General features: G+C 36.7%; 1 protein-coding gene across 1 annotated transcript; it reads right to left on the bottom strand.

Moving 5' to 3' along the window:
• Window positions 1-63,850: 63,850 nt before the first annotated feature.
• DTHD1 (death domain containing 1) lies at window positions 63,851-134,704 on the bottom strand. Its single transcript, XM_032631975.1, is given in 15 exon segments — window positions 63,851-64,077; window positions 64,080-64,190; window positions 64,193-64,219; window positions 74,780-74,993; window positions 79,379-79,451; window positions 80,117-80,175; window positions 99,208-99,452; window positions 106,461-106,750; window positions 108,447-108,611; window positions 123,737-123,981; window positions 125,054-125,233; window positions 127,824-128,154; window positions 131,900-132,476; window positions 132,479-132,514; window positions 134,434-134,704. Coding segments are annotated over 15 exon segments (3,051 nt in total).
• Between the last annotated feature and the right edge of the window lie 9,475 nt (window positions 134,705-144,179).

The following is a 144,179-nucleotide window of genomic DNA, read 5'->3' as shown; positions in this document are numbered from 1 at the left end:
TTCCTAGTACATTTTTAAAAAGCTTGCCAATCTTAGTGTATTTGCTTATGTCTTCATTAGAAACTATTTTGATTTCTTTGCAAATATTTTTTTAAAAATTCAAAATCCAGGTTAGTATGAATGCATCAAAAATTAAATTCTTTGTTGGTAGGCTAACGTTATTTCTAATAATAAAAATTATGGATATATTTTTTAGTAAATTAGTACTTTTATGTCCCTTTTCATAGTTCATTGTCATTGGTATAAATAGAAGTAACATAACTTTGAGCTAGAATTCTCAGTACTAATTAAATTTATTCAGAGTTTACTCATGAAGAAAAGGAGGTCTAGTTATTTAATGGTGAGAATTCAGAGTACATATCCTGTGGGAGATTCTGCTCTAAAACTTCTCATTTTATCAAAATAATGAATAATTAGTTTTAAATTTACATAGCAAGAATTGAGAATCAAGTATAGTTTTTTTGTTACAACAATGTGAAGAAAACAAATTCTTATCTCTTTTCTGCTCCCTGTTCCCAGTTAATTTATAATTATTACACAAAAGTTGAAACAAAATGATATTCAGCAAATTGGGGTCAAGGTCTGTGCTGTTATTGACAATGTTTAGCAAAAATGAGTTTTAAGACTTCTTATATTAATTTACCAATACTACATTATAGTAGTATAGGCATGCGGTACAGTGGCGACAAGCTGCTGACAGTTCCTACTCCTTCCCCCACCAATTTCAGTAGATATTCAAAAACCAGCTTGACTTTGAGTGTGCTTTCTACCTGTTGAATATAGGAATAATTGCCATCCAGTAAACTGAGTTGTTTTGTGTTCCTGTGAAAAAAAATTAAGAGCTTTTCTGTTCTAAACAAAAGTTCAATAATATGTTTTAAATGTACACTTCATAAAATACTACTTGTAGCCATCAATACAGAAATCTAATTTCTTGTCCTATGAATGTATCCCCCCCAATATTGATACAAACAAGAACCACATATGTTGAACTCTTAAAGAATTGTTGATTGTTGCAATTCAGATCAAATATATAATTTTGTTGAAAAATGAGTCTTGTAATTTCATGACACACTTTGTTGTGTAATGATCCCCTTGCGTAGGCCCCAGTCCTTACCCTGATGCCCAAATCATCTTTTCTTGTTTCACTACCACGACCTTGGATAAGCACAAACATGATGATATCACTGCTCTGCTTAAACTATAGTACATCAGGGGTTCTCTGTTGACTCTAGAGAATTGCCAGAGCTCTTTGTATTCCTTCATGATCTCCCTCCTATTTTTCTCTCTAACCAGATTATTCTGCTACTCCTTCTCAATTATTATATCAGCAACAATGGACTCTTTCCAGTTACCCTACCAAACCGTGATGCTTCATGCCTCTTTGCATTTACTCAAGCACTTCTCTCTCGCATTCCCCTCTGTCTCTCAGCGGACCCTCTTCACCCTCCTTCTGCCACACCTAGCAGATTATTATTAATTTATTGATCTCCAGATTCCCCAAAAAACTTTTCATAACTTCCCACCACAAGAGAAAGTTAGTCACACCAATACTCTGTAACTTCTGTTTCTTGTCCATGATTCTGTTGTTGCTCTTACGCCACTAATGCAATTTGCTCACTTTTCTATCTCATCAGGCGGGCTGTGAGCTCCTTGATATCAGACACTGAACCACCTACATTTTATCAACATTCTGACACACAGCGGATTCTAAATAAATGTTTGCTGAAAGAGTAAAAGAAAAGAACTGTAACTACACAGGGGCTTGGGAATAGAAACTAAGCAGAAATTCATGTTTGTGGAAATTGAATCTATGAACAGAGAGCCTACCAATGAGGATGACTTCATTTTAAGTAAGGCAGATATCTCTGAGTACCAAAACCTTGGAAGCCACTGTACCATTTATTTAATAGAGATTATCCCATGTTTGACTTTCCTAGACTTCAATCATTGGCATATTTTTTAATGCTTTTGCCATATTAGCCTAACTTTTATACATGCTATTTGCTTGATATTTTTATTTAGATGAACTCACATTGTACTCGATATTTATTTTAATGGAAACTTTATATCATAACTATAAACAGAAAATTTAGCATTATGTTTCAAATACACAAATTATACTTAATAATAAATGTAATGGGAATTGAGCTTAGCTAATGGCATGGTAGGTAATTAGGACAAATCCTTCTACTAACACCAATAGGAAAAGCTAAACAAGATATTTTGTAAAGTTTGTTTCAGCGTGTTGAAAGTCTACCAAGACTTGCAAGAATTTAAAAGGCAAGATCTGGGAGAATATAGGAAACCAGAGGGTTGATTCTTGCATTTACAGCCACTTTTTTCCTACAAGTACTTGTTCTTAGATGCTTCAGAGCCAAGCAAAGCTTTCAAAATAGCTGCACTTCTAAAGAGGGGGCAAAAAGAGAATTTCAGGACTTGACAAGGAGGGAGGCTAGTAAATAAGCAGGCTTTTGGTTTGGGCCCCAAAAGTGAACTAGAAATATGCCAGTCCTCACAAGGGTGAAAGTCCAGCTCTCAATCTCCAACTCTGATTGGATTAGGCTGGTGTCTGTAACCTGACCATTTGTCAGAAAGAAAGGTAAATCTTTTCTGTAACAAGATAATGTCAAACAGATCCCAGGTCATGGATTGATAATTAAAAGAAAAAAATAGCCAAAGAGCCATAGTTACCAAGCATAGACTTTAAAATAATTATACTTATTTTAAAAAATATTTAAAATTCCACTTAAACAACTGTGAAACACAGTTGAGATTTTGACTGAGAACTAGAAAATAGATATAAGAAAATAACCATATTGAGGCAAGGTGACAAAAAGGATGGAAACTAGGTATTTTAAATATAAACCTTAGACTAATGAAGTTCCCTTTGGTTACTAATTTTCTAATTTTTTGTTATGGATAGATGTTGCCTTTTATCAAATGCCTATTCTTCATCTATTGAGGTTATTCTATAATTTTCCCCTTTATATTATTGGAATTTCCATATTTTCTATTTCTTATATCAGTTTTGATAATTTTTTCATAGGATTTTGTCCATTTTAATCTAAATTTTCAAATTTATTGGCATTTTAAGTTCTGTAGGATATTCTGTTTGTAAACTCTAATTTTGGTTATTTGTACCTTCTCTCATTTTTTTCTTTTCTTATATCTATTATTTTTTTCTTTACCGTTTCCTTGAGTTAATCTGCTGTTCTTTTTAAAAATCTCTTACATAAATTTGTTCTTTTATCACTTTCTGGGTAACGCAAGAAACTTTGACTGTTTTAACTGCTTTAAGCCTCTTCCAGCTAATATTATATAGACGTTAGGTATTTTAATTTTCTATGTATTTTAAATTTCAAAAGACTATTTTCTGTTGTTTTGTACAGTAGAAATTTGGCATCTATTTAGATTTCCATGAGTGTTTGTGCTTTCCATTGCTAGTCATTCCTTCCTGCATCTCTGACCTTCTTCTATCCAGGATCATTTTCCTTCTGAGGGTCTCTTTAGTCAGGTTCTCCAGGTGGTGAATACTCAGAGTTTCTGTTTTTTTGAAAAGATCATTATCTCACTTCTTTTTTGAAACAAATTCATCTGTTCTGAGTATATAAGTCTATTTGTTTATTATTTTTTATGAGCCCTTTAAGAATTGGGGGGAAAGGGAGAAAAGAAAAAAGGCAAGGTCATATGCCGTGATTTGAGGCTTGTATGAATAGAGGGGGTGAGCACAGCTGAGACCAGCAGGAAATGAAACCACAAAGAGATTTAGGACTAAATCAGGTAAAGTTTTAAGGATTTCTTTCTTTTAAGGTTTTTACTCTAAATGAAGTAGAGTGTCACTAGATAGTTTTGAGCAAAAGGTTCACATGAATTTATTTATGTTTTTAGACAAAATTATCTCTATCCTATCTTCTGTACTTAGAATAGATTGGGAAGTGATTTGAAAACTGAGATCCCATTCAGGAATCCATTGTAATAATCTACATATAATATGATGAAGAGTTGGGCTAAGGTGATAACAATGGAGTGGAGAAATATGGTTAGATTAATATATTTTTAAGGTAAACCCAAGAGGTTTCACTGATGGATTGAAGTGTTTGGTATGAGGAAAAGAGAAAAAGTCGAAAATAACTCTAGGGACATCCCTGGTGGCACAGTGGTTAAAACTCCATGCTTCCAATGCAGGGGGCCGGGGTTCGATCCCTGGTCAGGGAACTAGATTCCACATGCATGCCGCAATTAAGAGTTTTCAGGCCACAACTAAGGAGCCTGCCTGCTGCAACTAATACCCTGCACAACCAAATAAATAAATTAAAAAAAAAAAACTAAGTTTTTGACCTAAGCAATACAAGAGGGAGATTTTCCAATTAATACTTGGATGGTAAAGGGACAAATATTAGAGATAAAAATCAGAAGTTCATATTGGTTATAGTGAAGAGGGAACAAGACCCTGCTTTCAGACTGAACATTTCAGACTGAACAGATACTAAAATGTTGTTCAGTTCACCCTAGGACCAAATGAGTAAGTCTGGAAACACTCTAGTATTTGCCAAACTGATACTGGAAAAAAGGCTAACTCATTATAATTTCTATTTTTGTATTTTAAAAATTCATCCAATCATTCCAGAATTAAAAAGACTCCTCTGGAGAGGGGTGAATGAGTGGAGCACAGAGGATTTTTAGGCCAGTGAATATACTCTGTATTATACCATAAGGATGGATATATGTCATTATACATTTGTCCAAATCCATAGAATGCACAACAACAAGAGTGGACCCTAATATAAACTTTGAACTTTGGGTGATTATGATGTGTCAATGTAGGTTCATCAGTTGTTATAACTGTACCACTCTGGTGGGAGATGTTGGTAATGGGGAGGCTATGTGTGTGTGAATCAGCTCTGCTCGTTTAAAGTACAGGACTTGATCATGGTACTTTCTTCCCCTTGTCTGTATATGTTTATCCACATCTAAATCTCAACCATCTCCTGAAAAGACTACTATTTTTTATTGCTTTTACATTATAAGCCCAAGTCCTGTGTCTCACTGGTTAAATGGTAGTGCTTCATTAAAGATAGTTTAGAAGTTTTGATTCTAACCAAGTTTTCCAGCTCTGTGGAGTTCTAGGACAAAATGGGATACCATGTTATAACTTACAATGGTCAGCCTATCCATTTGGTTATAAAATCTGTCTTGCAGTGCACTATGGAACTATCTCGCACAGATAATCTAACATAAAAGAGGTGGAAATTAACAAATCAGCTTCTTAGATCTCTTAAAACTTGTAGGTGTACCTGTGCTAATTGGCTTATGAAGATTTAAAAGGGCTTATATAAATTTAAGATATGAGAACTGACAAATTTCCAAAGGAAAAATAACTTTAATGCTTTAAATTTGCTCATTATTTAAGGGGAAAAAAAGTTATGCAATAATAATAATGGCCTTTTGAGTTTTGTGGGGTTTTTTGTCGGTACATGGGCCTCTCGCTGTTGTGGCCTCTCCCGTTGCGGAGCACAGGCTCTGGATACGCAGGCTCAGCGGCCATGGCTCACGGGCCCAGCTGCTCTGCGGCATGTAGGATCTTCCCGGACCAGGGCATGAGCCCGTGTCCCCTGCATCAGCAGGCGGACTCTCAACCACTGGGCCACCAGGGAAGCCCCCTTTTGAGTTATTCTGAAACCTCATAAAGCCATTAAACTATGGGCTGTGGGGCATTCATTGTTTTTAAGTGATTTAACAAGTTTCAATAATTGGTATGTAGCTCTAAAAAGGGGCACATTCAATTAATATATTTAATCAAGATGAATTATTGGAAATTATACTGGTTTGATAATATGCTTTCCCTCTGATTTTATCAGAATATAAAAATAATAAAATGTAAAACAATGCTAGAAAATATTAATATTCTAATTTATGCAAGACTTTTCTTACTTTTTCAATAGAAAGCCTAAATAATTGGAGCTTTCTAAGCTTCCTATTCTGGCTTTACTGGTCAAATGCACTAACACTGATGTTATATATATTTCCAATTATGAAAATAAAAGCATGTTTTTAACCAAATTTATACATAATAACTAAAGTTTTTATAAAACAGATTGATTATTACAACTTCTGATAGTGCTGTAACTTATGTGAATCTAGAGAGCTATCCTACTCAAATAATTTAGATAAATTCTAAAAAGCACTTTATTTTTATAGAACTTTGTAATGTCAACAGTGACCATATTGTTTTTTAAAGAATGACTCTAGGGCTTCCCTGGTGGCGCAGTAGTTAAGAATCCTCCTGCCAATGCAGGGGACACGGGTTTGAGCCCTGGTCTGGGAAGATCCCACATACCACGGGGTAACTAAGCCTGTGCGCCACAACTACTGAGCCCACATGCTGCATCTACTAAATCCTGCACACCATAGAGCCTGTGCTCCACAGCAAGAGAAGCCACCACAATGATAAGCCCACGTACCTCAAGGAAGAGTAGCCCCTGCTCACTGCAACTAGAGAAAGCCCACACAGAGCAATGAAGACCGATGCAGCCAAAAATAAATAAATAAAAAATAAATAAATTTATATACAAAAAAAAAGAATAACTCTAATTTACTAAGGCCTGCAACTGAATTTGAGTACTTGAAAGTCATTAGTGAATAATTTTTTATTACAAAAAATAAAAATTCCTATAGAAATCAGTCTCCCTAAATCAGAGAGAACAAATATATCCCTAAATCAGAAAGAAAAAATATACAGACTTGTCATATAGTATTTACTTACAATCTTGCAAGAATATTCTTGCATATACAGTTGACCCCTGAACAACATGAGTTTGAACTGCATGGGTCTACTTAAATGTGAGTTTTTTTCACTATGTGCATACTAAAGCATTACACCGTCCATGGTTGGTTGAATCTGCAGTCCTGGAACCTCAGATTGGGAGGGCCAGCTGCAAAGTTATATGTGGATTTTGCGGGGGAGGGTGTTGGCATCCTTAACCCCTGAGTTGTTCAAGCGTCAACATACATCTATGCATTTGTATCTTATAAAGGTTAAACCACAATGCTAAAATCAGTTGTATATAGACACTGTCTTATATATAAATAAGTTTAATTATATTTTAAGGCCAAAAAAAAAGAGAGAAACTTTAAATAATATTGTCATCTAACATTGTGCAATATGACTATGCTTTATGTTTAAATATATTATGCCATATCAAAACAAAAAGAATAAAGTCTTAATTATAATAAAAAGGAGAGAACTGATAGGTAAATGAAAAATGTGTCCTTAGATTATACTTTTAGCTTTTAATATGAGGGGGAAAAATAAGTACTGTTTGGCACTTATGTAAATATTTTACTCAGTAAATCAAAGCTTTTTTTTTTTAATGTAGACTTTCAAGTCTCATGAGTCTAATTTTGTGCTTTCATGCTGTCTTTTACCACACCCCTAGTTTGTTTTAAATAGAGCAATAAGAATTATTCACACTAAGGAAAACTAGAATTTTCAATATGTATTATGTTAAACTATGCATGTTTATTTTAAATATTACATGTTATTCTGACTAACAAAGGGGGCAACACACCAAAAATTCTTTGTTTTTTGAGCAAAATGTTCTGACAATGATTTTTAATAATGTCTTTCCTAATTCTGGCCCTAGATGTTTAAAAAATGAAATTGTTATGGTATCTTTTAAACCTAAAATATTACTAGATTTTCTCAGGTGGCCAGTGGCCAACCATTAATACTAGTTCATAAAAGATAGGACAGAGGAGTTCATAAGTGACGTGCTCTTCGAATTTTATTTATTTTTGTTTTGTTAACTCAAAACAATTTGAAATCTCTTTTGGTTACCAAATACGGGATTCAAAAATACGTTCACAAATCAAAAGAGAGATCATGCCTCCTGAGTTAATGATATATAAGTAATGTGTTATTAAGACATTACTTTTCAGACTGAAAAGAGGCATACTCGTGCTCGCATAAAAGACTGACACTGCGTCTATAATTTGATAACAAAAATGATTTTGTTCCTATATTTAATTGACTTATAATTGTAACATAACTTATACTAGGAGAAAAAGAGCACTAGCACTTAGAACGCTGGGGAATGGTGCCGAATTGGGGATTCAGTGTTGGGTTTTACAGATCAGACTATTCTGATTACTGCTCTGGGTCCACAGTCCATCATGGTAACCACACTCGCTGTGTCTTTGGTGCCACCACTTGTCCCCTGCCACCCCAGGGTCCCATTATCCCCATTGAACTTAGAGATCCCAGTTTGATGATGGCAGTTCCCACTGGCATTTCTGACCTGCAGAGAAAAGAGACCACAGAGTTCTGCAAGGATACGGGGCTCCCTCACAATTTCATCTTATTCAGTTGTGGAGGAAGGTGCATCCTCTGGCCCCTCCCAAGGTGGGTGAGCACATCTTAACGTGATATAAATACTAACTTTCCAGTCTCCTTAAGCCGATGAACACCCTCCTCTAAAGTATACCAAGACAGTCTTGGCATTTCAATTTCCTTTAGTGTAGGCCATGTTTGAGTCCATGTTTCAGTTAACCAACCAAACAACTAGAGCTTTTTCCAACCCCTCATGGTAAAACTTTGAATCCAGAATCTCTTATACTGGGCTTATATCAATAAATCTAGCTTGATCCAATTGTATATTCTCCCACCATGATCCTAAACCTTTAAGATCCATTCTCACACACATTCCCAAGATTTTTGTCTATATGAATTGAAAAAAAACCCATACAGTTCTTTTGATATACAGTGAACCTCTTCTTGGGGTACCATCTCTACCTTAGCCTTTGGAGCCTACTGTGAATTGAGTCTAATAATAATAGGCTTAGCATCAAAGAGGGGTGGGTAGTAAGGGGCTTGCCTGAGAGGAATCAGTAGGTACCTTGTCAGGCAACTGCTTCTGGGAGGCCATTATGGTTTCTTTAGGCAAAGATGAAAGGGTTGCTTTTCCTGGCAAAGAAGACTTGGCAGAATTTAGGGGTTCAGTAGCCCCTAAATTATTGGGACCTACCTAAATGACCCTATTCCGAATTTTAGGATTTTATTACTTCCCAGTCAATGCCCTCACTTTAACAGAAGACACCCTGGGAGGTTGGGAATTCAATTTGTATTGTAATTCAGTCAGTCACAGGATGAGACTCTGGGTTTGGTTTTCAGAAATCTTAGCCCTGAAACTACAGTAGACAAAAGTTTCTTTTAGGGAAGATATAGAAGCTTTAAAGTTATTTATACAAAGCTTGTGCTGGGAATTTGAAGTCCGGAGATTATCCTTTTCTTTCTCCACTTTCTATAGCTCAGTTAGGGGCTGACAATCAATTTCATTATGCTACTTAGTTTGACTAAAATGCCCTATAATAGCAAATACATGCTCCTCCAGAACTTTTCCTTCTATAGATATTTGATTAGTAATGTCCAATGCAATATTTTGCATATTTCTGTTGCCACATCAAGCCATGGATTAGGTGCTCTCTTTACTACTGGAAATGGAGTCATTAGTGCCTTAAATCTATCAACTAGAGAACCAATTCCAGAAAACCCAGAACCAATTCAGAAAACTCATCTTTCATATTCTGTTCCTCTAACCTCACCAAAATTTGTATTAGTCAGTGTTCAACAAAAGAAATAGAACGAGTAGGAGGTATATAATCATAGATTTATTGTAAGAAATTGGTTTATGTGATTGTCAGAACTGACAAAGCAAGTCCAAAATCTGTTGGACAGGATGTCAAGAAGAGCAGCCTGGAGCTCTTAGGCACATACTGAAGTTGCAATCGTCTTCAGGGAAACTTCAGCTCTGCTTTTAAGACATTTCAACAGATTGAATCAAACCCACTCATTTATCTAGAATAATTTCCTTTACTTAAAGTCAACTTAATTTGGACTTTAATCACATCTACAAAGTACCTAGATTAGTGTTTGAGAGATAAGTGGGGACTGTAGCCTAGCCAAGTGAACACATCAAAAGACCATTATATGCCTCTTTGGGTTTTTTTTTAGTATAGAGCATGTACTACTTTTGTAATTAAAAACAATAACTATATGACTGAAAGCTTCTCTGTTTAAATGACAGCAGACATGTTTAGACTGAAGTTTGTTTTCTTCTTTGTACTTTACTTAGGCAATAACATAATTGGATCCTTTTTTTTCCCTCATTGACCTTTCTTTCATATTTGGCTCATTTTCCTTGTGTTTGAACTATCAAAGACAGGTGATGTAGCACACTTAACAGTTCTTGGATGGTGGTTCCAAATTAATACAGCTTTCAAAGATAGATTGCTTTTCCTAAAATGATAGGTTATACCCTGAGATAATTTTACCTTTAAGTCCGAGAAGCTCCATCAAAGCCACAAGGCATTCTTTATAATATTCTGTATAATATTCTGAACTTTAGGTGAATAAATAGTGCACAGTGACTATTGGTTAATGAAACAAAAGACACATTAATTTAAAAAATAAAGGTGGAGGCACTTTGCCCTAGTTTCTGTAACAACAGAGGGATAACCCAGTTCTACACAGTTTGATATTCAGACTCTTCATTGGCATGGGCTTATTTCCATGGTAGATTCAATTATGCTAAAGACATAATGCGAAGTCTTTTTAACACATTTTATATCATTTAATTTTGCTCTTTAATCTTGTTTGGCCTCTGTCATGTTCTAAATAGTTCAGCAACAAGATTTCAAACAACTATCCACATTCACATTGATTCATTTTCCAGGAAATCTCAATGCTGTCTCTTTTCATTAGAAAAGAAATGACTAACCAGTCAACCAGCAATTTTTGGTGTCCTTGGCAACAAAACAGGGTGACTTCTTTTCAATAAAGACCCTAGAGAAAGTCATTTGTGTTCTGAAAACATTTTTCTTAATATTTTTAAAGGAAAAAAAAATGCCATTCTACTAATTGAATCACCCTGGACAGAAACCTGTTAAAAGTATAATGAGAAACAAATCACACTTAAAAGAATGCATAATTTTAAAATAGGAGGAAGATGTTGCATAGGAATTAACACAGGGAATCCACCTATTTGTTATTTGTGAATTATTAAATAGGTAACTTGTTTTTACCCTTAAAACTTTTTAGTCTATTCCTGTACTTTTTCCTTTATCATCTTCATCAAAAACTGAGAATAAGTTCTGAGGATCAAATGTACAGCATGGTGACTATAGTTAATAATACAGTATTGTATACTTGAAAGTTGCTGAAAGTAGAACTTAAGAATTATCACCACAAAAAGATGAAAAAAAAAGGAATTAACTATGTGAGGTAATGGATGTGTTAATTATTTTGATCTTGGTAATTATTCCATTTTATTCCGTGTGTGTATGTGTGGTATGTGTATATATATATATATATATTCATCTCATTGTAGACTTTAAATATATACAATTATTTGATATTTGTCAAATATTCATCAATAAAGTCAGAAAAAGAAACTGAATGGGAAAGCTGTCCTATATAGAATTGCTTCCTAAGAATTATTGGTTTGAAAGGGAAGTCTTTTCATACAACTTGACCTCCAAGCAGTTGTGGAAGGAAATTGTTTATATTCAGTTGGTGTATTTGTCTTCTCTGTCTGAAAGACATGGGTGGAGCTTCCTGCCCAAGAATGATCTGATGCAATCTGAGGTAATGTCTGTAAGGAGATGTTATTTTCGTCTCCCTGAAACAGAAGATTCCCAGGCTGGGCGGGGTGAACCAGGATATGTATATAATTCTTTACAGTTTACAAAGCATTTCCTTAAAGTATCTTATTTAATCATTTAATCCTCACAGTAATTCAATAAATTAGACACTATTGCCTATCTTTTTAAAAAGAAGTATTTGAACCTTTGACAGAGTCCCTTGCCCAACTTCACAAAACATTTAGCTCATTTCTGACTCTCAATCTCATAGATTTTTCTGTTAGAATGACCTTTTCTCTCAGATGAGGTAGCTTATGCAATGCTTCTGTGTTAGTCTGCTAGGGTTGTCGTAACGAAATACCACAGACTGGGTGGCTTAAACAACAGAAATTTACTTTCACACAGTTCTGGAGGTTGGAAGTCCAAGATCAAGGTGCCAACAGGGTTAGTTTCTGATGAAGATTCTCTCTCTGGTTTGTAGACAGCTGGCTTCTTGTTGTCCTCACGTGACCTTTCTTTTCTGTGAACTTGTGGAAAGAGAACTCTCTCACCTCTTCTTCTTATGAGGACACCAGTCCTACAGGATGAAGGCCCTACTCATATTACCTCACTTAACCTTTATTACCTCCTCCTACCTTTGTAAGCTCTATTTCCAATTACAGTTATATTGGGAGTTAGGGTTTAACATATAAATTTGGGGGTACACAATTCTGTCCGTAACAGCTTCCTTACAGAGAGATAAGAATCTGTGTGTTTCATATAGACTCAAAGATTTTTACAGTCTGAAGGAAATTCATTTTAAAGTAAACTAGAGGCCCAGAAAGAAAAATAACCTATTAATATAAACCATCTAGTAATAGTAGAATTGGGACTAGAACTCTGTCTTTAATTTTCATAGCGCTACCCTTTCCATTAAACAATTCATGTCTTATGATGTTATTGCTCATATAAAGTTCCACACACAAAGCAGAAAGTAGATGCAAACTCATCAATTTGGAAGGGACTTCCAAGGAGACCAGTGAAATTGATCTAAATTGTAAATTGATCTAAGACAATGTGGGCCCTCATAGTTGCTGGCTTTAGTTTGGTATCGTAGCATCCAGTCTTTATTGTTAGGTGAGTGCTAAGAGCTCTCCTCCGGACACCTATGACCAAGTATCAAAGCAATCATTAGAATAAATTTTGTACACATACAAATGTTTATTAGCAAACAGAAACTAAGGCAGCCATGCAACCTCTCCCCTTAAGCTCAATGAAATCCCAGCTTTCTGTCCATGGTTAAATGCTTTGACTATGCTTGGCATGAAAGCTTCTCTGAGAGAAAATGTGACAATATGTTAGAGACAGGAGTCTGCTTATCTATTTGTAAGCAATGTACAATTAGATTCTTTCAAAGTAGCTACTGAATACCAGCCACCTTGGGAATAAAAATCCGATTGCTGGGTTCACTCTTTGTGTGGTGGCCAGTGTCTCTATGGTGTTTCTAACCAATATAGTCTTGACCATTACTCACTTCATTAATGAAGTCTTTTTTGTAACATCTGTGATGCTAGGTAAATAACCCCTTGTGTTGATTAGAGATAAATAAAGCTCAAGTCTCCTGACAATATCTCAACAATCTCTTTCTTCATCACTTACTCTGTTCTTAGCCCCACTAACTTTCACTAAATTTCTTCTTTGAATATACCAATGGCATTCTAATATACATTTATATTTATAATTGGTTCTGTTTCTCTGGAGAACCCTGACTAATACATCTATGTGTGCCCCAAGACTTTAGTGATATACATATATAAGACATTGTTCTTATACTGCTAGGATTGTATTACTAGGGTTTCTTAAAAATATCTCATCTTAGGACTTCCCTGGTGGTCCAGTGGGTAAGATTCCATGTTCCCAATGCAGGGGGCCCAGGTTTGATCTCTGGTTGGGGAACTAGATCCAGCATGCATGCTGCAGCTAAGAATTCCACATGTTAAAAAAAAAAAAAAAAAAAAGAATTCCACATGTTGCAACTAAGAAGTCTGCATGCCGCAACTAAAGGTACCACATGCCATGACTAAGACCCGGTGCAGCCAAAATAAATAAATAATTTTTTTTATAAAAAGTATCTCATCGAGACAACCCCTGGTTACATAATACTATGAAGTCTTAGACATAAAAGAGAAGTCTAAGGGCCAGTCACTTGGTTTAAGAAAAAGGCTACAGTGATGACTTTTAATCACCAGAGAGCACCACTGGCTCAGCCACTGGTTCTATAATGCAGAGATATTTTATTATCTGGTACATAATTAAGATTCCTTCATTTATTCAAAAAAGCAATTACTAAGCACAAAATATGTTCTAGGTCCTGGGGGGATACAGCAGCGAATATGAGAAATAAGGTCTTTATTACTGATCTTGTTTAGGTTTCACTCAGAAATGATGGCTTGAGCAGCCTAAACTAGTTAGAATTAAGACACAAACAAATGGAAAGAAATCCCACACTCATGGAATGGAAGACTTTATATTGTTAAAATGCCTATACTACCCAAAGCAATCAACAGATTTAATGTAACACCAATCAAAATCCCAATGACACTTTTTTTTACAGAAATAGAAAAATCAATTTTAAAATTCATATGGAACCACAAAGGACAAGGGATAGCCAAATCAAACTTGAGAAAGAAGAAATCCACAACTGATCCTTGACAACAGTATCAGAAATACACAATGTGGAAATGACAGTCTCCTCAAAAAATGGTACTGAGAAAACTAATTTCCAAAATATATAAGGAACTCCTACAACTCAATAGCTAAAAAAAGCAAAACCACTGGTAGCTCAATTTTAAAATGCGCTAAGAGGTTGAATAGATACTTCTCCAAAGAAGACATACAGATGTCTAGCAGGCACATGAAAAGATGTTCACCATCTGTAATCATCAGGGAAATGCAAATCAAAACCACAATACCATATCACCTCACACCTCTCTGGAAGGCTGCTATCAAAAAAAAACAAAAGACAGCAAATACTGGCAAGGATGCAGAGTAATTGGAACCCTTTCACACTGTTTGTGGGAATGCAAAATGGTACAGCTGTTATCAAAAATAGTATGGAGGTCCCTCAAAACTTAAAAATAGAACTATCATATGATCCAGCAATCTCACTTCTTGACATTTATGTAACATAATTGAAATCAGAATCTCAAGAGATATTAGCACTTCTGTGTTCATTGCAGCACTGTTCACAGTAGCCAAGATGTGGAAAAAACCTAAATGTCCATCAGCAGATGAATGAGTAAAGAAAATGTTGTATACATATACAATGGAATGCTATGCAGCCTTGAAAAAACAAAACTCTGCAATATGTAACAATATGGATAAACCTTGAGGAAATTATGCAAAGTGAAATAAATCAGTCACAGAAAGACACATACGACATGATTCCACTTATAAGAAGTATCTAAAATAATCAAACCTACAGAGTCAAAGAGTCAAATGTTGGTTGCCAGGGATTGGAGGGAGGGAGGGAGAAATGGAGAGTTGCTAATTAATAGGCATAAACTTCTAGTCAAACAAGATGAATGTGCTCTGGAAATCTGTACAACATTGTACTTATAGTCAACAATAATGTTTTGTACACTTTAAAAATTTTTTAAGAGTGTACATCTCAAGTCAAGTCTTATAACAATAAAATAAAACAAAAATGATGAAATGCTGGGGCAGGGGAGACTCCTGTATGCCATTGTATTTAGACTGGGTATTCAACAGTGAACAAGACAAGGTTGTCTTAGTTATTGAATTTACAACATAGTAGGGAACACAAAATTAATTTTTAAATGTCCAATTATGACCAGTGATAAGATGGTAAATAAATGGCAAGGTGATGCCACAATACACAATAGGGTAGCTTTTTAGAGTTTAGCAAACGCTTTTCTGAAGAAGGCGAACATAAGGGATGAGTAGAAAATAACCTGCAAAAAATTTCCAGGAAGACATTCTAGAGAGAAGTAACTGAAAAGAACCTCAGTTAACCATAGCATGATATGAGAATGAAGGAAGAACTAAGCACAAATAGGGTTGGCATAGAAAAGTGGCTGCTTAGGAAGCTCTTCTAATTTTTCTTTCTTGTGGTGTTCTGGGACATAGCTGCTAATCTGGCACCTAATCCAGAGTAACCTCAGCCTTAAAACAGCCCCATGACCAATCCAGAGCCATCGACTTCGGGACATCTGGATGTTGCTTGTCAAGAAAAAGTAAAACTCACTGAGTTTAATTAGTGTGAGACTGACTTTAGACCTATAATAAGTTAAATAACAATACACATGACTCATAAACAGCCAATGATACAAAACACGCCTAGATCCAGGACAAAAATGCAAGGTAACGCTACACGATCAAAATCAGTTCCATTTTAAGTAAGAATGGCAGTTAGTATCTCAAAGGTACTAGAGATAGGGGAGGACCAATCAGAAATCAAGGTACTCTCATGAATCTGAGGGAATGAGGGATTAGAGATTTTAGGTAGATTTAGTTAGCTTCCACGAATGAAATAACTAATTTGTTATATTTCTGCTTTTAAAAATAGACCCAAGAAATCACTCTTTTTTGAAAAGTGAAATTGTCTTTTGCAAGTATTATATTATTAAGCTTACATAATTCTTTTTTCTTTTGCTTCCTAGGAGAGTGATTTGAAAACTGGCTGAAAATTAAACATTAAAAGAAATTTCTTTAAAAAAAGAACTCACAAGGGCTGAATAAGAGGTAAAAGAACGCCAAAACAGAGATAGGGAAAAAAAGGATAGTAGTACATGTAATTATTTAGTATAATTAGTAATCATCTGTTGAAGACCCCACTAAGTGCCAAAAACTGGATTAGACTCTGAAAAATGAAATAATGACAGTATTTTTTGAAATAATGTTGCATCTTATCTTTAGGATTTTTCTGAGTTTGATCAGGGCAAGAATATAAAAATAATCACAAAGCAATATGATAAATTCTGTAATCCAGAATACAAATCCAAGGTCAGGTGTGAGAATAGTTAACTACCATTATTTTTGCCTTTTCGGTATTTCTTCCCCTCCTTTCTCAGGGTGACAGAACTCTTCTTTTCAGAGAAAAAAACATTTCATGTGGTTCTGTAAGGGCCATTGGAATATTTCTTATGACCCCAGTCTAGCCAAACAGGGCTCTGTAGAGCTCTGGTCAGAGTGACTAGTTCAGTAATGATCATGTGCTACATGCCAGACAAATATGTCTTTTTGTGGACTTTTCCTTTAAGGACTATTGGGAAAAATTATCCTTCCACTGAGGTCAGTAAGCTTGAAAGATATAAGTGTAGGGCTTCTGGCAGCCATTTTGTGAATCACTGCAACAGCAGAGATAACAAGAGATACAGAATCTGAAGGAGCCCCAGGACCTAGCCATGCCTAAAATTGACCATACCTCATCACATCCAAGAAATTTAGCATGAGATTTTTTTCCTCCCACTTGCAAGTAAAAATAATTCTGACTTACACAGTGGACATCACTATACTGCAGTCAACTAGTATATACGTTTTCTTTTAAAAGAAAAACTATCTTGAATTTCAATCTTGAATATTTCATTAAGGAATTATAAGGTCATAATTTTTCCATTCAAAGGCAGACATGTCTAATGAATTCTGATTTTTTTTTGCATTGTTGATTAGGTATATCTAAAACAGTTCAGAAACATAAAAGAGAAAAGCAAGTTTAAAAGCAAGTTTATGAGATATTAGACTACAGGACTGCTGAGATTATTCAAACAACACAATGGCTTGTGTTGGATTTTAAGATTGTGAATCTGGCATGAAGGTAAAAATACACACAGGAAATGAGGTGGATTATTGAGTGTGTGGAGAGAATCTAATTTAAAACTCATTGTAAAATTTACCTATAAACAACTTAGTCCACTACACATTCACTTATAAGTGTATCTTAATAGATCACAAAATGAAAGAGAATGTATGAAGTGTTTAGCTCCCAGCATAAAGCTGCTGGAGCTGACAAGTTCATTTTTAATATTTGATTTGAAAATCTTGGGCACAGCAGTCGCAAGTTAAGATGCAAATTAAATATTTCAGGAAACAGCAGAGATGCACATTTCAATTGAATTTCCCATGAATAAAAGGTTATAAAGTCCCCACTAGAGGGGAAGCATCATTGTTTCACAGCCTGAATTTCACTTTGGGGTGGTTTGGGAGGAAGAACTTAAGGTTATCTGTTTTCTTATTTTGTTCTTCAGTTTGAATTAAGAATCTCAAAATATTATCAGAAGGACTAGGCAGAACATAAGCTTTATTTAAAAACAGTCAAAGGCACCAGGTGAATGAGTTCCATGTGATTTGAGATCTGAGGCAGATGCCTTGATAAAAGGCAATTCATTCCCTCATAGAACACCTGCCCAGGTTAACGCTGGGCTAGCATTTGCATTTAAATGCCATCTACAAATTTTTCTCTCTGAAAAATCTCAGTGAGCCTAAACTAAATATTAAATCCCTTATTCTTTGACCACCTAAGGGTAGCCAGCCTTTTCTCCTCATGTACAGGTAGCTCTTCACAGCTTCATATTCAACTGTTAAGACAAATACAGAAGGTTAAAAATGCTATTATCAACTCTACTAATGTTGTAACGAATTACAGTATTCTTTCCCTGAAAGACCCAGAGGCTCACACATGATAGGCTCCCATTTCGTGTCTGATGCTTTCTCCATAACACTATAAACATACAGATGCATGAGAGTTTGCTAAGACAAGAGCAGTAGAACGAAAAATGGCATCAGGAATTGCATTTTGAAAGGGAAAAGATTATCATGTTCCTTTACTGATGACAGGGATGAGATTTCAGAATGAAGCTCCCAAAACAATATCAATAGAGAAATGACAGGATGGGAGGTGAGCGTGTGGCTTGGGTCCAGAGCCCGGGGCTGTCATGTTGCAGCTGTGTGAAGTCAGTCCAGTTCCAGGCTGAGCTGGTCACCACAGTGACAGCTGGGACAAAGGAGGAATGAGACTGAGAGACACTGAAGCCGTGCAGAAGAGGTGTTTGCTACATGGGGACCGATGGAAAACTTAGATCCAAGTTTGTAGCCAATGAATGCAGAGAACATATCATGCATTGTGTATATTAACTCCAGGTGTTTTAAATTAAATTTTTAATTTTTCAGACCTTTACCCAAACTTACTCCATTTATTTTTCTTTGCCTTGAAGCAAGCAGGATTTTGCACCTGTAACCAAATTTGTAACAACAACAGCAACTAAACCCCACTGTGGCCAAAGACTATACTATATGCAGTTTATAAACGGCTGGTAAAATTCAATGTTGTATATGATGAACAAAGAGAAAATCTGACATTTTGTTACATTTGAGATAGTTGGAATTCTACCAGTACAAACCTCTGGTATCAGAAACTTCTTTTCCCTATTATAGCAAAAGACGTTTAATATATTGAAAATGCCTTTTGGCTTTTACCTTTATATGCTATTTCTATCCTAGAAACTCAATAATTATTTCATAACTTCTGAAATGTCCATAATTAAGTTTTTATTATATGTGTGTAAGGATATGTAGAGTATGTTGTATGTGCTACATGACATAAATACAAATAACATATATATACATATATATGTATATGGAGAGAGAGAGGAGGAATTGGGGAGATTACATACACTTTATTATGTGCTACTCTGATGAAAACATGAAGTTGATGTTTGTATCATTTATTCTAATTGGTCTAATGTGCATTTTAACAAATTACATTAAACAGAAAGCCAGTTGCACTTCAGTAATGGCACTGTCCTGATTAACAATGATCCAGAGAAGAAATTACATTTCAATTTAGTCTGCAGCTATTCCTAGGAAATGTAAGCTATTACTGTGTGGAATTTTGCACATTTAAATATTTATGATTGGTTTATAAATATTTTATACTTTAACAATTCTGTAGATTAAAAGTAAATGAAAACCTGCTATAAATACATGCTAGAACTGAACAATTATGTGAATGGATGGTGGGTGGTAGGTGCCAGGTTTCTCAGTGTTATAGTGGGAGGTTACAGATAAGCAAAGCCAAGAGGCTATAATGATCTACATGGTAGTGGATTATAGTTGGAGACATCAGTATGACTCATTTAGCCTAATGTAGTTTCAAATGGTTACATGTAGAAATATATAGAGATGTGTGTATATGCATAGGCTAGTCTATGCACATACATCTCCTTGCTTTGTCAGCTGAGAAGGTCTAGAAACAACTTGGTAGCAACAAGCACACCTAGTGCCCTGATCTTGGTTGCTGATACCATTCTCCAATAAAAGACACCAGGGCTCCTTGGATCCTTAGAGAAAGGGTTGACAGTAATATGGGCAGGAAATATACAAGATGAGACTGGAGCATTTTGTGGTGTCAGAAAGTTAGGAAGTACTAAAATTTTTTAAAATAAATATAAAAACTATGTTGATGGGAGTATGTTAAAAGCACTATAGGAGCCTAATGAAAGAGCTCCAAATGCCAAAGTTAAGCAACAAAATAAAGTATCATTGGATTATAACCCAAAGTATAAAGCAAGTACCAATGAGTCCATCCTAATATAAATAAATGCGTTAGACTATAACTCCCCACTCTTTAGGTGTGCATTGCATATAGCAGCTGTTATGGTTTGAATTATGTCGCCCAAAACTACATGTGTTGAAGTCCAAGCTCCTAGTACCTCAGAATTTGACTTTATTTGGGAATAGGGCCATTGCAGATGTAATTAGTCAAAATTCGGCCATACTGGAGTAGGGGGGGTGGCTCCTAATCTAATATTAGGAGAGTCTAATAGAGTCCTTTTAAAGGACTCTAATAGAGTCCTTTTAAAATTTGGAAATTTGGACAGAGTCACAAGCACAGGGACAACACCAAGTGAAATGAAGGTAGAGATCGAGGTGATGTGTGTACAAATCAAAGAACTTGAAAGATGCCAGCGAACCGCCAGAAGCTGGGAGAAAGGCATGGAACAGATTCTCCCTCACCACACTCAGAACAAGCCGACTGCTTGACCTCAGATTTTCTCACCTCCAGAACTGTGAGACAATAAATGTCTGATATGTAATCCAGCCAGATAGTGGTACTTTGTTACGGTAGCCCCAGCAAACTAAACTGAAGCGACTTCCTTTCAAAGAGTAGAATATGGAAAGAAAAAAGAGTAACTTTACAGCGGAGAAACCTGACAAACACCATCTCAGCCAGGTGATAGAGGTTAACATCAATAGTGATGAGTCACATTTATTTATCCTTAATGTAATGTGATGAAAAGGGCACTTTCCCTCTGTGGTCTTCCTCACAAAAACCCATAACCCCAGTCTAGTCATAAGAACAATATCAGACAAATCCCAACTGAGGGACAGTCTACGAAATACATGACTGGTACTCCCCAAAACTGTCAAGGTCATCAAAATCAAGGAAAGCCTGAGGGACTGTCACAGCCTAGAGGAGTCTAAGGAGACCTGATGACTAAAGGTCATGTGCTTTCTGGATGGGATCCAAGAACAGAAAAAGGGCATCAGGATAAAAGTAAGAAAATGTGAATAAATTATAAACTACAGTTAATAATATGTCAATATTGGTTAATTAATTATAATAAAGGTATCAAACAATATAAGATGTTAGTAATATTACTTATTAAAGAATACGAAACTGGGCCTGGGTTATATAGGAATTCTCTGTATTCTCAACTTTTATGTTAATCCAAAACTTTTCAAAAATTCTTTGTTTTAAAAAGTAAATGAAAAAAATTGGCTCAGCTACATATCTGGTACTGTACTTAAAATGCGTAAAGCAAAGTCTTGTGAAATACAGGTATATTTTATGTGAAATTCAGTTTGCAGTAATTCCCAACATGCTCATAAAAGCCAATGTGCACATTAAATAAAAAATAGTGTGATCATAAATTATTAATACAAATTATGCAGTTCAGTGAGGCAGAATGACATTTCAAACATGATCTCCAACAGTTTTTTTTCGCGCAGGCTCAGCGGCCATGGCTCACGGGCCCAGCCGCTCCGCGGCATGTGGGATCTTCCCTGACCAGACCTCGAACCCACGTCCCCTGCATTCGCAGGCAGACTCTCAACCACTGCGCCACCAGGGAAGCCCCCAACAGTTTTTTTATCCTTTCAAAATTGAGACTAGTAAATGGTTTTTCCCTGTCAGTTTACTATCATAATATTCTTTGACATATTATCCTCAGACAGTTACATAAACAACTTGTGGTTCATTTCATTTCAGTTGAATAATTTTTTATGTTCTACAGTAAAGACTTAAAAAAAGCAGAGTCAAATATTTATCAGTATTTTTTAATCCTGTGTATTACATGCAAAATCAAGCCTGTTTTGGGATTTGGGACAGACTTGTCAATTTCAGGCTATTGCTTTTTAAAATCAACAGAAGGCAGGGTGGACAATTTTAAAAAGCATCTGAACCACTAAACTACCAAGTCATGTGTATCATATTAACTTTCCCAACAGGACAAATATTTTCCATAATTACTTTGTGTGTGTGTATGGGGGGGCAACATTTAAAATCTACTCTCTTAGCATAGCTTTCAAGTATATAATACAGTATTGTTCACTATAGTCATTATGCTACATATTAGATCCCCAGAATTTGTCTTATAACTGGAAGTTCGTACACTTTGACCAACATCTCTCCATTTCCCCCAGCTCCCAGCCCCTGGCAACCACCATTCAACTCTGTTTTTATGAGTTTTATACTCTCTATGAGTTCAGCATTTTTGGATTCCAAATATAATTGAGTTCAAAGGGAATTTGCCTTTCTCTATCTGACTCATTTCACTTAGCATAATGCCCTCAAGGTCCATCCATGTTGTCACAAATTGCGTGATTTCCTTCTTTTTACTACTGAATAATCTTCCGTGTGTGTGTGTGTGTGTGTGTGTGTGTGTGTGTGTGTATTATTCATTCATCTATTGATGGACACAGGTTGTTCCCACGTCTTGGCTATTGTGAATGATGCTACAATAAACACGGGGGTGGAGATATCTTTTCAAGATAGGAAAAACTTTTTAAAAATTGAGATATAGTTGATGTACAATATTATATAAATTACAGGTGTAGAACATAATGATTCACAATTTTTAAAGGTTATACTCTATTTATAGTTATTAGAAAATATTAACTATATTCCCTGTGTTATACAATATATCCTTGTAGCTTATTTATTGTATACATAATAGTTTGTACCTCTTAATCCAATACCTCTACCTTGCCTCTCCTCCCTTCCCTTTCCCCACTGGTAACCACTAGTTCTCCATATCTGTGAGTCTGTCTCCATTTTGTTATATTCACTAGTTTGTTGTATTTTTTAGATTCTGCATAAAAGTGATATCATACAGTCTTTATCTTTCTATGTCTGACTTATTTCAGACATAGAAGTGTTATCATACAGTCTTTATCTTTCTATGTCTGACTTATTTCACTTAGCATAATACCCTCCATGTCCATTCATGTTGTTACAAACGGCAAAATTTCATTCTTTTTTATGACTAAGTAATATTCCATTTTATGTATGTATGTATGTATGTATACCACATCTTTTGTATCCATTCATCTGTTGATGGACACTTTGATTGTCCATATGGAACACTTTGGTTCTGTATCTTGGATATTGTAAATAATGCTGCTGTGAACATTGGGATAATGTATCTTTTTGAATTAGTGGGTTTTTTTTTTTTGGATATACACCAAGGAGTGGAATTGCTGAGTCATATGATTGTTCTATTTTTAGTTTTATGAGACACTGTCATACTGTTTTCCACAGTGGCTGAACCAACTTACATTCCCACCAACAGTGTATGAGGGTCCCCTTTTCTCCACATCCTTGCCAACAATAGTTTTGGTGGTCTTTTTGATGATTGCCATTTTGACAGGTGTGAGGTGGTATCTCGTGGTTTTAATTTGCCTTTCTCTGATGATTAATGATGTTGAGCATCTTTTCATGTGCCTGTTGGCCGTCTGTATATCTTCTTTGGAAAAATGTCTGTTCTGGTCTTCTGCCCATTTTTCAGTTGGGTTGTTTGTTTTTTTGGTGTTGAGTTGTATGAGCTGTTTATATATTTTGGATATTAAGTCCTTAAATTAAAATTAAAAAGAAATATAATTATCAGTCATATCATTTGCAAATATTTTCTCCCATTCAGTAGATTGTGTTTTTGTTTTGTCAGTGGTTTCCTTTGCTGTGCAAAACCTTTTAAGTCTAATTAGGTCCCATTTATTTATTTTTGCCTTTATTTTCTTTGCTTTAGGTGATAGACCCAAAAATTATTGCTTCAATTTATGTCAAAGAGTATTCTTCCTATGTTTTTTTCTAGGAGTTTTAGATATCTGTCTTACGTTTAGGTCTTTAATTCATTCTGAGTTTATTTTTGTATATGGTGTTAGAGGGTGTTCTAAATTCATTCATCTACACGTAGCTGTCCAGTTTTCCCAGCACCACTTATCGAAGATACTGTTTTTTCCCCATTGTATATTTTTGCCTCCTTTGTTGTAGACTAATTGACCATAAGTATGTGGGTTTATTTCTGGGTTCTCTATTCTGTTCCATTGATCTATGTATCTGTTTTTGTACCAGTACCATACTGTTTATTTTATTTATTTATTTTTTTGCGGTACGCGGGCCTCTCACTGTTGTGGCCTCTCCTGTTGTGGAGCACAGGCTCCGGATGTGCAGGTTCAGCGGCCATGGCTCATGGGCCCAGCCGCTCCATGACATGTGGGATCTTCCCAGACTGGGGCATAAACCCGTGTCCCCTGCATCGGCAGGTGGACTCTAAACCCCTGCACCACCAGGGAGGCCCTACCATACTATTTTGATTATTGTAGCTTTGTAGTGTAGTCTGAAGTCAGGGAACATGTTTTCTCTAGCTCCATTTTTCTTTTTCAAGATTGTTTTGGCTATTTGGGGTCTTTTTGTTTCCATACAAAATTTTAAATTTATTTGTTCTAGTTCTGTGAAAAATGCCATTGGTATTTTAATAGAGATTGCATTGACTCTGTAGATTGCCTTGGGTAGTATGGTCATTTTAACAATATTGATTCTTCCCATCCACGAACACAGCATCATCTTCAGTTTCTTTCATCAGTGTTTTATAGTTTTCTGAGTACAGGTCTTTTACCTCCTTAGGTAGGTTTATTCCTAAGTAATTTATCCTTTTTGATGCAATGGTAAATGAGATTGTTTCCTTAATTTCTCTTTCTGATAGTTTGTGGTTAGTGTATAGAAATGCAACAGATTTCTGTATATTAATTTTGTATCCTGCAACTTTACCGAATTCATTGATGAGCTCTGCTGGTGGTGTCTTTAGAGACAACACTTCTTAAGAATAGATTAGAAACATTTTATTGAGAATTATATGTCTGGAAATAAATAATTTCCATCTTGCTTCTCATGTTACTAATAATTAGCATTCATCTTTTGTTGGTGAATCATCCCAGTTTCAATGAGTGGAGAAATGTCAGTCTGAGTGTTTTTGAGTTATTATAGGAAGTAGACCTTACAGAATTGTTGAAAAATACAGGTCCAGAAGAGGTGTTGGATCAGAGGTTGAGTCACCAACCGGTCAATTAGAGAAGCCATGTCCTACCAGCCATAGATGTAGAAGCATGAAAGGAGAGTTTGTGGAGAAGACTATGAGAAACCATTGCTTCTGAGTAGCTGCTGAATCAGTGAGTCCACAGCCAAGTGACTGGGGGAGAACCTGAGGTCACTGTTGGTCAGCATGGCCAGGAGCCAAAGAGGAACAACCTCAAAAGTTGCTGTGAGGAATAATAATGAATGTCTATGAAAACTCAGCACACAATGTCTGGCACACGATAAGTACTCCATAAACATAAGATCCATGAAGGCGGGGATTTTTTTATCTGCTTTGTTCATTGCTGGAACCTCAGCTCCTAGCCCTGCTTAGTTACATTTTATATAATTAATTGATTAATAGCAGCTGCTTATATTGCTGTTTTTGTATTTGTTGTTAATGTAAGGTCACGTGGTTTATGACATTCATGAAAAGTGATATCATGATTTCTTTTTAATCTCCAACCCACCTAGGCAGGGCCATCCTTAAAATATTTAGGTAAGACAGGTGTGGTGTTGAGTTTCCAATATATCAGGTGTTTCTACCTTCTTAGACTTTGAGAATCAGTCTTTTCTAACATCCTTATTATTCAACAGCATTTACCGCTGGCCCCCATCTCCCAATTCGTCACATGAGTGCACTCTTAAAGGCTTGTGGTAGTCACTTTTGATTTTTACTTCTCTCCTTAGGCATTGTAGCATAACCTTTGCTGAACAAATTTCTGTTATTTACCAGCTCTCAGAGTCTACGTGTAATACTTTAGAACACTTGAAGTCATGTGTCATGCTTTCTCCTCTCTTCCTGTTAGTTTCCTGGGTGTAGCAAATGCCATTGTTGTTTCACCTAACCCTTGCAGTGTCCAGCATATAAAGTGGGGACAAAAGTGTGCCCTTTTAAAAGCTACAGCCATTTCTAAATTCTAGGGTGAATGCCAACATCCTCCCTTTGCTCTTTTAAGGACCTCTTTGATGACTCTTTTAGCCTTGCATATATAAGGACATGAGAAAGTGAAAACACTCATGCTTCAGACCAAGCTGTTGCTAATATTTAATCATATAAAAAACTGCTTATTTTGAGTTGAGTTAGTCTTTGCAAAGATTATTATGTTGTTAGGATACATTGTTTTCTCTGGCTAAGAACAAGTAGGGAGGGTGAATTAAGAGCTGAGAAAAGATGAATTTATTCCAAAGAAAGAGAATCAAGCCCCATTAATATGGAAATAAGCCATCAGCTGACAAAGATATGTCTAGTGGGAAAATTTAGATCAAAGATAATGAGGCAACACATTAGAGGAAGAAAATTATCAGAGAGCCAGTTTTAACCTTTCCTTATCTAGATTATAATTCCTTTCCATTTAAGAGAATGGACTCTACAGACAGATTGCCTGGGAATGAATCCTGGGTTGATCACGTATTAGTTAAATGTCTTTGGGAAATTTATACATCTTCCGCATGTTTCAGTGTCTTATCTAGAAAGCAGGGATAATAATAATACCTTTATCATAGGATTGGTGGGATAAATAAGTGAATATATATACAGTGTCTAGTCCTAGCAAGTGCTGAATGTATTATTGTTATTATTACCAACATTATGATTATCCCCAAGAGTTACCAAAATAGTAAAGATAAGAGTATCGCTTTAGCTATGTTTAGGGACCTGTGTCCATGTTTTGGGATGAAGTATGTTCAGGAATGAGAAAGTGGTGATGAGACAGCTGGAGGCAACCTGTAAGACAGAAAAGAAGTGATATGCAAGACAAAATGGATTTCTAGGACACACAAGGAGTGATTTCAGAAATACTTAGGAAGAGAATTAGACTTCTTGCAGTTATGCAGTATGGGAGCTCAGATTATTGTTGCACATATATCAAAAGTAATAAACATCCTAGAGGGCTGAAGAACTTCAGGACCGTGAGGTTTTGATTATTATTTTAATAAATATTTACATATGTCACAGACAATTTATTGGTCACTGTGTGAGCATAACACTTTCTAGGTGTTAGAGGTACAGCTGGAACTTACATTTTGGTTGGGGAGAAAAATAATGAGCTAGTAAACAAATACATACAAGATAATTATGGATGGCGATAAATGCTATTAAGCAGGGCATAATGATAGAGAGTAATTTCTAAGCACATACTTTCCATAAGATTATCAGGAAAGGATTCTCTGAAAAAGAAGTATTTAGGCTGAAACATAAAATATGTGAAAGACGGAGCCTTAAAAGCCAAGAGAATAGTTTACCAGGTAGAGGGAAAGCCAAGTGCAAGTGTTCTGGAGCAAGAAAAATCTTGATGTGTTCAAGACACAAAAAGGAGGCCAGACTGGCTGGAGTTTTGTGCAGCAGGGAAAGCAGTAAGAGATGATGCAGGCAAGAGAGGTAGAACCCAGGTCATCCTCAACCTTGAAGACAAGGGTGAGGATTGTGGATTTTCTTCTGAAACAAGGAAAAATCGTTCATAGGTTTTAAGTGGGGTGGGGGGATGAAATAATATATTTTATAACTTAAAAATACCATAGATGAATTTCCATGTTTCTAAAGCAGATCTCTCCACTGATGCCCAAGATCATCAAAGGACATCAAATTGTCCTTTCTAGTGGATTTTTCCCAGTAACACTCGAATATGCTCTTTTTTCTACCATCTTTTAAAAAATGTTCTCAATCCCCATTCCCACTTTATTTACCATCTTATTTCTCTCATTTCCTTTACATTAGAAAGAAGGAAAGGGCTTCCCTGATGGCGCAGTGGTTGCGAATCTGCCCGCCGATGCAGGGGACACGGGTTCGTGCCCTGGTCCGGGAAGATCCCACATACCGCGGAGCAGCGGGGCCCGTGAGCCATGGCCACTGAGCCTGTGCGTCCGGAGCCTGTGCTCCGCAACGGGAGAGGCCACAACAGTGAGAGGCCCGTGTACCAAAAAAAAAAAAAACCACAATAAAAAAAAAAAAAAAAAAAAAAAAAAAAAAAAAAAAAGAAGGAAGGAGGGAAGGAAGGAAGGAAAAGGAAAGAAAGGGAGAGAGAGAGGGAGGAAGGAGGGAAGGAAGGAAGAAGGAAGGGAGGGAGGGAGGAAGGAAAAGGAAAGGAAGGGAGGGAGAGAGGAATGAGGGAAGGGAGGGAGGGAGGGAGGGAAGAAGGAAGGAAGGAAGGAAGGAAGGAAGGAAGAGAGAAAATGACTTGAAAAAGTTGTCTGTACTCTCTTACTGCAAGGTATCTAATTCCATTCTCTTTTAATCCTATTCTAAATAGATTTGCACCTCCACTCCACAGAAACTGCCCTTAATCATGGTTATCAATGACCTTCATGTTACTAAAGCCACCTTGTCTGTTCTCGGTGTTTTATCTCAGGTGACCTATCAGCAACTGTTGCCACTGTTCATACTACCTCCTCCTTCCATCACTGGCTTTCAGGATAACACGTTCTCCTAACATCCCTCCGACTCTTCTGTATCCTCAGTCACTTTTAGTTTTTTCTTGTCTCCTCAGTCTCTAAATGTTGGCATCTCCTGCACCACTATTCTATCTATATCCCCTAGATTACTTTATCCATTCCTGTACCTTTTAAATATCATTTATATTTCTGAAGTCTCTCACATTTAGAGCTCCATCTTGAACCCCTACCCTGAACTTCAGACCCACATATTTAACTGTCTACTTAACACCTTGGATGTCTAACAGAACATGTTAAAGCAGCGGTCCCCAACCTTTGTGGCAGGGACCGTTTTGTGGAAGATAATGTTTCCACGGCCGGGGTGGGCGGGGAGACAGTTCAGGCGGTAACCGGAGCGATGAGGAGCATTGGGGAGTGGCCGATGAAGCTGTGCTCGCTCACCTCCTGCTGTGCGACCGGGTTCCTAACAGGCTGCAGCCCAGTACAGGTCCGCGGCCTGGGGGGGTTGGGGACCCCTGTTTAAAACGTAGCTCCTGCTGCCTGTCCCCCACCTGCACAAAAAGAAATGGCTCCGTTATGTTCATGGTAGTTTCATTGTTCCAATTGCACAGGCCAAAACCTTGAAGCCATTCTTAAAGCCTCTTTTATCTACTTTATTGTCAAACCTGGTTGGTTCCACTATCAAAATATATTCATAAGCTCTCTAGTTATTTTTACCTCCACTGTTGCCATCCTTGAAAAAACCACTATTATCTCTTGCGTAGATGCTTGCAATTGGCTCCTAAATGTTACCTCTGTTTTTATTTTTGTTCCCCTAAATATATTCTTACTATAGCAGCCACAGTGACACTTTTCAAACAAATTTCTCGTCATATCACTCCTCGATTTAAAGAGGAGTAGTTTTGGTAGATTCAGTGGTGTCCCTTCCCACTCAAAATAAATACCAAAGATGTTTTTTTTTTGTCTGTGAGTTACGAGGGTGTACATGATCTGGCCCTTTTTGACATCTCTAAATACTTTCTTCTCATTTACTCTGCTCCAACCACAGTGACTTCCTGGCCGTTTCTCAAACATTCCAGGCATGCTTCTGCTTTATGAGCTTTGAGCTTGCTTCTTCCACTGCCTGGACAATCCTTCACCTAGACATTCACATGGGTGGTTCACTAACTTTCAGCAGATAGTGATCAGCCTGGAAACACAAACCAAATGAAGTCTTTCAACAGAGAAGATTTGATATGGAATTGGTGAAGCAGGGGAAGGACAGGCACAGCCAAAAGCAACAGTAAGGTTAACACCAGATAGTAAAGGCAGGAAGCAGCTACCACCTCTATAAGTAGGAGAAGCGAATGGAAGGGTTTGGGGCTATCAGAACCCAGCAGCTCAGAAGAGTGGCCATGGAGATGTGGCTCAGACACCTGAGGCTGGTGTGCTGATCATCTGGTGTTGGGGCCTCAGGAGCTCAGAGGAGGAACCCAGAAGATTTGGTCCTGTATCGCAGAGGAAGAACCATTGCCCATTTGCATTGATGCCTCAGAGGAATAAATGAGGGGACTGGAGAACTGAGACCTAGAAATGTGAATTGGATGTTCTCAGGGGTTAGAATGAGACTGGTTCTGAAAGTGCCAACAAAAATGGAAAAATAGAATCAACTTTCTTCCAGAAGGTGCCACTTCTAGAGTGATGCTGACAGGAATAGAAAGCAAATAGGAATGAAGAACTCCCTTCCTTCCTTTTCCTGCATTCCAGTCTCTTCTTAGTGAACTCTGTTGGGAGAAATGGTAAGAAACCAGCTGACAATAGAGAAATACAACTTATAGAGCTCCAACCATCAACCTGCAGAATATAGAATCACAATGACTTGATTCCTGGGCTCTATTCATAGAGAGAAAGTCTGACTCAGTAGATGTTAAGTGAGTACCAAAAACTCCAAAAATCGGTGTTGCTGTTGTTGTTTTTGGCTGCACAGCATGCGGGGATCTTAGTTCCTTGACCAGGGATCGTGCCCTCCTGCAATGGAAGCACAGAGTCCTAACCACTGTCTGTCCGCCAGGGAAATACCCCCCAAATTGGTGTTTTTAAGGTATCCAGGTGATTCTGAAATTCAGCTAGATTTGGAAACCCTGACCTGGAATAAACCCTTCATTCTCTAGTAAGGAAACTGAACAAAGAAAAGAAGTGTCTTATGGTCTATGATGGCTTATTTTTATGTGTCAATTAGCCTGGGCCATGGGGTGCCCAGCTATCTTAGGCAAATGTTATTCTGGGTGTTTCTGTGTTTAGGAGTGAGTTTAACATTGAAATTGGTGGACTGGGTAGAGCAGTTTGCCCTCAATGATGTGGATGTGCCTCATCCAATCAGTTGTTCTATTCAGGCCTGCATAGAATAAAAAGGCTGACGCCTCCCTGATTAAGAGAGAATTCCTCCTCCCTGACTGTCTCTGAGCTGGGACATTGGCTTTTTCCTGTCTTCAAACTGGAACTGAAACATTGGCTCTTCCCAGATTTCAAGGCTGAGGGCTTTGAACTAAATCTACACCATTGGCTCTCCTAGGTCTCCAGCTTGTTAAATGCAGATCTTGGAATTTTTTTGTTTGTTTGTTTAAGGTGTTTTTTTTTTTTTTAACTTAAGTATAGTTGATTTACAATGTTTCAAATGTAGAGCAAAGTGATTCAGTTGTATACATATACATATATATATATATATTTTTTCAGATTCTTTTCCATTGTTGGTTATTAGAAGACATTGAATATAGTTCCCTGTGCTATACAGTAGGTTCTTGTTGTTTATATATTTTATATATAGTAGTGTGTAGCAGATTTTGGAATTTGTCAACCTCCATATTTGCATGATCTCATTTTTATAGTGAATCTCTTTCTATGTATATTGGTTCCTTTTCTCTGGAGAATCCTGACTAATATATGGTCTGTAACTCTGAAGTAAAATGTAAGAAAAAAATGAAAACTTATCTTCCTAAGTATTTGTCATCAACAATCACTGCGTGCTTAGCATGGATCATTTGTTCTTCTATACTTGGTTTATTGATCCACTGGATATAAATTATGTTTCACATTCACTTGAATGAAAACATAATCACATATGTTAGATTATAATGATACACTGTATTTTTTCCCAATTAATTAGGAGATGGCCATTAGGGCACCACAAAACCCAGCGTTTAGCCCAGTGATGTCTAACAAATTGTTAGACATTAGACATTGTTAGATCTGGAAGAGAGAAAGTTAATAGCAAATGTATAAAATATGTGGGTGATGCAAAGATTATAAATGATACAACTAACAGAAAGGGAAAAAATGGAGTAAGCATTACTTTTAGGGGATTTTATGTATACAGAATGAACAAAGTGAGATTGAATATGGAAAAATATCCCAATCAATGTGGTATGAAGTGAGAAAAATATTCCAGTAAGATGCGAGCCATTTGAGAACAGGGTATGATTGTCCTTTTCTGTGTGACTGTGGGGAAGCTTCTCTGTGTGTTAACAAGCACGTTTGGTGAGAATAATAGCATGTTTTCAGTCTAGAGCACTGTGTCATAAACCTATATGGTTTAGATTTAAAAATACCCCAGACTATTAATCAAAGGAACAGAATCAATGCAGGCGAAAGGCACTCTAAACTTACCCTGTCCTCCATACATCTTGGAACACCATAGTTCTAAACTATGAAGGCTAGAATGCCAATGGAGAATAGTTAGAATAATTGTACTTTAAGATTCAAATCTGGGGCTATCTGATTACTTCTTTTCCTGATAGTTTCTCTTCTCACCAAATATATTAAATATCTTAATATATTGCTGTTCTTCCCCCAAATATATTAAAATATAAACTATTTTTATTAAACTTACTATTTGTTCTCAAAGAAAACAGAGATAATTCTTGGTATTTCAAGCCTATGAGAATTTTTCCTTGATTTCATACACTGCTGTCCTACTGACAGCAATAAGCAGAAAAATACATGCACAGGACTTTGCATGACATCTGCTGGTTAAGAGTGTACATGATACAAGAGCTTATGTTTCTCCAAACACATCAGTGAGTAACTTCTCAAGGCTGCCCATGTAAGGACAATGCCCACAGGACCGGAAGGCTTCCTTTCACCCGAAGTGTTCCATAGATCCATTCTTTAAAGGGCAGGGTTTCATTTTACATAAGTAAACACTAATAAATTAGAGGCCAAAAGACAGTCTGATTGGGACATCCTAACCTCCTCATCTCCTGTATCTGATTATTTTCTTGCGTGCCATGGCATTTCCTCTGAAAACACATTAACTTAGCAAATCAGCAACTGCAGCTAACTTAAAAGCTGGTGAATGACTGAAAGCAGCGGTGAGTTCTAGTAACACAGAAGATGTGTGATAGGGATGGCACCTTGTAAGAGATCAGTATAATCTGAGGGTCAAGAGGTAGCCCTCACCAGCCCAAGATATTTCTTATCATTACCTTAAGTTACACTATTAGAAGATTATATCTTTAGTTGAAGGTATATCCCTTATTAATATGCAATAATATAATTTATCCATTTGCAACATAATTAGAATTACTTTTGTACTCCTAACTCTCCATTTGCCTCTCATCTGGACCCAGTCTCTGACCTCTGTAACCCCAGGTCTTGACCACAGCAGACTGCATCACCCAGGCTCCCTTGCTGTCTGGCTTCTGGGTGCGTTGGCCAGTGTGAGGCAGCAGCAGGAGAACAGGTGGCAGGAGGAGTGAGATATCACAGTATTTTTCTTTACTCCCTCCCTGCGTGGGTGCTGTGCCTTTGGCAGGGGCTGTGTCTCTCCATGAGCATAACTCCTATCTAAGGTTCTTTCTTCTGGGTTCAGGAACTTGCCATTGTTAGTTTCTGAATGTCCCCACCATCCTTTGTCATTCCCGTAGCTTTGATCATGCCTCTTTAAGTAGTGGCTTCAATAATGGCTCTTTATTTGAACCCTATCCTTATTTACCAGGACCTTTAATGATAACTTTCTATGGGAGACCCAGTTTATATAAAGGGGAAGAAACAAAAGGAGTAGAGGGGTAATAGAAGAAGGAGGAAGGGTGATGAAAGGTCAGGAGGCTACAAGGGTGGGCTCCACACTTTATTTGGGACAGACTTTCCCAAAATGACAACACCTAGGTATGTGATAACCCCTACTCTACAAATTAATATTCTGTGTCTGGGGGTGATTTTTGTATATTACTCCATTAGAACTTAAGCTCTATGAGAGCAGGGTAGTTTTTGGTTTTGTGTTGTTTCTTTTTGACTGTTTTGTCTACTAATAACCAAATACCTAAAACTGAACATATAGTAACTCAACAATAAGTATTTGTTAAATTGGAGTAGTAACTGGATTATTGTTGGAATGCATGAATTAATGGATGGATAGATGAATAGTCGTTCCCTGATTCATTTTCTTTAAATAGCCTACATATCCTTAGATCCTATCCTGATTATTTCTTGGAGACACAGTGATATATACTAACTAAGGTGCACTCAGAAAAAATAGGGGATGCTGAAATGATGTGCTGTGATAGCAAAGGATTCTACTTAATTACATTTAACATAAATACACTGTACAGCAATAAAAAAATTAAACTTCCCAGTTATTGCAAAGATTAAAAACATGCATTATAACAAACAGTTTTGTTTTGTTTTTATTGACTGGGTCATTCGATCATTGGATGACTTGAATAATATATATATATATATATATATATATATATATATATATATATACACAGCAGGTTCTTATCAGTCATCCATTTTATACACATCAGTGTATACATATCAATCCCAATCACCCAATTCATCACACCCCCACCCCCCCCCCCCCGCCCCTTTCCCTGCTTGGTGTCCATACATTTGTTCTCTACATCTGTGTCTCAATTTCTGCCCTGCAAACCGGTTCATCTGTACCATTTTTCTAAGTTCCACATATATGTGTTAATATACGATATTCGTTTTTCTGACTTACTTCACTCTGTATGACAATCTCTAGATCATCCACGTCTCTACAAATCACCCAAATTTGTTCCTTTTTATGGCTGAGTAATATTCCATTGTATATATGTACCACATCTTCTTTATCCATTCGTCTGTCGATGGGCATTTAAGTTGCTTCCATGATCTGGCTATTGTAAAAAGTGCTGCAATGAACATTGGGGTGCATGTGTCTTTTTGAATTATGGTTTTCTCTGGGTATATGCCCAGTAGTGGGATTTCTGTGTCATATAGTAGTTCTATTTTTAGTTTTTTTGGGACCCTCCATACTATTCTCCATAGTGGCTGTATCAATGTACATTCCCACCAACAGTGCAAGAGGGTTTCCTTTTATCCACACCCTCTCCAGCATTTACTGTTTGTAGATTTTTTTGATGATGGCCATTCTGACCGGTGTGAGGTGATACCTCATTGTAGTTTTGATTTGCATTTCTCTAATGATTAGTGATATTGAGCATCCTTTCATGTGTTTGTTGGCAATCTGTATATCTTCTTTGGAGAAATGTTTATGTAGGTTTTCTGCCCATTACTGGATTGGGTTGTTTATTCTTTGTTTTTGATATTAAGCTGCATGAACTGCTTATATATTTTGGAGATTAACTTTTTGTCAGTTGCTTCATCTGCAAATATTTTTTCCCATTCTGAGGGTTGTCTTTTTGTCTTGTTTATGGTTTCCTTTGCTGTGCTAAACGTTTTAAGTTTCATTAGGCCCCATTTGTTTTTTTTTGTTTTCATTTCTATTCCTCTAGGAGGTGGGTCAAAAAGGATCTTGCTGTGATTGATGTCATAGTGTGTTCTGCCTATGTTTTCCTCTAAGAGTTTTATACTGTCCGGCCTTACATTTAGGTCTTTAATCCGTTTGGAGTTTATTTTTGTGTATGGTCTTAGGGACTGTTCTAATTTCATTCTTTTACATGTATCTGTCCAGTTTTCCCAGCACCACTTATGAAAGAGACTGTCTTTTCTCCATTGTATATTCTTGCCTCCTTTATCAAAAATAAGGTGACCATATGTGCGTGGGTTCATCTCTGTGCTTTCTAACCTGTACCATTGATCTATATTCTGTCTTTGTGACAGTACCATACTGTCTTGATTACTGTAGCTTTGTAGTATAGTCTGAAGTCAGGGAGCCTGATTCCTCCAGCTCCATTTTTCTTGCTCAAGATTGCTCTGGCTATTTGGGGTCTTTTACATTTCCATACAAATTGTGAACATTTTTGTTCTCATTCTTTGAAAAATGCCATTGGTGGTTTGATAGGGATTGCATTTAATCTGTAGATTTCTCTGGGTAGTATACTTATTTTCACAATGTTGATTCTTCCAATCCCAAAACATGGTATACCTCTCTATGTATTTGGATTATCTTTTATTTCTTTCATCAGTGTCTTTTAGGTTTCTGCATACAGGTCTTTTGTCCCCTTAGGTAGGTTTCTTCCTAGGTATTTTATTCTTTTTCCTGCAGTGATAAATGGGAGTGTTTCCTTAATTTCTCTTTCATGTTTTCCATCATTAGTGTGTAGGAATGCAAGAGATTTCTGTGCATTAATTTTGTATCCTGCTACTTTACCAAATTCCTTGATAGTTCTGGTAGTTTTCTGATAGCATCTTTAGGATTCTCTATGTATAGTATCACGTCGTCTGCAAACAGTGACAGTTTTACTTCTTCTTTTCTGATTTGGATTCTTTTATTTCTTTTTCTTCTCTGATTACTGTGGCTAAAACTTCCAAAACTATGTTGAATAACAGTGGTGAGAGTGGACAACCTTGTCTTTTTCCTGATCTTAGAGGAAATGTTTTCAGCTTCTCACCATTGAGAATGATGTTGGCTGTGGGTTTGTCATATATGGCCTTTATTATGCTGAGGTAAGTTCCCTCTACGCCTACTTCCTGGAGGGTTTTTATCATAAATTGGTGCTGAATTTGTCAAAAGCTTTTTCTGCATCTATTGAGATGATAATTTGGTTTTTATCCTTCAATTTTTTAATATGGTATATCACATTGATTGATTTGCGTATATTGAATAATCCTTGCATTCCTGGAATAAACCCCACTTGATCATGGTGTATGATTCTTTTAATATGCTCTTGGATTCTGTTGGCTAGTATTTTGTTGAGGATTTTTGCATCTATGTTCATCAGTGATATTGGCCTGTAGTTTTCTTGCTCTGTGACATCTTTGTCTGGTTTTGGTATCAGGGTGATGGTGGTTTCATAGAATGAGTTGGGAAGTGTTCCTCCCTCTGGTATATATTGGAAGAGTTTGAGAAGGATAGGTGTTAGCTCTTCTCTAAATGTTTGCTAGAATCCACCTGTGAAGCCCAATCTGGTCCTGGGCTTTTGTTTGTTGGAAGATTTTTAATCACAGTTTCAATATCAGTGCTTGTGATTGGTCTGTTCATATTTTCTATTTCTTCCTGGTTCAGTCTCAGAAGGTTGTACTTTTCTAAGCATTTGTCCATTTCTTCCAGGTCATCCATTTTATTGGCATATAGTTGCTTTTAGTAATCTCTCATGATCTTTTGTATTTCTGCAGTGTCAGTTGTTACTTCTCCTTTTTCATTTCTAATTCTATTGATTTGAGTCTTCTCCCTCTTTTTCTTGATGACGCTGGCTAATGGTTTATCAATTTTGTTTATCTTCTCAAAGAACCAGCTTTTAGTTTTATTGAACTTTGCTATCATTTCCTTCATTTATTTTTCATTTATTTCTGATCTGATCTTTATGATTTCTTTCCTTCTGCTAACTTTGGGTTTTTTTAGTTCTTTCTCTAATTGCTTTAGGTGTAAAGTTAGGTTGTTTATTTGAGTTGTTTCTTGTCTTGAGGTAGGATTGTATTGCTATGAACTTCCCTCTTAGAACTGCTTTTGCTGCATTCTATAGGTTTTGGGTCATTGTGTTTTCATTGTCATTTGTTTCTAGGTATTTTTAATTTTCCCTTTGATTTCTTCAGTTATCTCTTGGTTATTTATTAGTGTATTGCTTAGCCTCCATGTGTTTGTATTTTTACAGGTTTTTTTCTTATAATTGATATCTAGTCTCATAGCATTGTGGTCAGAAAAGACACTTGATATGATTTCAATTTTCTTAAATTTACCAAGGCTTAATTTGTGACCCATGATGTGATCTATCCTGGAGAATGTTCCTTGAGCACCTGAGAAGGAAGTGTATTCTGTTGCTTTTGGATGGAATGTCCTATCAGTATCAGTTAAGTCCGTCTTGTTTAATGTGTCATTTAAAGCTTGTGTTTCCTTATTTACTTTCATTTTGGATGATCTGTCCATTGGTGAAAATGGGGTGTTAAAATCCCGTACTATGATTGTGTTATGGCCGATTTCCCCTTTTATGGCTATTAGCATTTGCCTTATGTATTGAGTTGTTCCTATGTTGGGTGCATAAATATTTATTTACAATTGCTATATATTCTTCTTGGATCGATCCCTTGACCATTATGTAGTGTCCTTCTTTCTCTTGTAGTAGTCTTTATTTTAAAGTCTATTTTATCTGATATGAGAATTGCTACTCCAGCTTTCTTTTGATTTCCATTTGCATGGAATGGAAATCATTCTTTTCCATTCTTTTTCCATCTTTTTCCATCCTGCTCTCACTTTCAGTCTGTATGTGTCCCTAGGTCTAAAGTGGGTCTCTTGTAGACAGCATATATATGGGTCTTCTTTTTGTATGCATTCAGCCAGTCTATGTCTTTTGGTTGGAGCATTAATCCATTTACATTTAAGGTCATTATCGACATGTATGTTCCTGTTACCATTTTCTTAATTGTTTTCAGTTTTTATTGTAGGTCTTTTCCTTCTCTTGTGTTTCCTGCCTAGAGTAGTACCTTTAGCATTTGTTGTAAAGCTGGTTTGGTGTTGCTGAATTCTCTTAGTTTTTGCTTGTCTGTAAAGGTTTTTATTTCTCCGTTGAATCTGAATGAGATCCTTGCTGGGTAGTATAATCTTGGTTGTAGGTTTTTCCCTTTCATCACCTTAAATATGGCCTGCCACTCCCTTCTGGCTTGCAGAGTTTCTGCTGAAAGATCAGCTGTTAACCTTATGGGGATTCCCTTGTATGTTATTTATTGTTTTTCCCTTGCTGCTTTAAATATTTTTCTGCCAGCATTCAGTAGGTGTTCTGTAGGAGTTGTTCCAAATGTATATGTATTTCTGATGTATTTGTGGGGAGGAAGGTGATCTCCACGTCTTACACCTCCACTATCTTGAAGTTGTCTCAGGATATCTAATTCTAACTTCCTGCCCTGATATTTAGGGATGCCAAATGTCAAAGAACAAGACTGTCTGCTAGAGGGAAGTTTCCATGACAAGAAATCCAGCTGTGTCACATTTCTATTCCTTTTAGGCTCTTTTTGTACTGTTTCAGTCATTTCAATGTGAAAAACAAAGTGTCCTGAAAACAATATACTGATAAAAAGGGACATATTTGTTACTGTTTCTCCACATTTTTATCAGTTTTATATCTATAACTCTACTTTTCAAAATTTATTTTGCAATGAACATAATATACGTTTCAGCATAATATACTGATATGGTAAATATATATCAGATTAATCAGTTTATTTAACATCCTTCATTTCCAGTACTCCTCCATGTAGGAAACAAGCTTCTCCCTTCTTTGTCTCCCTGATTCTTTAGTTCTGAAAGGATAGGTTGCCCTGCTGAGAGCATTTAGTCTACAGCTCCACCTACAAGCCACAGAGAATCCATTAGATTTTATTAGTATTCTCGGCAAAGTATTAAAAGGAAAAGTCCAAAATAATGATGCAGACACCTGGCCATGTCTGGTTTTGTTTACTTTTATATCCTCAGAACCTAGCATAATATATGGCACATAGTAGACATTCAAATAATATATGCTGTATGAAAGAATTACTGAATGAAATCTTCTCTAGAAAAAAAAAATGTTTTCAAGTTGTTGAAGTCACAGCATCTAACACTCTACCCAACTCTAGCTGATTGGTATTCAGTAATTAATTTGATGAGAAAACAATCATGAATGAATGAATGCAAGAAATGATCTTCTTTGAAAAATGCACAGGTGTTCAATAGGGGTGGATACTACCTCACATTTGCTTTTCTCTATTAGGAGAGATATTCAAAAATTGTAATCTGTCTGCTGACTCTATCATCCTAATATAGTCAAACGAATACCGTCCCTATTTGTCTGGTGAGCAGAGTACTATGGAAGCCCCAAGACTGCAAACTGATTAATGGAGAAGTACTTTCCCATTGATCCTTCCAAGCTGTGCAGGGCAGCTTTGGCTCTGCATCTGTTTCTATTGCTCATGGTGCCAGTGTCACCACAGGTGTACTTGCTGACTTCTCAGCTGCCAAGAAAAGTATCTTTGCAGAGTCCAAGGAAAGATGGATGTGTTTTCAAGGATATTTCTGGTGTTCAGTTGTCAGATTAATGAATGGAATAGATATTTCTACTAAGGAAAAAAAAATGATACAGTGGGTGTTTTCCTCCAAAGCAAGGACCACATCCATCAGTCTCATGCTTCTGCCAGAGCTCAGGAGTGAGACGCACTCCTATTCTAACCTATTTGGCCTCAGTGTTGATCCAGGTGCTTGCTATTCAATTGTAGAGCCCTTTATAGTCAGCCAGAAGTTCCCTCTACTTTGACCCCCAATTTACAGGAAAAACCATCCCAGAAGTAATGTTTCTTTTAAAAGCATGGACATTTAGATATTTTATTATTCAAAAAAAATTTTCCTGAATGATGAGCAGACACTAATTGCACTCCTGATCTATCTACAGAAAATTGAAGTAGAGGTATTATATTATAATTCTTCCACACTAGAGTGGGATCTTCTTGAGGAAAAAAAACTGATGTATTCATCTCTGTATGCTGGATAGTATAGATGCTCAATAAATGTTTGCTGATTAGTTTGATGAATGGATGGAGAGACAGATGGACAGATGGGATGGACCTGCCTATACCAAAACCAAGCAACCCTCAACATGGAAAGAGTGTGAGGAGGAATCATCTCATTTATTTGCCCTTGGTCCCAGACATGTAATACTAAATAAAACATCTTCCCAGTGCTCAAAGAGCTTACAATCTAGCTGATAAGTGATGCAAGTGATGGAGAGTTTGCTCACTAACTAGTCTTTTGCAAACAGTTCCTTTAAATGGAAATTCTAAAACACTTTTGGAGAAGTGGTATCAGGTAGGTGATCACAGCAGTATCTTTCTCAGTCAAGAATGGGCGGGGTTGCAGGTGAAGTACTATAGGGAGGTAATTGACTGCCTTTGGCCTCAGTTGGGATGAATCATACTTAAATTAGAATATATGGTAAGTGAGAGGTGATTCAGAGCCTTCCCAGAAACCAGGGCTGAGATCATTGCCAGGCTAACTGGGAAACATTTTTTAAGTTTGAGAGCATGGCATTTGGTCTCTCTTCTTCCAGTAGAAAATATTCTATACTATTACATGGAACTTTTTACCTCTTTATGTTCATGTGAATTTATTGTCTTTTTCATCAGCAATGATAATAATGGTAATATTTTTTACTCAAAATTTTTGTGTAAAAATTAAGTTTCATGTATGTTTCATAAAAGGTTTTGGTGGAAATGTATGAAAAATAATACCCCAAAAGAGCAGCCTCACAATTAGGCAAATTTAGTAACCTTCTTTGTGGCAAGAACTGAAGGAGGCCAAGAAAGCTCTCACCCACTCTACCACTGGCTGAAATGTCTGAATTTGCCCATTGAAATCTATATATATTACTATTTAAGTGTTTCAGGCTTTCAGAGGCCCCTTATGAGAGTGATAGCAGTTATTAGTATCAAATAGTCTTTAAGTTGAATTTGCCAGATATGTGATACATGAGCCTTCATGACATAATCACTCTCTCCTTCACTTTTAAATTGGTCACAGCATTCATGGTGGTAGAATCCTCAGAACAGACTTCTAGGCAGCCATGCCAAGGGATTAGAACTGAACTACAAAATGATACATATTTGCTCTCCCAGCTCTAAACAGATCTACCGAGAGCTGGCAGAGATTAAGAGATTCACCTGCCTTGATCTCAGTGTAAAGCATACAAGTGATCACAGAAAAAAATCCCTGTGACAATTTTGTGATTATCAATTATCAAAATGTTAGTTACTCCAAAGGAAAATATAGCAATAATCTGGGCTTCTCAACACTTGAGATAAATTAGCGATGTACAATTAAAGAAAAGCACAAGGAAGCATTCATCTTCATACAAATTGATTGTATGAATAAATGCTCCATATCCATTTTGAACATTGTCATAGAGGACCCCAAGGGAATTGAATAAGCATATATGTTTTGCCCTAATGAAGTTTCCAATCAGAAGGAAAGTTATATTGTTGAGCTGTGAAACCATAAAACACCATTAAGGAACTGAGTAAAAATATAAACCCAGGACTGAGAAATTCAGAATTAAAAAAAAATAACTTGACAAAGCAATCTACAGATTCAAAGCAATCCCTGTCAAACTACCAATGGCATTTTTCACAGAAGTAGAACAAAAAATTTCACAATTTGTATGGAAACACAAAAGACCCCGAATAGCCAGAGCAATCTTGAGAAAGAAAAACAGAGCTGGAGGAATCAGGCTCCCTGACTTCAGACTATACTATAAAGCTACAGTAATCAAGAAAATATGGTACTGTCACAAAAACAGAAATATGGATCAATGGAATAGGATAGAAAACCCAGAGGTAAACCCACGCACATATGGTCACCTTATTTTTGATAAAGGAGGCAAGAATATACAATGGAGAAAAGACAGCCTCTTCAATAAGTGGTGCTGGGAAAACTGGACAGCTATATGTAAAAGTATGAAATTAGAACAGTCCCTAACACCATACAGAAAAATAAATTCCAAATGGATTAAAGACCTAAATGTAAGGCCAGACACTATCGAACTCTTAGAGGAAAACATAGGCAGAACACTGTATGACATAAATCACAGCAAGATCCTTTTTGACCCACCTCCTAGAGAAATGGAAATAAAAACAAAAATAAACAAATGGGACCTAATGAAACTTAAAACGTTTAGCACAGCAAAGGAAACCATAAACAAGACAAAAAGACAACCCTCAGAATGGGAGAAAATATTTGCAAATGAAGCAACGGACAAAGGATTAATCTCCAAAATATATAAGCAGCTCATGCAGCTCAATATCAAAAAAACAAACAACCCAATCCAATAATGGGCAGAAGACCTAAATAGACATTTGTCCAAAGAAGATATACAGATTGCCAGCAAACACATGAAAGGATGCTCAACATCACTAATCATTGGAGAAATGCAAATCAAAACTACAATGAGGTATCACCTCACAGCAGTCAGAATGGCCATCATCAAAAAATCTACAAACAATAAATGCTGGAGAGGGTGTGGAGAAATGGGAACCCTCTTGCACTGTTGGTGGGAATGTAAGTCGATACAGCCACTGTAGAGAACATTATGGAGGTTCCTTAAAAAACTAAAAATAGAACTACCATACAACCCAGCAATGCCACTATGGGGCATGTACCCTGAGAAAACCGTAATTCAAAAAGAGTCATGTACCACAATGTTCATTGCAGCACTATTTTCAATAGCCAGGACTTGGAAGCAACCTAAGTGTCCATTGACAGATGAATGTATATATGTGTGGCATATATATACAATGGAATATTACTCAGCCATAAGAAGGAACAAAACTGAGTTATTTGTAGTGAGGTGGATGGACCTAGAGTCTGTCATACAGAGTGAAGTAAGTCATAAAGAGAAAAACAAATGCCATATGCTAACACATATATGGAATCTAAAAAAAAAAAAAAATTTGGTTCTGAAGAACCTAGGGGCAGAACAGGAATAAATACGTAGATGTAGAGAATGGACTTGAGGACATGGGGAGGGGGAAGGGTAAGCTGGGACAAAGTGAGAGAATAGCACTGACATATATACACTACCAAATGTAAAATAAATAGCTAGTGGGAAGCAGCCGCATAGCACAGGGAGATCAGCTCGTAGTTTGTGACCACCTGCCACCTAGAGGGGTGGGGTAGGGAGGATGGGAGAGAGATGCAAGAGGGAGGGTATATGGGGATATATGTATACGTATAGCTGATTCACTTTGTTATACAGCAGCAACTAACACAACAATGTAAAACAATTATACCCCAGTAAAGATGTTAAAAAAATGGGAAAAATAAAAATTAAGTAAATAAATAAATAAATTGACAAATAACAGGGCACAGTATAGTCACTTAACTGTTTTAAATGCAGCATTTCCCAAACCTGTTATTTCCATACGATCTTCAATTATTTTTAATCATTTTTGCATACTACTTGTATAATTATTTAAATGAGATTTAAAATTAAATTTTTTAAATATACATTTTATTTTAGAAGAGTTTTATATTTATAAGAAGATTGTGAAGATAGTACAAAGTACAAAGAGTTCCCATATAACCCACATCCAATTTCCCCTGTTTTTAACATCATACATTAATATGATGCATTTGTTCCAATTAATGAACCAATACTGTTATATTAATATTAACTAAAGGCCATGGTTTATTTGGAATTCCTTAGTTTTAACTTAATTTCTCCTTCATGTTCCAGGATCCCATCCAGGTTACCACATTATGTTTAGTCGTCATATCCCCTTAACTTCCACTGTTTTGATAACAGTGACATTTCAGAGGAATATGGGTCAGATATTTTGTAGAGTGTATCTCAACTTAGATTCGTCTGATGTTTCTCTTATGAGAAGGAGTTATAGATTTTTGTGAGGAAGACCACAGTGGTAAAGTACCCATTCTGCTTGTTACTACATTGTTGCTAGTCTGATGGTAGAAGGAAGCAGGGTCCACCATTGCCTTGATTCAGCTTCAGTCTTAGGTAGGCTCTGTATCACTGCATCTCAGGACTTTTAGTGACCCTTCCCCTCCCTCAATGGTAAAAGATATCTTATGGCCTGGGCCCTGGAGATTTCCTGCCCCTAACAAGATGTAGAGAGTTTTTTCCTTTTCCATTTTCCAAGCCACAGTGAGTCTTGACCTGTGACCTGGATGTGGCAGGATTTGCTGCCTATCCCTCAGTAGCTCAAGGCTTTTTTTTTCCCATGGGAAGAAGCATCCAGGTGGACTTTCTGTCTTTCCCCTGGTCGTGGCCCTTCCCCTTTTCCACACCTGGACCATGAGGGAAGCTTCCTCTCTGTTCTTACCTCTTCCCAATCTTTCTGTGGGCATCCAGTGGAGAGCTGTGGAGAAGAGCCTCTGGGTGGGTGCAAATTCCCCTTGCATCTTCAGCTCTGAGGGGTTCTATACTCTCATACTTGCCCATACTACACTTTTAGCAGCTTTTCACTAAATTTTTTAGCTGAATTTCTCCTACCAACATGCATGGAAGCCCCATCTTCCACATGTGATCTTTCCTATGAGTCAGTGCATAAGGCCTGTATCTCCTTGAAAGTACCTGTCTTTCCTTTGCATTCAGGCTAGCTGGTGGACTTGCAACTTTGTCTCTGATGGATTCAAGAAAGTGTAGTTAATCTTTCTGTTTCTGGTTGTTAGGGTATAAGCAATGCCTTTCTCAGACTTTTATGTCCTGAGCGGAAGCCAGAAGTTCCCAATGCATTTTAAAATGAATGCATAATAATTTTTAGTGTTCATCCATATCCACCTGGAATCATCTAGTTTACTGCCAGCATTGTTAAGTATCAGAATTTGAAATATGCTGCTATACTGATAGGTAAATGGACTGGATATCAAGAAACTTGGATTCTGCTTTGCCAATAATTAGGTGCATAGCCTATGGAAAGTTATTTAAATACCCTAAACTTTAATCTTGTCATTTGCAAAATGAAGGTGTCACATAGATCCCTAAGAGCCTTTCCAATTCCAACTTCTGTTATATTTCATATTTTTGTAAGTAAACTTATATTTTTCACTTGTTTTTAATTGTGTGCACGTTGTTTATTGAATAGAGAACTGAAATTAGAACTCAGAGAGACAAATTTTCCCTAGGAGCAAACTACTTCCTGGCAGCAAGTTGGATACTTGATAAATTACACTGAATGTTAATTGTTACTTTAATAAGTGAAGATATTAAATAGCCCACAAAAAGTTCCTCTGCTTTACTAGCTGAGACCATTAATTTAAAAAATTGACTAATTATTGGCAAAATGTAGACAAAAATAACTCCACAAATTGAAAAATTATAAAAAAGTGAGTTTTCTCTAAATAACTCCCATAGAATTGTACCCCAGATTTCTAAGAGTTTATAATTCACTTGAAAGATTAAATTATCAAGAATCTTAATATTTTCATAAAATGTTATATGTATTTGTGTTCACTTTAGTATTCATCATTTTATCCTAAATGAAGTATCCAAATAAATACTACTTCCAACTATCCAAAAAAAAAAACTTGTGTTATGTTTATCTGTCAAGATTTCTATTTGTCTTGACTTAAGATATAAATAAGAATTACTTGTTGAATATTTACTACAGTAGAAAACCACAAGATTTAATATAATTTATAATAGAGGAAAATATATGCTAGCATATTTATTCTTTGGTTGTCTCCAGTAGCAATATTGAATTTTTTCTTTTTTTAATTGAAATATAGTTGATTTACAACATTAAGTTGGTTTCAGGTGTATAGCAAAGTGGTACAGATATATATAGCTATATATCTAGATAGATATATATAGACATATATATATTCGTTTTTAGATTATTTTCCATTATAGGTTATTATAAGATATTGAAGATACTTCCCTGTGCTATACAGTAGGTCCTTGTTGGTTATCTATTTTATATATAGTAGTGTATATATTTTAATCCCAAACTCCTAATTTATCGCTCCCCACCACTTTCCCCTTTGGTAACCATAAGTTTGCTTTCTATGTCTGTGAGTCTATTTCTATTTTGTAAAGTTCATTTTTATCATTTTTTTAGATTCCACATATAAGTGATATCATATTATATTTGTCTCTCTCTGACTTACTTCACTTAGTATGATAATCTCTATGTCCATCCATGTTGCTACAAATGGCATTATTTCATTCTTTATTTTCTATGGCTGAGTAGTATTCCATCGTATGTGTGTGTGTATCTTCACATACACATCTTCTATCGATGGACACCTAGGTTGCTTGCATGTCTTAGCTATTGTAAATAGTGCTGCTGTGAACATTGGGGTGCATGTATCTTTTCAAATTATAGTTTTATGTGGATATGTGCCCATGAGTGGGATTGTGGTATCATATGGTAGCTCTATTTTTAGTTTTTTTAAGGAACCTCCATACTGTTCTCCATAGTGGCTGCACTAATTTACATTCCCACCAACAGTGTAGGAGGGTTCCCTTTTCTCCACACCCTCTCCAGCATTTATTATTTGTAGATTTGTTTAGTGATGGCTATTATGATTGGTGTGAGGTGATACTTCACTGTTGTTTTGATTTGAAAATCAAAGCAATATTGAATTTTTAATCTACATCGTGTCTCGTCTTATTCTCAAACTTTATCTGATAAATGTTGGCATAGAATTTATGTGAATGTCTGATATTACATTAGAAATATTTTTATTATGTAGCTAAAATACAGGTTGTAATCTGACCATCCCACTGACCTATCATACTGAGTATTTCCTGATTCTTGTGAGAGAGCAGTGCTCCTGATTGACCTGCATGATGGTTTCCAGGTGAAATATGAGGCACAGTTCCTTCAGTGTCTGAAAGCAAACTCAGATTCCAGGTGAAACTCCCAGATGTGCTGGTCCCAAATCCCTACCCTTCTCCTTTGCGGTGTCATGTCAAACCCAGTCACATTTGTTGAGTGCACGCTATGCACAAAATATCAAAAGTGATGATATAGTGAGCCTTAAATATAAGTGAGACAGTTTCTCCTTTTAATACGCTTACAGTGTCAAGGAAAACAAAGGAAGACAGTACCCAACACTGCAAGGGTGAGTGTCAAACCCAATACAAGAAAGCTCTTTAGTTTCAAATATCATACCATATATTTTTACAGCGCTTCATAGCGATGATTCTAAAACCTAACTGATAGTCAGAATGACATAAGGGACCTACAGAATCAGAACCACCAGCTTTGGTCCCAGGAATCTGAATTTTTAGAAAACTCAACAATGAATCTGATAGTCAGCCAGGATTGGCAGCCACTCTTTTAGAGTTCAGCAAAGTGAGGAACATTTTGTTTAACCAATTTTTTTCTTCTGGTAAAATAACCACATTGGTATTGAGTGAAATGCCTTAATTAATGCTTAAGTGTAGAAAGAAGGTAAGGCTCTCACCCAAGGCTGGGGCTGATGGTACCAGACTTTAAGGGAGAAGAGATGATGTTCAGCATAAAGATGGAGGGGTGTGTTGATCACTCTGTTCCTTGTCACCATGAGTGTCCCAGAACCTGGTACCCTCCTGGTCATGAGGCTATTTTGAGGATGGTCCAAATACTATGAGGTGGAGGTTTTATCATTCATTTTAGGTGAGAATCCTTCTCTTCAGAAACATGTGAAAGAATCTAGGCCAGTCAGCGCTCTTTATCCTCCAGTTCCACATTCATGAATTCAACTAACAGTGACTCAAAAATATTCAGGAAAAAAAAATTCCAGAGAGTTTCAGAAAGCAAAACTTGAATTTACCATGCATGGGCAACTATTTATGTAGCATGTACATTGTATTTACAACTATTTACATAACATTTACATTGTATTCAGTATTATAAGTAATCTAGAGATAATTTGAAGTATATGGGAAGATGTTTATAGGTTATACGCAAATACTACACCATTTTATAAAAGGACCTCAGTGAGATTTGGTATCCGTGAACCAACTGGTATCCTGGAACCAATCCCTCAGGAACACTGAGGGATGACTCTATGCTACAATCATGGGTGAAGCCAACCTGTGTACAGGACAACTCATTGACAACAATGGGTTTGAGAGAATCACTGAGAATTAGTATAAAAGCTCCAAAGCCCTCCCTTTATAGGAGAGGATGCTCTAAAATTTTCCCAACTTGTACACTTATCAGTATGTGAACTGACATATTCATTCTATTATCTTAACTACTTTGAGTTAAATTTTGCCTTTCTTGTACCCTAAACCAACTTAACCAGTTTATTTATTAAATATTTACTGAGCAACAATTTTGTGTTACATATTATTCTCAGCACTTGGGAAATATTAAAGAACAAAATAAAGAACCTGTCTGCATTTTGGTGACCAATTGCCCACATGTGTACCACAATTTACTATTAACTGGAAATAGCTAGTTGCTTCTTTGGCGGTGGTGCTGCTATAGTGTTTGCACCTAGCCAATATATCTAGTTCTTCGATTAATGTGATCATTCATTCAGTAATGATTTATGGAAGCCCTATGAACTAATCATAGTAATTAATCTATAACCATATTAGTGTATTTTTTGGGTAATGAGCTTTCTTTCCTAGATAATAGACTACTTTAACACAGTTCAAACGCCTCTGCTTCCAGGAGGAACTTAAAATGAGAATGAAGAGGTTTACATATTTCAACTTCCTACGGAAGATTGTCTGCTGTGTACAAGAGAACAGACATTATTTTCACTCTCAGCCGTGAGTTAGATTTGCTGATGTTTACCCAAAACATGATTTTGAACGGGCTATATGTTCTATGAAATTCTACTCTTTTCCCACTGGCTGGCATTTCCTTCAGACCCCCATTAGGTCACCTTTCTCTCTACTTTCTATCAAAGCTCCCTCCAAGGGAAGGCTTATAAATACATGTTGCCCTGGGGGAAGACTGTAGCCAAGGCCTCTTTTGCTTGGTCAGCATCTGAATGAAGTCCAGTCTAGCTGACACTCTCATATTCTCCAATACCATGAGAGTTTTGCACATCTACATTTTTTTAAAAAATAAATTTATTTATTTATTTTTGGCTGCGTTGGGTCTCCGTTGCTGCGCGCGGACTTTCTCTAGTTGCGGCGAGTAGGGGCTATTCTTCATAGCAGTGTGCGGGCTTCTCATTGCAGTGGCTTTTCTTGTGGTGGAGCACAGGCTCTAGTCACACAGGCTTCAGTAGTTGTGGCACTTGGGCTCAGTAGTTGTGGCTTGGGAGCTCTAGAGTGCAGGCTCAGTAGTTGTGGCTCCCGGGCTTAGTTGCTCCGCGGCATGTGGGATCTTCCCGGACCAGGGATTGAACCGGTGTCCCCTGCATTGGCAGGCGGATTCTTAACCACTGCACCACCAGGGAAGTCCCTGATATTTTAATAATTATATTCTACGGGCTATAAATTCTCTAAGACAAATAACCTTTTGGTTCATGATCCTGTTCCACTTTTTAAAATGGGAGACATCTAAGTGTTTTTTCTTGTTGGTTATATCTAGCTATAGTTACCATATTATAATTAAAACAAAATTCATGAAATATTTATTAATTCATTTTAAAATAACAATTATAAGTCCATTATATGTTAACAGAAATAACATATTTTCTTTAAAAATACTATATTTTCCAAAACAGAAAAATAATAGAGAAGAGTGGCATGGTTTAAATTTTTGCAATTTAAACAATTTACATTATGTAGTCTCTGGGAAACTCCACTGTATATTAATAAAAGAATGAGAATGAAAAGGGCAAATAACATGTTAGTTATATTGCTGAGAGTTTTGACCTCCTCTTCTGAGACCCCCTGACAGAGTTTCAGGGACCCCACCACTACTACCACATTTTGAGAACTGTTGCTCTAAGCGATAGTTAAGATAAAAGAAATATCAGTGGCATCTCACTGTAGTGCCATCTACAGAAGTAAAACTAACATGGGAAAGGTTAAATTTAATGTATAGTTTCACTTGTCTGGTCAGGTAGCTTGATGTTTACCTGCTCGGGTTCAAAGATGAGAGAGAGGCTTCCCCCAGCACCTTCTGTTCTGTTGCTACCAGATCTTTGAACGGTGTTGGTACAACAAGAATGGTCCTGGTAGGTGAAATATGACTTGATCTCAAAGTCTTTATTATACCCATCCTTTAGGAAGGGAGTTCACGTCTCCTGTCATGAAGCCTCAGGCAGATAGAGGAAGCCTATGACTTCTATTCTATTCTATAGTCTATTCTATAGACTCCTATTCTATTCTATTCTATTCAGACTGGTGTTTTCCAGCTTCAAATTAAATACATAAAATTACCAAGGAGAAATTATATTGAAGTGAAGGCATCAATATATTTTTAATTGAGATACAATAGTCTCTGGTCTTTTAATAACTCGTAAAATAACAAAATCTAATGAAGTAAAAATAACCAATGTCATGTCAAAATAGCGATGTGCATAAACCCTATCTTAAGAAACTGAAATCTGAAACAATTTGAAATAATTGGAAGGTGATAATAAAATATCCCTGATTTCTATTGTGACAAGGCCAGGTGCTACTACTATTTCTGTGATTTATTGCCTATATTCAGCATTGGTTAGTAAAAACAAATATATATTTTTTTCAAATATAATTTTTAATGCATCTTTTTTCATGAACTCTCTGAATTCTATCCATAGATACCTTTGAGATCTATGAACTCTAGGTTAATGAATATTCTTCTAGGGAGCAGTGTTTCTTAAAATGTGATCCTCAGACCAGCAAATCACAATTACCTGGAAACTTGTTAGAAATACAGATTCATGTGTCCTACCCCAGACGTATTGAATCATTTACCGGGGTCGGGGCCTAGCAATCTGTGTTTCAGCAGATGCTGATGCACACCAGTGTTTGGGAACCACTGTCCTAGCAGTCCATTCTACTCAGGAACAATGTATGTCCTGCCTTAAGGAAAGGGCAGGCAAGCAAGGCACATAGTCAAGAATTGGGGCAAAATGGGACCCTTTGCGGTCATGCAAACTTTCTTGTATCAGAAGGTGCAACAAGAAACATAGAACACTGGAAAAATAGAAGAAGATTTGGGGACCATCTATTCCAGGAGTGGTATGTTGTTTCATGTTAAATGATAACTCAATGTTAGTAAGTATATTGAAAACCAATGAGTTTAAGAATGAGGATTTTGGTTGAACTTGAATGAATGATTGTATGAATTGTGTCACGATAAACTATGTGTTATGGATACATGTAGAGATGAGAGAGTAACAACCCTCAAGTAGTAAATATGCTATCTCAAATATATCCAATCCTTTCAACTTTAAGTGAAAAAAATGAGACCAAGATATTAAGGGACTTGCCAAAAGTCAACAGTGAGTGAATTTCAGAGCCTGAACTAGAGATTCAGGACATCTGACCCATAATCTAATACTGTTACTTTCACATATGTCATAAGGCAGTAGATTGACAGCCCATACTGTACAATTTTTACATACTCTAACCCAGACTGTTCTCCAAAAGGCAGAGTTGCTCCTCTGCAAGATTTTATAAACTAGGTAAATATAGCTCCTTATTGTATTCTATTCAGTGACTAGAAGTGGCAATTTAACTTCTTTACACGTTATTCAAAACAGTGCAAAGCCTAAACAGAAAAGACATGCATGAACTATTCTCTTCTAGAAAGACAACTTGAGACATTAATTGAAACAATGTTACTGAATCTAAAGGTAATTACATCCCCAAATACATAAGAAGAACGAAGAAGATGGGGATTGTTTTCTTGAATAGAGATACACAATTCAATGTAACGAGTTAAAAATGAAAGAAAAGGAAATTGAACCTGGATGAAGGGCATCCTGACAGCAAATACTAATGAATAATGGAGCACACTTCAAGAGAGACACAAAGAAGATCCATTACTTAGGAAGCTTAGACTACTCTCTCATGTCAAGATCTCCTTTCATAAAACTGTAGGATGGAAAACCAGTTTGCTGCTTTTATGCCTTATTTTTGTATTTGGAGTAATATTTTACATAGATCTTGGAATGGGGAAGGGAGTCTCTTGAAATAAAGGTCATTTATTTTCCACATATTTTAGTTAAATGATATTTCATTAGAGATACATATTATGAATAGGGAAAATTGAAACTATTCATGAAGCTTTTGTTACAGAAGAATAGTAAGGTTAAATAAGAAAGGATCTTGAACAAAAATTACAGGGATTTGTCCAAAAAGTTTCAAATTGCCAGTAAATATTTAACCCATGCTAGATAAATAAGAAGAGAGGAAAAAACATAACTGAAGAGAAGTCAAGGTTATGGTAGAAAATACATACATTGACGTAAAAGACAATAGTAATGAAAGTGCCCTTATACTTGTTCATACTATTCTCAGGGGAAAAGCTTTTGCTTATGTGAGACTCCCGAGTCTCACATAAGGAAATAATGAAGAATTCTAGTCCAGCTGCTGCAGAGACTTGTATGGTCATAAGAAGGTTTTAAAAATGGAAATGTCTAAATTAAATTTTCACAGCCCTGAAAAATATCTCACATTCAAAGTTGTATATTATGGGTGGACCACTACTGCCACAAACTTTTACCTAGAGTCAACAAATAACTCAGTGTATCTGGAAAAATTAATAAAATTCATAGAATAACTTTGAAAAGAAGGGACTTGAGAGGTCATGAAATCATAGAAAATAAAATCATAAGCTCTGATTTAGAGGACAGCTTAGAGATCCTCTATTATATTCATTTCTCATTGCTTTTTCTTTTTCCTTATTTTGCCTTGTTCTTTATTGAACATATTTCTAAACCCTACTGTCATACTTTCCTACCTTTTCAAGCAAATTATTCTGAACATAAATTATAGTTTGATTAATGATGACTCAAAGTTATTAGCCTAAAGGAGAATTCATTAGTTTTCTCTTGCTGTGTAGCAAATTATCACAAACTTAATGACTTGAAAAATACCTATTTATATGTTTATAGTTTCCATGGGTCTGGCACAGTTTAGCTAGTCCTTCACTCAAGCTTGGTCTCAGAAGCCTGAATTCAAGATGTTGGCCAGCTGTGTCCTCATTTGGAGGTATGACTAGGGAAAGATACACTTCCAAGCTTCATCAGTCTGTTGATAGCATTCATTTCCTTGTGGTTATAGGACTGATGCCCCATTGTCTTGCTAGCTGTCATCAGGGACTGCTTTCTTCTCCTAGAAGCTGCACTTAGATTTTGCCATTTGGCCCTATATATCTCAGGAATTGAGAACCTTCCTTATCTTGAATTTCTTTCATGCTTCAGTTCTTTCTGACTTCTTCTGAGATCAGCTCATATGATTAGGTCAGGCTCAATTGAATAATCTCCTTATTTTAAAGTCAACTGTGCCATGTAACATAACCTAATTCTTGAGTTAAATCCTTAATATTCATAATGCTGGGGATTATTCAGAGTATGTATGGTAAGAGAGTGAGAAATCTTGGGGGTCTTCTTAGAATTCCATCAACCACAGAGTCAGATAGAGAGGGATTTAAAGCCTAACTTCACCACCCGGTAATTTAATAGGTGCTTAACAAACTTCTTGATTGGGAATTCCCTGGTGGTCTGGTGGTTAGGACTCTGCGCTTCCATTGCAGGAGCACTGGGTTCTATCCCTGGTCATGGAACTAAGATCCTGCAAGCTGCACAGCATAGACCAAAAACAACAACAACAACAACAAAAAAACCCAATACTTCTTCATTGAATGATGAGTTAGTGAATAAATTAACAAATGAAAAAGGGAATGTGTAAATGAATTAACATTTCAAGACCTGTTTCATCATCTAGGAAAGAAAAATAATAGCATCGAATTGAAGGATACTTATGAGAATAAAATGAAATGACATGTAAAAAGCTCTTGGCACACCGTCAACATTCAATAAATTGGTATCTATTATTAGTCTTTCTTCAGTGCCGTAGTATTTGGGCTTGTCATACCTATAATGACTTTCACTTCCCCCCATTTGCTAGAGCAGTCTGCTGTTAACGCCAACGATTCCAATCTTTGCATTTTTGCTGCCCTTCTCGTCACTTTTTCTTCTTTATGCTTTCCTTATAAAGCCCATGGCTCTGCTCCTTTTATTAAAGTCTGATAGCATTGATAACCAATCACAGTTTTTTTTTCTTATGCTTGGTAAATTAATTGCATCAATCAGGAAAACAGGGAGTTACAATGAAATATATTTTTCTCACATACTTTTTATGCTGTGTGTCACAAATAGGCTATGAATCTCTTCCATACTCCAGGATCCAGGGTGATAGAACATTCTTAATTGAGACATTGCTGATCTCAAAGCAGAGAGAAAAGAAACATGATGGAACCACTCGATGGCTCATGTAGCTTCTGCTCAAATATAATACTCATATTTCACTGGGTGCTCTGAATCACATGACCAAGAGTAACAACCACTGGGCAGGAAGGAATGCATTGCCTTCCCACAAAGAGAAGTGGCAAATATTTTAATACAATCAATCACATTTTAGTAGTTATCCTTGTATATTGACTGTTTTCAGCTCTGCTTATTTTTGCTTTATGTTCAGGGACTGCTCTATTGCCATCACACTGTTGTTGGTTTGTGTGTTTTGTGATGCTTTGTGGAGGGGTAATATTCACTTTTTTTTTTTTAGAATTTAATCTCAGAAATACACTATTTTAAAATGACAACTAAAAATATTCTGAAAAATATCATTTGATTATTTTTAAATAATAATCTTAATTCAGAAATCCACTTTGAATGTATGTAAGCCAATTTTACTTACTGGCAAACCATAACAACACTGTATTCAGAACATTTTAAAAGCTAGAAGGTAATTATTTAGAAATCAAATCAGTTAAATCAGTTTACTTTCTTAGAAAGTGAAGTGAGTCAAAAATACATTTATTCCATGATACATTCAATAGTTTATACTTTTAATTTTTATTTCGAGATAATTTCAGGGAACTTGTACACATCATTTCCTATGGTCAGTAATAGACTGCAGTCTTATTTCCATTGCTTTGACTGAAGAAACATAAGATACCATGTAATATAAAGGCCTCTAAAAATGCAGGAGTTTCTATATACTTTGTTTCTTTATATCAAATGAGAATTAGACATTTCAGAACATTAGAGCAGAATTTAGCCACAAAATGATGTACGATTACACTAACAATATATTGGCCATAAGTGAGGTTATGCCCCAAAATAACTTATAAAAAAATTTGTCAGCATCATGCAAAACAATCCTTTGACAACATAAAGGGATTTCTCTGTAGTGTGGAATGTTTCCTTAATTTTATCTGAGACACAGAGGCCCTCTTGTGGTGGCATCTAGGCATTTGCAGTGACTATTTTTTTAAGTTTCAACTTGTCTGGCACAGACATGGCCTTTCAGGTGGAGCAAAGCCTGGGTCACTTTCAATTTTTGAGGCCCTCAACATATATAAAAATGGACAAAAAGATGTCTACAAAGAATATAATATAGTGCATTAAAAATTTTTAGCACACCTAATACAATGAAATATAAATTTGCTCTTTAAAATTAGACAAAAGTTCAAAAATACTAATTCACAGTGTACAGTTGGGTATGTAATCTATTAATGGGACCAAATTTAAAGGCATAGAATAATCAGCTTCCAGGGGAGTCAGTTCATCTTTGTGATTTTGGCACTACTGTTCTCATTAAGACAGATTACTAAAACTCTGTATTTAGCTCCTCTGGGTCAGATGTTCCTCCTTCCCAATTATCCCAGTTCCCTGCCTCAGCTCTTGATGCCACCCTGCCTAGTCTTGTGAACAAATGAATTGTCTCAAAAGAAGACTATAAACTAAGAGAAAAAAAATCTTTTATATTCAGCACAGCACAGAACCTGCTCTGTTTTTTTTTGCTTTCCCTCCTGTGTTACTCTTGGGTCCATGCTAACCATGAAAAATAACAATAAAGTGCTTAGGGCAGGAAGTAAATAGAGTAGGCAACATCCTTCAATTTGTACGTATGTAAACATCACTTGAGGTATTCACTGAGAATACAGATTCCTCAGTTCTACTGACAAAGTTGCGACTTAGGGGGCTGATCTGTGTCCTGTGAAACTGAATTTTAGCACCCATTCCAGATTTTTCTAGGTCCATTTGGCCAGAAGAATGATTCTTAGCCTTAGCTGCAGAATCAACTGTGGGGGATGGAGCGGTGGGGGGGCGTGCTATAAGATTCTGATTTCTGGGCTTCCCTGGTGGTGCAGTGATTGACAGTATGCCTGCCGATGCAGGGGACGCGGGTTTGTGCACCGGTCTGGGAAGATCCCACATGCCGTGGAGCGGCTGGGCCCGTGAGCCATGGCTGCTAAGCCTGCGCGTCCAGAGCCTGTGCTCCGCAACGGGAGAGGCCACAACATTGAGAGGCCCGCGTACCGCAAAAAAAAAAAAAAAAAAAGATTCTGATTTCCAGGACTCACTCAAGATTACTTCAATCAAGATTTCTCAGGATGGGTCCAGGAACCTCCTGCTGATTCTAACATGCAGACATTGAAAACTACTGGATTAGAGCACAGAAGCATGGATGTCGGAGCCCAAACAGCCTAGGACTACCAGGCACACACTTAAAGTTCAACAAAGTTGGGTTGATTGACTCACTACAATGAGGGAGATTACACACCAAAGGAACAGTGGTGTCTCACTGAACAAAGGCAAAGACAAAGTTATTTTAGGTCATAGGCATAGAGTGGAGCTGAGTGTTTTGACCGCCTCAAAGCAAAGCAGAGCTTGTGTAAAGGGATCAACATCAGGTCTGCACTGCAAAGTGGGCCTAGTGTTCTGTTTCCTTGGAAACACTAACATTAAGACAGATGTGCAGTGTTGTATCCAGAAATCCTTTAGTTGATGCTCTGCATCCAGGTTGTCAGTCAAGACTGCTTTTCTTTGTCAAAGTGACTTAAATCCTCTAGCCAAGAGAGGGATATTTCTTTCTTATGGATATGATTTCAAACAGCAAAGTTTCTGATAGTCTGTGATTTTGGAGAACAAAGTTTCTCAGCATGTAAGAAAGCAGCAGTCACTCAAAGAAAGGGACACTTTACAGCTGTGGTGTGTTTGGGGGAGAAAAATCGGATCCTGGTAACTTTACAGCAGGTTTCATCTGTGTCTGTTATTCCAGCCTGATGAATGACAGAGCAGATGTTTAGAGTCCAAGCTAAATTTTACCTTTTCAGACAGAATATCTGCCCACACCGTGCTGCTTCCAGAAGGAAGATGGAACAGGAGAAGAGGGTCCAAGCATGTCAATATAGAGATGTCATTCATGCATTAATTCAACAAAGACTTGTTGAGTACTTACAATATGCTGTGACATGACAGGGTAATGGAAATTCGGTGATGAACAAAACTCAGTCTCTGCCATCAAGAAACTTACAGACTGGTTGGAGAAAAACACAGATAAATAGGCAACTACAACAGGGTAATAGAAGTGCTATAACTAGACTTAAGAATAGGGTGCCAATGGCAATTAACCGAGTCTTGGTTATTCAAGAAACTGGAAAAACGTTACCCGAGGTTATGGAAGAGAGAGGGCTATGGATGGGAGAGGGGCGAGGGAGCCAGGGGCAGAGTGTTGGAAGCAGAGGAAAAAGGACTTTGTAAACAGAATCATCTGGGCTCTGATCCAGGCTCTACCACTGACTGGGTATCACTGTAACTCTGAGCTGCAATTTTCTCATCTGTAAAATGAGAATAACAAAACAGAGAAACATTCAATGAGTGCCAGACAGAGTTCCAAGTAATAGGATTACATCAGTGAACAAAAGGTACAAGCTCCTTGACCCTTGCATGACATACACTAAGGTGGTGATTTACAAAAATAAATAACTGTAATTGAAATATGTTATTTAGTATGTTAGATAATAAGTGCAGAGTGATAAAAATTGAAAGTGCCAGTGGAGGACACCAGGGAGAAGGGGCGAGTTGAGGATAAAGGATGTGACGTCTGTCAAAACACCTTGACGTAGCATAGGGGCATTCTGATGAGGTTAGGGCCCAGAAGCCGGCTTAGCCAAGATACAGGGGAAACCCGAGACCTGCGTCAGCGGCTCTTTCGACCTCACTCAACATTTCCCTTTTCTTCTGACCTACTACTCTTACAAATTCTTCTAAATTCAGGGAGCCTGACTATGTACCTTAGATGAACTTCTCATTCTAAAGCACAGCTCTGGGCTATACCCCAGGGGGAACCCTCATTGGGGATATTTCTGGGCATGTCATGAGACAGCAGTTGACATTTCTTGCAAACACTGATAGCAGTGAGAGTTTAAGCTAGGACCCTCTTTTGCTCATAAATTTCTAAATTTCCTTTAACTTATTCTTCCCCCTTTCTTTTATGCCCTGCTTCAAGTCAAAAGTTGATTAAGACAGTGGTTCTCAGCACCCTCCTTTAATGTTCATGACACCCTATTTTTAAGTCCAGTGACAGTACTTGTACTCTCCCGACTCCCCTCCCCCATGCCTGGATGTATGTGGAAGGAATTTTGTTTCTCATAGTTACTAGGGTCAGGCAGAGCTCTGTGTATTTGGTGGACAGAGCTCAGGGTGCTGAATGGCTTACGACGCATGAGCCAGTTCAGGTCACTTAAAAAATATTCCATTCAAAATGCCAGTAACACCCCCACTGAGAAACACTGGGTTAGGAGAATAGAACTTTCCTCTGCAAAATTTAGCTCTTTCAAAAGTTGCATCCTGATGCCCTCAAAGTCTACCTCACTTGCTTATTAAGGTATTTCTATTTTACTCTAAAATACTTCAGAATATACAATGTGATATTGTGTATGCATTCATTTAGGCTACATTTTTTAGGAATAATCAATTGTTCTAGTCACGAATTTATACCCCAGATACGGCAAGCATCTGATCAAGATAGCTATGATGTAATATCACAGGTTTTGTTCCTTAGAATAATAAATGTTAGAAGTATTTTAATTTATAAAATGTGGTACTTAATGATTAGCAAAATGATGGTTGTAATGGGTTTTCATTAGTGAAATTGATATTAATAGAGATATGTAGATCAGCTCTAAATGGTAGAAGCATTCTTACCCCTTTATGGTATAAAACAGGCATGTCAGTAATGATGCCCAAGGCTTTATTGCTAAATGGTCCTGTTTTGCAGCTGCTATTTTGAAGCGCTCTTGATGTGCCTGAATAGCCAAGTTGTGGTAATGTGGCTCTACTTATTGGTGATTACTGATATCTACTGCAAATAGCACAATATTTGTACATCACCAGTTTGTGTTAGGTCAATATGCAATATGATCCTCATCAGTCAGTCTCTTAAACAAGTCTAAGAGAGCATTTAACTAATTGAGTTGGGACAACTATCTATGATCACAACCCCTTCCCACCCCCTGACCCTTCCCCCATCCCCATCCTCAAAACTAATATCTATTTGTACTGCTGATATGAATTAGAAATACTGCTTTGCAAAATGAGAATTAGGAATAAAGTTTAGGCAACGTGATATGGTGGGAGCCAAGCCAACAACTTAGCTTTGAATCCTGTGTCACTCACTTGTGACCTTAAACAAGGCACTCAATCTTTCTAATCTCCAGTTTCCTGTCTTGTAAAACTGGGCTGTGTACCTGCCTCATAGGACACTGGGAGAATTAAATAAGTGAATACTTGTGAAGGGCTAAGCCGAAAGAGCTTGTTTCATTATAGGCAATGAACAATACGATGATCTCATTCATTCAATCTCCCTTTACGCAGAAAGCGTAACCCAGGGGACTGTCTCTTACTCATTTTCGTACTTCTGGCATTGAACAGATTGCCAATTGCTTGACCCAGGGTTTGTGTTCAGTAAATATCTGTTGAATAAATGAATTTAACATTCCTTTTTTTGGAAATTAGCTATATTTGCTAAGTTCTCTGACATCCTGGAATCTGTCCATATGCTATATTACTCCTCCTTTTGATACTTTTTAAAGATGACAATGCCACTAGAATATGCTCTATTCATTAGTAGAAGAAATACTCTAAAAGATTTAAACCAATATCTTTTTTTCCAATAGAGCAATTAAAGACAATCCAGGCTTACCTAGGATGTAGAATTTCATGTTATGTGCCTCAAGTTGATTAATTTATGTAATAAATGTACTTAAATATACTGTTTTCCTAAGAATCTTCATAACCTGATGATTAGAATATAAAATGGCAATTTGGCAATGTGTATCAGGAGCCTTAAAAATGTTCCTAGTAAGTAATCCCATTTCTAAAAATGTATCCTAATGAAATAATAATTTATATACATATGTAGAAAGATGATCATTGCATCGTTATTTTTATGAGAAGAAGGAAGTCATCTGAATATACAACAGGAGGGGAAAGGCTAAATGAACTATGGTAACGAATTGTAGTACTCTTTAAGTATATGTTTGGAAGAAATTAATATATATGTTCACTAAAATGTGTCTACAGAAAGTTCATATAAACCCCGTTTGTGATAGCTCCAAACTGGAGTCTACTGAAATACCTATTTACAGTGAAATGGATGTATAATACATAGTATCTACATATAATGGAATATTATTTATTAATGAGAAGGAGCAAACTATTGCCACATAAACAACATGGATGGATTTCAACAACATAAATTTGAATTTGAAAGCCAGACATAAAAGAATATATACTGCATTATTTCACTTCTTAAATTTTCAAAAGTAGGCAATACTAAAATTAATTATGCTATGGCTATGAAGTGAGATATTATACAGCTATTAAAACATTTAAAGACATTGGAAAATGCCCATAATTTAATAAAATTTAATTTAAAATTTACATTTAAAACTGTATATATAATATATGACCCCCATTCTGGGAAAAAAAAAATATGTAAGTTGCTATTAGAAGTACCAGTCAGGGTCTCAATAGGAAACACATGATACACTCAAATTAGGATAATTAGAGGAGGCTTTGTCTTAAAAGGGGGGGCAGGGTATGGAGGACCACAGGGAACAGTACAGCCATACGGCTGTCACTACACCAGACCGGATGGGACGTGAACAGGAATGGTTCCCAATCCCAGGAGAGAGCTGCCCATAGAGGAGAGGGGCAGCGGCCTTTGGGTGAGGATGCATCCCGGCTTCAGTGAATTCAAGGGAGGAAGAAAGGGGATCATCTAACTCATTCTTCTCCCTCCTCCCAGCCTCCTGCTGGGCTCCCCATTAACCAAGGCCACCCAGAAGCCAGAGCATTGCCAATGTGGTCCCTACAGTTCAGCCTACCAGACAGAGAGCAGGATGCACAAGGATAGAGTGTGGATGTGGCACATATGCCACATATGGGACTGATAATTCCTTTGGTTACCCAAGGGAGAGGAGGTGCTGCAGAGATGATCGATTTTTTTGCTTTATATACCTTTATATTATTTTACTGCTGCCATAATACATGCATTTTTGAAAATTCTGGGGAAAAATGTGTGTCAGCATGTGTGTGTGAAGAGATATGTGCCCGTGAGGGTATGGATGTAATGAGTTAGTGTGTGTGTGTGTGTGTGTGTGTGAGAGAGAGAGAGAGAGAGAGAGAGAGTGCAGGTGCGTGAGGATGTGTATGTATGTGAAGGTGTACAGGTAACGTGAGAGGGCGTATGTGTGTGTGTGTGTGTGTGTGTGTGTGTGTCGGGGGGGTATGCATGTTGACGAGTATATGTGTGCGTGTGCCTGCAGGAGGGTGGTGGTGTATGCATCGGTGAAGGCATATGTGAGGGTGTACACGTGAATTGGAGACTGTATGTTGTGTAAAGGTGTCTGTGCGGGGACATGTATATGAAGAAGTGTGTCTGTGTGAGGCGGCAGGAGTGCGGTGTGTGTATGTGAGAGTGTATGAATGCAGGTGAGAAGGTACAGGTGGATGAGAGTCTGTCCCTATAAGGGCAGGAGTGTCTGTAACAGGTGTGTGGGAGGCTATGCGTGTGTCTATATGATTGAGCGTGCTTGGGGGATATGAGGACACAGAGGGGGTGTGAGGAGATGTGTGAGTGAGTGAGGTGGTACATCTGAAGATATTTGCATGTATTTATGTGTAAGTGTGTGTGTGTGTGTGTGCACATAGGTGTGCTTATGTACATCTGCATACACAGAAGTAGAAACCTTTCCTTCCAGGAAAAAAGAAAAACTGGAAGAAATATTTTCATAATAGTAGTCTCTAGTGGCGGAATAAGAGCAAATTTTATTTTCATGACTTCTTTTTTACTTCGTAGTCAGAAAGACAATGAACATTTCAGTCTGTTTGCTTCATTCCAAGAATATGTGACAAATATTGTACCTTTCTGGAAACATGTAAAAATGATAAAAATCTATGACTGCTGAAAGGTTTCTTGATAGGAACGTGTTTGAAAATTGGAATTCTCTTTTTTAACATATAACCAAATAGATCTCTAAGTCTCTGGTTAATTTAATAGACGGAAATACTGCCTTTAAATCTGAGAACCATATACGTGTTTAATTTTCATGTAACTAATGTAAGGCCCCACTCATGTCATGCTGTTACAGGAAGCTAAAGTGCTTTAGGGTTTCCAAAGCCTCAAAACATAAACATTAACAGGAATTATCGATGATGGAGGGGCTTAGGTAATTATTGTCTTTTTCTTTTAGTTTTTTGTTTTTTTACAGGTGGTTTTTTTTAAAAAATTAATGCTCCTATAGGGCTTATGTAATAAGGTTTCTGTCAAACTGATTTAGTAGCAGGTTGCTTTCCTAAGTCAGTGCAAAAGGCCCTGAGTTCTTTCACTTACGCTCCATGATCTCTGCGCTGCCCCATTTTACTAATAATAACATATGAGGTTTCCTGATTCTAGGCTAAATCTTATTAATAGTTTGTGGGAGTAAATGGCTGAAGTGTTCTTCTATTTTTAATTTATTTCAACCTTAGATGTTTTCTTAAAGTGATTTGCTATCATCAACATCAGGCGTCTGCAGCCCAATTTATTTTGTACTGTTATCTGTGGGCTCCATGGTATACACATAATGTGAATCAGTTGCTTGGAGTCCTGGGTAAGTAGTTTACTTTTATGTAGCTAACAATAAAAAAAAGGGGGGATTCTGTGTACCATACCTTTCCTTTACACTTAAAAAGCAACCCCAGCTATTAAATACACACACTCTATTACAAATGCTATTAAGTTTGGCTGCAGAACATGTATCACTGAACCATGAGTGAGGATTCACACCCACAGATGCCTTTTATTGTCTGATTAGTGCTTCTTCGCTTGTCTCAATAACACATCATCAAAGAGATTCACCTCAAACAACATTACTTGGAAACTGCTAGTAAAATGTTGACAGAAACGGTCTTCAAACCGACTGTGACACTTTTCCTAGGGCAAAAGAAAGAGCAACGGGGCTGAACTCCACCACATCAGACCACTGCTGGGGTTCAGTGAACACTTTATTTTCCCACTTGAATTTGAGCTCTTCTGCAAGGTCACTCCTGCCGATCTTGCGGAGATGGTGAGTCAGAAGACGAAGTTTGTCCGTGGAATTTGGGAGTGATCTTTTCCAAAAGCAAAGAAGTTCGTGGTCTGTTCTGTGAGATCATCAGGGTTCTTCAGTTTGATGAGCTGAATGGTGCTGTGGCGAAGGGGGAGGGATGAGAAGAGACACAGGACGTTTTCTTCTGAGAGCTCGTCTGCAGCCAGTAGAGCAAGTTGTCCCACAGGGCTTCTGCCAGGCACATGTGGGACACTCAGTGTTAGGACCCTTTCATGGAGGGTGTGCTCATCTAACCCTCCAACTGTTCACAGGAAACTTAATCTCTGGTTTGGCCTCTGAGAAGCAGAAAGATTTGGGACCAGCCAGATGGACAGTTAAGAGTCTTTGAATCCTGCCCTTTCTGGGGTCTTCTTCTGAGGGGAACCACCTATTGCAAAGGGTTAGAAATGCTTCTCAAATTTTAACTTCCCTGAGATCCAGTAGGGCTCATTAAAATGGTGTTTAGGCCCCCACCCCAGATAGTCTAATTAAGTAAAACTAGGATAGGGGCAAATCTTGCATTTTTAACAGTTCCCAGATGATGCTGACGCTGAGGTCCTCAACCACACTTTGAGTAGCACTATATTAGAAGACATTTTAGATTCAAAAATTACTTCCCTTAATTTGTACTAACCTGATGCATAAATTATAGCAGCAGCTAGGCAATCCTCATGCCCCAACCCCCCCCAATTACACACACACACACAAACTCACCAAAATTCAATATCCAAAGAGAAATTCTGTAGAAGGTCCATTTCACCAACATTCCCCCTGGCTTCTGGACTATTTAGAACTACACACATCTCTGAATATATCCTGTAAGTTCAGCATACCCCTTCCCTTACCCTGTGACTCCTGGCTACCACCTAAACTCAAGGTTCCAATTTTCCGTGTTTGGTTGTTATTTATTTATTGTGTAGCTCAAATCCATCGCTCTCAGCAAACCCCTCAAGCCCTTCTCTCTCCTTGCACACATCAGCCCTAACTTGCATCACAGTCATTTTCTCCCCACTCATGCAAAACTCTGCTCCAGTTTCCCTGGTTTGGTGTCAGAAAAGAATTCTATGTCTGCCACCTTTTACTCTGTTCTTTCCATCTACCTACTCACATAAATTGCACCTGCTTTTACACTATAAATCATGCCACTTTTCTGTGAAAGCTACTCAGGAAATGGAGCCAACACATCCTTCCCCTCCATTGCCACTTTCAAACCAAAATTCTGCTTCCCCCTTGCAATATATTCATTTTATTGTCCATGCTACATGGGTAGGCTTTCCTCTCTCCATCCACATCAACTGTCTCCTGCCGTTGGCAGGCAGCAGCAACAGCAACCCTGTTGATAGTCAGTCATACCTCTGACCACATGATTTCTTAATCTTGTCAACATCACTGACCTGTGTGGTGTCGCCATATTAAAAACTGACTTACATGGGCAATCCTTATGTTTCATCATTAGCTAGAACTATTCCACTTCCATGGCTTCAGCTGCTCAATATTACTGCTCATCACTACCCCCTAAACTTCCACAGCTTCTGTTCCTTTGTTCCTGCTTAATATGTTTCTTGCCCCATCACTAATACAGCAAGTCCTTTGACACCCGCAGTCATTCCATCATCTCTGCCTCTGTACCCATACTGCCCTAATGATCAGCTGTGTAGGTCAATAATGGTCTTGCATCCACCTTAAAATCTCTTGTCCTCTTTAGCTTTCAATGTTCTCAATTTGTCAATCTCCAATTCTGTCTTACTCACATTGCAGTCAACTACAGGGATGCCCAGGGTTATGAAATGATACTGAATGTGATCAACAAGCTCTAAGCTTTGTACACAATTTAAGCCTTTAGCAGCTTACAAATCCATTAAAACTTTGTTTCTTGAATTCAATTAAAAATTTTCCAGAGCAATGACGTAATACTTTCCTACCATCCTTAAGCCCCAATCTCACTCTTATTCTGTTTCACTCGGCCAGTGTCAGTCTCTCCTAACTTTCCCCAAAGCCATTTGACCAGAGTTCTCATAACCTCGTTTTCATTTCAAAATCACTTTCTTACAGAATCTCACTCCTCCATGTTTGCTGGGTGCCATCCCCACAGTGTTTTTCATCTAATAATTTCCCTTCACACCTGTTCCTTAACCTCCTCATCAGGTTCTTTCCATTCTTCCCACAGGCACTCCAAGCCTCCCCTTTCCTTGCTTCTGCTGCTGTTTAAGCTCTCAGGCTATCTCTCCCCTCTCTCCCCATCATTTTACCATAAAATCTTTTCATGCCTATTGTAAATCTGATTGCCTTAAGTCCATCACTATCAACTCACTCCTTAAGCCCTTGCTTTAGAGGTTATATAGCCTCTTTTTTAAAACTTTATTTTATTGAAGTATAGTTGATTTACAATGTTGTGTTCATTTCTACTGTACTGCAAAGTGATTAAGATATATATATATATATTCTTTTCATATTCTTTTCCATTATGGTTCATCACAAGATATTGATATCCTCTTTTAAAACTCTATTAAAGCCTTATTTTCCAATCTTTCTAGAGCCCTCCTAAATACTACTTACAGCAACTGATTCTCAGTCTACATCTTCTCCGACTTCCACAGAGCATTTTACTCCTTCCCGTGGGTTCCATTGGCCTGCCCCTGCTCTTCCTCTTCCCTCTCTTTTCCCTTTGCTGACTGTCTTCCTCCTGACTGTGCTGAATTACTGCTTCCTATCTCAGGCCCTTCTATTTCTGTCCCCTCCCCTCAGTGAATTCACCAACTGCCTTAATAAAGGGTTCTGCATAATTGCCATAAAGATGCTCACCAAACTTGGGAGAAGAATGGATGAACACAGTGAGAACTTCAATAGAGACAGAAAATATAATAAAATACTAAACATAAGTTATAATTGAACTTAAAAATACACTTAAGGGATTCAACAGCAGGCTGGATAAGGTAGAAGAACAAATCACTGACCTGGAACACAAAACAATAGAAAACCAAGACTGAGCAGAAAAATTAAAAAAAAAAAAAAAAAAAAAGAAAGAAAAGGAATTTTAAAAAGTAAATATGGGCTTCCTGGTGGCGCAGTGGTTGAGAGTCCGCCTGCCGATGCAGGGGGACGCGGGTTCGTGCCCCGGTCCGGGAGGATCCCATATGCCGCGGAGCGGCTGGGGCCCGTGAGCCATGGCCGCTGAGCCTGCGCGTCCGGAGCCTGTGCTCCATAACGGGAGAGGCCACAGCAGTGAGAGGCCCGCGTAACGCAAAAAAACAAAAAAAAAAAAAAAAAAAAAAAAAGTAAATATACCTTTAGGAAAACATTAAATGGAATAACTTTCACATTATCAGGGTCCCAGAAAGAGAAGGAAGAGAGAAAGAACCAGAAGAATTCTTTAAAGAAACAGTGGCTGAAAACGTCCCTATTCTGAGTAAGAAAAGAGACATCAAGGTCCAAGAAGCTCAGAGATTTACAAATAAGATGAACCCAAAGAGACATACACCAAAACACATTACAATTAAAATGGTAAAAGTTAAGGATAAAGAGAGAATCCTAAAAGTAGCAAGAGAAAAACAACTGTTACATGCAAAATAACCCCCCATAAGTCTATCAGCAGACTTCTCAGCAGAAATTTTGCAGGCCTGAAGGGAAAGGCATGATATATTCAAAGTGCTGAAAAAAATTTTTTTTTCCAACCCAATAATTCTCTATCCAGCAAGCTTAGCATTCAAAATGGAAGGAAACATCAATAGTTTCCAGATAAGCAAAAGCTAAAGTCCATCACCAGTAAACCAGCCCTGCAACAAATATTAAAGGGACTTCCTTAAGCTGAAAAGAAATGGCACTAATTAATAGTAAGAAAACATACAAAAGTAAAAATCTCATTGGAAAAGGTAATATATAATAGGGGTAGTGGATCAATAACTTGTAAAGCAAGTATGAAGGGTAAAGACAAAGGTAGAAAATTAAAATTACAATAATTAGTTAAGGAGTACATAAAATAAAAAGATGTAAAATGTGTCATCAAAATAGAAAATGGGGGTGGGAAGTAAAAGATAAAGATTTGGAATGTGTTCAGATTTAAGTAGGTACAAACTTAAAACAGGGTACTATTTACATTGAATGTTCTATGTGAGCCTCACAATAACCACAGGAAAAAAAAATAGTGAATACACAAAGAAAATGAGAAAGAAATCTAAACAAAACACTAAAGAAAACTACCAAAACACAAGGGAAGAGAAAAAGATAAGAACAAAAAAAACCCTATAAAAATAGCCAGAAAACAATTAACAAAATGGCAATAAGTACATACCTATAGTTACTTTAAATACAAATAGACCTAATGTTCCAATCAAAAGATATAGAGTGGCAGAATGGATTAAAAAAAAAAAGACCCATCTATACACTGCCTATGAAAGACTCATTTCAGAAGAAAGGACACACAGACGGAAAATGAAGGAGCAGGAAAAAGATATTCCATGCAAATTGAAATGAAAAGAAAGTGGAGTAGCTATAGCCATATCAGACAAAATAGACTTTAAAAACAAAGACTGTAATAAAAGACAAAGAAGGGCACTACATAATGATAACAGGATCAATCCAGTAAGAAGATATAACATTTATAAATATATATGTACCCTACAGAGAAGCACCAAAATATATAAAACAAATAATAATGGACTTATAGTGAGAAATTTAAGCAATACAACAATACTAGGGGATTTTAACACCTCACTTACAACAATGGATAAATCATCCAGATAGAAAATCAATAACTTAAATGATACATTAGACCAGATGAACTTACTAGATATACACAGAACATTCTATCCAAGAGCAGCGGCATACACATTCTTTTCAAGTGCACATGGAACAATCTCCAGGATAGGTCATATGCTAGGCCACAAAACAAGTCTTGATAAATTCAAGAAGACTGAAATATTATCAAAGCATCTTCTCTGGACCACAATGGCATAAAACTGGAAATCAACTACAAGAAAGAAACTGGAAACCCACAAAAATGTAAAGATTAAAACACCATGCTACCAAACAAACAATGGATTATTAGGAAATCAAAGAAGAAATAAGACATACTAAAATCTATGGAGAAGCCACAAGCAAAGTGATTCTAAGAGGGAAATTCTTAGAAGTGCAGGCCTACTTCCAGAACAAGAAAAATCCCAAATAAACAATTTAACTTTATACCTAAAGGAACTAGTAAAAGAAGAATAAACAAGTAAAAGGAAGGAAATTAGTAGAAGGAAGGAAATAATAAACATCAATGCAGAAAAAAATGAAATAGAGACAAAAAATAGAAACAATCAATGAAGCTAAGAGCTGTTTTTTTGAAAGATAAACAAAATCAACACATCTTTAACTAGAATAACCAAGAAAAAAAGAGAGAGCACTCAAATAAGTGAATTCAGTAATGAAGATAAGTTACAACTGATACCACAGTAATAAAACAGATCACAAGAGACTATTCTAAACAAATATATGACCAAAAAATGGGCAATCTGGAAGAAATGGATAAATTCCTAGAAACATACATCTCTCAGGGCTGAATTATGAAGAAATAATCTCAATAGACAAATTACAAGCAAGGAGATTGAAGCAGTAATCAAAAAGTTCCCAACGAACAAAAGTCCAGGACCAGATGGCTGCACAGATGAATTCTACCAAATATTCAAGAAGATTTAATACCTATCCTTCTCAAGCTCTATCAAAAAATTGAAGAGTTGGGAACACTCCCAAACTTGTTTTACAAAGCAGCATTACTCTGATATCAAAACCAGTCAAGGACACCACACTCACACACACCACACACACACACACACACAAAATCCAGACCAAATCCCTTGATGAATGTAGATGCAAAAATCCTCAACAAAATATTATCAAACTGAATCTAACAATTTATTAAAATAATCATATACCACAACCCAAGTGGGATTTATTCCAGGAATGCAAGGATGATTCAATGAATCGATAGCCACAAATTAATTAATGTGAAGAATCACATTAACAAATGAAGGATAGAAATCATTTGATCATTTCAATAGATGTGGAAAAAGAATTTGACAAAATTCAGCATCCATTTATGATTAAAAAAACTCTTAACAAAGTAGGTATAGAGGTAACATACCTCAACATAATAAAAGCCATATATGACAAACCCACAGCTAACATCATACTCACTGGTGAAAAGTTGAAAGCTTTTCCTTGAAGAACAGGAATAATACAAGAATGCTCATGATCACTACTGTTATTCAACATATTATTGTAGTCCTAACCATAGCAATTAGGCAAGAAAAAGAAATAAAAGACATCCAACCAAAAAAGGAAGAACTGAAACTATCATATTTGCAGATGATATGATGCTGTATATAGAAAACCCAAAAGATTCCACCAAAAAACTGTGAGAACTAATAAATGAATTCAGAAAAGTTGCAGGATACTAAATCAATATACAGAAATGTGTGGCATTTCTGTACACTAATAACAAACTATCAGAAAGAGAAATTAGAAAAAAAAATCCTGTTTACAATTGCATCAAAAGAATAAAATATCTAGGGATAAATTTAACCAAGGTGAAAGACATGTATATTGAAAACTATTAAACACTGATGAAAGAAATTGAAGACACAAACAAAGGGAAAGATATTCCATGTCCATGGATTGGAACAATTAATATTATTAAAATGTCCATACAATTCAAAGCAATATACAGATTCGGTGCAATCTCTATCAAAATTCCAATGGCACATTTTACAGAACTGGAACACATAATACCAAAAACTGTATGGAACCTCAAAAGATTTCAAATAGCCAAAACATTCTTGAAAAAAAAGAGCAAAGCTGGAGGTGTCATGCTCCCTGAGTTCAAACTATACTACAAAGCTAATCAAAAGAGTATAGTATGGCCATAAAAACAGACACACAGATAAATGAAACAGAATTGAGAGCCTAGAAATAAACCCACATAAATATGGACAATTAATTATGACAAAGGAGCAAAGAACAGGTGAAAGGATAGTGTATTCAATAAACAGTGTTGATAAAACTGGACAGCCACATGCAAAAAAAAAAAAAAAGAAAGAAAGAAACTAGACCACTGTCTTACATCATACGCAAAACTGAACTAAAAATCGATTAAAGACTTGAATGTAAGACCTGAAACCATAATAATCCTAGAGAAAAACATAGGCAGTAACCTCCCTGACATCATTCTTATTTATGTTTTTGTGGCTCTGACCCAAAGACAAAGGAAACAAAAGAAAAAATAAACAAATGGGGACTATATAAACTAAAAAACTTCTGCAACGTGAAGGAAAGCATCATCAAAATGAAAAGGCAACCTACTGAACTGGAGAAGATATTTGCAAATCATATATCTAATGAGATGTTAATATCTAGCATACATTTAAAAAATTCATACAACTCAATAACAAACAAACAAATGATTTTAAAAATGGGTGGAGAGGGCTTCCCTGGTGGCGCAGTGGTTGAGAGTCCACCTGCCGATGCAGGGGACACTGGTTCGTGCCCCGGTCCGGGAGGATCCCACATGCCGTGGAGCAGCTGGGCCCGTGAGCCATGGCCGCTGAGCCTGCGTGTCCGGAGCCTGTGCTTCGGAGCAGGAGAGGCCACAACAGTGAGAGGCCTAAGTACCGCCAAAAAAAAAAAAAAAATGGGTGGAGAATCTGAACAGACAGTTTTACAAAGACAGAGATGGCTAACAGGCACATGAAAAGATGTTCAACATTTTTAGGGAAATGCAAATCAAAATGACAATGAGATATTACCTCACACCCATCAGAATGGCTATTATTGAAAAGAGAAGAAATAACAAATGTTAGAGAGGATACAGAGAAAAGAGAACCCTAATTGTTGTGGGACTGTAAATTGGTGCAGCCATTATGGAAAACATTATGGAGGTTCCTCAGAAAATTAAGAATAGAACTACCATATTTCCACTTCTGATATTTATCCAAAGAACACAAAAACACTAAATTGAAAAGATAGTTGCACCCCTATGTTATTGCAGCATAGAAACAGCATAAGTGTCTATTGATGGATGAATGGATAAAGAAGGTGTGGTATATATATACACAATGAAGTATTACTCAGCCATAAAAAGAATGAAATCCTGCCATTTGTGACAACATGGATGGACCTTGAAGGTATTACGCTAAGTGAAATAATTCAGGCAGAGAAAGACAAATACCACATGATTTCATTCATATGTCTAATCTCAAAAAACAAAACAAAGGAACAAATAAAATAACCCAAAACAAACTCATAGATACAGATATCAGAATTGTGGTTTCCATAGAAGAAGGGGGTTGGAGGGTTAGTGAAATGGGTGAACAGGGTAAACTGTATGGTGATGGATGGTAACAAGACTTGTAGTGGTGATCACTGTGTAGTGTGTACACATGTTGAATTATAATGCTGTACACCTGAAATTTATATAATTTTTTAAAAACTTACATTAAGAAGTTTTAATGGGAGGAGGTTTAAGAATCAACATAAGAACAATGTAAATTTAAGTATATTGATACTGTAGCTCTGTAAATAAGTGAATAGAATTTCTTTAGATATGAAACTATGTACTTAATCCTCTCAAAAAATTGAGAAATGCCAATTTAAATAGTGCAGCAGATTCTATCATTCCCATCAACAGGCATATGACCTGAACTGAGTCTAGGACAAGAGATGCACATTGGATTTTTTCTTTTCTTTGTGTAAACAATTTACCCCCTCAGTCATTCTTTCTTCGCAGATATCTCATAGCACCTTGATGCACTGAGAGTGATTCTAGTGTTTATGTATTTTGTTCACATACGTGAAAATTCAAGCCACATTCTTTATCTGGTGCCCAACCACAGAAGCAGTGGATTGTGGATGCACAGGAAATCTTGGGCTCTTTTACACTTCCAGGCACTGTGCTGGTCTCCCATATAGCCTCATTATTCAGGGATTTTCAGTGCCCCCTTCCTATTCCTTCCCTTCCCTTTTCTTTTTTTTTCCCCATGGTTTTTTTCTGTGCACTATTTTTGCCTTGCATACCACCTTTTAAATTTCACTGGTACTCAGGGTCAGCTCCAAGCCAAACAGGGAAGCCTCTGTTTGTCCTGGAGTGTCCCCTCCCACAGATTCTGTATCTACATGTGTTTCCTTGGATGCCTTCATTAGCAGGACTGGCTTTAATTTTTCCCTACTTCCCTTCTTCCAATCAAAAAGTGCTATTCTGTTGCATCTTCTCAGATCTACTATTTGCTAAAGGAATTTTTATTATTCCCCCTCAGGTAACCTGATTTTATGTTAATATTGTATATTTTATTTTGCTTAATGCAGTTTCTAAAATTTCACTGTCAACATGTACTGCTCAGGAAGATTGTGTGGCAAATTTAAACCTGGCTCTCAAGTTCTCAGTAATATACATTATACCTTGTAAAAGGGTATAGTGGGGCTTATGTGGCAGTTTTCTTTCACTATAAGTCTTTCAAGGGCATCAGTTATAAAAGAATAAATAACTCGGATATGTACAGATATGTCTTATCTATGCTGCAAAGCACAACAGAGATCTCATTGACTTAGAAGTGTTTTAAAAGATTGGAACCAAAGACAGCCACTCACACCTGGAAGGGCTATGTGTCTTGAAGTTTACAGGTCACTGTTTTTTAAGACTCCTTCAATTACTGACTATTCTTTCCATCCTTCTTAAGTACAACCCTGTTATTGAATTCTTAAAACTAAGCCAACCATTTTTTAGTTCAGATCATACATGTACCAGCTTGATCTTTTGTGTGCAACCCAATAAATTGGACTTGGGCACAACCTTTATTTTACCCAACATTGTTTTCCATGGCACATCTTAAAGTTTCCTTTTGTTGTATCTTTACACCACTCCAAGAACCAGCCATGATCAGTCTTGGCTGTACTTGTTAGACTGCCATCTCTTTGAGGGCCAATAAGGTATCTTGTTCCTATATTAATTCTTCACCATGCTTTACATGGTATTGACATATACACATAGGATAGTAAAAAACTGTTATATGATACCTTCTCTTGACTTGAATGATCTCCTCCTTCAAATCCTACCATATTTACAAAGCCATTGGTCAAATTCCACCTCTTTTATCAACTACACTAGTCCCTGGTTTCTTATTTGTGAATTTACGCACTGCCACTCAATTTATCTCTTAACTCAATGTTGTCTTGTGTTGTCATCAACGCCATTCATATATTCTTATTCGCATATGTTTGTTTTCCCTCCCCAATTAGAATTTCAGTAATTTTTATATCCTTTTATTTTCAATCAAATAAATAATTTTATTAACATAATAATTTTTTTCCTCATCGTAAAGTTTTGATCTCAAATAACTGTCAGTTCTGCTACTCAAATGAGTTTATAGCTGGACAATTTATGGAACCCTGAAGATACCTGTTCCCTGTCCAGGTTAGTGTCCATTGCAGATAGTTCTCACTTTCCTTCTCCAGCCCCTCAAGGGCCTTTGCAAATATCTCTTTCATTTTATGCCCAGAATCCCCTGAAATGTATCAGAGTATAACATCAACTTGTACAGAATACCAAGATCTCATCTCCTATTCTAGTTTCCTTGTCAAAAAAGCTGAGTTAGGCTATCCAAACAAACTGGCCAGACAGATTATATCAGATAGTGTGTCACACAAAATATAAATTTTCAACAAAATACATCTTTCCTTCTTTGGTCTCACACAGAAACTAAAGTCCCCAAATACAGACAATACCATCCTCCACCCCTTCTTCTGATTCATCAATCTTAGCCAAGTCAGCCCCATTCACACTCCAGTAGGAGTCTGGTCCCCTGTTCAGCTTCTTTAGCAGTTGCTGCATGAAATCATCTTCCAATAATAATGCAGCTCCTTTGGCACCTCCAGAGCTAGGAGAACTCCATCTGTGAGTCTCATGAGCCACCACACACAGACCCAACATTCCAGGGAGCTATCTGGTCGCACAAGAAAGAGCAAAGTACCTCAAATTTAGAAGTAACCCAAAGCCAGGAACAAATTGATTATAAGATACCTACAAGAAGCTTGCAGTTTCTCTTACCACTGCAAGAGGCTTAGGCACTAATTCTCATATGTAAGGGCATTTTCCAAATAAAAGTTACTTCCCCAAACAAAAATTTTGACACTTACAACTCATATTGAGGTCATTAACCACAGACACATAGCAGAACCTTAGTGTAAGTGAGGACAGTGTGTAAACAGAGAGAAAAAAGACTCTCTTGCTTCAGCTTCTTTAGGTTGTCAGCCAGTCTCCATTGCTTGACCAGAATCCATTATCTATAAATGGCTGACCCTCTTTCAAGACAATTGCTTTTCTTTATCCACTGGACTAGGTCAGCCAACATCTATCTCTGCTATCTTGCAGTTTCCTTCGCCTTCTCCCACCTTTTCACACCTTTCGGTCAATCTGCCCTCAATTCCATCATCTGGATTCTGAGATGACTCAGAGTGCTTTTCTCTAAGGCTTCCACCTGGGTTTTTATTTGGATGAATATATGGTCCATCCTCTACAACTTGCTCCTATTCTGCCTATATGCTCTCCTGTGCACTCTGGTGCAAGACACAATAGTCTCCTGCCTCTTGCTGATGACTGGAAACAGGAACTGCTCAAAATATTCCTTAGACCCCAGCACTTTCACTTTCCTGGTTCCGCCAGTTTCCACGATTGTCCAAGAGCCGCATTTCCCCTGCTACTTTAGAATCAAAGTGTGGACCTGAGCACAGAGCGGTGGGCAAGCAGTTGACCTAGAGGTCAACCAGAGCTCTGAGTGTCATGGCCCCTTTCATCACAACGCTGTGCCTCTACTGAAACAAAGCTCCTTTCCAAGGTTGCCACATCAGCAAACATTCATGTCCCTGTAAATACTCTGCTTGACCAGAAAGGCAGTGTATCCAGTCAGCCAGTCCCCAAAGGCAAGCCAGCTCTGGCCTTCTCACCCCCAACAAGAGTGACTATGTGACCCCAGCCAATCAGATATTTTCTATTTGTCTCATCTTTGTTCTTTTTCTTTATCTTATGAAAGTTTCTTGACTTCCGCCCCATTTTGTAGTTCTCTGAAAGGAGACTGTCCACTTCATGAAGTCTTAAATAAGTTTATTTGTATGATGTAAATTGTCTTCTTTAATCATTTTAGCACCTCTTACAGTCATGCCACTGGTAGAACCTATTGTATCATTTTCTGTGTTTTCTTTTATATCAGCACTTCTATTTACCACAGGGTTACCACACCATACCCTCAATCAATTCCTGATAACTTCGAGGACTCTCTGTGGACAATTATGAAGATTATTATCACCACAAATTTAAAGTCTGTAGTTTCAGCTGGGCACCAGGGCTGCTCAGCAATATTTTTATGTATCCCTGGAGATTCCTTCCACCATTCCCTACAGAAGACATTGCAACTCTTTACTACTCTTTGCAAGATCTCTACCTCACCCTTGGCTACCACTCCCACCAAGGAGTTTGTCTTCTACTCACTGAGAAAATAAGGCAGTATTCTCAAAGCTTAGTATTCATAAAAATGAATCTTGAGAAAAAGGCAAAAAAGTAAGCCACACTTTGATAGAATTGGTCTCAGACAAGGCCACATTTATAACACAGGTGTTTCTGATAGCGAAGTATGGTGGCTCCACTTAGAAAAGCACAATCAAGTAGGAATTACAATTATCAACTTGCATTCCAAAGGTACCCCAGCAAATGCATGGAAGAATGAAAGAAATATATTTATCCAAGAAGTATTGAAGATTTTTCAATATCATGTCAGGACCAAGTGAAATTCTGATTTCACTTTAGTCCTAATGCTATAGAGATACAGTAATAAAAATAATTCTGATTTATAAATTGCCCCATAGGTGTCATACAGATGACCTAGTTCTGGTGCATTCCTCCTCACGCAGGAACTCCAACTCTGGCAAAGTCCTCTCCAGGTATTTCTGGCCTATGGGCTTTACTCTCTTGGTATCCATATGTTCCACCAGATACACCACAATGCTCAGCCAGGAAATGCAGCCATCCACGCTCTTTTTGTGGGCACAGGAGTTTCCTTCCTGTGTCTATCATGGAGTCTATCATGTGCACTACCACGTAGTACACCATGTTGGTTTTCTACCCATACCACACTTTTGCTCCCAAGGTAGCACATAAGCACAGTTGTTCCACATCAGTGGTCACCACAAGTGTGTTCTACTGCAGTCCCAGCACCGTTCTGCTGGATCCTTCCAGTAGTGATACCATTCTGACCTACTCTTTATGGAGCCCATGATCTCTCCTACTTTTCTCCCAAGCAAAGCAATTCTCCATTAGTGGCCACCCTAAGCCCTCTTGGTATGTAAGTTGTATGGTAAAGTGTGATAGAATGAAGGAAGTTTTTTTGTTTGGTTTTTCTTTTTTTTAGTAAATTTATTTATTTAATTTTGGCTGCATTGGGTCTTCGTTGCTGCGTGCGGGCTTTTCTCTGTTTACCTTGAGCAGGGGCTACTTTAGTTGTGGTGTTGGGGCTTCACATTGTGGTGGCTTCTCTTGTTGTGGAGCACAGGCTCTAGGTACGTGGTCTTCAGTAGTTGTGGAACGCAGGCTCAGTAGTTGTGGCTCACAGGCTCTAGAGTGCAGGCTCAGTAGTTGTGGCACACGGGCTTAGTTGCTCCATGGCTGTGGAATCTTCCTGGACCAGGCTCAAACCCATGTCCCCCGCGTTGGCAGGCAGATTCTTAACCACTGCACCACCAGGGCAGTTGTTTCCCATTCTGCGCTATCATAATATGTGTGATATCATTGTTTCCCAATGGATAGTAGGAAACAATGATATTCTTGACACCTAGAGCAATATCCTATCTCTTTTTTACTTTTACTGAAGTATAGTTGATTTACAATTATGGTGTTAATTTTAGGTGTGCAGCACAGGTTATTCAGTTTTATATATATATAAATATATATATATATATATATATAGAGAGAGAGAGAGAGAGAGAGAGAGAGAGAAAGAGTTCCCTGTGCTATACAATAGGTCCTGTTGTTAATATATTTTATATATAGTAATGTAAATATGTTAATCCCAACCTCCTAATTTATCCCTCCCCCCACCTTTCCCTGTGGTAACTATAAGTTTGTCTTTTATGTTTGTGGTCTATTTCTGCTTTATAAAATAAGTTCTTTTGTATTTTTTTTAATCCCACATATAGCGATATCATATGATATTTGTCTTTCTCTGTCTGCTTACTTCACTTAGTATGATAATCTCTAGGGCCATTCATGTTGCTGCAAATGACATTATTTCATTCTTTTTTATGGCTAAGTAATATTCCATTTGGGCATATATTTGTAGAAAATTATAATTAAAAAGATACATGCACCCCAATGTTCATTGCAGCACTATTTACGATAGCCAAGACATGCAAGCAACCTAAATGTCCATCGACAGATCAATGGCAATATCCTATTTTAAATTGTAACTTGGGTGGTCACTAATTTCAGGGGCACCATACAAGAATATACTATTTCTATTTGATGGATATAGAAATAACAAGTGGTAGCGCTTTCTTCTTTAATTTCTACCTGCCTACTGGCTCTTAGAGTCTCTACTGAAGAACCAGTTTTTGTGTAAGGTAACATGCTAAGAACTTTCTGATACCTGAAGCACCACCTAACATGGGTGCTTCCCAACCTTACAGCTAAATGTCATTGTAACACATCCAACAACAAAAAATGTGATGCTGGCATTAGCATTTTTATCATCTGCCCTAAGGCACTTATCCATGAAGAGATTTTCACAGGTGATTACTCTAATATCGTGTGGCAACAACTCTTCCATCCAGCCTTAACCCCCATACTCCTCCCACCTCCACGCACTTATTGTAGATTTTTCTGATAAATAGGTCATTTATTTTGTAGTTAGAAGATATAGAAGTGAGAGTGGTATGAATAATAAACAAGGGAATGTGCATAATTAGTATATTTCCATGTATCTTTACCACAGATTTTACCAGACTTTACAATACCATAGCCAACCAAGTACCAGTTTTCACTGCTTACTCTGCTCTGTATTTATTTCATATAGAGACCTCTTCAACTAAGTAATAGTTGACATTTGCTTGAGTTCATTTATTGAATCACAATAATAAATTGTAGAGTCTCAAATTTATAATGTATGACTCCTATAAGATTCTTAGTGATTTTACATTGTAAATACATTAGAATATTGATCAAAGAAGTAATCTGATACAAAAGATTAATGTCAGCATAAAAAACTCTGTGCTTCAGTTATGGCTCCAACATAATACAAATCAAATAAGAACTTATATCAGTGTTGGGTGAGGACATACTGGCATGAAGAAGTGGGCTAGGACTTTCGGTTTCCAGTCAAACATGTGAGAGGTTAAAAGTTGCCACTCTGTCCTAAAGAGTAAAAAAGCAGAACAAACTGAAAAATCAACAACTCTCTTTAAATCTATCAGAGAAGTAAGGTCACAGGGCAACCTCTGTGCCAATTCGAAGAGACTGACAGGCAGATACAGAGAATCCCAACTTACCAGAGCAGAAACCCACAAGCACAAACCACCATGGGAACTAGGGCCAGGGTAAGGAAAACCTGAACCAAAATTGATAAACTGCTAGAGGCTCAGTACGGATAACTCCAAGAGTTGTAAACTCCAGGGGGACCCCATCATGGGGGGGAGTTTCCACACTTTTGTGAATTTTACCTCCAGGAGCTCAATCGGGTTCTCATAGGAACACCTGAAAAAAATCCCGTTGTGCTTCCTGCAGGGAGAGGGGAGAGGAAGCATTCTGAAATATCCCAAACACTCTGTTCTTCTGAGCCAGGCCTGCCCTCTGAAGAAGCTATTTAACCAAAGCCTAATCTTTTGGTGTTTTATCAGAGCCTAAATGACCTGGGGAAGGGAAATACCCAACTTCAGGCCCCTCTAGCCATCCTGTCCCTCCAAAGCTGGGGGTGGGGAGGAGACTGAGACTGAGAATCAGGGAGACTGAAGTTCACAGGCTCACTGAAGACTGAGACCTAGTTACAGGCCTATAGAACACTTCCCTGCCCTCACACTTACCACCACATCACAGAAGGGCTATCTACAGCAGTTCCTTTTACCCAGTACATCACATTCAGCTATCAAGAAAAACAATTACAAGGACATACCAGATGGCAAAAAACACAGTTTGAAGAGACAGAGCAAGTATCAAAACAGTCTCAGATATAGCAAGGATGTTAGAATTATCAGATAAGAATTTTTTAAAATTATCATTAATATGCTAAGAGCTCTAGTGGAAAAAGTGGACGGCATACAAGAACAGATATGCAATGTAAGCAGAGAGATGGAAATTCTAAGAAAGAACCAAAGAGATATAATAGAGATCAAAAGCACTGTAAGAGACATGAAGACTGTCTTTAAAAGGATTATCAGTACATGTACATAGCTGAGGAAAGAATTTGAGCTTGAGGATATCTCAACAGAAACCCCAAACTGAAAAGCAAAGAGAAAAACACAACATGCAAAAACTGTGAAACAACTATGAAAACATATGGATAATAGGAATTCCAGAAGAAGAAAAAGAGAAAGAAACGGAAGTATTTGAAGCAATAATGAGTGAGGGTTTCCCCCAAATTAATGTCAGACACCAAACCACAGAGCCAAGAAGCTCAGAGAATACCAGGCAGGGTAGATGCCAACAAATGAGCTAAATGTGTAACTGTATTATTTCATTCCAAACCCTTAACAGTAGTCTGAAGAACTGTCATCCCCATTTCACAGATGTAACTTCTCCAAGGTAACATGGAACTAATCTTGAAATCCAGGTCTGTCTAAAGCCCTGACTTAAATCATAAATATTATTGCCTCCAGATAATGATATCAACTGCTATTTTAACTACTTACCAATGTACCAGTAATTATTCTAATAACTGAAAATATATAATCTTGGTAGAGTCTAGTACATCTATAACCTTGTGAGGTAGTTGTTATACCTACTTTACAACTGAGGAAACTGAAGTTTATTTTTTTAAATTGAAGTATAGTTGATTTACAATGTTGTATTAATTTCTGCTGTACAGCCAAGTGACTCATTTATACATATATATATATATATATATATATATATATATATATATATATATACACATTCTCTTTTCATATTTTTTTCCATTATGGTTTATCATAGAATGTTGAATATAGTTCCCAGTGCTATATAGTAGGATCTTGTTGTTTATCCATTCTATATATAATAGTTTTCACCTGCTAATCCCAAACTCCCAATCCAACCCTTTCCCAACCCCATCCCCCTTGGCAACCACTGCTCTGTTCTCTATGTCCATAAGTCTGGTTCTGTTTTGTGTCATATTTTGGGTTCCACATATAAGTGATATCATATGGTATTTGCCTTTCTCTTTCTGAGTTACTTCACTTAGTATGATCACCTTTAGCTGCATCCATGTTGCTGCAAATGGCATTATCTCAATCTTTTTTATGGCTGAGTAGTATTCCAGTGTATACATGTACCATATCTACTTTATGCATTCATCTGTCGATGAACATTTAGATTGTTTCCATGTCTTTGCTATCGTGAATAGTGCTGCTATGAACAAAAGAGTGCATGTATCTTTTTGAATTATAGTTTTGTCTGGTTATATGCCCAGGAGTGGGATTGCTGGATCATATGGTAATTCTATTTTTAGTTTTCTGAGGAACCTCCATACTGTTTTTCATAGCGGCTGCACCAACTTACACTACCACCAACAGTGTAGGAAGGTTCCCTAGAAAACTGAGGTTTAGAGAGATAAAATAGTTTGACTAAAAACATACACACTAAGTGGCAGATATAATATTTAAGCTAACATTTATAAGACTATGGATCCTTTATTTATAACCTATAAGTTAAAACATACATAAAGTGAAGGATGTGAGGTAAGTTTTTCCCTAGGCCATTCTAGTACCTCTTGCATTATGCTCACCATTCACAAATATCATCATCACTGCTCTGGACTTAGAAGCAGTATTAGATGGAGGGAAAGAGCTCAACTCCTAATCACATTACCTTTAACCTTGTGATTTTATAGGTTTGTGCCTTGCTTGCCTCATTCATAAAATGGCCATGATAATAGTATCTGCTTCATAGTGCCATTAAAGGAAACCTTTAGCCATATCATGTAACTTGGAGCAGGGCACCATATGTAATAAGTACTCAAAATAATAGCTGCTATTACTTAACATTTTTCTTTAGAATTACTTTTTACCTACACAGCTACATTTTTAAAAGAAACCATATTTCAGTCATAGGCGGAAATTCTATATAACACGTATAAACACACGGAAACCTTAAAACACAGTTAAAGCAAAACTCTATTATATTCTCTTGCCAGTCAAGATCTCTGAGCCTGAGAGTTGTTCCCTGTTTGTTAACAGGGAAGTTTTGCAAGTGTTAGAGAGAGATAAAAAACATGCAAGAACCAATCTGAGATCTACTCAGAAGATCATGGATTAAAAAGGATTAAAATAAAATAACGGCCTTACATCTGAATCTATTTATTCAAAGCTGGTATGTTATTGTCCTAAAAAAAAATCACTTACAATTCCAAAATTTAGGAAAAACATGACTGAGCATTGACTTTTATTTGCCAGGAATCATATCTTTTACTCTCTTTTACTGTAGAACATGCATGGAAAGTATTTGTGTTCTTTTAAAACCATAGAGAACATTTTGAGGGCAGCTGAGTGATAGATCATCAAAAAAAGCAAGGAATGCGAACTCATAACCTAAGCCAGAGAAAGCTGGAGCCTTCATCACGTTAAAGGGATGGCCATTATCTCTGCTCCGAAAATGAGGAGCTATGAGCTGATGTCACTATGTGGAAAGAACAGAGGAACTTATTGGGCTGTTTAGAAGTGACTATGCATTTAAAACCAAGATGATAGATATCTGCCTCAAGAGCTAAAAATTCCAGATAACAAAGGAAGCCACCATCTGAGGCTATGGTTTGCTCTATTAGTTTCAGCAAAAGGTACAAGCACTCTGGCTCTCTGGAAGATCTAGATTTGTCAAACACACTGAAGGGGGACAAACGATATGTGAGGCTATAGACATAGTGACAAAAGTGGCAGACATAAGGAAACAAAAGACCCGGCTTTGCACAAGGAATGGGGAAGTGGAAAAGCATGAGAGAAGAATGACTTTGAATACTGGGTCCTCACACAGCCTCTGTCCCCGTGAGGTTATACAAGTCGAGGCAAACCCATCTAATGCTCTTGCTAAAGTCTCAGACTGGTGAAACAAAGATGATGGCTCCTACCTCTGAAGTACGCTACGAGGCTAATTAAGATGATGTCTGTAAAGGACGTCACCTACACTGAGAATTCAGCAAGTGGTGGAGGAGACCCACAAACCAAATGCAATGTGTGGACAATTTTTAGATGTTTTTTTGAACAAATTAACTGTAAAAAGAGAAAAGTAAATCAGTAGGTGAATATAGGGCTGGGTAGTAGACGCTATTAAGTAATAACTACTAATTTTATTGGGTTTTGCAATGGTTTTGTGGTTGTTTGTTTTAAAAGTCCTTACCTTTTAAAGAAACTTATAGAATTATTTACAAATAAAGTTATAGAATAGCTGTGATTTGCTTTAAAATACTCAAACAAACAAAAAACCCTATTACATGAAACAAGAATGGCAGAAAAATGACGAGTGATGGGTCCACATAGCTTCATTGTATAGTTCCTCTATTTTTGTGTGCCTCTGAAAATTTACACACACACACACACACACACACACCTTTTAAAATAAATATATAGAGATTAAAAGACACCAGCATCAGTTAATAAATATCCTGTTATTGTTTTCATCACAGACATTATTTTAACTACACACTCAGTGCAGACTTCCTGTAGGTTTGGTCCACACAATAAAAGGAAGGGCTTCTACATAGAAAGATCTAAAGACCAGAATAAGCCCATGGAGAAGCAAGACTACCGTGGAAAAAAAGTAAAAACTGAGTTTAGAGCAAGAAGAACTGACCCAGAGTGGTCTCACTTGGAAATAAATCTAGGAATTAAGATTTTTGGAAGTGAAATCAGGCTGTTACCAATCCCAGAAGAAATGTCCATCCATATCTTTCTTTAGCTCAGATCTTTCTTAGTTTTAAAACTGTACACCTTTTTTTTTCTTTTTTTTTTTTTTGCTGTACACAGGCCTCTCACTGTTGTGGCCTCTCCAGTTGCGGAGCACAGGCTCCGGATGCGCAGGCTCAGCGGCCATGGCTCACGGGCCCAGCCACTCCGTGGCATGTGGATCTTCCTGCACCGGGCCACAAACCTGTGTCCCCTGCATCAGCAGGCGGACTCTCAACCACTTGCGCCACCAGGGAAGCCCTAAAACTGTACACCTTTTTACTGCAGCCAAACTTACATTTTGTTTCTTCATTATTTTTTCAATTGCTCCTTAGAAAATGACTATTTTTAAGGCTTCAGTTTGATTATGACTTTGTCAAGAGGAAGGGATTAAGTATCTCTCAGCCTTTGAAGGAGTCAGTCACAGAAGAAGACAGCTTTAAGAAACCCAGGAAACCAGATAGACCAATTCAAGACACCCCAAATGATCTAAAGAGCTGGCAGAGATAGAAGGAAGGGGCCCTAGGGATGGGTGCAGGTATAAAGTAAGCAAGGTCTGGATAATTCAGGAAATATATATGTAATACACATGGAATCAGTAAAGGAAAGTTGTCAAAAGCAGTCTGGAATAGGTAAACCTAATTTCTAAATTAATGTCTCCAGATTCATTTTTTAATCTACCAAAGGATGAAGCAGTAGACATACCACGTGGGGTTGCAGTGAAGATTAAATGACATAATGCATAGAGAATACTTCAAACACGCCTGGCACTTACCAAGCACTCTGTCAGTGTTAACTATGGTGAATATGGTTAAAATTTTGCTCACTATTCCAAGCAGTTCTGGCCAAAGCAGATGATTTTGATGCATAAATGCAGCTATGTGGGAGACCATATTGATTTTAAAGGCAATTCAAACAAATCAAAGATACACAGCACTATTAGAACTTGCATAAGTTTCTACCTTCTCTATTGTTTCATTTATAAATTATAATCCCAACAAGATTTTGTCAGTCATGAAGACCTGTCAAGTTTCCTGCTCAACTCTGAGTAAAATTCTTTCTAGAATATTCTAACAGATTTTTTAAATTTCCTGATTTTTTTTTTTTTTTCTTCTAGATAGGAATAGCCTTTCTGACAGAAAGGGTGATGTGAATGTGCCAGGAAAGGCCTGGATAGCTACAAAACATCTTCCTCCCATATCTGGCCAGAGTATGTGAAACCCCCACATTAATCATTCCTTTGTAGGCATGAAAAGCTACTCCTAAATGTAACTGTTAGCTAGGAAAGGAAGCACATAAAGCTTTTGTCAGCTGTTAAGACTCCACCTTTAATTGTTTTATCAATTTCCCCAGCATGCATTCATTTATTCTTTAATAGTTCAACAAAACATTATGGAATGTGTACTAGAGATGGGATTACAAAATTTAATGAGCTATGCTTCCAGCCCTGAGGAACTCTATCACAAAAGAAGACACTGGGTATAGTGGCTGGGAGTGCCACCATTGGAATCAGACAAACTTGGGTTCAAACAGTAGCTTTGCCATTCTCTACTTATTTCCTCTGGAGCAAACCTCTCTGTACCTCAGTTTCTTCAACCACTGACCTTTTTAGTAAATGGCTTAATAGGCGTAAACGCTTTATCAAGTTACTATCAGGGAATAAATATTAGTTATTATTATCATTACTTTTCTTTCATTACTTTTCTTATTACATGAATTAAAATTATAACAGACCATAAGTTAGTACATATTCAAAGTGTTTTGGTTGCAGATACAGTGTAGTACCTTATCCTGCCTGGGAAATTTAAGGGCTTCTTCTAAAGAGAATAATAATAGAGCTAAGTATGGAGGCAGTGCTGTCACAGGGCAGCAGTGGGAAGAGCCACGAGGCAGTTAAGACCACAATATGTAAAAGAAATGAGGCCTTAAGTGGAACTAGAGCAAAAGATGTTAGTTGGGTAAATGTAATATGAAGGGTTTGTAAGGGTAAGTTGTGGGGCTTTGTGAAGGGCCTTATAGGCCAGGGTAAGTGGCTTGGACTTTGATCAAGAGATAGAAAATGCCAATTGAGAAGTTTTAGAAGAAGAGTGAAAATCATATTTGTTTTTGAGAAAAACGACTCTATCACTTGTATAGCCTAGAGTAGAAAAGGGGACTGGTGATAGGCCTTCAAGGAGAAAGTTGCAATCATCTACTGGATGGGCCAACATTAGGGGGAATAGAGATGAGATGCAAGTTTGAACATACTCCCAAACTAAAGTCAGTGAAACACAAAGTTGTATCATAGGACAGCAGCACAAACCAGTGTCCTGGGAGCCATCCTAGGAAGCACCCACTTCACAACTTCCTCCATCTCCCAGTGCCCTCTGTGCACCAACCCGCATATGTGTTTACTCTATCACCAAGTCCATTTGATCCCAAGTCCTAAATCTCTCTCCAATTCTGCTCTCTACTTGCCATCCTTACTGCTATGGTCTGAACATCAGGCCATCACCACCTCTTCCAAGTACTACCTCATTAGCCCATTATTTCACTGTTGCTAAGCTTATCGCTTTCTAATTTATCCTTATAGGCGTCACAGTGATATGCTAACAAAATTTGATCATGTCACCCTCCTGGTTAAAATTTTCCAAACACTTGCCTCTACCTATAGGACAAAGTATGAGCTCAACGAAAACTAGATACCTACTTCTTCATCCTCAGTTATGGCCAGAGTCATTCCAAGAATACCAGTGGCTGAGAGATTTTGTTGTTTACTCATATGCTAAGTATCTCTGGTTTGAATCTCTTCTTTGCACATGATCTCTATATCATGAAATCAATCACATTCTTTTGACAAATTTTGACTAAAGGATCCCCCTATAACAATTTCACAGAGACATTTGGATGACCTAAATAAGACATTCAAGGCCCTCCATAATCTTTACCCATCTTTTTTCCAATATGATTTTCCAAATCTTTCACTCAAGCCACATAGGTCTATTCATTGTCCTTTCTTGAAACACACCTGGTGCTTTGGCTACTTCTAAGTTTCAGCTCATGGCATCCCTCTTATGTGGAACCCACTGCCTCTTTCTCTCTTCCTCTCCAGAACGTAAATATTCTCTACATGTGTCTTGCTCTGTGAAGTGTCCCCAAGTCACCTCAGCCCACCGGAACCACTCTCTTTTCTGTACTTGCCATCTTGGCCACTTATTTGCAATTTATCAGCAGTTCCTGTCTTGTAATATTACTGTATTGTTGTATTCAATTATTTATCTCTTGCATTGTTTTATAACTTTTAAAAAGTTTATGCTTTATTTCCTGCACCAGAGTGTAATTTCCTTGAAAGCTAGGACTTTGACATGTATTACTTTATATATATATATATATATATAAAATATATTATATATAAAAGTGCCTTCTTTTTAGGAGGGCCCTAAAAAGAAATAATACATGAGTAATATGTATATAGTAGGCACTTAATTAGTAATTAACAATTAATTAGTAATTGTTCATTGACATGGGCTGATATAGCTACAGGAGAAAAAAGATTTGTAGTTCATGAACTAGAAAATTGTTTGAAATTAATGAACATCATTTTTACTTATTAAATGTTACAATTTTAACAGAATATATCCAAATACATCAATTACCTATTTTTGTTACATTTTCCCAGACAGGAAAGAATGTATGTGCTTCCTTTATGAAAGAATTATTGAGGGCTTCCCTGGTGGCGCAGTGGTTGAGAGTCTGCCTGCCGATGCAGGGGACGCAGGTTCGTGCCCCGGTCCGGGAAGATCCCACATGCCGTGGAGTGGCTGGGCCCGTGAGCCATGGCTGCTGAGCCTGCGCGTCCGGAGCCTGTGCTCCGCAACGGGAGGGACCACAGCAGTGAGAGGCCCACGTACTGCAAAAAAAAAAGAAAAAAAAAAAAGAATTATTGAAAGTCATATGACAAAACAAAACAGTGCACGGTTCTTGGTTTAGTTATACTGCCCACTGAGCAGAGAAAACCTTCCCTTTTATGGACAGAGGGTTAAGGAGGAGGGACAGAGATGGAGAAAGGGGAAGAGGGAGGGAAAGAGATGGGGGAGAAGGACAAGGAAAGGGAGGGAGAAGCAGAAGAGGAAGGAGAAGGAAAAGAGAAGGGAAGGTTCTCTTCTGATTAAATCGGTGGGCAAAGCACTTTCCAAAAAAGAATGCAGTATCCTGTTACTGACTAAACCAGTTTTGCTCATTTTCTTCCTTTCACATGTCATGTACAATATAAAGTCTATTTTTCACTGACATGGTCAAAACTGTGTCTTTGAAGATCATTCTGATGGCTTAGAGGAAGTTTAGACTACAGGTAGGAAGGGCATGTCTGGGCAGTGCCAGGGGCGCCAGCATTGAAACACTGGGAAGAGTGAGGAGGCTTTTAAAACTTTCACAGGTTAAAGAAATTGACATGATAACTCTACTTACCAAGATTCTAGTGACTTTCTTCTATAATTGGTAGGGGGTGGAGTATGAAGCAACATAGTATTGTAATTAACTCTTGTATAGAAAGCATGAAACTAACTTATTAAAAAATTTTAAATTACTATTTTAAATTCACTATTGTTATTTTAAATTCATCATTCCCCCCAACACACACAACCCTGATTTCTCTTACAGGTTTTCTAAGATCCATGCTTTTTCTAATCTGCTTTCTTAATAGTTACCAATAGCGTTAAAAGTTCCATTTCATTGTTGAACCTTAATATAATTTCGTAAACTATTACAACTAAAAAGCCTGGGTAGAATTGAAGTGCCTGTGAGTGTAAAAATTTTCAGTAGTGGGAAACTTCTCATTTATTTAATCAAGGTTGTTCTCTAGTAGTTAATATCGTTAGGGGAAAAAAAAATAATCAGATAGAAAAGAAAGTCAAGGGACTTCCCTGGAGGTCCAGTGGTTAAGGTTAAGACTCCATGCTTCCACTGCAGGGGGCGTGGGTTTAATTCCTGGTTGGGGAACTAAGATCCTGCATGCTGCGCAGTGCGGCCAAAAGAAAAAGAAGAAAGAAAGGAAAGTCAACCCTGGCAGGGCAGGGATATGGCAATGAAAGTCCAAAGTGGTAAGAAAGTGGTGATTCTGAAGAACTGCATGTCGCATCAGCCTCTGCATGCTTCCTCCCTTTGACACAGCAAGTTATTTAATGTGGTGAGAAAGTAAGTGTTGAAGCAGTATCATTCTTTACTAGAAATCACATGTCAGGAGTTCAGTTTAAAAATAAAAGAGGAAGTTCAGGCTAAGCAAAACTTGGGTCAACAGCTGGCTTACGTAAATGTGAAGGTTATGTATGACTGGGATGCTGCAGCCTCAAACAGAGTCCACAGAAGCAGCCACCTGGAGCCCTTCTCTCCTTCAAAACAAAGCCTCTGAGCAGACAGGAAGAGTCAGCATTCAAAGGCAGCCACAACGCAAGCTGGTGCAAATAACGGAACAGCACAGACAGTCACCTATGTGACTTGATTTCAAAAGCACACACGCATGCCACTTCCTGCCACCTAAAATAATCTTTGACAGTTCTCTGAAACTTGCCTTGTTTCTGCCAAAGCACAAATAGACATAATGTGAACTGAATTGACTTGAATATTCTGTAAAAATGAGGAAGTTTGAAGCATAACTTAGGAAAAATTTAGAGATAAATCATCCTTCTTTTCAGCCATACATTTTCACATGTATTGACTATGTGATCGTTTTCAGAAGATCATATTGAAATGTGAACTAACACCAGGACCCTCTTTGTCTCTCAAAGCTCACCCCTTTTCTCTGTCCCTCATGTGTGCATTCACTAGATAGTCTTCCTTCGAGTCCTTGATGAGAAGCTTATGCCCATTGCAGTCTGGGGTGCTTGCCATTTGCCTCCCTGGGTGCTCTCCTGGCTGCACGAGCACACAGGTCTCTTGTCACTGTAACTCCTCAGCCCAGAAGACACCTCCACAGTGCAGCCCTTACTGGCCATCCCGTCTGTAAGTGTCCACTGTGAATTCTGTCTATCCGCTGGTGCTAATTTACTTTTCTTCTTGATGCTTCTTATGTCCCTCTTTAAACTTTTGGTATTTAACATGCAAGCTCTATTTATGAATTCACCCATGTAACAAACGTGTTGAGCACCTAACATATGCCAGACATTATTCTAGGTCCTTGTGATTCATCGCTGAACAAAACAGATAAAGGTCCCTGCCCTCAAGGAACTTATGTCCTGGTTGTGGAGTGGAGGTGCTCCTATGAGAAACATAATGAATGAGGAAATACATGTTCAAAGATAAAAATGCTTTCAAAGAAAGAAAAAAATCAGAGCAGGGGCTTCCTTGGTGGCGCAGTGGTTGAGAGTCCGCCTGCCGATGCAGGGGACACGGGTTCGTGCTCCGGTCCGGGAAGATCCCATATGCCGCGGAGCAGCTGGGCCCGTGAGCCATGGCCGCTGAGCCTACGCGTCCGGAGCCCGTGCTCCACAACGGGAGAGGCCACAACAGTGAGAGGCCCGCGTACCGCAAAAAACAAAAAAAAAACGAAAACAAAAAAAAAAAATCAGAGCAATTTAAGGAGGATAAGGAGTGTCAGGCTGTGTGTGTTGCAGCTGATTGCAATAAGAAATAGAATCAAGGTGGGCCTCAGAAGGAAGATGAAATTTGATCAAAGTGAAGGAGATGAAGGTGTTAGCCATGCAGATAACTGAAACCAAGTCATTGCAGGGTTTGGAGCAGAAGCAGGAGTTGGCTGATGGTTTAAAGGTTCACTCTGCCCTCTGAGTTGAGAGTAGTCTGTAGCGAGGCAAGGGAAGAATGAGACCATATACATAGGAACACCACTGTATGCCTGGCCCATGAAGACAAGAAGTGTTTGTTGAATGAATTAATATATGAATGAATGGAATATGGAGGCTGAAAAATAAGAGATCCTCACAAGCATGAAGTAATGGGCGATATCTTCACATCTTTGGGAAACAGACATAGTACATTAAGGTCACATCTTATAATTATTTGTATGTGAATATGTACGTGTTTATATCTATATACATATATATGAATATGTGCTGCTTGCCTTCTCTGTGGAAAACACTTTGAGTTTTGACAGATGCCTTCACCTGATTTATGCCACGTCCATAAATGTATGCATAGTGTGGTTTTCATTAATGCCAAGCTCCATATAATGTGACTACTTCCGTTTCCTGAAAAATAGCACATTCTAATACTGCCTAGCTGAGATGCCTTTTTTTTTTAATTATGAACTTTATGGAAGAAGTCTGTTCTCATAAAAACAGAGGTCATGGTTTCAATTCCCATTTAGGTATGTTAGTTTTAAATGAGGAAAAAAATTTCTCCAGCCACAGATTCTTTCTCAAGGCCAAAATGCTACTTGTGAAAACTTACTTTAGGCATGAGAAAGGGCCAAAAGAGTGAATCCGGAAATCCCTATACAAACCAATATGGAGAGAAAAAAACAAACAAACAGGTGGCATACTGGCTATAGATTAATATACGAGAGGCAACAGACATTTAAAATGTAATGTTTTTTAAAAATGCCAATATAGTTCCAAGATGATAAATTTCAAAGTTGGACAACGTTAAGGTTTGAAAAAGTGTCTCATTTATCTAATAATTTACAAATAATTATCCAACGTGTACTATGCTTGGCACCGACAATACAAATTGAGCACAACAGTGGATGTGTTTGTATGGTTGATTGCACTAATTCCCAACCAAGGTAACATCACTCTCAAGGAGAGAAAATTTGCTCTTGGGCAAGACAAAAAAGCTTAAACTTTTAACATATAAAACATAGATATACATACAATGCATAAACAGACATACAGTCTAAAGATCCCTTAGGAAGGCAAAAACAAACAAAAAAAGGTTGAGAAACACTTGTCTATTGGAAAGCTAGGGATTATGATAGAATAAGGTAACTGCACTGATAGGAAAAGTGTAGAATGTTGTGGAAACACACACCAGGAACACCTAATTTGGTTTGAAGGGGAGGTCGGGAAAGGCTTCCAGGGAGAAGTCACACTTCAGCAGAGCTGTATGGGATGACCAGTAGGGACTGCTCAGGCAAGCAGGTGGAGAGTGTTGTTCTAGAATCAAAGCAGAGGAAGAGCTCATGCAAAAGATATGGACGATCACTAGCACAGACTTTCCTTGAGGAAAATCTATATAAACCCCTTAATTATATGGCTTGGCTAAGTTGGCTAATTAACTCACAATGTCAGATAGGCCACAGAGGAAACACTGCAAACTGAAAGTTGAATTTGGGTCACATTTTATACCTCAAGTGTGTCCTCTCTCACATAGGAGTCTTCCTTTCCATCATCCACCATCATCACAGTGAGACTTTCACCACTTCCTGCCAGAGAGTTCCAACAGCCCCCCTTACTTGTTTCCCTCTGCTCACCCCATACATCAGAACAACACAGCGATCTCAGGAAGTAAAGTGCTAAATCAAGCTACCAAGAGGTCACCCCTGATGTATCCTTTCTCTGCTCTCAAATATTCATGTTGATCCAGATCAGCTCCTTGGCCTGCCAGCTAAGTGTTTGAATAGCCAGGCTCTAAACCACTGATGTGAGAGAACTCAAGTATTCCTTTAAGTCAGCAGTTCCCAAACTTTTAGAATCTAATGAACTCTATGGTCCTCCCCACATTCATCCAGTCACAAATATTTAGAGTGCCTACAATATGCCCAACACTGTTCTAATTACTGATGCTAGAGCCGGAATAGGGTAGACAAGGTCCTTAGCTCATGGGACTTGCTTTCTCAAGGAGGAAAGTCAAGTCGAAATTAAATAAACAAATAAATAAATCTAATAATTTCAATTGAAGATAAGCATTATGAAGTTTTAAAAGGGTCAGGAGTTAAAGAGTGACTTGAGATATGGAGATGGAGGAATAAGGATAAGGAGGTGATAGTTGAGCTGAGACCTGACTAATGAGAACCAGTTACATGACTATCTAAGGGAAGAGACCCCCAAACATAGGGAACAGCAAGGGCAAAGGCCTTAAGATGGAAGTGAAAACTCTCAGAGGAAAAACCGATAGTGGGTATACACTGCCCTAGCTATACCGTTCTTAAAATATAATTTTCACTATCAGTGGTTTACTAGACTATGCTACCCTACACATGCCTCCCAAGAACTCCAGGATCTCCCCAAAACCAGCAAGTAAAGGGTTGATGTCTCTAGGACCCTGCTCAAATGGCTACTTTCAATGTGAACGACGAGAACCCATGTCCTATCATTTGTGAAATAATTTTAATATCACCTCTACACTAAAGCATGGTATACATGGAATTGTCATACAACTTCCTGGGAGAACCCGAATGTCCTAAAATCCATCCTGTATCCTTGACTAAGAATCCTAGTGTTATCTGCTAAAGAGGAAATAGCACACAGTGGTTGCCTATGTGTGAAGCAGATTTTCTGGGTATGAATCCCACTTCTGACACTTACTTAGTTACGGGTCCATGGGCAAGTTGCCTAAAATTTCTATGCCTCAGTTTTCTATAAAATGAGAACAGTGATAATGCTTCACATGATTTTTGTGAGGATTTAATGATACAGTGCATGGAAAGCATTTGAAAGATCTTTGGCACATTAGAAATTATTTTAATGGTGGTTATACGAATTCTGAATTCCTACCTACCATCCCCCGTCAAATTCATTCCATTTCCTCAGCCTAACATACATTTTTCTTCATTCCCAATGGCCAAATTTCTACAAACTTACAAAGCTCAGATAAAATGCCACAACCACCATGAAACTTCTATTGATTTTAGCTTCCAGAAAAACAATTTCCCTCCTCTGAATAACTATTTGTACACTGTTTATACCATTAGTCTAATTATTCACAATCTTACAAGGTGATTTTGTATACATGTTCTGCATACTCTGCTAGATTGTAAACAATTTTGAGCAATGATGTCCTATAGAAATATAGTTTGAAACACATAATTTCAACTATTCTAGTTAGCCACATAAAAACTTTTTAAGCATATGAGATTAATTTTAATAATATATTTTTGTTTAACTCCATAACCAAAATATTATAACTTACTATGAAATCATTATGAGCAAAATAACGAAATATTTTCTATCTTTTTGTACTAACTTTTTGAAATCCAATGTGTATTTGACACGGTACATCTAAATTTGGACTAGCCATATTTCAAGTGCTCCATAGACACATGTGGATAGTGGCTGCATCCAGGACAACATAGCTTTAGGGCATGTATTATCCTATATATCTCTGTATTTATCAGAATGCTTAGCATAGCACATTTCCTATTTCAGAAGTTCAATTAATATTTGTCAAATTAATGACTTACTTTACTAATTTATTCAAAATCAGTACAAGATCTAATCCCATAGAAAACATGTTTCTGCTATTCATAACACAAGTAAAACCATGTAAAACTACTTCTGGCTTTCTTTAAATGATAAAAAGTTTGTTCTTCCTCTGGAGTGATAACTTTTTCAGTTATATTTCTCATTAGAATGTAGTTTAGAAGTACAAGTCCTGGATCACTGAAAGAAACAGTACATACAACAATAAAATTATTTACTTTTTGTTTCACGTGTTGAGAGAATTCATTCCTACACTCCTGATAAGAATAAGAATTTTAGAAAAAAGTAATTAACTCTTTTTAAAAATTGAGGTAAAATTGGTATGTTATCAATACATTATATACGATTCAGGTGTACATTACAATTTGATATCTGTGTACACTACAAAGTGAACAACACCAAAAATCTAGTTACCAATCATCACCATACAACTGACATCTTCAACCATTTTGTCCCCCAAACCCCCCTCCTCTCTGGTTGGTAATCACCAATCTGTTATCTGTATCTATGAGTTTGCTTTTGTTTTGGTTTGTTTGATCATTTTTTTGTATTTTATATTCCACAGATGAGTGAAATCGCATGGTGTTTGTCTTTCTCTGTCTGACTTATTTCACTTAGCATTGTACCATAAAAGTTCAGCCATGTTATTGCACATCGCAAGATTTCATTCTTTCTATTGCTGAGTAGTATGCCATTGTGTATATGTACCACATCTTCCTTATCCATTCATCCATCAATGGACACTTAGGTTGTTTCCATAGCTTGGCTATTGTAAATAATACTGCAATGAAGATAGGGTGCATACATCTTTTCAAATTAGTATTTTTGTATTCTTTGGATAAATACCCAGAAGAGGAAGAGCTGAATCATATGGTAGTTGTATTTTTAATTTTTGAAGAATCTTCATACTGTTTTTCATAGTGGCTGGATCAATTTACCTTCCCACCAATTTACATTCCCACCAACCCCAAAGTGTATAAGGGTTCCCTTTTCTCCACATCCTCTCCAATACTTGCTATTTCTTATCTTTTTGATAATAGCTATTCTATACAAGAGGTTTGAGATGATATCTCATTTTGGTGCTGATTCTCATTTCCCTAATAACTAGTGATGTTGAATATCTTTTCATATGCCTATCAACCACCTGTATGTCTTTTTTGGAAAAGTGTCTATCTTGTTTCTCTGCCCACTGTCTAATTGAGTTGCTTCTGTATTTGTTGTAGTATTATATGCATTCTTTATATGTTTTGGATATTAACCCCTTCTCAGATATATGATTTGTAAATATTTTTTCTCATTCAGTAGGTTCAACTTTTATTTGGATGATGATTTCATTCACTATGAAGAAGCATTTTAGTTTGATGTAGTTGAATTTGTTTATTTTCACTTTTGTGTTCTGTGCCTTTGGAGTCAGATCTACAAAGACATTGCTAAGACCAATGTCAAGGAGGTTATGCCTATGTTTTCCTCTAGGATTTTCTTGGTCTTACACACAAGCCTTTAATCCATTGTGAGTTAATTGTTATGCATTGTGTAAGATACTGGTCTAGTTTCAGTCTTTTGCATGTGGATGTCCAGTTTTCCCAACATGATTTATGGAGGAGACTATCCTTTCTTTGTAGTATGTTCTTGGCTCCAATGTCATAATTTAATTGTCTATATGTATGGGTTTATTTCTGGCTTCTAGTTCTGTTCCATTGATCTGTGTGTCTGTCCTTATACCATACTGTTTTGATTACTATAGCATTGTAATATAGTTTGAATCACAGTGCTTGATCCCTCCAGCTTTGTTTTCATTCTCAAGATTGCTTTGGCTATTTGGGATCTTTTGTGTTTCCACACAAATTTTAAAATTATTTGTTCCAGGTCTGTGAAAAATGCCTTTGGAATTTTGATAGGGATTGCATTAAACCTGTAGATTGCTTTAGTTAGTATGAACATTTTGACTATTTTAATTCTTCCAATCCATGAGCACAGGGTATTTTTCCATTTATTTGTATCTTCTCCAAATTCTGTTATCAATGTCTTACAATTTTTAGTGTATAGGCCTTTCACCTCCTTGGTTAAATTTATTACTGGCTTTTCTTTATACAATTGTAAATGGCATTGTTTTCTTAAATTCTCTTTCTGATAGTTCATTATTAGTGTATAGAAGTGCCACAGATTTATTTATATATTGATTTTGTATCCTACAACTTTACTGAATTGATGAATTAGTTCCCACAGTTTTTGGTAGTATCTTTAGGGTTTTCTATATATATTATTATACCATCTGCAAATAGTGACAATTTTAAAATTTGGATTCCTTTTACTTATGTTTCTTGTCTAACTACTGTAGATAGGACCTTTAGTACTAAGTTAAATAAAAGTGGCAAGAGTGGGCATCCTTGTCATGTTCCTGATCTTAGTGTAAATGCTTTCAGCTTTTCACCATTGAGTATGATGTTTGCTGTAGGTTTGTCATGTATGGCATTTATTATGTTGAGGTAACTTTTCTCTGTACCTGCTTTGTTGATAATTTTTATTATAAATGGATGTTGAATTTTGTCAAATTTTTTTTCTGCTTCTATTGAGATGATCATATGATTCTTATCCTTTATTTTGTTAATGTGGTATATAACACATTGATTGATTTGCAGATGTTGAACTATCCTTGCATCCTTGGGATAAATCCCACTTGATCCCGGTGTATGATTCTTTTCATGTATTGTTGGATTCACTTTGCTAACATCTTGTTGAGGATTTTTGCATCTACATTCATCAAGGATATTGGCCTGTAATTTTCTCTTTTTTGTGGCATCCTTGTTTGGTTTTGGTATCAGGGTAATATTGGCTTCATAAAAAAATTTTGGAAGCGTTCCCTCCTTTTCAATATTTTGGAAGAGTTTGAGAAGGATAGATAGTAAATATTCTTTTGAATGTTTGTTAGAATTCATCCATGAAGCTGTCTGGTCCTGGACTTTTGTTTGCTGGGAAGTTTTTGATCATTGTTTCAATCTCCTAACAAGAAATCAGTCTATTCAGATTTTCTCTTTCTTCATGACTGAATCTTAGAAGATTTTTTTGTTTCTAGGAATTTATCCATTTCTTGTAGGTTGCCTAATTTGTTGGTATATAATTGTTTGTAGTAGTTTCTTATTATCTTTTTTTATTTTTGTGGTATCAGTTGTAACTTCTCCTCTAGATGTAACATTTATAAATATATATGCAGACAGTATAGGAGCACCAAAATAAATAAAGCAAATATTAACTGACCTAAAGGGAGAAATTGACAACAATACAGTAATAATAAGGGACTTTAACATTCCACTTATTTCAATGATAGATCATCCATACAGAAAATTAACAAGCAAACATCAACTTTAAACAACACATTAAACCAAATGAACCTAATAGATACATATAGAGAGAAAGAACATTCCATCTAAAAGCAGCAGAATACACATTTTTCTCAAGTGCATGTGGACCATTCTCCAAATAGGTCACATGTTAGGTCACAAAATAAGTCTCCATAAATTCAAGGAGATTGTAATCCTGTCAAGCATCTTCTCCAAACAACAGTGACATGAAACTAGTAATCAACTAAAAGAAGAAACTGAGAAATTCACAAAAATGTGGAGATTAATCAACATGCTACTGAATAACCAATGAGTCATTAGGAATTTGAAGACAAAATCAAAAACTACATAGACAAATGAAAACAGAAACAGGACATACCAACATCTATGCTAAAGCAGTTCTAAGAGGAAAGTTCATGACGATACAGGCTTCAAGAAACAAGAAAAATTGCAAATAAGCTAACTTTACACCTGAAAGAACTAGAAAAAGAAGAACAAAAAAGTCCAAATTTAATCGAGGAAGGAAATAATAAAGGTTAGAATGGAAATAAATGAAATAGAGTCTGAAAAGACAGTATAAATGATCAATGAAACTAACAGTTGGTTCTTTGAAAAGATAAACAAAATTAACAAAACTTTAACTAGACTAACCAAAAAGAAAAAAAAAAAAGAACTCAAATAAACAAAATCAGAAATGAAAGAGTAATTAACTCTTAAAACAAACGTGCAGGATTTGGTAAGTCTCACTGAAAATATTTTGATGTCATTTTCCTTGTCACCACATGATTTTTCAAAAATTGTTGTGTTGGGCTTCCCTGGTGGCGCAGTGGTTGGGAGTCCGCCTGCCGATGCAGGGGACGCGGGTTCGTGCCCCGGTCCGGGAAGATCCCACATGCCATGGAGCAGCTGGGCCCGTGAGCCATGGCCGCTGAGCCTGCGCGTCCGGAGCCTGTGCTCCGCAACGGGAGAGGCCACAGCAGTGAGAGGCCCGCGTACCGCAAAAAAAAAAAAAAAAAAAAAAATTGTTGTGTTCTGAAAGGTATTCTATGTTTTTATAAATGATTTTTTTTAGTTACTCAGAATCAGTTACAGAAAATGAATGACATTTTTTCAATAGTCATTAACAATATACTGTCAGGACCAGACCAATTTGAATTGTTCCTATTACAAAGTTGATATGGAAGAAAGTAGAAATCCTGACATGCATTCTGTCGCTCTTGTAGCTTATCCTTCCTTATCAACATTATTCCTATCTTTCCTTTCAACCGTAAGTATCCGTATTTATGCAGTATTGAATTTGGTAGAGAATGATAGAGAATTAACAAAATACAGTAATTAGGGAAGTAAAATGACTCACCTTTGGCAATTTCAATGGTAATTTGCAAATTGGCAACTGATAATTGTTTTCATTAAGTATAAGAGATTGATCCAAGTTGTGGACTATCTTTTCTTTAGGTACTTTATAAACTACAATGGTACCCTTATAATGAGGGCAGCTATAGTTTCCAAATTCATCCACCTCTTTGATTTGGAGTTCCAGTCTAGGTTTCCTTTGTAAATGAAAAATAAACTTGTAGTCTTTTCCATAATCCTTCCCATTGCCTAAATAGAAGTAAAATGCATTTGTTACTATTAATATATAGCACTATTTTTACTTATTTTTTAAAAATCCAAATAATCATTCATTTTTTAAAATTTGTCTTTTTTGTGTCAATATCTCTTGTCAAAACATAACCTAATAAACCAGCACTAGGCTGAGACTGTATAAATTACTAAAATGATTCTCATCTATACTTGGACCAGGTGCTCTCTGGCTGCTTCTAGGTCTAATAATCTTTGATTTTCTTTTTCTTTTTTTATGCATTTGTGGGAGTCATCATTGATCTGATTTTCTTTTTCTATTCCATTTTGCTACAACAAGAAACCATTGGAAATACTCATCTCTTTCTCTACTTAGAAAATTATTTTCACTTTTTAAGAATGATATTTTTCCTTTCACTTAACTATTCATATCACGTTGCACACTATCACGACCTCACAACAGACATTCTAGAACTGTGCTCTCCTATACGGTAGCCACTAGCAAAATGTGGCTTTTCAAATTAAAGTTAAAACTAATTAAGATCAAAAATTCAACTTTTTAGGTGCTCTAGCCACATTTTGAATGTTCAATAGCCACGTCTGTCTAGTAGCTACCATACGGGAGAGTACACATATAAAACATTTTCACCATGCAGAAATACAGTGCTGTTCTAGAACTTCCAAATGGAATGAATAGTTTCTAGATTTAATAGTTACTGAAATTTCTATTAAAACCTGGTGAATTCTCCCCAAACAAGCATATGTAAAAGTCTTCTCAACTGTCCACTGAAAATAATGGAGCTTTAGTGAACATAACATTTCACTCTTGGGGGTTTTACCATGACAGTCAGGATATTTCACCTTCTCATTGCAACAGTAAAACAGACACTGCGGTATTCGTAAGGCAAGTGTGCATTACCCTTAGCAAAATTTAAGCTGTAACGTAGCAGTTATAATATGTTTCTGACATAAAGATCTAGATCCACGTTCAGCCTCTAATATTTACCTACGCCGTAATATTTATCCAGTTCTTGCACATCTCTGAACTTCTTGGAGCCTTAACTTCCTTACCTTTAAAACGAGAAATAAAACTAACGTCCTAGGATTGTTCTGGGAATGAAATGAGGGAGTATGGATAGAATGATTGGCACAGGGCCTGGCACATAATAAAGGCTCAGTAAATAATAACAATGACAGCAAGTGAGAAGAACGAAGACGGATTCTTACATTGTTTTGAATTTGTATGACAAAAACCAACCCACTTAAATTTTTTAAAAAAGTGTCAATATGAAGCTTTTATATCTAAGTTGCAACTTTCTGCTGCTCTCAGAGGCCTGAAAGTTGACTGCCCAGAGCTTTCTCTTTCTCTCTCTTTCTCTTATGGGAAACTTTCCCTCTTGCATTCTGTGAGAGATGTAAATGACACTAATACTTTTCTCCTTGTTTTGACTGCTAGAGGTCATTTTGATGAATTTCTAAAGCACAATTAAATCTAGAATTAGAATAACTCCAGGTTATGGAAGGTATAGGAGTATGTCCCTTTGCTTAAGTCTACATTTTGGAAGCAACCTGGCTCCTTGAACAAAACAGATTCCTAGGACATCCTAGGACAGGCATGACTAGCCAGGGTTTGCTTTAAAAGTTTCATTCTAGTAAGAAAGAAAAAGAAAGGGAAAAAGAAAAAAAAGATAAATTATTTGGAGTCACTGAAATATCATCTAGTAAATAGTAAATTAGAGTTTCTAGATCACTGTGGGAATACTTAGCAAACTTCTACTTCCATGCCACTAGAGTACTACCAAGAAAAATGTTGCTACTTTTGTCCCAACAGAATGTAATTTAGTAAATTTCTCCTTCCACCCCTTGCATGATGCTCCCTGCCAGGTATACAATTACTCATAAAGGATAATGTATGTAAGTATATAAAGATTGGAGGATGAGGCGTAGTCACATTGGTTCTACCTATTTCTAAAACTTATCTACCTCGAATTGCCAGTTAATTTAAAAAAATAAAGATTTGTAATGTAAATCTCTAAGAATCACATTTATATATGAAATAAGGATGAAATTATTGAGGATTTACTAGTAATAAATAGCATGATCTTAGTGTTATCAAAGAAAGTATTATGTAGACTTAAGTTGGAGTTTCATTGTTGCTAAGACATAACACTATATTTTGAAGACCCTTTGTCACAGAAAAAAACAGAACCAAAAAAAGAACAAATAGCACAAAGAAATTGCATTATTTTATTTTTTTCTCCCACTCTGGCATATTTAGAGAAGTAAAACCAAAAGTCACTCATTAAATACCAAAATTACGAAAGCAATCATTAGTTGACATTTTGAGAACCTCTTTCTCGTCAATGTATTATGTACATAGTTCCTAGCAGGGATAGTAGGATAGGAGCTATACAATAAATATTTGTCATTGAAAGAACTAAATAATTTATTTATATTTTGTGAGTTACTAGATATTTTTTATAGCAATGTATTTTCTTCTCAATAATGCATATTGGAATATTTTTCATTGAAGACATAGGAAGTACAAACATAGACCTATATGCTTTTGCTTAGAAAAGTCACATGAAGAAGTGGCATGCTACCAACACAGAGAACCAGAATACTCTCATGAGAACCACTGGCTCAGGATATTTCTGTGTCCTAACACATCTCCACCAGTTCTAGGTACTTTCACCATAAGCATCTTTGCTGTAGACATCTTTGCCACAAGCCTTTTTTCCACCACATTTTTGCCATATAACTATCTGGCCATAAGGCAATTTTGCTGTAAAAGATAAAATAACTGGTTAACAGTTTGGTTTGACATATACAACAAAAAAATCATGACAGATGACGATGTTTTACCCCACGAATTTGTTTCTTATTTCGAAACACACTACACTGGGGGAGAAAGAGGCTGAGACTGAGAGCCTGGCAGGCCCAGAGTTGAACCCACATTTCCCATAGAACTTTGGAACATCTGTGAAGAGACATGTGACAATATGCAAAGGACAAACAGTGTAGAAGGTTTTGCAATGCAACACAAAGCTCAGTTACAAGTGTGCATCCTAGTATATGGAAACTGATACCTCTCTCAGTGAAGGATGAAGTTTTAGTGAATAAGAAAAAGTGCGATGCCAAACAGAAAGATGAATAAACAAGTAAAAAAAAAATGTATAAAATACTATGAACAAAAGACTTGGAAGACAAGTGCTTAGGTACAACCCACAAAATAAAATCAGTTATCTGTGCAGCATTGTCATGAATCTACACACATTTTAATTGTATTTAAATATTTTGTGTTGCAGTAAAGTCTTTATAATTTTGTTATTCATTATTCATGTTTCATTATGTGCTTTTAAATGTCCCTCTTTTATTTTTTACCATTATACCTTTTATGGCAAAATTGCCTTATGGCTAATTAGTTATGCAGTAAAAATACTTGCGGCAAAGATGTCTATGGCAAAGATGCTTATGGTGAAAATACCAGAAACAATTTCTAATAACTTTGCCTCTAAGCCTCCATCAACCCTTGCGTGATTCATTGCAATGGCTCATTAACCTGTCTCCCTGCTGCTACACTTGCCTTATACCATCTAATCTCAACACAGATATAATCTGACCCAGATCACGTGACGGCCCTGTTGAAAACCCTTCTTGGCTTCCCACTTCATTTCAAATAAAAGGCAAAGTCTTGAAATGGCCTTCAAGGCATGACCAGTACCTACCTCATCTCCTCCAACTCTCCTCTCCCTCCCTCTCATCCAGCCATCCCAGCCTCCTTGCCCTGCCTGGGACAAATTCTCCTGGGATAGGATTATGGCTTGCTCTCTCATCTTCAAGTCTCTGCTGAAATGGCACTTTCTCTGACGAGTCTATTTAAAATTGCAAATCTGCCACTCTCTCTGAGACTTTCTATTCCCTTTCCTTTATTCTTCTGTAAGGAACTTTCCACCTCATTAAGCTGTACATTTTATTATTTATTTGCTTCTTCTGTGTGTCTCTCCAGTAAAATATAATGTACATAAGGACAGGGAATCTTTGTTAAATGAGTAAAAGGAAGGTCATTCTAACATTCTAACATGTGTGTCTGGGAAAACTATTTCTCTGGGCCAAAGGGCATTTGGGGTAACTTGGACACACACAGACCTCTTTGGGGCATTACTCGATGTTATGAGTGGTGCTAAGGTGTCATTATATAAAATTCTGTCTGCCCGTTTCCTAGCACTTTATGAATTTTCTGAACACTGAGGGCTTAGATGTGATGCAATAGAAAGCTTAAGTGCTGAATCAACAGCTCTAACCTAGAGAGAGAAAGAAGATTCTAGCTGTGTCCAGAAGAATTCTGAAGGCCAATATAAAAACCAAAGGAACACCTATCTTATTTTCTCTTAGACGTAGAAATTATCTCCATGTCCCAAGGTCCTCAGTCAAAAGAACCATCTGTATTGTATATAAGGAATATAGAGATTTTGATATTTCTCAGAGGGCAGTCATCTAAATTTATTAATTAAAGTTTTAAATACTTTTAATCACATAATACTATAATGTTAAGGTTGTTCCAAAGCTTTTGTCTTCATTCTTCAAACAAATACTTCTTCTAGCTTTTAGGCAGCTCCCTAAAATAAAGCAGGCCCACCAATAAAACAGGCCCTTCTTCCATGGCACTGTAGTCAGAGACACTGACATTGATCAAACAATTAAAAAATAAATAGAAGATTATATCTATGACCATGTCCACTAAGAGAATTACATAAGGATCTGAATAAGTAAAATAAGAACAGAGGTAATCAGGAAAGATAGGAAAAGCTTCTCCAAACATGATCGTTATAAGTGAGATAGGAAAATACAGTAGGAGATGACTAGAGAAGACGGTGGGGATGGATTGAGGGGAGGACCTCCAGGCAGACAACCTCTGGCAGTCTGTATCTGAGATTCACAGAGGCTACCACAGGCCCTGATGGAAGGATCAGGTATCAATTCTTTACTGAGGGTCTTGCTCCTCTTAGATGGAGAAAATCCAGTGAAGCTCCAGATCTGGCCATAAGTCTCTAGAAAAGGCAAAGGAGAAAGGATCCTGGCATCCTGACTGACTCATTTTCTTTGAGTGGAGAGGAGTTCTTCATTCCTATATGGAGGGACTGCACACATGCTGCCTGTCTCCAGGCACTCTTATTTTAGCATATACTCCCTATTCCCCATTATAGGCAATAGTACACTCAACCGTTGCCTATGAGAAGCACAGTAACTCTCTCCTGTTTGGAGCAGGAGGTAAACACAGCTGCTGTCCCAAGTACTACAGGAAGTCATTTGCATCACTAGTTTTGGTGGGACACTTCCAGGTTTTGACTCTCTCTTCTTAGAGGGATTATCCTAGCATAGTTTCTATTCCGGAAGCCAAGTAGGAAGGGATATCTTCCACCCTTCCTTCCTCTCCTCCCCCTTCCCCTTTTTGTGACACTCTGTCACTCACTCCATAGGTCCCATCAGCTGGCTCAGATGGCTGAGACTCTGCATGCGAAAGTGGAAGACATACTTCAAATTGGGACATTTTGAATCTCACTTATTTCTGAGATACCAAAAACAGGGCAGCCTCAGCTTTAAACCACATCGTTTTTGAAGTCACAGAGAGCAAAGAGCCAGTGGAGCTTAGAGTAATTTCCAGAATTAGAGAGAAAATAGGCACCATTTAAAAATCAATGAGATCTATATTAATTTATAAGTAAACAGAGACTCTTACTTCAAGTCAAGTCTATCACAGGACTCCGGGGCCAGAAATTCCCACAGAACCCATTCTTGAATTTCCCCCACACCTCATCTTTACATGCATGCTGTTTGATATTATTCTGCCTCAAGGAAAGGAGTTAGAAAGGAAAAGGGGTTGAATCAATAAAAAAGAAATGGCTGTGAGGGCAACTCCCCTAAAGCTCTTTTTCTATCTTCTCTCACACAGCTGTTTTCTCTCTGTTCTTCTTTTTCTTCCTTTTCTCTTTCCCTCCTTTTATCTCTTCTGTCTCACCCATTCCCTCACTTCTCCCACGTCTCCTGCCACCTCTCATAGTCACTCACCCTGTTTGTCTTCCTCAGCATCATCATATATATTCATTCATTCACTACATATTTATTGAAAGCCCTTGATATACCAGGCACTATTCTAGGCTCAAGGGTACACAGCAAGAAAGACACAGTCACTGCCCTAATGGAATTTACATTCCAGTGAAGAACATAAATATAAGAATGAAAAGTATATAAACAAATAAATAAGTAAAGTAATTTCAAGTTGTGGTAAGATTTATAATGGAAATAAAAGATCACTAGATAAATATAAAGATAAGAGGTAAGCAGGGGTATGTCATCTGGAGCTGAAGTTCTTAACCACTTTTGTGCCATGGTCCCTTTTGGACTTTGGTGAAGCTTATTGATTCCTTCCCAGCATAGTCTTTTAAATATATAAAATAACATAACTGGAATTATAAATAATACAGTTACGCTGGAATATAGTCTATCCACACGTCTCTTGGGAGTCCACTGACCTCACGTTAGATTCTTTGTAGGACAACATAGAGTTTGGGTATTATTTAAAGTGGAATAGGAGGTAATTACAAAGTTTTAATCAGGGAAGTAATAAAGTATGACTCATTTTTAAAAGATCACTGTTATTACTTTATGGAAATATGGATACATTCCATTTCACATGGCTAATAGTGAAAACAGAGGAATATTTACGAGGCAACTACACTGGTGTAGGAAAGAGATGATCCTAGCTTGAACGCAGCTATACAAATTATGGAGAAGATTATTTCTAAAAATGTCACTTAGGGTCTTCCCATTAAGGAATGTGCATGCTCTAAAAAGAGAAGAAGCAGACTGGAAAGAAAGAAGTAAATAAGTCCTTTTTCTCTACCTACTTTTCCAAAGCTTCCCCTCAGTTCTGTGAAGATTTCCTTAGTAAAACATGTTTAGTGGACTCCTTCTGAAGCTTGTGGCTGATAGCCCATAGCATATGCAAAAAGATTTCTTGATACTTACTTGAAGCAAATATGTTTCCAGTAAACCTTAAAAGGAGTTGTTCTCCTTCTTTCACTTGGAAACGGCGAGATGGCTCTGGAGGACCACTAGACGCTTCCAAGCGCAAGTTCCTAAGCACCTGATGTAAATCTTTAGAAGGCACCACTAAAATGACGATTCTATGTGGGTTGTCTTTCTGGTGATAAAGTACAATGCAAACAGTGATGCTGAGCATGGCTTCCTCCAAAGACTTCACAGAAGAAACCAAATGGCTATTGTCCACAATGGAAGACGGGTGAAGCACTATAAACCTGCATGGAAGAAAGAAGGAGTAACCTGAGGGAAACAGCCAGCTTCAAAAATATCAAGAATAACTAATAACACCCCCAAAAAGCCATTATTAACCAAACCTCCTTTAAAAATCAAGCATTCTGATGACTAATTGATTAAATTCATGAATGACTTGAATGAAACTCTTGGCAGTCAGGAAACCAGCTTAAATCAAGTTCTAAAACAGGTGCCCATAAACAGAGAAGTCATCCAGCCTCAGCTTAGTTCTAAATATGGCAGCATATTTTAAATTATATTTTAACTAGCATTACCAAAGAGTATTACTTCAAAAAGAGAAAGATGATCCAGATAATCTGTCTACTATCAATAGGACACAAAATATATGTCATTATTAAGTGGAGATTGAAATATTCATCTCTGTCACTGTGTGATAAGAGTTGTTATGGTGGACCCTGTATGGGTTGAATTGTGTCCCCTCTACCCAAATCCTGTGTTGGAGGCCAAATTCCCAGTACCTCAGAATGCAACCTTATTTGAAGGTATGGTCTTTACAGAGGTAATCAAATCAGTGTGAGGTCATTAGAGTACACCCTAATCCAGTATGACTGGTGTCATAAAAATAAATTTGGACACAGATATACATACAGAGAGAACGCCATGTGAACATGAAATGAGCCATCTATAAGCCAAGGAAAGAGGCCTGGGACAGATCCTTCAGAGTCCTCAGAAGGAATAAACCTTGCTAACACCTTGATTTTGGACTTCTAGCATCCAGAAATGTAAGAATACATTTCTGTTGTTTAAGCCACTGAGTTTGTGATACTTTATGATGGCAGCTTAGCAAACTAATTCAAATCCCTCTTCCTGGTCTGGCCCACCTGTTGCCCAACTGTTCTCCAGAAAATTGCTCTATAAGAGCCCCCTCCCCCAGAACAGCACCACATCCACAGACAAAGACTAACTGATGCAAGAGTGTAGAGCCAGCCTCCTTGGAACTCACGCTTCAGGGCTCCCCTGAGGTATCAGGCTGAGGTAAAACTTCAGCTCAAGCCATAATTTCTCCCATTTCTTCCCTTACCCTCCCTGCTTTCTTTCATCACTCTACAGGAGTCCCCTGAGAGCCCTCTCTCAAAGAATCACTTGCATTCTCATCTTAGACTCTTTTTCTGGGGAACTGACCCAAGACAATTATAGATGTAAGTTCTTCCTTTATGAGATAAAGGCTATCTTCGGACATGTGATTGCCCTGTCTTTATGAGTGTCTACTTCTCAGGAACCTTAACATGTCTAACTCTTCTCATAATGAGCTGTCTAGAAAACATGGAAATGAGAAAGCAAAATGAGGACACTGGAATAACAAATTCAGTTTATATATACATAGGAGATAAGCATAATATGAATGGTTAATTACTATCTCCATGAAATTTCAGAAATGAAGGTGCTATTTTAAAACTATTTTGGAGTTAGAAGAAAGCTGTAAAAATAAATTTAAGTTAAGAGTGGTTTCCAACAGCACCTATTAAACTATCGTGAATGAAATTACTGATAGGGTATTCATGTCAGGCCTAGTTTGCATTTTAAGCACGCCCTAAAGGACTATTCATATTTCTATTTGAGGAATAAAAGGTCTAATCCTATGATTCTACTTCTGTAAACATCAATTACGAACCATCAGGATATAATATCATCAATATTTTTTGTTTACTGTTGTATTACCTCTCTAAATGTTCACACAATTCAAATGATATCAAGCCACTTTGCACGGTTCTCACCACGACACCATCAAGCACAAACCAACCACTGTCTCGGCTTCTGAATCCCAATAATTTCAAAGATTCACAAGCATTGTTCCCAGGTTTTCTTACGGAAGTGCTTTTTGTCCTATAATCCGGAAGCAGAAGAGAAACTGGTAAAATTTGTGTAGCATAAATCATATTTAATGCATTCATTCTTTCATTAAGTGAATAATCCAATAACAATTCATTAAGTATATGTTGTGTGCCAGTAATTATGCTGTGCACCAGGAACATAAAGATAAGGTATATATTGCCCTTGCTTGACAGAAGCTCACAGTATTACAATATTAAACAATCACAGGACAAGGTGATCTGTGTGGTAATGAAGAGAATGTACAGGGTGGTTTAACAGCAGAAGGAAGGTGTTCAGGAAAGCTTGCAAAGTGAAAATGCTAGTATTGAAGATGAGCTTTGGAGAATGAGAAACATTTTACTACTGGCAAAAGAGTTAAGGGAATATCCCAAGTCAATAAATTCACTGATGTAAACGGATGCTTTAGGATAGCCAAGTCTCGTGGTATAGCAACCATAGACTCTGGAGCAATACTGCGTAATTCCAAAATCTGAGTGGCTCTGCCTCTTATTAACTGTATGACCATGAACAAGTTATTTGACCTCCCTATATTTCAGTCTTCTTATCTGTAATATGAGTGTAATAATACTATCCACCTCATGGGATTAAATGAGTTAAAATTTGTAAAGCACTTAAAATTGTAGTAAGGATAAATGGTATTGATATTCTCACCCTAATTCCTACAGCAGACATGGCCAATTAGCTTTCTTGTACAATTCTCCTTGCTAACTTGCCCCACCCCAAAGCCTTAAAAGAGACAGCTGTATATACTATGTGATACTTTCTCCCAACCAGAGCTGATTTCGCTAACACTAAATCAACTTCCAACACCCAGCCAGTTTGATTTCTTTCTTTGAAATTTGACTAAGAAAAAGGCCCAGAGATTGTAACTTATTGTCCTTTGGCTGTAGTGCCCTGGGCTATGAATATGAATAAGCAGAGAGATTATTAAGAAAGGAAAAACAGAGCAGATGCTAAGAGAGAAAAGGAAAAACACAAGGTGAAAGAATTAGGGTAATTTTAGAGATGGAGAAAGCAGAGAGTACCTATTGTAGCCTTACAATAAACTCTTCTTAAATTCACTTAAATGGGTATCTTAAGTGGGTATTCACTTAAAAGCTACAGAAAGAAAAATACTTGATACTGAACATCTTGCTGGAAAAAGGAAAACAAAACCTGGTCTAATGCTGCTAAAACCCACAAGGCGGACAGAACCGTTCTAGCTAGGTACTAAAGAATGATGATGTAAGTGTGAATCCCACATCTTTATTTGTGAATAGAATTAGTTACGGGTTTAAAACCACTTTAGTTTCACAGGTTTAGCTGTCCTATAAATCATAAATTAGGAACTGAACTAGATTTAAAATGTCTACTTTGAAAACTTTAGACCGTGTTGATCAACCAGATTAAAATCAAGAGGATAGGGGAAAATATAACAGTTTTTGGCTTTTGGTTTATACAAATATGGTAAAATTTTTAACACTTGGAAGGTAATAATCTATTAACACAGGAAGATATACTCATACTGAATCCAGAACTTTGGTCATTTACTAGAAATTGACTTAATTATATGTAATATATTTTTTTTCTGATAATAACTCCTACTTTTTTCCTAATAATAGTCTGTTTTCTGTGAAAACCTACATGTTTTCAGCTACAGTGGGGCTGACCCTACTCCCAGGTCTAGGTGGGTATATGACCTGAGCCAATTAGTACATTTGGCATTCATCAATGTTGTTTTCAAAATACCCAGTTTCCCCCTACCATTCTGAGCTCATGATGGAGTTTCACTTCCTTGTCCCCTGTGGTTGAGTGGGGCCATGTAACTTGTTCTGGTTAATGAATAGTGAACAAGGTCATTCTGTCATTTCCAGGCTAAGCATTTAATTACTAGTGTGGGTCTATCCAAAGGTCTTTCTTCTGCCACCATGACAGCAACCAAACAGTGGCTGCCCTTCAGCTTAAGTCTAGGAGTGAGACAACCAAGCCTGTCTTTGATGAATCAGGTTTGTGTTACCATGCCATAAACTAGGCTAGCCTGCCTTGTACAGCACATCTTCCTTTTGGTTTTAGTGATCTGTTCAGTGATGGGTTTGTGACAGATTTGGAGTAAGAATAAGAGCCAGGGCTTTTATGTATACTCATGGGGAAAAGAAGTTTCCTCTTTTCTGCTGAACTTGGAGTTTTGAAGACATAGCAATATTACCAGCATGAGGAATAAGCATGTTGGAGGATGGAAGTGACACAGAGGAAGCAGAAAGAGAAGAGAGACTGGGTTTTTCCTGGTCCAAGAGAAATATTAAAATAAAAATATCCCCAGATTTGTAATTTATGTGGACCAAAGAATTCCTTTTTTCTTAAGCACTTTGGGTTTGTTTTTCTGTCACTTAAAATCAAAAAAGTCCTTAATGATATTAAGGTCAAATTTAAACTATTTTTTTTTCCAGTTGAGATATAATTGACATGTAACTTTGTGCAAGTTTAATATGTACAATGTGACGATTTGATACTTGTATATACAATGTGATGATTTGATCCTTGTATATATTGAAACTTATTACCACAGTTAGGTGAGTTAGCACATCTATCACCTAAAATTTAGACTTTAATATGATAATAGATACAACTCATATTGAAATTAAATAATTTAGTGGCATCCTTATTTATCCCAGCTGTTCTTAACAGCACTGCAACTAAACACTTTTTTTTTAATACATACTATTAGCAAACTTTGACAACTAGTATTGCCAGGCAGTGAATAGCCCTTGATTATACTCCACAAAAGATGACAGTTTGATATACTAATAGTTCCATAAAACATAATCAACCTTTATTAAATCAACTTGTTTATTCAAGAATAACTGACTTTGCTATTTCTTTAGTTCAAGGCTCTTTCAATGTCCAAAATTCCAGGCATTAAGGGAATTATGATTGGCCCATTTGGGGTCAAATATTCAAAAATAATGAACAGGAACATTGAAGAACATGGAAGCTCCTTTAGATCCACTAGGATAGAAAATATAATTTCCAGAATTTCTGGTATAATTACCCAGAAATAAAATAGTAGTGTAGACAAACCATCAAGTGTCTTCCCCAGGCTGCCTTTTTCAAGTCTAAGAGTGTCCTGATGCATCATTCCCAGGTACAGGCCATAGTGCCACACAATTAAGATTTTTCCCTGAGATAAAAAAGGTTGTTCCAAGGTACCTCAATATTTTGTCTCTGCAAGTAGAAATAGACACTACAGGGAACTTTTCAAGGGTAGCTTCTTTTCTTGTTTTTTAGACTATATATTATTAAAATTTTTATTGGAGTATAGTTGCTTTATAATGTTATGTTATTTTCTACTGTACAGCAAAGTGAATCAGCTGTACGTATACATATATCCCCTCTTTTTTGGATTTCCTTCCCATTTAGGTCACCACAGAGCACTCAGTAGAGTTCCCTGTGCTATAGAGTAGGCTCTCATTAGTTATATATTTTATGCATGGTATCAGTAGTGTATACATGTCAATCCAAATCTCCCATTTCATCCCACACCCCCTTCCCCCTTGGCATCCATACATTTGTGCTCTACATCTGTGTCTATTTCTGCTTTGTAAATAGGATCTCTGTACCTTCCTCTCAATTTTGCTGTGAACCTGAAACTGCACTAAAAATAGTCTAAACCACTAATCCATCTCACTGATGACGTATGATATGGATCATCTTTTCAAATGCTTATCTGCCAACTGTACATCTTCTTTGGTGAGGTATCTGTTAAGGTTTTTGGCCTATTTTTGAATCAGGTCTTTGTTTTTTTATTGTCAAATCTTAGGAGTTCTTTGTAAAGTTTGGATAAGAGTCCTTTATCAGATGTGTCTTTTGCAAATATTTTCTCCCAGTTTGTGGCTCACCTTCTCATTCTCTTGACATTGTCTTCCCTGGAGCAGAAGTTTCTAATTTTATGAAGTCCAGCATATCAATCATTTATTTCATGGACTACACCTTTGATGTTGTATCTAAAAAGTCATTGCCATACCCAAGATCATTTAGATTTTCACCTATATTATCTTCTAGGAGTTTTATAGTTTTCTGTTTTACATTTATGTCTACATTCTACTTTGAGTTAACTTTTGTGAAGGGTATAAGATTTGTGTATAGATTCTTTTTTTTTTTTTTTTTTTGCATGTGGATGTTCACTTGTTCCACTGTCTTTGCTCCATTGTATTGCCTTTTCTCCTTTGTCAAAGATCAGTTGACTATATTATGTGGATCTATTTATGGACTATTTACTCTGTTCCATTGATCTATGTGTCTATTCTTTTGTCATCAATACCACACTGTCTTGATTACCGTAGTTTTATAGTAAGTCTTAAAGTCAGGTAGTCCTCCAATGTTGGTCTTCTCCTTCAATATTCTGTTGGCTATTCTGGGTAATAGTTTCTTTTTGATTTGGAAATTAAATTAAATTCTTCCTCACTTGGCTTTCCAATCCACAGGTAACATTATATGTTCTTAAGTATAAAAGTATATAATAAAGTATTTCTAGTATACTACCTCCAAATTTAATAAATGTGAAAAATCATATTTGCTCAGTAAGCAGTTACCTCAAAATTTTGCTGAAATAATTTCATTCTATTAAGTGAGATTAACCTGTGTCAACAACATTGTACTGACCAGTACAAAGAAAAATATGGCATGTGTGGTTTTACTTTTTATAAAATTACCATTTCTTAATGTAAAACATGGTGATTATAGTTGATAACACTGTTATATAGTTGAAATTTGCTAAGAGAAGAGAGTAGAATTTAAATGTTCTCACCAAAAATGTTTTTAAAAGGTTGATATGTGAGGTGATGAATGTGTAAATTAGCTAGATGGGAGGAATCTTCACAGTGTATCCATATATAAAATCTCCATGATGTATGCTTTAAATATTTTACAATTTTCTTTGTTAATTATACCTCAGTAAAACTAAAAAGTAAATAAAATGACTTTTTTACGTGGAATCTTTTAACTATTATAAATTAAATATACAAGACACAAGATTATAAATAACAAATTGACACTAATTAATCTAAGTTCTCTATCTCCCTAAGGCTAAACAACTAAATCCTGATAAATATGCTTTCTAATGTGTTTTTTTGTTTGTTTGTTTGTTTTTTTGGCTTGCAATAAGCAGAAGGAATCTTAAAGGAATGTCCCAAATTCCCCTCCAAAACATCTGTGAAGCCAGGGTCAAATCAGGGGGCAAACAGCCAGGGATTATGGGATTACTATGAGGACAAATTCCTTTCCAATAACTTAGATACAGGAGAATAAAGCTGTAAGTGATAATCAAGTGAGCAAAACAAGGAGCTGTGATCCTTGAGATCTTCACCATAAAAGGTGAACTTGAGAACTTGACCAAGACTCTCAAAGAGGTTGAAGTAGTCCCAGGTAAGTAGCACCTGGTTCTCAGCATAGACAGAAATAAATGCCATCTGGAGGAAAGCAGCTCCATTTACAACTGCAGAAATCTCATATATACATAATCACAAACAAAAGTCCCCAAACATATAAAGAGATAAATACCATGAATGACAGCCAGCAGAAATAACAGGCAACACCCTCAAAAACTGCAGGTATCAGAATTAGTAGTTACAGTATGAAAAGACAACTATATATGAAAAGTTTAATAAGATAAAGGACAGTATCATAAAAATAAGCAGTCAGCAAGAAACTATCGAGAATGATAAGGGAAATCTGAATATGAGCTAAATATAACCTTAAGATATAAAAAATATAATTGCTGGAAACAAAAAGTCGATGATAGATTAAAAGTATATTTTAAAGTATACAATATTTATGGCAATTGAACTGAAATGTGAAAAAATTACACAGAACATAGCATACAGAGACAGGAAGATGGAAAATGTAAAAGAGAAGAAAAGAAATATGGAATTTAGAAAGATATGGCCTAATATACATCTCATTGGAAATCCAGAAGTATGGAGTACATAAAATGGAGGTGAGGCAATATTTGATTAGAAAACATATAAGAATTTTTCAGAAATGTGAAAATGCTGTATGATAGCATTTATATGTGGAATTTGAAAAATACAACAAACTAGTGAATAAAACAAAAAAGAAGCAGACTAACAGATATAGAGAATAAACCAGTGGGGAGAGGGAAGCGGGGAGGGACAAAGTAGGGGTAGGGGAAGAAAGGGTTGTTATGGGATTATATGAAATCATGTGTGTGAAACTTTTTAAAATTGTAAAGCACTATAGAATTTTAAAAAATCTTTCATTTAAATAAGTAAATAAAGTCCTTCAAAAACACAAATGAATAAGTAGTTACAAGAAGGTCTAAAAGCAATAGAATTTATTTTTTAAATCTAAAAAAATGTAAATCCACTTATTCAGAAAGCATAATGTATTGTATACAGAAAAAGTGTTTAAAATTTACATCTAGATACATCATAGAAAAATTCAGAAATCCAAGTACAAAGAAAAGATATTAAAAGCAGCCAGCAAATAAAGCAGATCACCCAAAAAGTTATGAAAATAAAATTCACTGAGATCTTCACGGCATCGATAATTAAGTCCATGAACAGTGGCATAATATCCCCAAAGAAATGAGGAAAAAATCAATATAAATCAAGGATCTTAAGCCAGATCAGTAGCTGGTCTCCAGAGATACTAACCATACCTCTCAATATTCATGTCACTGTGTAGCACTCTCCCACAATGAACTAGAGACAGTTCCGAGACTGGCTTCAATCAACAGAATATTTCAAAAATGGTGATCTGATAACTACGGGCTTAAAAATTAAGAAAGCCTGGCAATGTCTGCTTTTGTACTTTTGAAAGCCCTGATCCTCCATGTCAGTAGTCCAGCTATTCTTCTGGAAAGAGCCCATGACAGAAAGAGGCCATAAGGAGAAGTCAGGTGGAAAGAAAGAGACCTTGAGACTACCTGGAGAGAGAACGAGGCCCAGCCATTTCAGCATACAAGCAGAGTAGGCTTCCAGCTACCACTGCCAGGGCTCCAGACATGTGAATAAACCCATCTTGGACTTCCCAGACTCAGCACCATCTTGCTGCAATGCATAACAGTCCCTAGGCAAGAAAAACCAAAGAACAGTCCAACTGAGACCCCAAACAACCCACAGAATCAGGAGAACTAGTAAAATGGCTGTTGTTTGGAATAGTTTGATATGAAGAAATAGATAACTGAAACACACAGCAAAATTCTATTTCAAGAAAAACAATATACAAACAAATGCTCATGGATTGGAAGAATTAATATTCCATACTACCCAAGGTGATCTATAGATTCAATACAATCCCTATCAAAATCCCAATGGTACTCTTTATAGAAATAGAAAAAAAATTTCTAAAATTCATATAGAACCAAAAAAGACCCTGAGTAAGCAATCTTGAGTAAGAACAAAGCTGGGGGGCATCACATGTCCTGATTTCAAAATATATCACAAAGCTACAGTAACAACAGTATGGTACTGGCATAAAAACAAACATAAAGACCAATGGAACAGAGTAGAGAGCCTAGAAATAAATCCACACATCTATAGCCAACTGATCTTCTACAAGAATACCAAGAACACACAATGGGGAAAGGCTACCCTATTCAATAAATGGTTTGGGGAAAACTGGATATTCATATGCAGAATGAAATTGGACTTATCTCACACCACATGCAAAAATTAACTCAAAATGGATTAAATACATAAACATGCTGACTGGAAGGAAAAACAAAACTTTCATTGCTTAAAGTTGATGCAAGAGTTTACATAGAAAACTTGAAGGAATTCTCGAAAACAAATATTAGAAATAATGAGAAGGTTTAGAAAGGCGGCTGGCTTCAATACCACTGCAGAAAAATCTAATGCATTCATATATATATATATATTTTTATGAGAAAACAAAAATTTTGCATACCATTTATAATAGCAGTTAGAACTATAAGGTATCTAGGAATAAGCCTAGCAAAGCATGTGTAGTACATATGTGGGACTTTGATAACACTTCACTGAAAGACATTATAAAACTACACAAATTGAAGCATATATTATAGGTAACAGATTTAAAGACTTAATATGCTAAAGATGTCATTTTTCTCCAAATTGACCCATACGTCAGAGGAAATTACTAGCAAAATCCCAACAGAGTTCGTTCTTGTGGACCTTAACAAACTGATTCTATTTTATATGAATGGAAAAGTTTCAAGATAAACAGAAACAAAAATTCTCCTGAATAAAAAGAATATGATATGGCTTACCTATCAGATATCGACCTTTTAATTATAAAGCCTTAATAACTATGACGGTGTTAGATTGGCTCAGAACTATGTAAAAAGACTGACCAATGGGAGAGCTCAGAAAAAGAAAACTTGTTATGTGACAGAGGAGGCTTTGCAGATTGTTAGGGAAAGAAAGAATCGTTCAATAAATCATGCTGGTAAAATGTTATCCACATGGAAAAAAAGAATTCCTACCTCACACTGTATATAAAATTCAATATCAGATGGATCAAAGACTTCCTTGAAATTCAAACCTTTAAAATGATAAGATAAAAAAGAGGACCATTTTTATAATTTAGGAGATATAAGTATTTTAGGACTGGGCAAAAAGCACTGATCATAAAAGAAAAACATGATAAATCTGTCACATAAATATAAAAATACAGGCCACAAACTGGCAAAGGATTAACACTGAGACCATAAACAATCCTACAAATCAATGTAAAAAGTTCAAAAATGAGCAAAGAAATTAAGATACCTCACATATAAGAAAACACAATGTCTAACAAAAGCCATTATGAAAGATGTCACCTTCATTGTAATCAGAGCATTGCAGATTAAAACCACATGAGATCCATTTTACATCTATTAAATTTTCCAAATTACAAAATATGCAAGGCTAGAAAAGATAAAAAGCAATAGTGGGAGCATGAAATTTAGTTCTACCAGTTCGTAAAACTTGTAAAATTGTACATGTGCATGCCCTATGACTGAACATGACTTCTAGCTAGATACTCTAAAGAAGTGCTTACACAAATACACTTTGAGTGAAGAATAATCATAATAGTACTATTCGTTTTAGCAAAAAAATTGAAATTACCCAAATGTCCATCAGTAAGAACACTGGTAAATAAAATACGAAGTTATTCAATAAAATATTAGATAGAAGTGAAAATGAACTTTACACAATTATAGATGGAAAAGCAAGACTATACACAGTAGGGTACCAATTTTACAAACGGTAAGCACAAACAAAACCAAACAAGGTATTGTATAGTGATGAATAAAAATATATTGGGGCTTCCCTGGTGGCGCAGTGGTTGAGAGTCCGCCTGCCGATGCAGGGGACATGGGTTCATGCCCCGGTCTGGGAAGATCCCACGTGCCGCAGAGCAGCTGGGCCCGTGAGCCATGGCCGCTGAGCCTGTGCGTCCGGAGCCTGTGCTCCGCAACGGGAGAGGCCACAACAGTGAGAGGCCCACGTACCACAAAAAAAAAAAAATATATATATAGATAGATAGATAGATAGATAGATAGATAGATAGATAGATAGATAAAACTAAAAAATAAAAACAAAGGAATGATTCATAATTTCCTAGTAGTGGTTAACTTTGGTGAAGATGAAGAGCAATTAGGGTAGCAAGGTAAGGGATGGGATGGAGAGAGATAAGTAAGGAGATGTAATTGTATTGATAATATCTAATTTCTTAAGTTATGTGGTAGCTTTACCAGTTTCTCCATTTTATTATTTTTTGTGATATGATGCATATATTGTACAAATATTCTTGTGTATGACTCACATATTACATTTTAATAAGATGATCTTAAAACCAATAGCATTATATAGAAATGGCATTTTTCATGTAAAAACTTTCCCATCTAACTCTCTAAAATATTTCTTGCATAATATGGAATAAGTTTCTATTTAAGAAATTAATTTCTCCTTTCATTACTGTCAAGAAATCTTTTCTGGCTGATAATTAAATAACTCTCATCTTTTCCCCAGAAATCATTTACACATGAAAGAATGAACTGCAACAAAGACCTCTTATTCTTTATATTCAAACTATGTTTTGGCCTCAAATCGTTTTTATCTTTTTTATCTTCTGAGGTATGGATTACTTCATTGTGTTTCTATTTCCACAGAAAATGTTCAACTGGCTTTCACTCTTTGATGAAAGAATGTTAAATAAATAGTTCATATAGGTTCTCATTTAATTGTTTTATGCTACACTGGATGGGGAAAGTGCACCGCCCATGTCTAGCTCTAATAGCAACAGAGCATATTATAACTTATCAATTTAGTATTGTCAGAAAGTATAGAAAATTAATGACACAATTTACTTTTCCACAAATTTACTCATTAATTTATTTAATTCACCTAATTCAACATAGCACCGACTATGTTATAATTATGCTGAGGGATGATAAATGGAAAAGGGAATTTAATAACACTATGGTGTGATTTAGGATGTACAAAAGAATAGGGCTGGCACAAAGAGAGGAGTGTTCAATCCCTCCTGGAGATCAGAGACTGTCTTGACAGATAAGGAAAGAGCTGAGCTTCAGCTTATAGAATGAATGAGAGTTCTTCAGCTAAACATGGTAGAAAAAGCGAAGAGATCATGTACTAAGGCAAAGAAATGGAGAAGAAAAAAGAAATTGACACTGGTCAGTTGAATTGATGACAAATGGCAATCTTAGAATGCTGGATGAAATGTCACACACACACACACACACACACACACACACACACACACAAGTTGAAGGAACTCAAAAGCTGGAAAGAAAATCTCCTAGATCTGGGAAAAAATAATCTCAAAAAGCTAGAATCCTCTTTCCTCTCTTGCGAACATGAGGGACTGAATCTATGAATCCTCCCACCCTCATCAGCCTGCTCCCCGCCACCAACCATGCACACACACCAGATGTGTGCAGTCTAGAGTCTAACATGTACTCAGGCACATTAGATACAGCCTCCAGCTGTCAGCTGGAACTAACTCAGTCAAAAAACTGGAATCCCCAAAGGGCAGCACTGGCTATGAAATGAGAAACAACAAAGACAACCCAAATCCCTTTGAACACTGGCTCAAGAAAGCAACAAAGAAGCACACAGAAGCTGCTCTGGGTGGAAGGGAAGGGGAGAATAAAAGCTGATCTGATCAAAAATTATAATCAATACTCAGAAATGAATTTTTAAGGCTAAGAGTCATAGAATGGAATTAGTATGATAGTTTACTAGATTAACCATGGTAATAGATAACATAGTTAACATCATGCTCATAGATGATAGAATAATCTGAATGAAACTTAAAAAAAAAGTGTTTACAATGATTAAAGGAATAAAAGAAGAAATAGGAAGCATAATGAAAAAACAGAGTACCTTGGGAAAAGTTTTCTTAAGGCCTTTAAAATATAGCAATAGCCTTTTAGAAATGAGAATTTTAATTAATAAAATGAATAACTTAAACAATTGACAGTAAAATTGTTAAAATATATAATAATTCTAAGGAAACCTCTGCAAATACAGCATATAAAGTATTAAAAAAATATTTAACATTAAGGTGGACAACAGAATAAATTATGTTTAACCCATTTATATTTATTTAATATAACTGATGATTTTATTTATATGATATTTTCTCTTTAATGTCACCATGCTGTTTTCTTGTTTTCTTTCTGTTGCCACTTTGCCATATGAATTTTTACTTTTTCTTTTGCTTTTATATTATTTATATTCAATACTAGATATTTGAAAATAAGAATTACTCTCCTATTCTTGATTTCTTAAATTTTATTTTATCCTTAGCTCATTAATTTTATCTATTTATTTATTTTGTTAAGAACAAGTGAGTAGTACATTTTGTGAGCCCTTGTATTAAAAAACAAAAAAACTTGTTTGTTAGGTGAAAACCCTAATTCCACAACATCTTCCCTTCAAATCTTTGAAGGCTTTAGTTCATTTTTCCTTGATATTTCATGCTGCAAAGAATGAGCCTAGGTCTAGACTGATTTTATTCCTTCTTAATCTGTTTGTGCTGAATGGATGCTTATAGAATTACGTTTTATTTAAATGTACATTTCAATTTGCCATGTTTTATCTAAGTATAGGGGTTTTTTTCCTAAATTTTGAAATCAACACTTTCTAACTCAAGGTTTTAATCAACATCAGAAAATCACATTTTCATGCCTTTGATTGTTGCTTCTTGTATGATTGTTTTGGTCTCTTTCAATGGTACTTATAATTATTAGGTTACATCACTTCAGATGAGTCCTTATCATACCTTGGTGACTTTTCATCTGAGCTTTTTATCTTTGTATCTCATTCTGTTGTTCTTCATTCTTTTCCTGGTCTATCCTGATGGCTTTCTGTTTCTTAGAAATTTTGCTTATTGAATACTACTTAAACTTACAAAATAGATTTCTATAAAATCCTCCAGGTAACTGTAATTCTCATTATTCAAATTACTGTGAAATGTCAGGATGACATTCTCTTTCCTTATTTCTATAGTTTGTTTTTTGTTATTTTTGTTCTTCTTTTGAAGTCTTGGTACTGATTGGTATTGATTTTTTTTTTTTTCCTTAAGACATCATGGAGGACTTGGGTTTTTTCTTATCCTTGAAAATATTTTTCTGCCCACTTTCAATTTGGTTGCTGTTTGAATCTCTTTCTTAGATCTAGAAGGCAGATCCATGTGCATAATTTCTAAACCAATTTTCGGTGTCTAGTCATTTTTACTGAGTATAATTTCTCTGGATGAAGGTGTAACCTTCTCCTATCTGTGCTGATTGGATTTACAATGCTTTGAGTCGACTAAGTGTATGAAAATGTGCCACACTCAGCATGCATATCTTTTAGAGATCTTATCGCCTCTATCATTATCCCTGTACTTTTGGCAATTTCATTTTTGACAATGCAATACACTGCCTCTAATTTCTTTCCACATTCTGCCCTGTTGTTTCTGAGGGATATGGAAATACAGCAAAGGAGAGGCAAAGAAACACTGATCTAGTCACTTCCACAAATGATATCTGTGTATTACAGGGATACATTTTTATTCTCATTGGTATATATAGACTATGGAATCAACAATCAGGGACAGGCAAATTGGTTTTCTATTATCTTTCTGTGAAATAGAACTGCTTTGTTTTATGACGTAAAGTACATGTCAGGCACAAATTATTTTTATTAATCCTTTGCAATCTACTCTATAGACAGTAGAAATACTAGATTCTAGCAATAGGTGACCAGTCAGAATAAATTTTTAGAGTAAAGCTCTCATCTTTAATATATATATGTATATATACATATAAAATGTATGTGTATATGAAGTACATATTTCTATATATTTTAGGGGCTTTTGAAAGAGAATGTCTTAATCTGTTAGACTAATACATTTAAATAGGAAGCTCCAGGATATTTCCAGTTTTAAATCTTACCTTATCATGATATACAGGAACATGGATTAACTCAGTGCCAATTGGGAGATATATATATATCCCAAGTAGCAAAAGCAGGTACAAATGGATCATGTCTATATTTCTATGTTCTCTCTCACTTACCTAATACTAGGGAAAGTTTAACTTCATCTCCTAGCCACAACCCAATGTTCTACTATTGTCAGCTTCCTAAATTAGAAACAGTGGTAAAGAGCAAATAATCTACTTCTCTATTTCTAGTCTTGCAGCCTCAAACTAAATAGATGATGGCTACATAGAGTCATGATTAGGAATAGAGATATGTTGAGTCCAGACCAAGCTTGCACACTTCTCACGTACAGTCCTTCCCTGGTATCCAGATGCAAGAGATTGCTTCTAGGACCCCCAGAGGTACCAAAATCTGTGGATGCTCAAGTCTCTTATATAAAATGGCGTAGTCTTTGCATATAACCTACACACGTCTTCCCATATACTTTAATCATCTCAAGATTACTTACAATACTTAATACAATGCAAATGGTATGTAAATAGTTGCCAGTGCATGGCAAATTCAAGTTTTGCTGTCAGGAACTTGCTAGAATTTTAAAAAAATATTATCAACCCACAGTAGGTTGAATCCTCAGATGTGGAACCTGGGGATAACTGTACAAGTTCTTAATCTCATTGAGTTTCAGACTTCTCACTGATAAAATGAAGGTAAGGTGGTGGGGAGATTGGATGAGATAATGTACATAAGGAAACTGGCAAATAGTAACTTCTCAATTAATAATAATTTTTATTTCTTTCTGAACTTGTTTCTCCCTCTGATGTTTTTTCAAAGAAAAAAAAATTCCCTTCAGTACCAAAAAATAGAAAGGTCCCCTTCTACATTTCTTATTAGGAAAAAAAAGTAAGTATTAAATGAAAGGACAGAAAATAAGATCAGGGTTACTATTATTCAGTGTATCCTATTTGTTGTTAACATCTCATTTCTGATTTCATTTCTGGCTGGTAACTCAATATGTATATTAGTCTTATTTGTGGGGATATTTTTGAATTATAAAAATTAAGAGAGAAAGGAAACTGCCTATATGGCAAATATAGACTCAAATTTACTGCCTGCCGATGCAGGGGACACGGGTTCATGCCCTGGTCTGGGAAAATCCCACATGCCGTGGAGCGGCTGGGCCCATGAGCCATGGCCCCTGAGCCTGAGCATCCAGAGCCTGTGCTCCGCAATGGGAGAGGCCACAACAGTGAGAGGCCCGCATACCAAAAAAAAAAAATATATATATATATATATGTATATATATATATATATATATATAGAGAGAGAGAGAGAGAGAGAGAGAGACTCAAATTTAATTTATTTTTAAAAAGATCAGGTTAATCTTTTCCCACATCAACGGAATGCTCTTAAACATAGAAATTACAATCATCATATCACATCTTTGTAATTAACCATATCATAAATTTTTTGAAAATAAGGATTGATTTGATCTCTTTTGTGTCAATCTTTTCACATAGCATACTTGTGAACCCGTTACAGCTAAAATCATTACCCTTCTGGATACACAACATTTTATTTTCATATTAAAGATATTTCATCATATTTCAATACTGATATTTAAATACATCTGATTATACTTTTAATCATTTAAGTTTCTTTGTTTACCATCAAGTCAACTAGAGACATTAGGGTCTAACTCACCAGTTGAGGTATAAAGGTATGATTCTGTTTGTTGTGGCACTAGCTGTTCTTTTATGATCTATCTCAGACCCAAGATTTTTTTTATCAGGGTGTGGAGAGCAAGGTAGGAATACAGTGATTGGCTTCTGGAAAAGATGTATTGATGGGTGCTGAACATGAATCAGAGGGCTTGTGGATAGTACTGAGTAGGAAGTATCTTGCTGAGTTTTTAAATATGACACCAGAGATGGGTCAATTGGTCGGACCTATACAAAGAAAAAATAGATATATATTCCTATATTTTAATAGCAGAAGATACAAAGTATCAGCACATTTCTAAGTTAATTTCCTGAAAATTTAATAGAACATAGTTTTATACATTTTTCTCTACATTGTTAGCTGGAATCTACAGTATATTAATTTATAAAAGATCACAGGATTTGGTCTTCTTTTTACAAAGTCTTTCTGAAATCTAGGTTCCTTGCTCTATGTTATAAATAACTGAGAAACACTCTTAACTGTAGGCAAAAAAATGACCTAGAAAACAAAATAGACATTTTATATAATTTCTAATTAGAACTATTGTTAGATCAAGTGATCTTCAGAAACTAGAAAAACAAGACTATATTTATTTGTTTCCTCTCACATAAGAATGGCTGATAAAAATAGCTAACATGATTCCAAAATTTCAAAGTTTATGGAAAATATTCTTGAATAAATTGTACATAATATGATTTATTCCTAACTTTTCTTCTTTGCTTACCACTTATGGTAACAACTGGGAGAAACTAGGAGAGCATGAGGGAGAGTTAGGCTAGAAGGAAATATTGAGGAAATATGTCTTCTAAAATGTACATTGATATGTCATTGTACACCTTGTAAATAATGTTTGTATGTTTAAATTCTCATCCCAGAGAAGTACTGTTTAATAATTAAATATAACCAAATATTTACAATCATAAGTATTATAATTGATTAGCCTTTTTTTTAACCATCCTCTCAGGTAGAAATCTTGAATCATATGAAAGTCCCAATGTCTGGCATTAGTTCTATCATAGATACTCAACATTTGTTTTTGTCAACAAATATCATAAATAAAACAACACAAAAAATTAGCTAGAAAAAGCTTTAAAATAAGGCAGGGATTTATTTTGGAATGAGATTTAATATGCTCCAAATCGTCACTATATCAATGATGACACTGTAAGTTAGATTATTAAAAGTATAAGAATTCATTTACTGTTATATTAAATATTTGTATCTTCTCAATCCTTTTCGGATGATGTTTGATGACCCACAAAATCTAGGAGAAGAAACTCACCAGTTTTTAATATTTACCTTTAATTGTACAAGTACTGGTGAGCTGAAAACTCCTGGAGGGTAATTTAAGGATATTTGAGAATCCATGCTTGGCTTAAGAGTAAGGCCTTTCTTTGTTACTGTAAAGGACTCTTTCTTTAAACAAGACACAAGAGAAAAGATACCCAACTTATAAACTTTCACTTCAGCACAGGTCACCTGTGTGGATTTAAGGACATTAAGACAATGACATTAAAGGACATTAATAGTGCATTGCTCTGGAAGTACATGCTGTACATATTCTCTGGCTGTGGGAAAAAACAACAACTATATGCTGTCCCTGTAATCTCCCACAATTGAGAATTACTTCATTAACCCCAAATGGATGGTCCTTTCATGAGATCAAGTAGAAGTAGATACTAGGAGTTTCTCAAATTTGAACTACATGATAGAAAAGAGAGAAATAAATGTATTTTTAAATTTAAATTATTCCCCACAAAAGGTAAACGGATAATGGGCAATCACATTTAGTGTTTTCACAAATATTAATTATATTTGGAATCCTATCCTGGACTTGGACTTTAAATATTGCCCTTTATCCAGAAGATTTAACAATGTTTTAGGAATTCCAAGGACTGAAAAATTTCATCATTTGGGTAGTTTACACAAATCCTACAGCACCTATACTATCAGCAAATTCTTCCTGCTGACAATTCACAATCTCTTGATAAAGTCATTTTCTCTATTTCTCTCTTCCATGCAGGGGGAGCAGATGATTGCAAAGAGACACATTTGTGTTTCTTTTTTATATAGTGACATTTAAATTTGGAATGCATATATGCAGGGACATATTCAAGCTTTTTTATCACAAAAAAGGAACTGAGTACATAAATGAAAACAAAATTATCTACTCATATAATCACCAAAGCTTAAAATGAAGAGGAAGACTTAGAAATAATCTGGTCTATTCATGCTTCCCTAAACATCAGCTGGGCTCCACCCAGGCATGAGAGGATATTCATGCAGACACACACACAAACATTTCAGGGACAGTAACAATGGAAAATAATCTATCATTTGAAAACTGATTAAGGAAGAGATTTCACAATATCTTGTCATGAATCCATTGTTGGGAAAATTCAGGGCATGATGGATGTTCTTAATTGGCCAGAGGGAAAATTGTGAGAGGTAAGAAAGAAAGGTTTTCTGGGAACTCATTATGGTTGCCGTGCAGTTAGAGTACATTTGGTAGGTTCTGGGGAAATGGAAGGGTTTTTAAGCAGGGGAGTGTCATGAGCAGAACTCTGATGATGGTTTGTCTGACTCCAGAATTAGAATTCTTAAATGTTGTATGAACCACATAAAAATTTGGAAGGAACCTAGAGTTTAAATTTTCTTGAGCTAAATATAGGGATAACAACCATTAGAAAACTATGAAAGAAAAGTATATGCTTTTATTTTTTTCAGTAAACAATGGCTCTCTTATTTTTTTCTTTTGCATTTTCTATTTACTAATCATCTTGTATACCCATTTGGTGAAAAGCATATGTGCTATGAACTGTTTTTGTTTTTATTATGATAGTCACACAGATGGGTCAAGATTAAAAAGCCACACGTAAGGGCAATGATAACTAGACTATTATACTTACAGACTTCCTAGACTAAATATAAAATGTTTTCGTTGCATGAATTGGCATAATTAGAACAGGCTTAGTTTTCATATTCAACTGTATAACTTTGTTTGTAACTCAGAAAAGACCCAAATCAGAAGAGATAAATTAAAAAGAATTGTTTGCATGTGTGGCTTTTTTTTTTAACATTTATTCCCTGCCCTCTTCTTCAAATAATGATATAAAGATGAAAACTTATATAAAGCTGAAAAGACAAATATTTTAATTATTTAAAAATAAGTTCAGTGATCCACAGAAGAACCTTAAACTTTAACTCCCATCAGCTCTATGCTAAGTTTAATAATTATGTATATATTCTTTCTTCAAAACATATGAACTTGTCGCCATGGATGGCTTGAGAGTTATTATAAGAAAGTTTACCATGAAAAAGATAATTTATTAACTACTAACGTGTTTATAGACTTCCTTTTATCTTCTTAAGTGTTTTTTCTCATTTAATCCTTATTACCCTATCAGGTAGACATTATTATTGTATTCATTTTTTAGATGAAAAAAATTGAGTCATATCAAGGTTACATAATTTACTCAAGTTCACATAGCAGGAAAGTGTAGGAACCAAACTTCAGACCCAGCCAATCTTCCGCGACAACCCACATCCTAACTACCACATATACTGTTTTCCACGTACAGACTAATAACTAGACTTAATAACTATCTCAAGGCATACACACACACACACACACACAAATTGTTGTTTTTACATATTTTTCCAACCCATGAATGATAAAAATAAAGCTAACGTCATCTGGGGATCCTAGAATTCTTAAATTTAGACAGAGGTCCATCCCATTAGAAATGTTAGTCTAAAGCTAGTCTAAGGTGTGAAGCTAATTAAACCATGATGTTGGCTTTGCTTCCCAGGCAAAAATATAACACTTGCTGGGTCCTAGACTCAAGTTCTTCACTCCCAAATTTGACCAATAAGCTCTGCTCTTTTATCTTTATGGATAGCAAAACAAAACAAAACAAAACAAAAACACATGAATTCACCGGCATAAATCTTATCAACCCTTCCATTTTATACCAATGGAATAATTGTATCTGTACTATGATCTGGTAGTCTGAGTAATAGTTAGAAGTCAAACAGCAAATGTATGTGTAGTCAAGGATTTACCAACCTTGTAACTTTGTCTCATTCCTTCCAGTGAATTTGGAGTCAGGTAACTTGATTGAAGGTCTACATCAGACACTTTCACCATGATGTCTCTGTAATTTCCCCTGTAATGTTCAGTAAATGGAATTGCAATGCATATTGGAAATGGAATTCTCTTTTCCATATCTGAGCACTCTACAGTGATAACATTGCTGACCAATTCTTCATTATCACTCACTATTAAAGAACTCATGTTCTTAATTATCCGGCATTCTAGATGTTGTAGAACATAGGACGGTGCTGTAATATAACAAGACACTTGGGTGACAGTATCATCACTCAGCACATCAAGATACCTGCAGGGGAAAAAAAGGACATCATTTTTTCAAATATTTGATTTATAGACTGTATAGTGAAATGCTTAAGAGCACAAGCTCTAGAGACACGTTGTCATGGTATGAATCCCTGCTCTCCCACTTAGTAACTCTGTGACCTTGGGCAAGATATTTAACCTCTCTATGCCTCAGTTTCCTCAACTGTAAAATAATGATAAAATAATACCTATCTCATAGGAAGACTGAGAATTAAATGAACTATTATACAGTAAGTAATTAAAAAGCTGTGCCTGGCACTTAGAAAGTACTATATATATTAAGCTATTGTTACTATTGTTATTACTATTATTATTTAAGCAGACAATTCATTCCTGTTTTGTTCACTTCAAATATAAATCTGAAGATTGCTGAAGCTTCTTGATAAACCAAGAACTAGTGCCTGAATAGTCTTCTAAATTTTGAGGAAAGGTATAGATATGGTACTGGATTTGTTTATTACGTTTTTAAGAAAAATAGAGAAAGGTACAAAAGTACTGTGAATGTATGTTTAATCAAAGTAAATAGAAACAGAATATTTACAGTCCTCAAAGAATCAATCCAAAAACTGATTTTGACAATTGGTTTTACTCTTGCTTTTTGTACCATCACCTTTGCCTAAGATTTTAGAGTCTTATAGATTTGAATTCAGTTTTGAGATCAGTCACTTACTATTTGTTTGACCTTTAACATCAACTATTATTATTAAAATAGCTAATATTTTAGCTCTTTCTATGTACCAGGTTTTAGGCTATACATTATTTCATTCAAATCCTCACACCATGGGTATGAGGTACTACTCACCCATGGGCAGGTACTACTGTCATTACTATTTTACAGATAAAGAAACTGAAGTTTAGAAATTTTAACTTGCTGAGGATCACACAGATGGTAAGTTGTAGAATCAATAAATGAGTCCATCTATCTTTAACACAAAACCCCAAACTTTCTAATATAATATCATACTTCCTCAAATCATTCCAAAACACTGGTTTCTTTATCCATTATGAACTGAAATGAATACCAGGTTCACAATAATGTGAGGATTGAATGAGATAAAATATTTCAACCTCTTATAATAGTGGGTTAACATAAATGAGTGTTCAATAAATGTTAGCTCTCTATATTAAAACTACCAGCTTGCATTTCCTCTCTTCTCGCTATTTCTCATTTCATACCAGTGAAATGATTGAAATATAAACAATGTCAAAGAGAAATAAGAGGATCTTTATAAAATGCAGCATTAATATCAAGTTCTAGAATAATCAGCTTTTAATTATTTTTCAATTAGTAAATTGAATGCTATAGTGCCCCTCAACACAGAAATCTAGAAAATATGTTGAAATTTCAAGAAGGGTTATTTATTTATATTTACAATTCTGAACCCATAAAGTTAGAAGGAATAGAAAATTATCCAGCACATGGGTCTGTTTGAGTCTTCTCTGATCATGGTGATAAAGGTATTTCAGAAAATTAGATACATTGTTTAATATAGGATACAATGATCCAGTCTTTTTCTAAATCATCATAGCATTACTTTATTCATAAATTAATTTAAATCTTTAATATCATAAAATAGACAGTGTTCAAATTTCCCATTGTTGTTTTTAATTAGTTTCTTTTATCTGAATCCAAATAAAAGCCACAAATTGCAGTCAGTAGAATGTGTGTTTACGTCTTTTGCATTATATATGTTTCCCTCAATTTCTTCTGTCCTTCCTTCCTCCCTCCTTTCCTCCTTCCTCCCTCCTTTCCTCCTTCCTCCATCCTTTCCTCCTTCCTCCCTCCCTCTCTCCCTCCCTTCCTTCCTTCCTTTTGGTCTTACTCTCACTCTCTTGGTCTCTTGCTCTCAGGCTGGGGGAATACTACAGATCCAGTCTTGTATAACTTCAAAAATGACTCTCTTTTGTGCCCTGGAAACCCAACTCAATACACTCTTCTTGCAAAAGACTGACAGATGAAGTAGGGCAAGGGGACCTGCAAATGCTTCCATTTCCCCTAGACCTAATCAAATAGATCTAGTCCAGCCACTAAAATAATCACATTGGTTTATTCTAGTGTCGTTTCCCTTTGTATACACTAAGACAACTACCCTGGAAGAGATAGGCTTTTTTCAAAACGCTCTCCAGGGAGGAATCACAACAGATTGTGAGCTAGGTTTTATTTATGACTCTCATCTTTCTTGTGGCATGATGGCTTCCTAGCCTGAGGAATTGCAATGAGTAGTCATCTTCTGAAACATGCAAGCCAAGCAAAACTGGTTTGCATGCCACAAAGAGGAAATCACTAACTAGGAAACACCTAAAGGAGGTGTTAGAGGGAGTGGTTCAGCAATGACTCATTAGTTGATGCTTTGAGTCATTTCTGAATGTGAGGATATGAAGTGTTAATGTTTTTCTCAAGTGAAATGGGCAACCGCATATTGACTACTTTCATAGTTGTTTTGCAGGGGCAGTAAGCCTTTCACACCAGGGGGGGTCTTTCACGGGTTAAATATTACTCCTGTGACACCTATAGAATTCATTAGATTTTCAGACATGCAGGGAACCTTACAGCTAAACCAGCTCAACCTCTTCATTTTATAGATGAGACAACTAAGGTCAAAGCGAGCAAAATGACGTGCCTGAGATCATAGACTCATTCATTCTGTTGTCCTGGAAATGGTATTGTATTCTGAAAGAGCAGACACAGGATAAGTGAAGTTTGGTGGTGTGTGGGAGTGGAGAACGTGAGGGTTGTTGGGGGTGAAATAAATCAACATGCTAATATTTAGCTGAGAGTGAACATCTGCCAAGCAACAAGGCGCTAGGCCCTTTAGGTGATTTTCTCATTTGACCTTACCAAATAATCCCAGCAATAATTTCTATAAATAAGAAAATGGGGCTAAGAAATGAAACAAGTTGCCCAGGGTCACAGAACTAGTAAGTAATAAAACAGGAGATAAATTTAAGTCTGTCTCCCAAACCAATGATTTTTTTTTTTATTCCCCATTACCTTCTAAGGGTCTTAACTTTACTGTGAAAATATGGCTTGTGAATATTTTATTTCATTTGGACAATTATAGATTATTATCCCCTTGTATAGGGGAGATAATTCACAAAATAGATCAGTCAGTTTCAACATATTTTTTCGAAATCATGGGCTCTTTGAGAATCTGGTGAAAGCTCTGGACCATCTCCAAGGAGATAAAATAGGTGTGAAAATATACATTCAATTTTAAGAACCTCCCGAAGCTTATCCATGAGCCCTCCCAGAGTTCTTAACCCACGGGTTAAGAATTTATGATGATTTATAAATAAGATAAATGTGAGAATTCATTTGAGGATATAAATAAAATAAATCTGAGGCTTGGAAATTCTCTTCTAATATTTGAACTCTGCAGTCTCCTAGTTTTTTCTTAGGATAACCTAAAGAGTAGTGATTTAGGAATGTGTCCATGTTCTCGACAATTGTCCATTTTAACTACTTTCTTATACAGTCAATTCTTTCTTCCTTTAAAGAAACCTTTAATATTTTTCCTGAAACTATAAGAAACAAACAATAGTATTAATAGCAGCCATAAACATTTTTATGGGAGTAATTTAAACTGAATTATTGATTTGTAATATCTTTTGGAGATCTGAAATGTATATATAAAATTTTATTCATGTGTAAATATTGTTTTGTATACAAGTAGAAACACACATATAAGCAGGAATATACAAGCACCTCTCACATTATATTTACTCACTCCTTTTCCATGATGTTATGCTTTTGCTTTAGACTCTCTGAATCACTGGGAAGAGGGCTATTCACATATTTACTGGAGATATCACATGTTGTTGAGGATGTGGTAATCTCTTCACTTTGGCTTTCTGAGATCTCTTGAATTTCTCTTTCTCTTGTCTGGATTATGTCATGCATCTCTTCCCTGTTGCTATTTATGTTCTCAACAGTCATGTGTTCTATTTGTTTATCATCTTCATTTTCTGCATTATCTGGGAACATTTTGTTCTGTGACTCTTCTTGCCCTGTTACATCTCCCTTCAATGACGTATTGTTTTATTTTCCCACTAGTTCTAAACTCCTATGTATTTTATTTTTTTTTAACTGAACCTGGTTTGTGTAATGACTTTCCTCTCCATTCGTGGGAGAAACAGTAGCTGTTTCTATGACATTTTGTTCCCCTCTTGCAGCAATGTCTGTTGCTTTGATATCTTGAATGGTGGACATTGTCTGCAGTGGAGTACATTCATCATGCATGCCGCATAAATTACACATCTCCTTTTCTTCTTTCTTTAGAAATGTAGCAGTGCTCCCCAAATATTACTTCTTTTCATGAGGCAATCTACGAATGCAATGATTTCTACACACACATACACACAGAGACACATTAAAAAGAGTAAATACAAAACTAAACCAAATTATGTTTCTCCACTGACATGTAATGAAATATGGAGAAATTACCCTAGAAATCTACAAAGACCCTTACTAGGCTTTTAAGCCTACCTCCCTTCTGAAGAAGTCATTTGCACCACTGTAATTCTCTTAACACATCTAGAAATTGGGGATAAATTGCTTGTTAACATAGTAGAAAAGACTAAATCTAATCCCTCTTGCTTGTGAAAATGCTTTGAATATTTGCAGAAAGGTATCATGACCCCCATCCATAAGATGCCATTCAACTGAAGCCAATATCTCCCTCAGTCAGTCCTCATTTGGTATGATTCTGAGAATTGTTTTTCTTCTTTGAACGTACTATGCAGTTTATCAATGATCCACGTATAATTCTTCACCTAAAGTTTAGCAGAGCTCTCCAGATGAGGCTTGGGTAGCAGGCATACCAAAGCTACATTACTTCTGCTGACGCAGATGCTGTATTTTATTGGGTACTTTGTTTGCTATTATGATTGGATTAGGTTTCTACTACTTCTCCTTCTGGACTTTTGATGACTGGAAATTTTCAAATGAATCTTTCAAAAATAGCTCTAATTATCTCAATCCTCTGATTAGAACCTGGCTACTCAAGGACTAATAAACCAAGTGAAGCCTCTTTGCTCTGGTGTAAACCGTCACCATGATCTGATCGGATATAATCTCTCACTCCATCCCCATTTCTTATTATTTTCCTGTTTGTTCATTCCTCCTCTCCTCACAGCTGGGGTCACCTGATGGCTTCTTACAGGCTTAACAACTCTGCAATCTTTAGAATTCAATTCTGAACTCAAGAATATGTAATTTAAGGCCCTATAGCTCAGTGTTTTCAAAATCATCAGTAAATCATCCTTTAACTAGTCTAGCCTTATCATTGGGCTCCAGTTCCGACAACTTGTTTTTTTGTCTTGTATCTGAGACTCTGTCTTTATTTTGAACTCCTATTCCGGTAGCTGAGTCATCATCATTTTCCATGAATGATCATTTGTGTTGCCTAGGACCACATTCAGTTCTCTCCAGAGATTCCATTACTGGCTATGAGATCCAGCTGATGGTCTCTAGGACATGCTGCCTTTGGACAGATTTCCCTCATGTCCACAGTCTGCCCTCTAGACTGAATTTCTTAACGTTATCTGGGTTCCTGATTGATGAGACCTGCCTGCTTGCCTTGACACGACATTATTTAGAGTTAGATTTGATGATGCCACGTATCTTCTTATCTAGAGTAACTTGTTGTTGTCTGAGATCATAGACATCAGATACCATGTTCTTCCTGCCATGCTGTATTTCACATCCATAACTGGCCCTATTCCCAAGAACCTGCACCCCACTTCGTGTGTGTGTGGGGGTCTAATTTCATATCCCATCCCATCCCATTCTTCCCAGTGTTTTTTCAATTAACAGCTTCAAGTTCAAATAAGTCTAAAAATAGAGTATCATACTCCAATATGAAAATACTGCTTGTCCTGCCTCACACTAATCCTATATTTTCCTACTTCTGAGTGTTGGGTCCTACGAATAACGTCTCTGCTGGAATGCTATTTAAGGCACCCAGTTTCTGGCTGCATAAATCCAATTCATTCCTTAAGCTTCAGGTTAGTTACTGCATTTGTGCTAGTGAAATTCCCCACTCTAAAAATGGAATCTCGCCTATTTCTGAAGACTTAACGCATTTCATTTTTATGTCTCTAATGGAATTAGCCTCAATGTCCCCTGCATTATTGTGCAATTGCCTTAACTGATTTCCCATGTTAAATAGTTAGTCCCTTGTGGACAGAGACTCTATCCTGGTTTTTGTATGCTCCTTAGCGCTCTCATATTTCTTAGAGAAAGAATAAAGGAAATACTTGCCTTGTCTCCAGGTACAATAATTCTCTTTGTCAAGCAGTACATACAGCTGCTGTTAGGTGGAGCACAGAGTCCCTGCAGTATGTTCCAAGAGTTGGTGAAGGGCCTCACTGAGTTCTTGACCCAGAAAGACCACTGTGGCTATCCAAGTGGCCCCGCCAGCCCCTTCACAATGGTCTTCACCCAGGAGCTCCTGCTTTAGCATCAGGTTTTGTCTCCAAATCTGCTTCAATATTTGGCCTAGTTTACCTGAGCCTATGTCTTCTGTATCCATTTTATGCTCCACAGGTGGGATATTTCCTAACAGCAAAGCCTAAAGGTTTAGCAAATTCAAGCTTGGCTGTGTTTTTTTTCTTCTAAAATCTAGGAGATGATCCAAGTCAGCTAGCCAAGCACTTTCCTGCAACATAATAGTTTATTCAGCTTCTTGTTGACCAGTGAAAAGTTACTAGGTGACCAAAGGAGGGGCGTTCCTGCACCATGGGTGCCACTGTGTACAGAATAGATTAACCACAGGGATGGAGTTACCTCACACAATCCCACTTTCCATGTAAGTTTTACACTTTTGATGTACTATGGAAGCCTCCTATACTTTTCAAGTTTTGAGGCAACAAAATATGGATTCTGTGGTAGGACGAGGAGTATATTAATCAAAGGTGAACTCTTTTAATAATACTGCTAATAACTATATGAAACTCAAAAATACTTATGAATGAACTAATATGTTGTCTGAATTGCTTCAAAATAAGCTGGGAGTGTGGGAGCAGTGTATAGATGAAATAAGGTTGGCTGTAAGTTAATAATTGTTGAAGCTGGATATGGTTACATGTGGGGGTCTTTACAATTCTCTCTAGTTAGCGTAGAACATTTTTATAATAAAGAATTTTAAAAATATTACTCTGCTGGAGCAGAGTCTATTACCACTCTGCTCTGTTAGGTTTATCAGTACCTTCTTCTATGGCAGGTCTGCAGTGAGATCGAGATAGGTACTTGGCCTCTTTCCTCTCTGATCATTTCTCTCTAATTAGATAAAATGCTCCTCCACGAACAGAAAGCAAATCTGAAGAGTGTCTTTCTCTGAACTAGCAAGGAATCCACCATGTGTAATTAAAATATAGTCACAGCGCGTTCTCACTGCTGCTGGCCCCTTCGTCGGCACATTTTATATGACACCATGGCGTCACAGGACCTGATACCGGGCGGAGCCCCGGAGTCCGCGGAGGAACCCAGAGCAGCCTGCTTCTTCCTCTGCAATCCCCTCCTCTCATAAGGGAGAACACGGCACCAGAGGGAGAGGGCCGTGCATTCCGGACGGGCTCATGTTCTCTCGGGGGCACTGGAATGAAATGAAAGCTCCCAAAGCACAGCCCGAATCCCTCCTGCCCACAGCCATCACCTTATCTCATCTTAAGCACTGGGCCTGTTAGAGCCACACTCAAGACACCTGAAAGAGGAGACGGGGAAACACAAACCCAGTGAATAAGGAATAGAAAACGAATGCCACCACAGGCGTAAAATACTGCCCAAGCTACTTTTGGTCTGCAGAGGCTGAAGGAAAAGGAAAGGAGCGGCGGTACGAAGAGGGGTGGTGAGGGTGAGGTTCGGGGTGCGGCCTCATTCTCTAGTGGAAATCTTATTTTTCAGTGACCTCTGTTCCTTTAATGCCTGAAATATATGTGTAATTCGCATTATAATGCATACGTGGCTTTAATTTGATGCCGATTCTGAAAACTTTCTGTAGCATGTGCTGTGGGCCAGGCACTCTCTACATGCTGGGAACTTCAGAGAGACTTCGGAGAGAAGCAGGCACCTGAAAAGATGACTAAAATCAGCTCAGACTGTGTTGAGAGCTAGAACAGAAGTATGAATTAAGAGTATCACCAAAGCTTTGAGGAGTAAAAATTTCATTCGGATTGGAGGCCTGGGAGATGTTTAAATTAGGAGCTAAATGATGGGCAGGATTTGAGCAGGCTTGACAACAGAGGGAAGGAACATTCCAGATAGGAAATAATATCATCAAAGGCAGGGAGGCAGGAAATGGCACCGTGTGAACAAAAAGGGAAAAGGATGGCTCTAGAAGTTTATAAGTCTGGGAAGTGGCAAGAGAAATAATTATGGAGAGTCAGGAGGAGAAGCTGGAATTTTGTTTTGCAGACAAAAGAGAGAAATTACATATTTTTGAACCAAGTAAATATATAGCCAAATCTATGCTGTAGGAATGCAGATGGTTTAAATGGTAGAGACACAAGAATTAAGTGACTTGAGGGCCCATATTAGAGCAACAACAGTGCAGGCAGGGGAAAGGGATGCTTTGAGAAGGGATTCGAAGTAGAGTAACCAGAACTTGCTAAATCATCAGTTAGAGGAAAAGGAATAGAAAGCACTGAAAATCCATTTATTTATTTATTTGAGAAATATTTATTGGCTGCTGGTATAGAACTGTGCTTGTTCTATATGGAATATAACTAAAAATTTTGGTTTAGGTGACTGAACAGATGGTAAACCAACTGAGTTGAGGAATTTAGAAAAAAAAAACATTCAGCTTGATTGATAGGTAATTTGACTAATTTTGGATTTGTTGTGTTTGAGATACACAGGACAATTCTTTGGAATATGTTAGAAATTTAGAAGTCAGAATAATATTGGCACATTTGAATGTCATCAGTCAATAGATAGTGAATGTATCCCTATCTGGAAATAGAAGAGATTGATGGGGAATTTACACCATGTACATTTTAAGTATTGAATGAAACTGATGATGAAATGCTAAATCACTGGACCAATATACATTTATTCCCTTCTATTCTACAGATGTGGGAAAATTCTTTCTCAGGTCAGGGGGAAAAAAAACCCAAACATTTTTCCTCAGCCTCACTGACATTTGCTATCCTCAAGTCTAAACTTGTTCTCTGTCTGGCTTCCCCAAAATATGTAATATTTGCAAAGTGAGACCTACCACAGGCCACGCTGTGTTTACTCATTAAAACAAGCATCTGCATGTTCCTGCATCTTGTTTTCAATTAATTGATGTCACTAACCATGGAAAGAACTGATATTTGCAATCAAGATTTGTGACACCCACAAATGTGTAACCCACAGAAGTTAACTACAAAAAAATTCATCTCGATGGGTTTAACATTGGATTAGCATCTTCCTTGTGGCTACTCGTCATTATGACTACTAATACTTTCTTTTACTTTCTTTACTGAGAATTCTCTGCTTCCACTGACATTAAAGGAATTAGTATGCAGTCTTGAATTCACACAAAACATTATGTGGTTGAAAAGACAGCAGTTCTTCATAGTAAAGCATCAAAGTGAGTAGAAAGAAAATTCCAGTAAGTAGGATAATCACTCATTTACCAGCTGAAGAAATAAAACTTTGCAATAGAATGAACAGCCTATTGATGCGAGTCAGGAGGGAAGGACAATAAAGTTTTTAAGTGTAAGGAACTGGGCTACTTTCCATGGAGTTTATGGTGGGGAGCAGTGGATAAGTCAGATGTTAGCAACATTATTAGTTCTGTTACGTGATCTTGTTATTTTCTTCGAGTTCCTGTGTAGTGTCCAACACCAGACTTTGGTGCAGTTAGCCCAGATTAATTTTTCTCTGTTTGGTAACTCTATTATTGAATGTCTTTTATCTGTTTAGAGCAAGCTCACACAACTGGATGATGAGTAGACAGAGAATACAAAATAGTTGTTTTGTTTTTGTTTTCCCCAATAATTTATCACACTGGGAAAATACAAATTAAATATCGGAATTCTCAATATGCATATCAATTTTAAAATGTTTTTACATTTAACTAGACAGTATAAATAAAAGTTTGTAACAGATGAATAAAAAATTAAAATGTTTTTAAAAAGCAGGTGGTCAAAATCAAAGTTAAGACTTTTGGTTAAACAATGTAGATTAAATACATATTCTATTTCTGCTTCCTCCTAAAACACCACTGAAGAAGATAAAACAATATATAAACCACAAAGGACAAAGAAAATGGGTGATAATATGATGGAGAAAAGATGTCAACAAACTTTTAGTAGATCAAAAGCAGATGGACAAGTTGTAAATGACCTAACTGAGTAAAGAGGGTCCCTCTATGGTGGAAAATAGGCTGGTTCTTGCCATGGAATTTCAGGAGGGCCTAGGAATTAGAGACAACCAGTAGCTCTGGAAGTGAGAATGAAGTTGGCGCTGTAAACAAGTTTTGTTCCAATTCAGTTTTGGGAGCAGATAGATACCGAAATCCCTCTCCTCTGCCCCAAATAGCCAGGCAACAGTCTCTTTCCCACCCATTGGAAGCTAGAGATGTTCTCTATGAAAAAACTGCAGCAGAGGCAGGAGGTCTGGGCTGACCAGGAAACCAGAAGGAAGTGCCACTGTACACATAAGGGTTAAGTGAAATTCTACAATTTTAAAAAGTGAGGTCCCACTCTATTCTTCTGCTCAGCCCCAAGAACAGGGGTAAGCAAGTGTAACCTCTCAGGCAGAAGATTAGAAGTTTGTTCTCTAGAGTAACTGAATACCACAAGGAAAAAAAAAATTCATAGTGAAACTTTTAGGGTCCCTCCCCCTTCTCCCCACCCTCAATAGATTACCCTGCTCTTGTCAGATCATCAGTAATGAAGCACCCAATCAGAAGCCCTATCTATGTATGTGAAGCTTCCAAAAAATGCCCCTAATGCTTCATTTTTCAGTATCAAATAATAGTCAAGGGGGTTAGGCATTTGAAATAAGCCTCATGTAATGCTGAAGACTAAAGCAAACACAAATAAAGAACTTGAAAAAAATAGAGCCAATACAGGAAAGAGAAGAAAATATCAAATAAGTCTATAATTAACACTCTTAAAGTCTAGGATATGAGAAGATAATGAGCCCACACAATAAGAAAAGATTTTCCTAAAAAAAGGAGCATTCAGAAAATGAGAAAGACCTCATAGAAAATAAAATATAACAGGAAATTTTTAAGCTTGTATATGGGTAGAATGAAGCAGTTGAGGAAGTATCCCAGAGTTAAACAAAAACCAAAGAGACAACAGGGGGAAGAAAAAAGGAGGTTAAGAAATTTAATAGTTCAATCTAGGTGGTTCAATTAATATGAGTTCTAGAAAAAGAAAACGGAAAGAAATTATCAAAGAAATAATATAAGAATATTTCCTAAATGAAGGACTTCATATTCCAGACTGAAAAAGATCAAAATTATAGATTAAAAAAAGAGGAAATCATAACTGGTCATATTATCATGAACAGTCAAAACATCAAGGACAAAGATCCTAATAGCCTCCAAAGAAGGAAAAAGGTTCACATTTAAATCAGAAGGCATTGGAATTTTTTTTTAAACATCTTTATTGGAGTATAATTGCTTTACATTGTTGTGTTAGTTGCTGCTATATAACAAAGTGAATCAACTATACTTATACATATATCCCCATATCCCCTCCCTCTTGTGTCTCCTTCCCACCCTCCCTATCCCATCCCTCTAGGTGGTCACAAAGCACCAAGCTGATCTCCATGTGCTATGCAGCTGCTTCCCACTAGCTATCTATTTTACATTTGGTACTGTATATATGTCAGTGCCACTCTGTCACTTCATCTCAGCTTACCCTTCTCCCTCCCCATGTCCTCAACTCCATTCTCTATGTCTGCGTCTTTATGCCTGTCCTGCCCCTAGGTTCATCAGAAACTTTTTTTTTTTTTTTAGATTCCATATATATGTGTTACCATACAGTATTTGTTTTTCTCTTTCTGACTTACGTCACTCTGTATGACAGACTCTAGGTCTATCCAGCTCACTACACATAATGCATTTTTTTCTTTTTATGGCTGAGTAATATTCCATTGTATATATGTGCCACATCTTCTTTATCCATTCATCTGTCAGTGGAAACTTAGGTTGCTTCCAAGTCCTGACTATTGAAAGTAGTGCTGCAATGAACATTGTGGTACATGACTCTTTTTGAATTATGGTTTTCTCATAGTTTACGCCCAGTAATGGGATTGCTGGGTCATATGGTAGCTGTATTTTTAGCTTTTTAAGGAACCTCCATACTGTTCTCCATAGTGGCTGTATCAATGTACATTCCCACCAACAGTGCAAGAGGGTTCCCTTTTCTCCACACCCTCTCCAGCATTTATTGTTTGTAGATTTTATTATTATTATTTTGCAGTATGCGGGCCTCTCACTGTTGTGGCCTCTCCCACTCCGGACACGCAGGCTCAGCGGCCATGGCTCATGGGCCCAGCCACTCTGCGGCATGCGGGATCCTCCCGGACCAGGGCACGAACCCACGTCCCCTGCATCGGCAGGTGGACTCTCAACCACTGCGCCACCAGGGAAGCCCTGCAACCCTTCTCTATTGAGTCACTATTGTGTTTATGAAAACTATGACTCTTTATACAGTCATGGGCCTATGACATGAAACCAGTGAAGTAAATTTTCGTGTGAAATGAAAACTAGACAGTTGTCTTCTCTGCCAAAATTTTCAGAGACAGATTTTCAAATGAGGGTGTGCCAGATGCATTGCTACTGTGTACTGCATGGTATCCCAGCAATGAGAATGTGTTTCTCTACCTTCCTCATGGCTTGACCCCTACCAGGGTGTGATTAGAAATTTGAAGCATAGTTCTGGCAAAGAGAAAGAAGAAATATAGGTGAAAGAAGAAAAATATTTTTTAAAAAAAAAAAAAAGGAGAAAGAAAAAAGTAAAAGGGTCTGATAATGTTTTGACACTACATGTACCTTTAAGTTCACCTCCAATTTCCCTCCTTTCCTCTGGACAGTCACAAGGAAATCCACCAAAGGAATAGGACTGTGCTATTCTAGACCTCACCTCCACAGAATGTCCTTCTACCCACACTCTGATATCTCTTAGAGACCTTATTCCTGGACATATCATACCAAGACTCATCTCTTTGAAAGTTGAATTATGATCAGAAGTCTTATTCCTCACGCTGCAAAAATAAATCTGCAAGAAAAAAATTCTTCAGCATGAACTGTACCCTGAGCATGATGGACGCTCTTTTATAAAGTGGAGAAAGGATGCTGAGTGGTGCCCAATTTGCTGCTTTTCAGAAGTAACTGAACTCTTCTAACTAAATATGGATGAGCTGAGAGCACCTCAGGATCTCCCCCAACCAGTGTCCATCATTACTCAGAGAAAGATATTGCACACATTGAATCCTCATGTGTCTTTGTTGCTCAGAAGTAAAATTCATTACAAATGGAAAGTATCGAGTTCCTTAGAACCACAACTTTCTCTCCTCTTAGACCATTGTTATCTTGGCACATTTGATCTTACGCTATCAGCTGCTGTGTTAAATTATTTGTATCCACTACAGATATTAACCAGGTCTGATATCTGAAAACTGTTATCAACCTTTCTTTTTTGCTTCACTTCCCCTCCTCATTGCTCTCATCAGCAGGTTCAGGGCACCCTAGCATCTCAGTGAGTGGCAGATGGTGGGAGGAACAACCATAGCTGGCCCTAGGCAAGCATTTCTCTTATGAAATAATCACTGGCATCTCCTTTCTGGCCCTGCTTCCCACCCACCCCTCCCTTTAAGCATATCTTCCACGTTGTTTTTCGTTTGCTGCCTTGAATCGTCTGCCAAAAATCACTTGGATAAACCCATTTATGCTAGAGTCTTGGCAGGTGTTTATTTCCTCACCAGGATTACTTGAATTTTTAAAGAATGAATCTGTGATGGTAAAGTTGAAGCTTCTATGGAATGCCTTTCCAGGTACCTCTCAGCCTATGCATTAGGTCTACACAGTGAAGTGCTATCATCGGGAACAGTTTTATCTGTTTTTCTGAGCACTGTCAGAAATGCATCATTTTGCTTTTTATTGGTTCATTTCTTAATTTATAACTAGCTTTAAAATGTTAAGGAAACTTCATTTGATTTTAAAAAAAAAATTGAGAACAAAAATGAATTCATTTCTATTCCCAAGAAGGGCTCAGTCTTTGTTAGGGCACAGACGATCCAGGATTATGTCACCTTTTAAAGATGCTGTTACAATTGCTGGTAGACCCAGATAACGGCCCCAATGTAATTAATCCCAGGCTCCCATATTGAATTAAAACTGCTTTGGGTTATTTAGGTCACATACTGCATAAATGCCCTCTCTGTGTCATTTCTCTGTAAAGAGTGAGTGTGTTTCAGTTTTCTCTATAATATACATTTATTTTTGGAGCTCATTAAACAGGTTAGGAAATTTAAATAGGTCTAACCAGTAGACAGAAGCTAAAGCTGAAGTTAGAAATACTCTCTGTGGTATTATCTAACACAAGATGAGGGTTGTTTTTTAACTCTTGGCTGCTACATACGAAGACACTAAAAGTGCTGTTTGAAAAGCAGGTCTTAAAATCAGGTCTATACTTTTTAATATATTTAGATATTGCTTCAGAATATTAGTTTTGGTTTAAAAGCAAAACTCGTAATAGGTAGTGAATGCTATATACCATTTTGTCCAGGTGGAGATGGGGGTAAGAAAACTCTAATTTATATAATATAGTCCAATTTGTCCTCCCCACCACCTCTCTCAAACTCCCTTTTGCTGCAAATACATGGTTGTGATCTCTCCTTAGTCTTAAATTGGTTTGCACTTTTCAAAAGTCTAAGTTTGCTCCTAGAAAATAAACCAGGTGCTTGGGGGTTAATGATTTAATTGCGTTTCAGTAAAGATGCTATATGAATTCATTTGATTATACAAAATGGTACAGTAAATCAGTGCCTCTGTATGGGAAGTGGCTTCCTTGTGTTTTGAAGAAGTTAATCCCCCAGTGCCTTATTCATGTCCTAAGAGGGACTGGTGGTACTGGGAGAAATATGCCAGAATGATCAAGACCAGAGGACTTCTTTTATTTCATTGTACAAAAGAAGTAATGTATTCATCCATTGAAGAACTGAGTCCTCTGTATGGGTGCTTTTAAAAACACAGTTTCATCTGTTAAAACTTCAAAATGTTAATGATAGCTTAAAGTAGTAAAAATGGAGCAATTTCTAAAGAATTGAAAATTACTAATCCAGTAACTGGAAGTACAGGGGCCTTCAGAGTTTAGCTTGTTGAGATAAGCTGGAAGATTTTAAATATGCATTTTCTACATATTCAAAATATTCTCATTAAGAAATTCTAGTTTTTTTTTTAAAGTACTAGACTCCTAAATATTTTATTGTACTTCACTTACTCTCATTTCAGCAACAAGCTGTAATCTTAAAACCTGGAAAACAACCTTATTCTTAAGAACCCAGAAAGTGGAGCGCTTCAAGGAGAGATAGCAGGGGACATGCTAGGAATTAAAAAAAAAAGTTAGAAACTATCTTTAATATGCTTTTTTGAGAGGAAGAGGTGATCCATGGTAGGGCTATTTTTGAGTATACAGGAGATTTTTGCAGAAGTTGAAAACTTTATCCTTGTCCAAAGGAAGAAACAGTAGTGTATTTGCATGACCTTGAAGACTGATGTTTTGAGTCATTACTTATTCCAGCAGCTGTGGCAATGCTCTTTTGTATGATACAAAATAAAGAAGCAGAATATACTAGGAAAAGTGAATTCTTGAGAAAGTTTGCTATGTGGATACAGCTTCAGCTTCCCTATAATGTTAACTATTTCAATGTGGTAGTGATGATACCCTCCCTACAATTTGGCTGTGAAATTTGGGCCAATAATAGATATTGTGACCCATTTGGGGACAACCTTAATCAACATCACTTGTGAGCCATGACTAGCACAGGCAGCAAGACAAGAT

This window comes from Phocoena sinus, chromosome 5, assembly GCF_008692025.1.
Source record: "Phocoena sinus isolate mPhoSin1 chromosome 5, mPhoSin1.pri, whole genome shotgun sequence".
Classification (NCBI taxonomy): Eukaryota; Metazoa; Chordata; class Mammalia; order Artiodactyla; family Phocoenidae; genus Phocoena; species Phocoena sinus.
This window is presented reverse-complemented; position numbering and strand designations above follow the sequence as displayed.